Raw genomic sequence first — 144,179 nt, forward strand, 5'->3', positions numbered from 1 at the left:
GCGGGGGGGCTAGGAGGAGTTGGCCGTCCGACTGCGGTCTGGGGTGTGGGGCCTCCCTGCTGCTACGGAGTCGGGGCGGTCTGCCTCTCCCCACCGCAGGGAAAAGGGTAACACCACCTGGGTCTGGGTGCGGTTCCCCCCTCCAGGGGCAAGGGTACCTAGACCCGGTTCGTAGAGTATGCTTGGGGAGTGTGATCGTGTGTACAGCGTCTCTTTATGTCTGTCTCCACGTTGGTTGAGTGTGGAGTAAGTGCATATGAGAGCATGAGGGTGGGAATGGATGTTTGTGTCTGTGTGTGCCTGTATGTCTGTGTCTATATGTCAGGTTGGGTATCAGACGCCACCTCTCTGGGGACATCTCAGGCCCTCCAAGGTTTGGAGGCCTATCTCCACCCACCACCACTTCCCCTGCCAGTGGCGGACTCCCTCAGGTGTCGGTGCGTTGGTGGTTCTTTGTGTCTGGGGGTGGGAGTCCGGGTACACACCGGCTCACTCCTTGGCGGCCGCTTATCGGGGCCTGGAGCCTGGGGCTCGCTCGGGCCACTTCGGAGGTGGGGTGCCCCCGGCCTCTCGGCCTGGGGCTCGGTCACTCAGGCACGGCTGGCTGCCGGCGGAGCTCACGGGCACGTCACTGCAACCCCCCCTGGCTTCTGCTCCGCGGCTGCTGAGTGAGCCCTCATCTGGGACTCTCCTCAGCTCTTACTGGGACAGTGGCGCGGCTGCCCCTTTGTTGGTCTTCCTTGGTCTCTTGTGTTCTGGGGGCCTCTGGATGTCTGGAGTTTTGATCTCCTCCATATCTGCTTCATACCCTGGAGGACGGGGCTGTGGCTCCCCACACTCCCTAGCAGATCGTTACATGGAGAAACCTTTGGAATGCAAGCCTGCTGATCCACACAGGTATGCACACAGGTGTACACACGGGTATTCACAGACGCGGATTGCAGCTTTCTTGGCTGCTGCCTCAAAGCACATTGTGCGCCGTCTATCTTGCGTGCTGCACAATATCGTTTATTATTTAGTATCTACTGATATCTACTGCTAGCTAGTTTATTGTGATGGTGCTGTTTTTTTTTATTATGTTGCTCTTTGTTGTTTGCTTTCTCTTCTGTTTTTTTTTCTCCATACAGGTGACCCAGGTGTTTTGTTTGTTTGTTTGTTTGTTTGTTTGTTTTCTCTCTTCCCCCCCTTCTCACCGTCTCTTCTCCCCTTTGGTTTTCTTTCTCTCCCTCTCTTTCTTTCATTCTTTCTCCCTGTCCTATCCCCCAGTCATGTCTGTCCCATTTGTAGCAACTGAAAATAAAATAAATTCATAATTATAATAAAGGTCAATCAAATGGACCAATATGGCAAGGCCATGATGATCCACTTGGTAAAATAAATCCGCTTGGCATCTATCTTGGCCTTAAGACAACAATTCTGATGGCTAAAGATCCAAACCGGACCAAAAAAAAAAAAAAATTTGAATTCACCATCACTAGCTGCTGGAGCTTGTGTTTTGCTCAGAGTGACTGACCTCGAAGGATACACCCGACCCATCTCTCAAATCCAGGGAAAAGAAGGACACATTTGAGCATTCGAATTCGGACATCCATGGGTGCCTCGCTGTGACGTAATCGGCCTTCAAATGCAGCCTGCGGAAGATGTGGCGTCAGCTGTTGACTGTTTACACTCAGGCAGAGGAGTCATCGTGAGCGCGCTTAAGTTCAAAAGGTTTCTCCATGTAACGATCTGCTCGAGGGTGTGGAGGGTGCTAGGGGGAGGTGGATGGCCAGGTAAGTTCTTAGAGTGGAGACTGAGAGGAACGATTTTAACCTTGTTTCCCAGTGATAAACAAGATACTGTGGCAGGAGGAAGAACAAGTGGAAATGAGGACTGACGCAAACCTGAGCAGTGAAGTGTGCAGCAATAAAACGAAACCTTGTCATGGAGATCAGCATCCAGAAGATCCTGAACTATGGGCAGTAGAATGATGGAGAAATGTGGCAACTAGAAGCACAGAAGAATGCACAGAATAAAATACAATAAATGTATTTAATAAAATTTATTTTAAATAAAGTATGATTATAATTTATTATAATTATAATGATTATATTTATTATAATAATAAAGTATGATTAAAGTAGCAGTTATCTCATAAAATAGTTTTTAAATGGCTAAAGCCACAGGTATTGAGGTTCTTTGTTTAGTCTGGCCAACAGTCCAAAATCTAAAGAGTTTCATTTAATTATATGTGTGACGAAAAGAAAAACATTAAATCTGTTGTTGTGGTTTCATGGCTCCATCTAGCGGACTGATAGTAGAAGTAGAGCCGCTGATGGCAGCTTCCTCTGCCTCACACTGCTGTCTGACTGCATTCAGCTGAAACTGAGATGAAGCAGAAAAGAAGCAGCTGATATTTGGACAGCACACATGATGGAAAGGAGGATTTCAGTCAGAAACGGCCCTAACCAATCTGGCGCCCTAGGCAAGATTTTAGGTGGCGCCCCCTACATCAGCAGTGTAGTGTAATGTTGTAACAAATAATATTTCTATTAAATAAGCTTTACTTTGCATTTTAATTAACGTGGGATTATTTTTTGTATTTAGAAATAATAGTACCAACTTTTTTTTTTCAACATTTGTGGCACTGGCGTGGCGCCCCCTGATGGACGGCGCCCTTAGCATTTGCCTATACGGCCTATGCCACGGGCCGGCCCTGATTTCAGTTGATGTGCACATGAATAATTTGTGTTTCCTCTGCAGGTGAAGATAGAAAGTGTGTGTGAGCTGATGTGGATGTGAATTCAGCAGCATGGACCAGTGTGAGGACAGGGTCCCTCCCTCTAAAAGAGCCAGAGAGAGCCAGACCAAAGCTCAGAGGTGAGATGACCATCTGTAACTCTCCATGACTCTTCTCCATGTCACAGCTCAGCACTAACATCACTGCACTGTCATTATTCACTGAAACAACCCTTGTGTCACAACCTCATAGGCTGGCTCATAGGCTGGCTCATAGGCTGCAACATAGAGGGTGATCAGGTGAAATACTTAACTGATTTAGGAAGCTGGTGTCAGAATCAGGGCGGTGAGAAAATGGGGCCGCTGTGGAAAGAAGGGATCTTTTATAACTAAGCTCATGGGAGCAGGTGTCGCTCATGCAGCCAATTTCTTTTCCACTAAAAGTGTAATTAAATAATTAAAGAGGATCAGATATCTTATTTGAATGATTACTGGCGTGTAGATGAGGGGAAAGTGAGAAAAACAGACTGAGCTCCCTACACTATCAGCAGACCGAGAGCAGACTGCATACAGTGCTGTAAACTCATTAAAATATTTCAGTAAAAGCCGCCTCTGCTTTCAGGGAGTTTTCAGCTCTGACTTCATCTGTTGTCTAGTGTTTTTTTTCTACTTTCAACAGAAAATATTGTTTGCTGCATCAACTGACGCCATCCCTACTTTAACCAGTTACTCACATACTGTGAAACCATACAGAAAATATTTATGCTGTTAAAACAAATGCTAGAAAAACAGATCTATTACATACAGGTGATCCATTTCCAACTTTCATGATAAATTAGGGTTTTTTTTCAATTTTTGTATTTTATTCTCACTGATGTGTTCTTTTTGTAAGAGAAGATAAATATGCTCATATTAAAAGTTTTCATAATTTATTATCAAACAGTTTCAAAATTAAAAAATAGTTTTACATGGCACTATGGCCACCGCCTCTCCAGACAGTTCTAAGAGACAAAGGCTGCCACAACCAAGCAGTAAACACATTTTATTGTGTGTGGTAAAAACAGAATGTTAATGTGATTATTGAAAAAGCGAAGTAATTTAGACCCGATGTCTGGCTCATGTTTTTATCTCAAGGGCCCTCCTGGCGGGGTTAATGCTGCTACTGCAGCTTGACAACAGACCCTAACATCTGATTGGTTAATGTACACAGAAAGTCAAGACAGGTAGACCCTAGACAATCAATTGTTATGAACAGATGATATTGTGGGAACCAGAAAGAGAGTAGTTCCACCAGGAGCAGAAATGTCTCAAACCAGTATGTTGATGCTGTTTGTGGTTACTGAAGACTCAGCCTACTCCAGAAACGATTACATCATCTGTTTTTTTAATTGTTTATTCTTTTTTTTTCTTAATAATTATTATGCAAATTATCATGACCATCGAGCAAACACTGATGATTGACCCTTGATCATTGATCAATAGCCTTGAGTACCATTCACAGAGCCCCCCCCCCCCCCTTGATTCAGAGATGGTCTTTCCCTTTTCACGTAAATGGCCTCCTTGACTCCGTGCTCAAGCCAGCGTTCCTCCCTGTCCTGGATGAGAACATCCTCATCCTTGAAAGAGTGTCCACTGGCCTGTAGGTGTGAATAGGCTGCAGAGTGAGCTTAGTGAGTTGATAACCTGCTTCGTGTGCACGTTTATCCTGGTCCCAGTGTTAGGGTCAGTGATTCCAGATATCCTGGAAATCCTGACCTTGCCTCATGGCACAGGGCTGTGAAACAGAGGCTGGACTGCTTTTTTACCTTATGAATAATATTCACAGTGAAAATAGTCTGCCATCCAGAAATCTGTATGTGTTTCATAGTGTCTAACAAGCCTTACACAGTTAAAGTTAACAGTTACTATACATGACTTATTATCTCTTTTAAAAAAGATTATTTGTATTATTTGTATACGTCCAGCTGTTTATTGAACAAAAAAACACAAAGACGAGGTGTTAATTGGATTTTATTTTTGTTCTACTAATAATCACCTGTCACATAAAGACTCCTAAAACTTCTAACAGACAGCTTGTGTTTAGTTTGCAGTCAAATAAATATAGAAAAAACAGATTTAACAATTTAATCATTTCTTGTGCAGGCTGAAGACACCAGTCTTCAGTATCTTTATCCCTTTCCTCCTTAAAGATGTGTATAAAGATACACAAGTAACAAGTATAACATATGTTAACATCAGAAAATAAAAAGTAAGTAAGTGGTGTGCCGGGAGCATGCTGTCATCGGTATAGAAACTCTGACCAATCTGTCACAATTTGGGAGGTGAGGTGGCAGCAGGAACGGACATCTCTGTAAATGTCGGAGCACTTTTGATAATAGGCTCTATCTTCACAAAATGACCAGATACTTGAATATTACTCCACTAAATTCTCAGGTAAAAACATATTAAAAAAACATGCAGATGGTGACACACAAACATTAAGTATAGTTTGGGTATACACATGTTCAAACACCTACTTGATACTGTGAAACGCCCACTAAAAGAATGGCCAGCAGCCAAAAGCAATGGTTTTCACTTGATCAGCATTAACCCCGTCCCATGACTTTGATAGGTTGACAGATAAAATAAATTCATGAACACAGCTGCAGGGTCAAGAGTGCCAATATGAATTAATTACATATGTCATTAAACGATTAATTTAAATGTATCATTAATTTAAATTAGAAATAAATATAGATCAGGTTTGTCAAACATAAGGCACAAAATTTCATTAAATTTACAGTTTTAGAAAAGAGAATGAGCAGCATCTGACTGCTCTGCATTTCAATGATATCGGAGACTGCAAAATTTTTCGGAGCTGGCCAAAGTGATAGCAGTTTTTATTTTCAGACATTTTCCTACCAATAAAAAACCTCCTTATAGAAATTTATACTAGATAAAGTAATTATGCAATAAACAATTAAATGACAAAGTTTCTATTTTTTTACATTTTACTATAGAAATTTCAGTGTTTTACAACTACAGTTACAACAAAATTGGAAACACACATTTCTTACAATTTAAAAATGAGTGGTGCCGAGAGATTTCTTTCTTTGTCACAGCAGCTTTTTTCTTCATCATGTAGAAAAACAGATAAGTATGTGACTTCTTTACACTGATAGAAGGAAGAGTTTCACTGGTCTGGCCTGTTTGGTTGTTTGTTGGGGTGGCCTTAGCTCAGAAGGTAGAGCAGGTCATCTGCTGATTGGAAGGTTGGTGGTTCAATTCCTGGATTCCCCCAGTCTGCATGCCAAATATCCTTGGGCAAGATACTAACCCTCACTTGCTCTCCAATGCATCCGTCGGCGTATGAATGTGTATAAGTTAGGTAAAGCGCTGATAAAGCATAGAGTGCTGGTGTGTATGGGTTAACGTGGTGTGTTGTATAGAGTACTCCAGGAGAGTAGAAAAGCACTATATAAGAATCAGTCCATTTAAGATCAAAGTGGGCTGTATGTGGCCCGCCATGTAAAATAATTTTTGACGCACCTGTACTAGACTGTAACTCCTGCTGAACCCCTCCCACCTGCTTCAGGTGAAGTCCAACCTTCTTTCAGGAAGCAGCTCACCTGTGTATTAGTGTTTAGTGTCAGGTGCCGAGTGGAAATTCTTCGTGCTGAAGAAACTGTAAGTTTCCTTTGTTTCCTGCTTTAATTGTCAGTCTTTGGAAACGTTACTGTTTGTTTCGGCTCTATAATATCTGTACACCATGTTCAGCTCTTGTTTCAGGATAAAGTGATTTCCAGTATTTCTCTATTTTTTATGTGTAATGTCTTTACTTATAAAGGTAAATAGGCTTCAGTAAAGAGGCTGTACAATTGGTCACAAAAAATCCTGATAGAACTGTTGTTATATTTTTTGCAATTTCTGCTGCCCTCCTGGTCAGGTCACTCTTTAAAAAAAAAAAAGAAGACAATTTTAATGTCACTGAGACTTTTTACCTGGATAAATGAAGGTTATATAAAAGTCACTTTTCCAGAAAACTGATACTGAAACTTTTACCTTGTGACAGGAATGTTGTTTGTTTGTTTCACATTTTATAGTCGACAAGTTATTTATAGTTGTTAAAATAATTACTTCTTGCCGCAAGACCTGGAAAAGTTGATGGTAACAGCCAGGGCTGGACTGGGACAAAAAATCGGCCCGGGCATTTTGACTAGAGACCGGCCCACCAGGTATTATAGGAAAAATCATAAAGCCTTTGAATGAAAACAAACGCTGTTGTCACAGTGATGTACACTGTCTTGTTGGTATATATGTATCAATCTAATAAACTTAAACCTACACCATCCTCCCTATTCTGATATTCTAAACTGTACCCAAAAGTAGACTGCTTGGTCGAGTTAACCTCCTAAACTATCTAGAACACATGGTGAAAACCTGAAATTAAGACAGAGGAGACTAGAGGTGAGACATGATCATTACTGATTACTGATGACAGATTTAGATATATTTTCATAAACCATTCATTTACCACATCAATAAACAGCATGGCAGGGCAGAATATTTTTTCTAATATGGCAACCTTTAAAAAGTGAAAGGAGACAGAAAGACAGGTGAGAAAGAATAAAACTTAATTGACTTTTTGATGGCATTTTACACACAGTACTGGTACAGTATCTAGAAAATGTGGGAAAATACTGGCATCATATACAGTACTTACTTCTGAAGAAATTATGTTGGGACCCTCAAAAAAATTACTATGTACAATAATGGATTTCTATACATTTTACATCAGATGAAAACGTTTGTTGTAAGATTCAGATTATTAAGATTATTTATTCAAAGTTTTTAAATGACATAACAAAGAAAAGTATTTCTTTGTGCCCCCCTTTCCCTGTTAATGCCCTACATGGCCCCCCTGGCAAAACTTTGCTAGACCCGCCCCTGCACAGTTACCAGCTGTCAGCTACTTAGAAAAGGATGCTGGTGTTATTTGTCTCTCAGAAACAGTTCATAACTTCCCTTCAACTCATTCGTGTGACCTAAAAGGTAAACCTGTTTCTCCATCAGCTCTGATGATTCAGTAAGAACATCTCCTGGTTTCATCTTCATGTTTCCCTCTCACCAGATAACCAAACCGATATCATGACCAGCAGCTTTTATAGTTGTGGCTCCAGCAAACATCTGCTGATACTGGAAATTAATATTAAATAAATTCTAACAACAGCTGATCAAGCTTAAATGTGCTGCTGTTGTTTAGTGCGACATCTGCTGGTTTCCTCTTTCTGGCGCAAAGTGGGAGATAAACAAACAAGAGAGAAAAGCCGATCAGCTGATCATTGATCAGTTTCATGATTGAAGTAGAAGCAGGAGAGGGAGGGGGAGAGGATGAGAGAAGAAGAGGCAGCTGTGCAGCAAAGACACAGAATAACTCCAGCTTTGTGTCTTTTTCATTGTAGCTGAAGTACGGGACAAACTGCGCTCCTTTTCACCTCAATACGAAACGCGCAATATTTTCTCTGAATACCAGACGATTCCGTTTTTTACCAGACGGTTGGAAACTCTAATAACTAACCTTATAAATTAAATAAGATAAAACAAGTTCAACATCAATAATATCATAGCACCCACCCAGCTGTATATAAACTTCGTCATGCTAGCTAGTACGCAGTACTAGTGATTGTACTGACTGTAAAAAGTTAGCGTAACGAAAATAAACTCCACCTAAACTTGGTTTATATCTGACCCAGATAGACTGCAGGTCATAACTTCTTACCTGAAGTTCAGTTCACCGCCTCGGGTCTCTGCTCCTCCTGCCTTTCTGTCATCCACCTGCCAGCGTGTTGCATCTGCTGGCCTCCACCACTTGCTAATGTTACTGAATCTGTGGAAGCTCCGCAATAGCCACCACCAAACAACTGAGTTATTTTTACACATCTCCCAGCATCTGGCCAATCCACCACCTTTCAGTGTTTATACCGTTACGGAAAAAAACCGGAAAAAAACCCCCATAGGCCCATAAAAACGAAAAATCACCATCGGCCCACCGGGCAAATGCCCGGTATGCCCGATGGTCAGTCCAGCTATGGTTTACGCCCTTTTTGCGCTGATTCTAAAGCTGTTAGTTTTATCTCTCTCCAAACAATATTGACCGAACCAGCAGCAAAAGAAGATCCAAACTACGCTTCACAAAAACATCGTCATGAATTCACTCTTACTTCTGCCGTTTTGCTTCCACCACAATAAAATCACACTTCATGCACAGCTCTCTCTCTCTGTATACTTCAAGAACAGTTTCCCGTCTAAAAATCTGTTTTCTGCATTATTCGCTTGTTACGCACAAGTCTACCGTTGTTTACAGCGCTGTCGGCCGCTGTTTTTTTTTTTCCTTTTATTTACTTCCGGAAAGAAAGCCTCATTTCTGCTGTTCAATAGGCTTCTGACCAAATGTAAACTTTTTAAAATTATGCAAAATGCAAAACGCTTAGCCGTGGCTCTAATAAAACCTCTGTAACTTTAGAGGTAATGTTCATATGCTGATTAATGGTTTTCTTTCGTTTTTGATGTACTGCAGAATATTTTTATAAAATCCCAGGCCAGGAAAATCACCTTCATGTTTTTCTGTGTTTTATCTTCAGCTACTTTGACACAAAGGCATCTGCTGTGATGCTTACACCTTTGATAAAGTCTTGCGAGTGTCAGCTTCCTTTTTATAGATTCAAAAATATGTAAATGTACTGATCTGAATTATAATATTTCTGACTGTCTGAGGCAAAATTTCCCAGATTCAAATCTAATTGAATCTAATCGAATCGTGGATCGAATCAATTCGGGACCTTGTGAATCTGAGTCGATTCTAGAAATCAGTGACGATACCCAGCCCTAGCTTTCAGGCCCCTCTGTGAAATCCAGCTCCTTTTTGCTAAAGCATATAGTTAGGGCTGGCTCAGCTAGCACTGAATCCTCCCTTAGTTATGCTGCTATAGGTGTAGGCTGCTATGTGTTTATACACCTCACTGCGTTTAATCATTAATTATTATTGGGGCAGCAGTTATAATATAAAAAATTCTCCACACAAATTCTTGGCTTCAGTGCTTTGTTTTACACACAGCTATGTAGCTGTGATAAATGACATTAAGCCCACACAGCATTCAGTTTTAAGCAAAAACACTGATAACACAGTAGCAGCAGTGATGATGATGCAGGCACAGTTAGAGGAGGAGTCAGTTCACACACAGAGAAGAGCAAAAAGGCGAAGCCATTAAAGAGATGAAAAGCTAAGGCTGAGTGAAAGAAAACTTGTTTCCAACATCCAAAATAGCAGTGTTGTTCCTGTAATCAAAATTAAAACCTTTATTGAGAAACAGCGAGCGGGAGTGCTTCATCAAAGTACCTGATCAACAAAATCAGATGTGAAGAAAGTGTAATTTTGCAGCTGCTCCATCCTCTGCTGTTTTGTTTTACACAGAGAAAAATCATAGTGAGCCTCTGGCAGTTGTACTAAAAGAGGCAGATGAACAGTTAACTTTGTCTGTTAGCAGGTTTAAATTATACAGCTTGGTGTATAAGTTTATGACAGTTGTCCTATTTTGAATGGAGGTGATACCTGTAGCAAACAGGGGTGAGTCTAAAGGGGGGCGTGGGGTGTACTAGACCATATTTATTTCAAGGCTTTTGCAACGTTTTTTTTTTCAGAAAATAATATAAAATATTGTATTATTTAAATTGCTTTAATATTACACGAACTAAACAATAAAAGCTTTTTTGCACAATCCAATAAAAATTTACATGGGTCATTAAACTGTGAGCTACTGACCTGAGGATGTGAGGTTGGACACTGTATTACTATTCAGGTCTACCCCATCATTACATCCATAAAATTAAAGGATTTGCTCAGATTTTGTATTTATTTTTTACTGTTTTGTTTGTTATGACATAAAATAATTCCACAGAGGAACAGCACAGTTAGTTGATGGTCAGCAGCTGAACTCAGAGTTGTTACTGTGGATCACAGCCGCTGGAAGAAGAGGTGCTGGGGTTGCTGCAGAGCTCCCAGTCACAAAAGGCAGACATCACAACACCACCTGCTAAAGGCTAAAAATCAAAAATGAAAAAAAAAAAAAAAAACCCAAACAAAAATGGATCGTGCTGTTAAAGCACTCTGTGCACTATTCCTGTTGTCATTTCCCTAAGAAATTTGTGACAGAAAACGAATAAATAAGTGAAAATACAGAGTATGACTTTTTCTTTAAATGACCCCATGATGTTATATAGTAGTTCTAAGTATTAAAAATGGTGTGATTGTTAGTTAATACCTGCCACGAGGTGTAACAGTAATACAAAAACATTTTGTTTATTTATTTCATATATTTATTTATATATTTCAAATAAAGCAAGCAGGCCTGGTGTGGCTGTGTCAGAGACGGGTTTGTTTGTGATCAGGTTTGTTTTATAGCATCAGAGTCACAGCAGGAAGTTGTTGCTGTTGTGGTAATCATTGATAAGTTTAAAGACGTATTAAGGTGCAGCAGCTGATCTTTGAACTCTGAGCTGCATCTTAAGACTCTCTTATGGTTTAAAGTGTTCAATGTGGCGGCAGCCAGATCACAGAGAAGAAGCAAAGGATTTTCTGTTTTTCTAAACAGACGTGGTCCACACAGTGGAGAGCCAAAGAGTGAAGAAGTTCTTTGGAAGGAGCTGAGTAAGTGAAACTTTGATTCATTAGAGTCTCTCAGGTTTTGGCTTCATCACAAAGCAGCTGCTCTATGTTAGTGTGTTTATTGCAGAGAACAGATGAAGACTGTGATACATTGGATAAAGACTCCAAAACATAATGTGACTTGAATAATAAACTTGACAACATCCACAAGTAGATATTTGCTTTACTTTCTTCTCTTCAGACGAACAGTCTGTGTCAGTATCTTCAGACGGCTGCAGGTTGTTACCAGCTTCATTAAATGTTTTTCATTCTGCATTTTATGTCACATCTGCCACTGTTTGGTCCCCCTTAGCAGAGGAGATCAGACTGTAATGTGACATTTCGTAAAACTCAGTTTTCTTGTGAACTTTGAACAGGCTCATAATCAAACTATAAAACGAGCTCTGATTTGAGAACCTGGTTTAGATGCTGGACTCCAGTCTGACTGATACTCAAGTTGTTTTATGGAGCATCAAGGTTCATGTTAATTTGTTAAATATTCTCCATAATTCATGAATAATATTTAACATCGATCGGTGAGCTCCATCTGCTGGTTCCCTCAAGTGCTGCTCTCAGTCTCCAGTTATGCTGCAGGATGGATTTATGGAGGCTTTGAGGGATTCACTGCAGTTCTGCTGTAGTTAGTCCCTCACAGCTACATAATCAGTTGCAGTTCCACTGATACGAGCTACACCAGTTCTATAGTGCCTACAAACAAGACATAAAATACCAACAGACTGTAAGGGAGACCAGGTAGTGTGAATGATCACATATGTGACATGTGATGTGTGGAGAAGCATAGAGAGAAAATCAGTAATAAATACAAGGTAAAATTAAGTAGCCTGTCTCACTCACTGCTGATAATTTGTGGTAATAGGGGTAATGATAAAACTTGGGACAACCTTTGGGATCAATAAAGTTTAATGAATGATTTTTCTGTTCTGTTAGTGAAAACTTATTTATTATTCTCATCCAAATAAACTTCTGTTTCAATAACCACAAAATCTGCATGTATAGAATCATGAGCAAATTGCATTAAATAAATAAATAATAATAAGTTATAAGTAAATAATAATATATATACATTTTTCAAAAACGATTTAAAAACTCAGCTCACTGCCACAGTGTGAAGTTTTATTCTCCCCTGGAGGCTCCATTCATACCACCATTATTTTCATAGAAATCTGCCATAGATGTTAATTCAGGATTATTGATTGATGTGTCTCTCTGATAAAACCACAGTATCATCTGCAGCCCCCATTTTTGTTGTGAAAGTGGAGTTTTAGAACAGAAGTTTGATTAATTGATTATCTGAGGTTTTGTTAACGTGTTTATGTAGAGATTTATTTAATCTTTGATGTCTTGGAAATCAAACCACAAAGTTCCTCCAACAATAAACTTTACAAATAGCAGCTCACAGACTTTCTACAGAGAGTCTACAAGGGATAGCTCAGTAGGTAAAGTGGTCACCCCATGATCGGAAGGTCGGCGGTTCGAATCCACTTAACGGCTACCCTGAGGTACCCCTGAGCAAGGTACCGTCCCTACACACTGCTCCCCGGGCGCCTGCTTAGTGGGCTGCCCACTGCTTCACTGAGTGAATGGGTCAAATGCAGAGAAAAAACAAGTAATTTCCCCATGGGGATCAATAAAGTATCCATTATTATTAAGTAGAGATCTGTTCTCCTCACAACAAAATAACTGTCTGAGTGTTTTAATCAGAAGATTGCAGGTTGGTACTAACATCATGAAATGTTTCTGACCATCCACTTTACATCACATCTAGCACTAGGGATGGGTATCGTTTAGGTTTTATCCGATACCAGTACCAAACTGGTACTTTTGAAACGGTGCCGGTGCTTAAACGGTGCTCGAACCGGTGCTTAAAGAATGGAGAACACAAAATTGGTCCAAAAACCTCTCATGTTCAGCTGTTTCTTTGTAAAAAAATAACAATGTTAGCCTTTTCTGCAGCTATAGGGGATTTATGGTATCACTCTTGGCTGGAAGCAGTGCTTAATCAATGGAAAAAACACAAACTTTGTCCAAAAACCTCTCATGTTTAGCTGTTTTCTACTTTTTCTTTGGTCATTTTAGCCTTTTTGGCCAGGGTGAAGGGAGTATCTGCCATCAAACAAGAAGACAGCCGCATGTAACTACGACGGTGTTTGCTAGTTCACCTTACATGCATTAATTTAATAACGTGGTTAGCCTACTCAACGTAAATTACACACGAACAACATTAAGCTACTCACGCAGAGAAGAACGGCTGCTGCTGCCATCATCGGCCATCATCGGCTGTCATCATTTCTGCTACACTGGCAGGGCTAGGGGCCAGGACTCTAATCTTCGGGTTTTTGGGGGATGTTGCTGACTCCTGGTCCGATAACAGGCAACCCACCCGCAGTAGATGTGCTTGATGTGAGGTCTCGCAGCAAGCTATCAAATACGGCGCATTTCTCGGCTTTTAACAAAATGCTATACGTCGCCAGGTGTTTCATCAGATTATCAGTTACCTCCTTTGCACAGTATCAGCTTAAAGCACTTGTTGCAGGCTGCTGAGTTTGCATCTTTTGCTGTGAAGTACAGCCAGAATTTGACCGCTTCGCCTTGGGCATTTTTAATCTGCTCTAAAAGAACGTACGTACCTGGACCCGCCTACTATCCTCGGAAAGGTAAAATGATTGGCTAGAATCCAAAGTGTGTGACATCTCAGGAAAGAAAAGCACCGAAATAAAGCACCGAAATGTGCGCTGCTTTTCGGTCTGGTTACTACCGTTTATGTCAGAACCGGTGCCATAATGGCACCGGATACCGGTACCCATCCCTATCTAGCACTAGTTGATCCTCTTTTTTTTTTTGTTTTTTGTGTCCCGTTTGGATCTTTAGCCATCAGAATTGTTGTCTTAAGGCCAAGAAAGATGCCAAGCGGATTTATTTTACCAAGTGGATCATCATGGCCTTGCCATATTGGTCCATTTGATTGACCTTTATTATAATTATGAATTTATTTTATTTTCGGTTGCTACAAACGGGACAGACATGACTGAGGGATAGGACAGGGAGAAAGAATGAAAGAAAGAGAGGGAGAGAAGGAAAACCAAAGGGGAGAAGAGACGGTGAGAAGGGGGAGAAGAAAGAAAGAAAAAACAAACAAACAAACAAAACACCTGGATCACATGTATGGAGAAAAAAAAACAGAAGAGAAAACAAACAACAAAGAGCAACATAATAAAAAAAAAACAGCACCATCACAATAAACTAGCTAGCAGTAGATAACAGTAGATACTAAATAATAAACGATATTGTGCAGCACGCAAGATAGACAGCGCACAATTTGCTTTGAGGCAGCAGCCAAGAAAGGTGTAGTCCGCGTCTGTGAACACCCGTGTACACCTGTGTGCACCTGTGTGGATCAGCATGCTTGTATTCCAAAGGTTTCTCCATGTAACGATCTGCTAGGGAGTGTGGGGAGCCATAGCCCCGTCCACCAGGGTATGAAGCAGGTATGGAGGAGATCCAGGCCCCAGACATCCAGAGGCCCCAGAGTACAAGGACCCGAGGAGGACCACCAAAGGGGGGGGAACTGTGCCACCCTCCTGGGAAGAGCTGAGTAGAGCCCCAAACGAGAGGTCACCCCGCAGCTACGGAGCAGAGACCAGAGGGGGTTGCAGTGGCGTGCCCACGGGCTCTGCCGGCAGCCAGCTGTGCCAGAGAGGACCGAGCTTCAGGCCCAGAGGCCAGAGGCCTGAGGGCATCCCACCCCCCGGAAGGAGCCCAGCCGCCAATTGGCCACCAGGAGTGAGCCGGTACATACATGAGCGCCCAGCCCCAGACGAGAAGGACCACCAACACACCAACGTCTGAGGGCATCAGCCACCGGCAGGGAGTGTGGTGAGGGGAGATAGGCCTCCGTACTTTAGAGGGCCTGAGATGTACCCAGAGAGGTTGAGTTTAAGACCCAACCTGACATATAGACACAGACAAACAGGCACACGCGGACACAAACGTGCATTCCCACCCCATATGCACGACCAAATACTCGGCACTCACCCAACGTGTAGACAGACATAAATAGACACTGCACAGACAGTCACACTCCCCGAACATACTCTATATCCCAGGTCCAGGTACCCCCGCCCTCAGAGGGGCAAGCCGCACCTAGACCCAGGAGATGTAACCCTTCTCTCTGGGGTGGAGGCAAGCGGACCACCTCCTTATCTGCAGTAGCAGGGAGGCCCCGCATCCCAGACCCCAGTCTGACGGCCAGCACCTCCTCCCAGCCCCCCAGCCCTGACGGCTAACAGAACCGGGGTGAGTGAAGACCTCAAACCTCCCTACGCCCGCTCATATGTAGTGTTGCTGTGTGCTGTTCTAAAGTGCATTTAAAACTCAGGAGAGCATGGTGCTAGCTTCCTCTCAGAGAGCTCCTCCCGAAAACCCTTAGTGTCTAAATGCATTTAAAATTGAGGGTAGGGCACCAGCGCCAGAGGTGGGTTGGAGTACACCGACCATCCTCTGGATGCTGTAAAACGTGCCCACCCCCAAGGCCCTATATGTATGTGTTATGTGAGAGTGTGAGTAATGTGGATGTCTAGGTTGCAGAATAAAATTGAGGCACAGGCGGCCAGAAGGGGACAGAGGGGGAGTGCCTCCCCTGCACCCTGGTGACATACCTGCACCCCAAGCCCTGTGTGTGTGGGTGGGTGTGGTAGAGCGGGAATAGGGAGGCAGCTGAGGATGGGGAGGGAAGAAATGGGGCCAGCTCCCCCGCTGACCCCAGTAGGCACCCCCACACTCTGGAACCCAACAGGGCAAGGGGGCCCAGGCCCATCCGGACCGGGGCCCGCAGCAGCAGCAGCACCACCCAGCCCCACAGAGTCCGGGGCAGCCCACCTGACTCCACCCCGGGGAAAACTGCACCCACCCCATCATCCAATCATCTCCCAAACTACACAAGACAATAGACACCCAGGTTGAGTTCATTCTCCACCTCTCCTATATCTCTCCCCCCACCTGCAGAGTGAGCTCCTGTAGAGAGGAGACCACCTGCAAAGATATAACAACCTCCCCACCAGTTAGAGAGCCCCCTAGTTGGGCCGATGCACCAGAGATCCCCTGCACTGGGGCTGAGCCCCCCTGCACCCACCCGCCCACTGCTCCGGCGACACAACAGCCAGGACCCAAGCACCCAAGGCCCGGCCAGCACCCCAGACCGGGGGGCGGAGCACCCCCAGACCCCCAAGCCTCCACGCCCGTCCCGGACCCTCCCAGGGGCAGCCAGGCTACCAGGCCAGTAACCAACGTCCGCCAGCACAGACCTTCCCCCATCTCCGCTGTATGCAGCCACAAGGAAAACACCATCTAAGAGCCCCCAGAGCCCCTAACCAGGTCATGGCCACATCCCCCAGGTTAGACCCTCTAGGGAAACGTCCCTAGGGACTCCCCGGACGCCCTAAGGTCGTCCCTACCCCCATATCAACCACAATAGCGAAGGCAGGACCAAACCATGGCCCCCCACCCCCACGAGGTGATGAAGCCGATCAAAGGAGCCCAAAGGGATTGATCAAATGTGATGGCAGAGGTTGTATCAAGACTAATGTGATCTATTAGATGGTTTTTATATTGGTTAGAATTAAGATAATTTTTATTTTTCCAGTTAATGAGGACCATTTTCTTGGCAATGCATAGGGCCGTAAAAACAACGTGGGCTGTTTTTATTTCTGCAGTGACCTCATCCAAGTTGCCCAGCAAGCATACTAAAGGGGAGGCTGGAATGTTACATTTCAGACACTTTGATAAGTCTTCACATATCTCACGCCAAAATTTCTGAACTGGTGGACAGAACCAAAGAGCGTGGATGTAATTGTCCGGTGTATTTGCTATGCAGTGTGAGCAGTTGTCGGAAGGCGTATAGCCCATCTTGAACATCCTATGACCAGTATAGTGCACTCTGTGTAATATTTTGTATTGTATTAATTGCAAACTGGGATTTCTGATCCATTGAAAGGTTTTTAAGCATATCTGAGACCAAAGGTTTGGGTCTAAGTTGACTGATAAATCTGCTTCCCATTTTGCAATAGGAAGGGATATTGATTCATCTATTTTAGAAAGTGTTCTGTATATTTTAGACAATAATTTGGGGGGTTTTAGACTAAAAAATTGTACCACACTTGGTGGTGTTTGTAATTCAGCTTCACTGGGATTAAATTTCTTTTTTACTATGGATTTAATTTGTTGATATTCCAAAAATCATTTCTTGTTGATCCCATATTGTGTAACTAGTCTATCAAACGAAATAAAGTCTGTTCCTTCCAACATAAGTTCCAAGTATTTAATTCCTTTGCAACTCCAATCTGGAAAGTTTATCATATTATTGTTTTGTAATATGTCCGGATTGTTCCAGATAGGTGTACGTTTGCATGGGATTAATGAAGACTCTGTCATTTTTAGAAACTCCCACCATGCTGTCAGAGAAGAGCTAATATTGATGCTTTTAAAGCATTCATGTCGTTTGATGTTTGAACTGATAAATGGTAGGTCTGAAATTTCTAGGTTATTACATAGTGCCTGTTCTACATCTATCCAAGGTTCATCTAAGAGGGTATGTTTAAACCATCTAGAGATGAACTGAAGCCTGTTGGCTAAAAAATAGTGATTAAAGTTAGGCAGATCTAATCCTCCTTTATCCTTGGTCCTTTGTAGTGTTTTTAAGCTGATACGTGAGGGTTTATCTTTCCAAAGGAATTTAGAAATACACGAGTCTAGAGATCTGAACCAATCTTGTGATGGCTTATTTGGGATCATTGAAAATAAATAGTTTATTTTGGCAAGACCATCATTTTTATTCCCATGACTGAAATGGGTAAAGATTTCCATCTAGCCAGGTCGCCTTCTACTGTCTTTAAAAGTGGGATGTGGTTTAATTTAGTTAATTCTGAAAGTTTAGGAGAGACATTAATACCTAAATAATACCTGTTGATTTTGACCAGTTAATTGAATAATCTGAGACACTTGAGAAAGAATTTATCAATGCAATTACCCCAGAGATATTGGTTTGTGAGTTTTGGAGAAAAAGTAACACATCATCTGCATAAAGGCTGATTTTATGTTCTATATTCTTACATTTTATGCCCTTAATTGTTGTAGCCTGTCTAATTGCTGCTGCTAGTGGCTCGATAAAAATTGCAAACAGTGAAGGGGAGAGTGGGCATCCCTGTCTGGTGCCCCTCAGAAGAGTGAAGCTGGAGGATGTTTGGTCATTTGTTCTGACACAAGCTGTTGGGGAGTTATATAATATTTTTAACCAGTTTATGAAAGAGGGTCCAAAACCAAATTTATGTAAAGTTGCAAATAGAAATTTCCAGTTAACTCTGTCAAATGCTTTTTCTGCATCTAAAGAAGATATTATGGTTTCAGTGTTTTTAATGCATGAGAGGTCTATTAAATTAAGTAATCTACGTGTGTTTGTTGATGAGTGCCTACCTTTTATAAAACCAGTTTGGTCAGGATGAATTAAAAGGGAGGTTATTTTCTCTAATCTTTTTGAGAGAGCTTTGCAGATTATTTTAAGGTCTACATTAATAAGGGATATTGGACGATAGCTTGAAGGAAATACAGGGTCTTTGCCTGGTTTTTGTAAGAGACTGATATTTGCAGAGTTCATATTTGGTGGTAGTCTACCATTTTCTTTGATTTCCTGCAACATCCTGTGAAAAACTGGTGCCAGAATTGTCCAGAATTCTTTGTAAAAATCTGTTGGAAAACCGTCTGGACCTGGAGCCGTATTATTGAGCATACTTATCAGAGCTTCCTGGAGTTCATTAGTTGATCCTCTTTAAAAGAGCAGTTTGACTGTGATGAGATGTTTACTTGGACTCTGAACAGGCTCATAGGCAAACTATAAAACTGGAGATGTGATATGAGACACTGGTTCAGGTGGTGGATTGCAGTTTGATTTTGATGTGCATGTTGTTTTATGGAGGCTCATAGTCCATTATTATTTCCAGTTTGTGAAACATTTATCATCATCTTTCCTTCATGAAATATGTTTCAGCATTTTTCAAATTTTTTAAATGTCCAAACTCTTTGAAATAAATAGTGTCAGTCAATTAATTTGATCCACCAGAACACCCATTCCATGTTCTGTTGTCACGTTCTGTGTTACAGTCTATTATAGACTGTAAATCACTACAGACTATATAGAATTCATATAGACTGTATACTATAAACACAAATATCCTATATTACAAACCAAATGGTGAAACAGTAAACTTTACTGTTTTGAAGCCACCAAGATATTTGAAATGAACAGAGGCAGAGGAAACTGGATAATTTATTAATTTATTTTATATTATTAAGTCTAAGAAACACTCAATGCTACATAAAACTAATTAGATCTGCTCTTTCTATTCTACTTGGATCTTGATGGTGATCAGTGATTGGATTGAATCTTTGAGCTGTGATCCCACGGCAGAAAATAACAGCTGTTGCTAAGGTAACATGATTTTTTAGGGGGTTGTTGGTCTAGCTGCTCTGACTGGACATAGTAGACTGTTATCATGTTTTGTTCAGGATGTTAGAGTCAGAGCATGAGGTTATTACAGATTAATCATTTATGAGATGAAAGCATCATATTAAGGTGGAACAGCTGACTTTTGACCTGTGAGCTCGAGCTTAAGACTCTTTCATGGTTTCAAATGTTTAATATGACGACAGCCCTCACACAGAGGACTGATGACAGAGATGATTCAGAGGAATTTCTTTTTTTCTGCACAGTCCCGGTCCAGAGAGCTGCAGAGTGAAGTTCACGGGAAATAGCTGAGTGAGTAGAAATCTGACTCATTAGAGTTTTTAAGAGTTCCTTTTCATCACAAAGCAAAGTTTCATTTATGTGGAGAACAGATGAAGACTCATTTGGATAAAGACTCAAAACCAAAAAGCTGATCCAGTATAACTCTATATTACATCTCAGTAATAATACTATATTAAAAAAAAATAGTGGGGTAATAAGGTGAACACAAAAATGTAATCAAATGTACACATCAACACACACTGACCATTCGGCAGTCCAGCTTATTTGCTTTTTATTAATAATATAATTTCTCTGAAAACAAATTAGTTTACCATCGCTTTAACATATGGGGCTGGTCTTGTACAGTTACATGAACTTTGGTGTCATTTAAAAAGTGCCTGTTCCCTATTATCACTTTATCTTTTCCATTTTATTACCCCACTGTAGTTACTCCTTCACAACCACAGTTACATTGTTCATTCCCAGTTTAGTGTCGTCTGGGCAGCAACATTAATTCCTGGAGCAGTTTTTTCCCCTCGTGAAATATTGTGGAGGTCAGCTGTGTGGCGGGCAGGAGTTGGACCCAAAAATAAGAAATATATTTAAAAGCAGCTTTATTGCTTCACTTTTACCAAAGCACAACAAAATATCAGATCAGAAACCAAAACTAACTGGGAGACACAGCTATGAGGTAGAACATGGAAAGGACGAGGGAACAAACTGAAGAGAGAGCAGCTGAAACTAACTACAGGTGGTGAGAGAGGGGAAGTAGAGCTAAATACAAAGCACAAAAACTGTAGACCACCAAAATAAAACACGACAAAACAAAATAAAAACGCAGAGTTGATACAACAGGAAGGTAAACAAACACAGAACTGACTTGACAAGAGGGTACAGGGAACAAAGGGGAGGTATGATATCAGGAACAAGAGACATAAAAAGCAAACTAAACCAACTTTGGGGAAAAAACTAAGAAGACTTGAGAATAGAAATACTAAACAAAGTTGAAATTAAACAGGATATTTGGAGTAGAAGACTAGACACAAAAGAATTGAAAGTATAATTCAAATCAAATCCTGGAACACCTCACGTCTCAAACTCAGAATATTAAATAAGAATTAAAAAGTCCAAACATAGAAAACACATTTGTCAAAAACCCAGAATAATGACAAATATGTTTTATCTTCTATTTTAAAATGGAAGCCATCAGCAGCAAATATTGAAATAAAAGCATTAAAACTATTTAAAACCCAGTGTTGGAGTTCTGATACTGACACCATTAAGCTGTCAGTATTAAGTACAGTGGAACCCCGACTTAAGAAATTAATTCGTTCCCGAGGGTCTTTCGTAAGTCGAAAATTTTTGTAAGTCGAAGCACCCATCGCGCCTTTTGAGTGAACGATAGTCTATAGGCTATTTGCTAACTGCAACAACAATACGTAGTTCAAGTGGAACAGCGAAGCTGGCTCAAGAGTCGTGGCTCAAGAGTTGGGAGGTCGCCTTGTAATTGGAAGGTTGCCGGTTCGAGCCCCGGCTTGGACAGTCTCAGTCGTTGTGTCCTTGGGCAAGACACTTCACCCGTTGCCTACTGGTGGTGGTCAGAGGGCCCGGTGGCGCCAGTGTCCGGCAGCCTCGCCTCTGTCAGTGCGCCCCAGGGTGGCTGTGGCTACAATGTAGCTTGCCATCACCAGTGTATGAATGTGTGCGTGAATGGGTGGATGACTGGATATGTAAAGCGCTTTGGGGTCCTTAGGGACTAGTAAGGCGCTATATAAATACAGGCCATTTACCAAGTACAAAAGCCAAGGGGGTTGTCGCATGATTCGGAAGGCATTGTGGGCTCAGCCAATCAGAGCCAGCAGATTTCGTTACGCGGGCATTTTGCCGTAACATGGACAGAAATATTGCCGTAACTTGAATTTTTCGTTAAATGGGGTATTCGTAAGTCGGGGTTCCACTGTATAAAGTCAAAGTTCCATACTTTTTCATCTACTGTTAACTTAAATATTTCAGTCTGACACTGACTGACAGTCAGACACGAGTGTTAGGATATATGTTGTCAAATTGGGGTGGCTGTGGCTCAGGAGGTACAGCAGCTCATCGAAAAATTGGAAGGGTGGTGGTTTGATTCTTGGCTGCTCCAGTCTGCATGCCAAGGTGTCCTTGGGGAAGATACATATGTGTTTTCATGGAAAGTTGTCATTGATGTGTTCTGTTCATTAAAAAAGCCAAGAACAGTTCAAAGCTTATTAACCAAATCCAAAGAATGTCTACATCATTCCTGCAGCTTGTCATCCATCTTAAATTGCCTTGGGTGTTTATTGTTGATTAATTTTATTAAAAAATGATTTAAATAAACTTTAATTTAAATGCATAAGACCCAGTTTCATGGTCTGACTGCATTCAGCTGACACTGAGCTGAAGCAGAAAAGAAGCAGCTGATGGAAATGAGGATTTCAGTTGATGTGCACATGAATGATTTGTGTTTCCTCTGCAGGTGAAGGTAGAAAGTGTGTGTGAGCTGATGTGGATGTGAATTCAGCAACATGGATCAGTGTGAGGACAGAGAGGAGGGAGTCCCTCCCTCTAAAACCACTCTGTGTGGGGAACATGAGAGCCAGACCAAAGCTCAGAGGTGAGATGACCATCTCTAACTGTCCAGGACTCTAATCCATGTCACAGCTCAGCACTCACATCACTGCTTCATCATTATTCACAGGAAAAGACGTAAACGTAAACGTGGGAAAAAACATAAAAATGGACAAGGACCTGAACCCAGCTGTGTTTCCTTACAAAGTGATGTGTCAAAGCAATTTAATCCTGATTTTAAAGAAAATCCTTCTTCTACAGAAAGGTAATCTGTCTCGAAATGTTGCAACTCAGTTATTCTAAACAAATTTTCCAACATATTTGATGTCAGCTCATGGATGTTGCTGTAGTGAAGATGCTAAGTGTCCTTTCGACAAACAGTATTAACACATCTGACCTAAAATCCCACAAAAAAAAATGCACAAACGTGCAGCAGATGCCTCAGGTGCTTTTTGTACAACTATTTAAAATTACAAAAAAATCTGATGTCATGTTTTTTGTTTGTTTTTGTTTGTTGTTGTTTTTTTTTGGGGGGGGGGGGTTGCTGGCAAGCACTTTCAACTTGTGAGCAGTTTTCTTCAAAAAACATGTTTTTACTGTTTCTTCCTGCACTAGCAAACACTGCAGTATTCAGGAAAATTTAGTATAACTCTGGTTTTACTTGGCCTATTAACACAGGTTTAAAATTGTAGTAGACTCCTGAAGGTTGAACTGAAGCTCAGCACTCCCATCACTGCTCCATGATTATTCACAGAAAGAAATCTAGAAGAAGACAAAAACGTAAACAGAAAATTAAACCTGAACTCAGCAGTGTATCAATAAAGCAGCAGGTTTGTGAAATGTAATGGATAATGTGTCTCTAAACAAGACTATGTTCATCTCAGTTAAAATGATTTTGTGTTTGATATATAGAAAATGTACTTATAATGTAATCATGTTTTTGTTTCGCTTTTTCCATCAGGAGCTTTGAAAGATTAGACTGTCCTGTACCTAGCTGTGTATCCTTGAGCAGTGAAAAGTCAAAGGAGTTATATGGTGTTAATTTCAACACAGAGCAACAGTCTGCCTCAGAGAGGTAATGTGTACCTAAAATTTGGAACTGAGTTGGAACAGTTTTTTTCTGTTATGTAAACTAATTTTTCCATGATTCCTCCACAGAGTGGACCAGGAGAGTTTAGAGGTTCTCAGTGATCAGTCTTCCCAGCAGCAAGAAAGGAATCTGGACTCAATATTTATGGTTTGTACATGTACAAGAAGTACTTTTATATCTGTTCTGTTCACAGACATTGCCATTCTGCAGTTGGAAGAGCAGTATATCATGCTGGTTAACATTTTTTCAAAGGATAAAATAGAGTAATTTTCATATTTTGTATTCAGCACATTTCATTTAATTAAAAAAATATTAAAAAGTAGTATGTTTGCCACAATTCTTTGATTGATTGTTTTATTTTACTTTGTGCCATTTACTGGCTGATGGAAAGTTTGCACTGTCCACTTTTTTTTTTTTTTTTTTTGTTATTTTGACGATTCCCAACTGAATGCACTATGCAGAAGTAATGACTGCTATTATAATCTGGAGGCTCCTAGTTTTCTTGTTAATTGGAAGGTCAGGTCCAGGGTCAAAGTACAGGCTTTTAATTTGATCGCATTTCATGCTTGTTACAACTCCATATGACACAAACACAAATTAATCAAAATTAGAACTGATTACGATGAGCAAACATCCTAAAATTAGCACGTACATCCATTGGCACAATTTTTGACAAAGTAAAATGTAGGGAAAAAAGTTAGTTGGGTAAAAATAAAAGTGCTTTTTTTTTTTTTTTTTTTAGTTATTTCTGGTTTTTGTTTTCAACATGACCGAGTAGCAAATCAGCAACTCTACAGCAAGGCAAAAAAAAAAAAACATGGACAAAGCACTTTTTTAAAATTCTCTTCCAGCTCCTAGAGGACAACATTTTCAGCTTTGTGAAGAATGAGATCAAGAAAACCAAGAAGATTCTCAGCCCAGATTACTCAGATGGCTTAGAGAGTCAGGGGGAGGATGAGGTGGTTTTGGAAAGTGAGGATGAAGAAGAGCACAAGAGGAGCATGAGAGATGCAGTTGTGAAGATCATTCTGCACTTCCTGAGGAAAATGAAGCAGGGAGAACTGGCAGACCGTCTGCAGAACAGTAAGAGGATTTCTCTAAAGATTTAAAACAGTGGTTAAATGATGTGAAATTTATAGATTTACATTTCCTTAATTCTCAGCCTGAAAGGTTTTGTGAAGTTCATGATCCTGAAGAATATATTTTTTGTGTGTTCTTTGAGAATTTCCCACCCTGTGCCCACATAAACTTAAATCTACACTGAAGAAGAAGCTCTGCACTGTTTTTGAGGGAATTCCTAAAGCAGGAAACCCAACCCCTCTGAATCAGATCTACACAGAGCTCCATATCACAGAGGGAGGGACAGCAGATGTCAATAATGAACATGAGGTCAGACAAATAGCAACCAGGAAACCAGACAGACCAGAAAAAATAATAAGACAAGAAGACCTCTTTAAAATCTCACCTGGAAGAAATAAACCAATCAGAACAGTGCTGACAGAGGGAGTGGCTGGCATTGGGAAAACACTGTTGACACAGAAGTTCACTCTAGACTGGGCTGAAGACAAAGCCAACCAAGACATCCAGTTTATATTTCCATTCAGTTTCAGAGAGCTGAATGTGCTGAAAGAGAAAAGGTTCAGCTTGGTTGAACTCGTTCATCACTTCTTTACTGAAACCAAAGAAGCAGGAATCTGCAGCTTTGAAGATGTCCGGATTGTTTTCATCTTTGATGGTCTGGATGAGTGTCGACTTCCTCTGGACTTCCACAACACTGAGATCATAACTGACCCTACACTATCCACCTCAGTGGATATGATACTGACAAACCTCATCAAGGGCAACCTGCTCCGATCTGCTCACCTCTGGATAACCACACGACCTGCAGCAGCAAATCAGATCCCTCCTAGCTGTGTTGACATGGTGACAGAGGTGATAGGGTTCACTGATCAACAGAAGGAGGAGTATTTCATGAACAGATTTAGAGATATGAAGTTGGCTAGCAAAATAATCTCCCATATCAAGTCATCACGAAGCCTCCACATCATGTGTCACATCCCAGTCTTCTGCTGGATCACTGCTACAGTTCTGGAGGATGTGCTGAAAATCAGAGAGAGAGGACAGCTGCCCAAGACCCTGACTGAGATGTACATCCACTTTCTGGTGGTTCAGGTCAAAGTGAAAAAGGTCAAGTATGATGGAGGATCTGAGACAGATCCACACTGGAGTCCAGAGAGCAGGAAGATGATTGAGTCTCTGGGCAAACTGGCTTTTGACCAACTGCAGAAAGGAAACCTGATTTTCTATGAATCAGACCTGACAGAGAGCAACATTGATATAAAAGCTGCCTCAGTGTACTCAGGAGTGTTCACAGAGATCTTTAAAGAGGAGAGAGGACTGTACCAGGACAAAGTGTACTGCTTTGTTCATCTAAGTGTTCAGGAGTTTCTGGCTGCTCTTCATGTCCATCTGACCTTCGTCAACTCCGGAGTCAATCTGCTCAAAGAACAAGAAACAGCTTATCAGAACTCTGAAACAAGAAAATCTGCAGAGACTCATTTGTACAAGAGTGCTGTGGATAAGGCGTTGCAGACTTTAAATGGACACCTAGACCTCTTTCTTCGTTTCCTCTTGGGTTTTTCACTACAGACAAATCAGAATCTCCTACGAGGCCTACTTACACAGACAGGGAGTTGCTCACAGACCAATCAGGAAACAGTCCAGCATATCAAGAAGAAGCTCAGTAAGAATTTGTCTGCAGAGAAAAGCATCAATCTGTTCCACTGTTTAAATGAACTGAATGATCATTCTCTAGTTGAGGAGATCCAACAGTCCCTGAGATCAGGAAGTCTCTCCACTGATAAACTGTCTCCTGCTCAGTGGTCAGCTCTGGTCTTCATCTTACTGTCATCAGAAAAAGATCTGGATGTGTTTGACCTGAAGAAATACTCTGCTTCAGAGGAAGCTCTTTTGAAGCTGCTGCCAGTAGTTAAAGCTTCCAGTAAAGCTCTGTAAGTTATAATAAGTTTTATTCTTGAAAAATTCTGCTATCGCTTTAACAGAGAATAAAAATATCATACTTTGCTATTGTCCCATCAGATTGAGCAGCTGTAACCTCTCAGAGAGAAGCTGTGAAGCTCTCTCCTCGGTTTGCAGTTTCCAGTCTTCTAATCTGAGAGAGCTGGACCTGAGTAACAATGATTTGAAAGACTTGGGAGTGAAAATATTGTCTTCCGGACTGGGAAGTCTACATTTGACACTGAAAACGCTCAGGTCAGATTTCTACAAATAATTTAAAATCTGGTTTGTATTTGTAACCATGTTACACTGTAAACTGTAATTAGTTGACCTTACCAAATATATATATTCAAACCTTAAAAAAGGAAAGCAAAGCAAAACCCCAAACCCTGCAAACAAACAAGTGGAAATTTAGTAGGTTTTAGTAACATTGGATTTTATTGTGTAGTTCACTCACACCTAAGTTTAAATTGTATATATTTATGTCATATGCACACTTAAATTAGTAAAGACTACTCAGAAGTATTATTATTATTAATAATAATAATAAAAATAATTATTAATAATACAACTAATGTTAAAGTTCTTGCAACATATGATTTTTTAGTTGCTTTCATTTGAACAAGAGTCTCATTTATGCATTCAAATCATACAAACTGATTACCTCATTAAAGCAAGTGTTACTCATGTTATTCAAATGCTTCTGGACTCCACAGATAAATGAAAAACAGATTCCATTCTCCTACAATAGTTACATATATAGTTACATTAAAAAAACAGAGGACAAAATACAGTTCAAAGTACAGTTGTATTCACATTTTCCATTCCTCATTTCTAAAAAAGTCACACTATTCATCTGAAAATAAAATTAGCATCAGTGGAGGTTTTAGTAGAAAAATATTCAGGAGGCCCAAATTTCAGAAAACAGGTTTATTCTGCACAAGTTGCCATTGCTTACATATTAGAAGTGACAAAGCATTTTTTATGTGTGATGATTTAGAACCATATCTGCAGATATATATTTAGTTACATTCAGACTCTAAAAACTTTGAGTTCTCAAACTTTGCAGATTTAGTAGAAGTCTCTTAGTTTCTGTTCCAAGCCATGCATCAGCCTTTGAATGAATTTAAATGCATTTCATTGCTTTAGGCTACACCATGTGTAAATCATTAACAGTTGAAATAAGAGGTAAAGTAATTGATGAAGTTTCTGAAGGCAGTCCATTAAAATACCTCTTTCAGAAATGACATTAGTAGACTCTGAATCAAGACGGAGGGGATTTGGAAGGAGAGCAATAGTTTCCTCATTGACAGCGCCCCCAACAAACCCCATTAGTGCCAGAAGCCTGTTTGGAAGTAAGCAAAAGCAACAGATGATCAGTTATTAGCAACTTCACAGAAACCATATTAATACTATCCATCCTCTTCCATTAATTTGAGAGGTGGGGTACACCCTGTACAGGTAATCAGTCTGACAGACAACCATTCACAGTCACACCTATGGGCGTTTTAGAATCACAAGTTATCCTAATCTCACTGCGGGAATACCTGAAGAGAAAATGCAAACTCCCAGGCCAGATGGTGGAGTGAAACTCAGGATACTCTTACTGTGAGGCAAAAGTGCTAACCACCACACCACTGTGCTTCCCTGTTTATACATTTTTTTAAAATCACCTTGAAATTCTTCTTTTTTTTAAAAGGGGGTGTTTAAAAATAATTAAAGACTAAGGTAAATGTTATGATTTCATACTGTTGACCTTTTCCCTTTTTATCCAGTAACTGAGATAGACTAAAACATCCATTGCTCAAGATGAATGGAGTCAGCTGTGATATGGTGCTTGCTCATTGGGAAAGATCCTCCCCAGCATTTCTCTCTGATTAGAAGTTAGTCTGCAGCCACTGTGCACCTTGTCCTAAACTCGCATATATACAATTAGCATTAATCTCTATTAAACTCTAAATAAGCCACATGCAAATCCAAAACAAATTCGCCAGAACTCCATGTGATCAATAAGATCTCACTTTAATTAAAACATGTTCTAGTTGTCCAAGGAAAACTGGTGACAATTCTGGTCTGTCCCCTACTTTATACTTTATTAATCAGCCTCAGCTCTTTTTTTTTAAATTTATTTATTTATTTATTTATTTATTTTGGAGACAACTTACTCTTTGCATTAATTGTACCATTTTTCTCTAAGAGCATGCATCTGTTATGTATGATCTCTACAGGCTGTCTGGCTGTCTGATTACACAAGTAGGTTGTACTTCTCTGGCCTCAAGTCTGAGCTCTAGCTGCTCCTATCTGAAAGAGCTGGACCTGAGCTACAATCATCCAGGAAGGGCAGTCAAACTGCTGCAGAATCTGGAACTGAAAACTCTCAGGTATGGAGAGACTTGTGCAGCCATGGAGTATGAAGGGGTATTAGGGCTAGATCAAAACTCCTTGTGCTAGTGGAAAAAGTAAGTTAATTAAATAAATAAATGTATCAGCCTGATCTTCTGATACAACATGCACCCTCTTTATTGCACGAGGGTGTAACTATTGGTATCCTTGCATGTCTCTATTGCCAACCATTTCATTTTGTTCAAATCTGACCAACTCTTCCAAGTTTTAGTGGGGTTTTTTTCTTCTGAGACTCAGCTTTCTGCACCATCTTGTTAGTGTACTTGTACTTATTACCACACTGTGTTTATGTGCTAAAATAGAAATAATTTCCTTATAACTACAACCGATTCTGAAGTACAATGTCACTTGCTGGTTGAGAAACTGGTTGTAAAATCTAACCTGGTTGTGAGTGTAGGGGAAATGTGGGGAAGGGTGTCAGGACTTTCACTGGAGGCTAAGGTACAAAGTGGAAACAAGTTGCGTAGGGGGCGTGAGCGTTAACTGCAGTGTCTAATCCGTTGAAGAACAAATTAGACTCAATGACTTTGTCCTCCAACGCTGTTGGATGGCCTCAATCTAGTGATTCATGCCACACCATACCTCTCTCATGCTGTTCTGCTCGGCCTGACTCCAGGCCTGATGGTGGAATTGAACTCGGGAACTTCTCGCTGTGAGGCAACAATGCTAACCACTGGGACAATGGAGTCAATGCAGAAGGTTATGTAGTCAGTGATACACTCAGTAAGCCCATTGGTGTCCTCACCATGAGGTTCACAGAGTGTCTCCCACTCTGTCACCTCAAAACAGCCACTAAGGCCTCCTTTGACCACCTCCTAATACTCCTAATGGTCACAGGCTTCCTCTTCACAATAGGCACATAGCAGAGGCTGAGCTAACTCAGGTTCACGACCCAGTGGGGGGAACAGAGGAAGATAGTTGAAGTCACCGAAAGATATAAAGGCACTTGGGTGCTGAGTCTGTAACCGGACTATGGCAGAGTGAATAATGTCACATGCAGCTGTGGGGTTAGCAGTGGGAGGAACATAGACAGCCACCAAGACAACAAGAGTAAATTCACTGGGCAAAGAACAATGTGTGTCAATCCCAAAAGGTTAATTCTGTTGGAGCTGAGACAGAAGAAGTCACTTGGATGGGTGTCAAAACGTTTCTCCCACTGAAAACGTTACGTCCAAATGAACAGAATCAACCCTTTGGGAGATGCTTTCCTGGATGATTGAGCATTCACCAAGACAATGAGTGTGAATGTTAGAAACATTAAATAGAAAGAGTGTCATGGGAGGGAGGCAGGAATGGTGGACCCAAAGTGCAGACTCCAGGATGTGAAAAAGTGCACTCAAACAGTTTTATTGCTGGACATCAAAATAACTAAACTGAACTTAAAAATAAACTATGCAGGCTGGCTGACAGACAAAACACACAGTGCAGAATGAGGAACAACACAATGATCAGCAGGTTAAGACGTAGACACTAAATACAAGAGGTGAATAGGACCAAGAGGAAACAGCTGGGAGACACGGCTGACACCGATTACATAGATGAGCTGGAGGAGCACGTAAACACTGACATAAGACACAGACCTTCAAAGTAAAACAGGAAACTCAACACACATGCAGAGACACAGACTCAGAACTGACCGAACAGGAACAGAGGGAGTACAGAACCAAAACCTATCTAGAAAATTTTTAACAGAAGACTTAAACAGAATAAACAAGAACATAAGATAATATTAACAAAAACACTGAGTCATCAGACTCAGGACCATGACAAAGAGCATGTTCACAAGTGTAAGGACAGGGGTGCAGAAGAATAACAAAAGGATTGCTGCTGCGGCTGCAGTGATCTGGACTCTGTACCGGTCCATCATGGTGAAGAGAGGGCTGAGCATTAAAGCAAAGCTCTGGATTTACCGGTCAGTCTATGTCCCTACCCTCAAATACCATCACGAGCTGTGGGTAGTGACCCAAAGAATGAGATCACAGATACGGGCAGTGGAAATTAGCTTTCTTTGAAGGGTGGCTTGCCTCTCCCTTAGAGATAGAGTGAGGACTTTTGCTATTCGGGAGGGACTCAGAGTAGAGCCATTAAGCCTCCTCATTGAAAGGAGCTCGTTGAGGTGGTTAGGGCATCTGACAAGGATTCCTCCTGGGTGAGGTGTTCTGGCCATGTCACACCAGTAGGAGAAAAATGTGGACTGTTGCTGTAGGAGTTTCCTCTGTAGAGTGAAACATTTTGGTAGGAGACCTTTTGAATTAATTAGTGAATATGTTTTACAATGGAAGATGATAGGACAGGATTTTAGGGACATTTTCTTCAAGTGTATGTATTAAATGTATGTGTATGAGAGCGATGTAATGTCCATGTGTGCATGCTGAAAGAGACTGTGCTGGTCTGACCCCCCTCCTCCTTTCAGGGTGGAGCCTGCTGGAGTACGATGGTTGAGACCAGGTCTGAGGAAGTGTAAGTGTGTTTTTAATGTGATTCATGAAAACAAAGCAGCACACATTCAACCATCTTCAAACTGTCACATCACTCATTCACATCTCTGATGTCAGGAGTCATCATCAAAGTGTCAATCAATGAACAGATGATGGATCAATAACTGCAGCTGGATTGTGTTTGTTTCTCCATCAGATTCCTGTCAACTCACAATCGACACAAACACAGTGAACACAAAACTCAAACTGTCTGACAACAACAGGAAGGTGACACGTGTGGAGGAGGATCAGTCATTTCCTGATCATCCAGACAGATTTGATTACCAGTATCCTCAGCTATTATGTAAAGATGAGCTGACTGGTCGCTGTTACTGGGAGGTCGAATGGAGAGAACTGGTTAATATATCAGTGAGTTACAGAGGAATCGTAAGGAAAGGAGACAGTAATGACTGTTTGTTTGGAAGGAATAATCAATCCTGGAGTCTGAGCTGCTCTCATGATTATGGATACAGTGTTTATCAGAATAAGGAAAACACATCCATCTCCTCCTCTTCCTCTTCGTCCTTCATCTCTAAGAGAGTAGCAGTGTATGTGGACTGTCCTGCTGGCACTCTGTCCTTCTACAGAGTCTCCTCTGACACTCTGATCCACCTCCACACCTTCAACACCACATTCACTGAACCTCTTTATGCTGGATTTGGGTTATGGTTTGGTCAGTCTGGTGCTTCAGTGACTCTGTGCTGAGTTGAGTGTAAAGAGTTTCCTCCTGTTAGAGAAACACTCTGACTGTTGAAGAGATAGTTCAGTCTGTACATGTCTGTCTCTTTCACTCAGAAACACATTTTCAGATTTGTGCATTCAATCAGTTATTGTTTAAACTGTACTAAATGATTCCTTTTAAAGTTCCTCTTCAGTCCTTCAAAGATGGAAGCTTCCAGGATCCACGTGTTGTTTTTCTTTTTCCACTCAAAGCTGCACAGTGAATATCAGTATGCTGTTTTTCTTTTAAGCTCAGGTGAGATGATTCAGTTCGTTTTAGTTGCAGTTAGTTTGTTGCAAATGAGACAAACTGTGATATCAGAGAGGAGTCACTGAGCTTACCCCAAAGATCAATTTACTGTTCAGATATTCACACATTAGTCTCCAATGGATACAAATTTTATGAGCAGCCAGGGTTCATTGTGATATGTGTTTTGTTTTTAGAATAATGAAATATAGCTGGACTTTAACTTTCTTGTGGTGGCATTAAGTGATCCCCTAAATGTATTAGTTCCCAACATTATTCATTGTTGAATCACTATTTTGTGTTGGTGGATGCCAGTATTGTAGTTTTATTGTGAACCTGCTCAGTTTCCACAAAAAAAAGTCTAATCGGCATATTACAGTGAGACTCAAGTTTGATCAGCAAATAAAATCTTTCTCCAATGTACATTCAAAGAACGATGAATTTTTAGTAAATGTTTAGTCCTTTTATTGGATGAGCATGACACTGCCTCTGAGAACCTAAAATTATGTTGGTGTGTCTAGACTTTTACATCGCTTTTTTGGTTGTGACCTTATTTAATTCCTTAACGCCTAGTGTATCATATTTGACACATACGGAGGGGGGGTTGCCAGTTTTGGGGATTTCAACATCATTGTGAATTTTTCAACAGTGTGAATTTTTCCCCCTGTAAAACCTAAAAAAATTGCAAAATGTATTTTTAAGCAATTAAAAAAACATAAGAAAATATGATGTCATATATGGAAATGTGATTTTTTTTTAATTTAAAAAATTAAACAAAAGAAGGTTAAATAAACACTATTTTTTAAAAAGTAAAATTTTCTGACAATTATTTCATGATTCAGGCTTTAAAGGGTTAATGTAAGTTATCTAAGATAACATAATTTCTTTCCTTTGTTGTAATGAAAACACGTGTTGTGCTTGTAACTCAAATAAAGCCATTCTTCATGTCATTATGTGTGGTAGCACTGATTCAATGTGGTTTATACCTTTGCTAAGACACTCAAGTTCAGATTTCATAGAGCTTTTGAAATTACCAGTCTGACGCCTGATCAGCCTTGATTTATTTTAATCCCAACTAAATTTATTAGTTGGGATTAGGTGGGACTTTACTGATCCCACGACGGGGAAATTTTTGTGTTACCTCATCTCAGGTATCAGAGGAAAATACAAAAAATACAAATAAAAAACAAAAAAATACAAAACAAGTAAGATAATGCATAATATACAACAGTAGCATACTCAGTATGTGATTATGGATATGGTTGTGGAGAAATGCAAGACATAAACTATATAGATTAACTTAACTATTCTACCACTACTATTCCTATGTAAGTAATAGATATCTATAAGTACAGACATGCACATGCACACACATGTACACACTAAATATACATATGTATACATATACATACATATATACCTGCACACGTCCTTACACATAGAAGGTGCATTATGCATAAAGTGGTGACCGTGGATGTCCACAATTACAAGTGACTTATGACATTGTGATTGAGGAGTTATAGAGTCTAACTGCTGTTGGGATGAATGATCTGTGAAAGCACTCCTTCCTGCAGCAAGGGTGTTTCAGTCTCTGACTAAAGGAGCTGCTCAGCACATTCACAGACTCATGCAGAGGGTGATGTGGTTCTTTATGATGGATATCAGCTTTACTAGCATCCTCCTCTCACCCAAGTCCAAGTAGGCCTGCAGTGTGAGAGCAGAGTGCTCTAATAGGGTGATATGGTACTACAAGGTCATTAAGATAAGATGGGACCTGATTATTTAAGACCTTGTATGTGAGGAGCAGGATTTTGAATTCAATTCTGGATTTAGCAGGAAGCCAATGAAGGGAAGCCAAAACAGGAGAAATATGCTCTCTCTTTCTAGTCCCTGTCAGTACACTTGATGCAGCATTTTGGATTAACTGGAGGGAGTTTTTAGGACATCCTGATAATAATGAATTGCAGTAGTCCAGCCTGGAAGTAATAAATGCATGAACTAGTTTTTCAGCGTCACTCTGAGATAGGATATTTCTAATTTTAGAGATGTTGCGCAAATGGAAGAAAACAGTCTTACATATTTGTTTAATATGTGCGTTGAAGGACATGTCCTGGTCAAAAATGACTCCAAGGTTCCTCACAGCATTACTGGAGGCCAAGGTAATGCCATCCAGAGTAAGAATCTGGTTAGATACCATATTTCTAAGATTTTCAGGGTCGAGTACAATAACCTCAGTTTTATCTGAATTAAGAAGCAGAAAGTTAGCGGCCATCCAGGTCTTTATGTCTTTAAGACATTCCTGCAGTTTAACTAATTGGTGTGTGTTATCTGGCTTCATGGACAGATAGAGCTGGGTGTCATCTGCATAGCAGTGAAAATGTATACTATGTCTTCCAATGATACTGCCTAAGGGAAGCATGTATAATGTAAACAGAATTGGTCCTTGTCACGGTCCGCTGTGACGGACCGAGTGGAGAATGCGTGTAATGGACCCAGGTGCGTACACAAGTGAGGATACGGGGAGTGAACTTAAACAAAAACGAGCCTTTTATTGTGGCTGATGATCATGACAGAAACAAACAAGAATGAGGGCAGCACAAGAGCAGTAACTTAAACAAACCTGAACTGGGAACAAACTATGCAATGGCTGAGGATACAAAAGACTGGACATGGAAATACGGAGGGTGGGAACACAGACGACGCGACACAGACTGTAAGAAACACAGAGACTAAATACACACGAGGGATGATCAGGGGAAGTGGCCACACATGGGAACGCAGCTGACACACATGAACTTAACGACAGGACAGGAGGAGTGAGCTGAATACACAGACAGTGAATGCAGGCCTTCAAAGTAAAACAGGAAACATGAGACATGAACCGGGGAGACGTAGTACAGGGGGAGGTGACATAACTGACAGCATGAACTTGACAGTACAAGACACACAGACATAAACACACGAAGGGCAAGGGAGACGTAATGCAAGGGTAACATAATTACAAAAAGGGCTGGACTACCTTAAAGAACCTAAGCAAACAATAAACATCAAAATAGGTTAAGCATAACACACTGGGTCACACGACCCAGGACCATGACAGTCCTAGCACCGAACCCTGTGGAACACCATAATTGACCTTAGTGTGAAGAGGACTCTCCAATTACATTAACAAATTGGAGTCTATTACATAGATTTGATACAAACCACTGCAGTACAGTACCTGTAATACCTACAGCATGTTCTAATCGCTCTAATAGAATATTATGGTCAACAGTATCGAACGCTGCACTAAGGTCTAGCAGGACAAGCACAGAGATGGAGATGAGTCCACTGTCAGAGGCCATAAGAAGATCATTTGTAACCTTCACTAAAGCTGTTTCTGTGCTGAGCTCTGAAAACTGACTGAAACTCTTCAAATAAGCCATTCCTCTGCAGATGATCTGTTAGCTGTTTGACAACTACTCTTTCAAGGATTTTTGATAGGAAAGGAAGGTTGGAGATTGGCCTATAATTAGCTAAGACTGCTGGGTCTAGAGATGGCTTTTTAAGTAAAAGTTTAACTACAGCCAGCTTGAAGGCCTGTGGTACATAGCCGATTATTAGAGATAGGTTGATCATATTTAAGATTGAAGCATTAATTAATGGCAGGACTTCTTTGAGCAGTTTTGTAGGAATGGGGTCTAAAAGACACGTTGAAGGTTTGGAGGAAGTAATTATTGAAGTTAACTCAGAAAGATCAATTGGAGAAAAAGAGTCAAACTTAACATAAATAGTACTAAAAGTAGCTGTAGATAATATTACATCTGTGGGATGATTATTGGTAATTTTTTCTCTAATGATTAAAATTTTACTTGTAAAGCAGTTCATGAAGTCATTACTAGTTAACATTAAAGGGATAGTTGGCTCAATAGAGCTCTGACTTTTTGTCAGCCTGGCTACAGTGCTGAAGAGAAACCTATGGTTGTTCTTATTTTCTTCAATCAGTGACGAATAGTAAGACCTTCTAGCTTTGCGGAGGGCTTTCTTATAAAGCAGCAAACTATTTCTCCAGGCTAAATGATGATCCTCTAAATTTGTGACACGCCATTTCCTCTCCAGCTTACGAGTCATCTGCTTTAGGCTACGTGTTTGAGAATTATACCACGGAGTCAGGTACTTCTGATTTGAGGCCTTAGTTTTCACCAGAAATACAGTATCCAGAGTCGTACGTAGTGAGGAGGTAAAATTATTAACAAGATAATCGACCTCTGTTGGAGTAGCGTTCAGGTAGCTGCTCTGCTCTATGTTGGTACAGGGCATTGAAGATGATAACAGTGGGTGGATTATATTCTTAAACTTAGTTACAGCGCTTTCAGAAAGACATCTACTTTGATAAAGTCTACTCTCCACCGCTGTGTAATCAATTATTGTAAATTTAAATGTTATCATGAAATGATCAGACAGGAGAGGGTTTTCAGGAAACACTGTTAAATGTTCAGTTTCTATGCCATATGTTAAAACAAGATCTAGAGTGTGATTAAAGTAGTGGGTGGGTTCTTGACGCATATGACAGTGTTAGACCAATGAGAATAAGCTACATACATTTATTTATAGGTTTTACAATTATTTATGGGACATTGCACTAATTTAGGATTTGTGAATATGAGAGATCACTACTGAATGAAAGCACCTTGCGTAATGAAGTGTAGCATTAATAAATTGTTAATTTACAGTTGCATTAGAAGAGTGAAGCTCACTCAGTTCTTGCATACAGATCTATATGTTTGTCTTCTCCCCCAGATTCTTTATTGGAAACACTTTTAAGTTTGGATAGACACTGACACCCCCCCCCCCCCCCCCCCCCAAACAAACAAACAAACACATACACACACACATTTGTTACCAACTGTAATCATTACAAATACACCAAAATAGGACGCAGTGTGTTCCCACACTAACTTCCTATTCATATCAAATCAAATCAAATCACTTTTATTGTCACATCACATGTGCAGGTACATTGGTACAGCACATGTGAGTGAAATTCTTGTGTGCGAGCTTCACAAGCAACAGAGTTGTGCAAAATACAACAATGTAAACAAGCAAAATACAAGAATGGCTACATCTGAAACTAATAAATATATGTACAATATATAATAGTATATGCATTTCTGGATGTGTATACTAAATATTTTTCTACGTGTGTGTGTGTGTGTGTGTGTGTGTGTGTGTGTGTGTGTGTGTGTGTACACATATTTTACAAATTAAATAGAGTAAACAATAAATAAAATATATAAAATAAAATATACAGAGTGAGACATGTGCAAAACAGTGGCGTTACTGTACAGTATGGAGTGCATAATGTTAAAGTTCCAGTAGTGAAGCTGAGGTGTCTATGACGTGTTCAGCAGTCTGATGGCCTGATGGAAAAAGCTGTCTCTCAGTCTGCTGGTACGGGACCGGATGCTGCAGAACCTCCTTCCTGATGGAAGCAGTCTGAACAGTTTATGGCTGGGGTGACTGGAGTCCTTGATGATCCTCCCCGCTTTCCTCAGGCACCGCTTCCTGTAGATGTCTTGGAGGGAGGGAAGCTCACCTCCAATTATCCGTTCAGAGCACCGCACTACTCGCTGGAGAGCTTTGCAGTTGTAGGCGGTGCTGTTGCCATACCAGGTGGTGATGCATCCAGTGAGGATGCTCTCAATGGCACAGTGATAGAAGGTCCTGAGGATGCGGGGGCTCATGCCGAATCTTTTCAGTCTCCTGAGAAAGAAGAGGCGCTGCTGCGCCGTCTTCACTGTTTTGTTTGTGTGTACTGACCACGTAAGATCCTCAGCCAGATGTACACCAAGGAACCGGAAGCTGCTCACTCTCTCCACAGCAGCGCCGTTGATGGTGATGGGGGTGTGTACTTCTCTGCACCTCCAGAAGTCCACTATCAACTCCTTTGTCTTTGCGACGTTGAGGGTGAGATGGTTGTCTTGACACCAGTGGGTCAGGGCGCTGACCTCCTCCCTGTAAGCCGTCTCATCACCGTTGGTGATAAGACCCACCACTGTAGTGTCGTCCGCAAACTTCACAATGATGTTGGAGTTGTTAGTGGCCGTGCAGTCGTAGGTGTAGAGTGAGTACAGGAGAGGGCTCAGTACACACCCCTGTGGAGCACCAGTGTTCAGTGTGACGGGGGATGAGGTGATGCTGCCCAGTCTGACCACTTGGCGTCTGTCAGACAGGAAGCTAAGGATCCAGCTGCAGAGGGAGCTGCTCAGTCCTAGATCCTGCAGTTTCCTGTCCAGCTTCGAGGGAACGATGGTATTGAATGCTGAGCTGTAATCTACAAACAGCATTCTCACATACGTGTCTCTCTTCTCCAGGTGTGACAGGGCAGTATGTAGTGTCAGGGCTATGGCATCATCAGTGGACCTGTTGTGGCGGTATGCGAACTGTAGAGGGTCCAGTGAGTCGGGTAGTGCAGAGCAGATGAAATCCCTGACCAGCTTCTCGAAGCATTTGCTCACGATGGGGGTCAGGGCTACAGGTCACCAGTCGTTCAATGAGGAGATGGTGGAGGATTTGGGTACAGGGACGATGGTGGCCATTTTGAAGCAGGCTGGGACTACAGACAGAGAGAGGGAAAGGTTGAAGATGTGCGTGAACACTCCAGCCAGCTGAGCCGCGCATGACTTGAGGACGCGGCCGGGAATCCCGTCCGGACCAGTAGCTTTGCGTGCGTTCACCTTCCTGAAGCACTTCCGCACATCCTCCTCAGACACAGTGTGCGCACTGACGTCATCCGCGGTGCGCACACTGTCCGGTCTCATGGTGTTCGCTGTGTCGAATCTAGCGTAGAATACGTTTAGATCCTCACACAGAGAGGCCGTGGTCTGCGGTGTGCAGGTTTTCCCTCTAAAGTTTGTGATTGTGTTTAGTCCCTGCCACATACTCCGTTGTCAAACTGTTGCTCCACCCTGTCCCTGTACTCACGTTTGGCTGCTTTGATCGTCTTCTGGAGTTGGTAATGTGCGTGTTTGTAGTCCGATGTGTTCGCGGAGGCAAAGGCGGTGCTCTGTGCCGCCAGTGCCGCGCGAACATCTCCGTTAATCCAGGGTTTTTGATTTGGGAAGGATTTAACTGTTCTGGATGGGACGACATCTTCCACGCATTTCCTGATAAATCCGCAGACTGAGTCTGTGTATTCATCAATGTCCCTAGCAGCCACGTGAAACATTTCCCAGTCCGCGTGATCAAAACAGTCCCGCAGCGCAGACTCCGATTGGTCAGTCCAACATTGACCCTAATGCTCTCACTAACTACAGGTCGATCTCTAAACTCCCTTTTATTTCCAAAATATTGGAAAAGGTAGTTCTAAAACAACTTCAGGCCTTTTTAGATGCAAATGGTATTAATGAAAAGTTTCAGTCTGGTTTTAAACCTCGCCACAGCACAGAGACAGCCTTACTTAGAGTTTTTAATGATCTTCTTTTAACTGTTGATTCTGGATATTCTGTGGTCTTAGTTTTACTTGACTTGTCTGCTGCTTTTGACACGGTTAATCACAACATTCTTCTATCAAGATTGGAACATGTTGTTGGTCTCAAAGGTACGGTTTTATCTTGGTTTAAATCCTATCTCTCAGAGAGGTCGTTCTCTGTTGCTATGGGGCAACACTCCTCGGCTTCTGCCCCTAGTTATTGTGGTGTGCCTCAAGGGTCCGTGCTCGGTCCTGCTCTTTTCTCTTTGTACATGTTGCCATTGGGATTAATTTTTAGAAAACACAACATCTCCTTTCACTGTTATGCCGATGATATCCAGATTTATTTACCTTTGAAATCCGATGTGACTGCTTCTTTGCAACCTCTGTTCAACTGTTTGCATGAAGTTAAAATTTGGTTATCACATAATTTTCTTACATTGAACGAGAATAAGACCGAAATCATAGTCTTTGGTAGTCACACTCCGCTAGACCAGTTAGCTGATGCCCTAGGCCCTCTCGTTAGCCATCTTTCGTCCACTGTAAGAAACCTCGGAGTGTTCCTGGATGGCTCTTTTAAACTCGAGAAACAGGTGTCCACTGTGGTAAAAAACAGCTTTTACCAGTTGCGTCAGATTTCCAAAAGCAAAGCCGTTCCTTCCTTTAAAAGATCTTGAAAAGCTTATCCACGCATTTATTACATCCAGATTGGACTACTGTAACTCCCTCTACTCGGGCCTCCAACACTCCTCTCTTTGCCGGCTCCAGTTAATTCAAAATCCAGCGGCGCATCTTTTAACAGGTACGAGAATTCATGAACACATAACTCCAATTTTAGCCAAATTACATTGGCTCCCTGTTAAATATCGTATAGATTTTAAAATTCTTTTGTTCACTTTTAATATTTTGAATAATTTAGCGCCCAGTTATCTTTCTGATTTACTCCATTCATACAATCCCAACAGGGCACTTAGATCATCCAACCATAGGCTCCTAGCACAACCTAGGACTCGAATGAAGTCGAGAGGCGACCGGGTGTTAGGTGACGGCTGTGTGCGGACAGGGATAGGACCCAAGATGCAGACTCCGGAGACAGAACTTAAACCAAAACAGCTTTAATGCTGAACGCAAACATCACATAACTAGAAAAAACTCAAAATAAACTAACACCGGTGGATGGGCAAAACACACAGCAAAATAAACGGTAGATCGCGACACGGACACAGAGAAACACAGGGCTTAAATACACAGAAGGAGCAATCAGGGAATGAAAAACAGGAGGGAAACACAGCTGGGGCAAATCAGAACTGACGAGACAAAAGGAAGCGTAAATTGAACACACTGAGATAAGACAGAAACCTTCAAAGTAAAACAGGAAACACATAACACAGACTCACATGCAGGCACTACAGAGGGAACAGAGACGTGGGACCAGGGCAGACACAAACACTGACTGAACACGGGGATATAGGAACTAAGGATACACGGAGACGTGAACTAGACAAGGGGATACAGGTGATAGGGGAGACAGAGCAACTAAAGAAGACAGAGACATAAACCATAAGACAGAACTCAAAGAAACCAAAGACTAAAAAGTATAAATAATATAATAAACTCAAATACCCTGGGTCGTTGACCCAGGCATCCTAACAGTACCCCCCCCCCCCTTAAGGGCTGGCTTCCAGACAGCCCAAACCAAAACACCAAAACAAAAAAACAAAAAACAACCCAACCAGGGCGGGCGGCGGGGGAAACAGGATGGAGGGCTCGAAACAAAACCAAACAAGGAGCCAGAAACAAAAAAAAAGAACAAACAATGGAGCCCGGAACGCAACAGAACAAAAAACAGGCTCACGACAGGCGCAGGCGGCCAGGAAAAACAGTTCACAAAAAGTTCAGGGGGCCGACAGCACAACAGTCCAAACCCGGGCAGTTCAGGGGGGCGGCCCGGAGGCTGACGGCCCAAGAGCCCAGAAAACAGTTCAGGGGGCCGGGCAGGCAGGAGACACCGGCGGCGACGGAGTAGGTCAGGAGGCCGACCGGGCGGGAGGCACCGGTGGCGACGGAGCAGATCAGGAGGCCGACCGGGCGGGAGGCACCGACGGCGACGTAGTTCAGGGGGCCGTCCATGATGGCGGCGTAGGTCAAGGAGCCGGCCATGACGGCAACGACGTCCAGTCATCGGCCGGGCAGGACGTGCAGGACGAGCAGGCGGGACGGGACGTGCAGGAACAGACAGATTGGAGACCTCAGGAGCAGACAAAGCTGAACACTCGGAGACTGGATCAGGCGGAGCTGCAGAGGCCGAAGCCGGACCAGGCGAAGCACAGGCTGAGGCCGAAGCTGGACCAGGCGGAGGCGAAGCAGGAACAGAGGCTGAGGCTGAAGCCGGACCAGGCGAAGCAGAAGGCGAAGCTGGACCAGGCGAAGCAGAGGCAGAGGCTGATGGTGGCTGGACGGGCACCTCGGGCCCTCCAGCTGACGTGGCAGAAGGCTGGACGGGCTTCTCGGACCCCCCAGAGGACGAGGTGTGAGGCTGAACGGGCTCCTCGGACCCCCCAGCGGAGACAGGTGGCTGAACGGGCCCCTCGGACCCCCCAGCGGAGACAGGTGGCTGAACGGGCCCCTCGGACCCTCCAGCGGAGACAGGTGGCTGAACTGGCCCCTCGGATCCTCCAGCAGGAAGAGACGGCTGAAGCGGTTCCTCGGAGCCTCCAGCGGAAACAGGTGGCTAAACAGGCCCCTCGGAGCCTCCAGCGGAAACAGGTGGCTGAACTGGCCCCTCGGAGCCTCCAGCGGAAACAGGTGGCTGAACTGGCCCCTCGGATCCTCCAGCAGGAAGAGACAGCTGAAGCGGTTCCTCGGACCCTCCAGCGGAAACAGGTGGCTGAACGGGCCCCTCGGACCCTCCAGCGGAGACAGGTGGCTGAACGGGCCCCTCGGACCCCCCAGCGGAGACAGGTGGCTGAACGGGCCCCTCGGAGCCTCCAGCGGAAAGAGGTGGCTGAACGGGCCCCTCGGAGCCTCCAGCAGAGACAGGAGGCTGAACGGGCCCCTCGGACCCTCCAGCGGAGACAGGAGGCTGAACGGGCCCCTCGGACCCTCCAGCAGAAACAGACGGTGGAGTGAATGACTGAGGTGAGAACTGAGCAGGTAACTGAGCTGACAGGTGAGCTAAAGTTTGAGCTATGGAGAGAAGCTTAACATGTATCGACTGTTGTAACGAAGGAAGTAATGGTGGGTTAGGTGGTGGAAGAGCAGACGGCTGAGCTAGGTTGTCTGAGCTTACGGATCCTAAAGAAAACTGCTGGACGGGCTCACCTGAGCCTCCAGCGAGGTCAGAAACAGGTGCAGGTACCTGCCGGACACCAGCCACTCCCACCCGAGGAGAAGGTACAGGTGCAGGAGCTAACTGGTTCCCGGTCATCCTCACCCTGGGAGCCGGGACAGGCACCGTCAACGGCTGGGCAGCTGCAGTCCCCACCCGAGGAGCTGGTACGGTTGCAGCGACAGGCAGAGGCTCAGCCAGCCTAGACACCAGAGCAGGGACCAGCTGGACCTCAGCCTCCCTCACCTGAAGCACTGAAACAGGTGCAGGGGAATGCTGGGCCCAAGCTGCCCTGGGAGCAGGAACACAATGGTGCGAAGGAGCAGGCTCAGCAGACACAGACTCCTCTAAAATGTTTTTTAGCTTCCTACCACCACCACCACGTCTAACAGTCTTAATAGTCTCAGTCTTAGTAGTGTTCATATGATTGTTTTTTTCCAGCTCCGAGGAACGAAAGCAATCATCAATCACCACCGGGAGTTGCTCTGCAGAAAAAGAGTGGTGACGGTGTGAGCGTCGCCTCCTCCGGGAAGTGGAGGGTGGCAAACTGGGCTGTAAATCCTCCAACGGACCGGGCTGCGATGAGGAATCAGAGAGTTTGTGAAGCTCAGAACGTGGCAGACCCAAAAATAGAGCGAAGGACTGCAGCGGAGTGAGTCTAACGTCCGGCATCACATAATCTTTCTTCCTTTGCCGCTTAACCCTCTTGTCGGACTGGTAATCCAGGGATGAAGGCGGAGGTGTAGCGACTGGAGAGAATGAGCACGTGCTCAACCTGATCGCCCGAGGCATAGGCGCTGGCTCGGCCGTAGCCATGGCAGTTTGGAGGCTGCGGGTCCCTCCCAAAGCCAAACGTGACCCATAGAAGGGTGACTGGAGCTCCTGGGCATGCTCAGCTTCCTCCCTCACGATCTCCTTGAGGAAGGCAGAAACTGCGGGTCGCTGATACCACATGGAGTCTGCTGGTCCATGTTCTGGTCGCGATCTTCTGTTAGGTGACGGCTGTGTGCGGACAGGGATAGGACCCAAGATGCAGACTCCGGAGACAGAACTTAAACCAAAACAGCTTTAATGCTGAACGCAAACATCACATAACTAGAAAAAACTCAAAATAAACTAACACCGGTGGATGGGCAAAACACACAGCAAAATAAACGGTAGATCGCGACACGGACACAGAGAAACACAGGGCTTAAATACACAGAAGGAGCAATCAGGGAATGAATAACAGGAGGGAAACACAGCTGGGGCAAATCAGAACTGACGAGACAAAAGGAAGCGTAAATTGAACACACTGAGATAAGACAGAAACCTTCAAAGTAAAACAGGAAACACATAACACAGACTCACATGCAGGCACTACAGAGGGAACAGAGACGTGGGACCAGGGCAGACACAAACACTGACTGAACACGGGGATATAGGAACTAAGGATACACAGAGACGCGAACTAGACAAGGGGATACAGGTGATAGGGGAGACAGAGCAACTAAAGAAGACAGAGACATAAACCATAAGACAGAACTCAAAGAAACCAAAGACTAAAAAGTATAAATAATATAATAAACTCAAATACCCTGGGTCAACGACCCAGGCATCCTAACACCGGGCCTTTGCATCCGTGGCACCCAGACTCTGGAATAACCTCCCCGTTCATATTCGCACTGCCGAGTCTATCCAGTCTTTTAAATTACGTCTTAAAACTTATTTTTTTACTTTGGCTTTTGATTCTGTCTAGTTGGCTGTTTTAGCTTGTTGCGTTGTTACCTATTGTTTGTTGTCCTCTTCTATTGTTTGTTTTAACTGTCTCATGTTTTTATTGACTGTGAAGCACTATGGTCAACACTGTTGTTTTTAATATGTGCTATATAAATAAATTTTGATTTGATTTGATTTGAGTGCACCGCCCTCCGGGTTGGAGCTTATACGTATATATATACGTACCCAGGTGTCGTCTACATATCTGTACCAGAGAGAGTACGTAGCCACTGGTACAGATATGTGGACGACACCTGGGTCAAAATCAAAACACAAGAAGTGGAATCCTTCACTGCTCACATTAAAGCTGTGGATAAAAACATCAAGTTCACCAGGGAAGACACAAAGGACAACTGTTTGCCTTTCCTGGACTGCGCTGTGCACATTGAAGAGAATGGAAACCTCAGCGTTTAAGTTTACCGGAAGCCCACACGCATGGACCAGTACCTCCTCTTTGACTTCCACCACCATCTGGAACACAAACTTTGAGTAATCAGCGGTTACTGATTAAAACATGTGGTTATCATAATTGGGCTTTCATCAAGTCAGCAAAGATGCACAGAAAAGAACATCAGACACCAGCTAGGGAGGATAAGAAAGACAACAACATTGTCATTCCCGGTGTATCAGAAAAAACTCAGGAGAGTCTTCTCCAAGCACGACAGTTTACTCCAGACCTCTACATTGGAGAGACCAAAAAGCCACTTCATAAACGCATGGCACAACATAGAAGACTCAGCTGTCCATCTGCATCTAAAGGACAAAGGTCACTCTTTCGAGGAAGCCAATGTTCACATTTTGGACAGAGAAGACAGATGGTTTGAAAGAGGAGTGAAAGAAGCCATTTATGTGCACTGTGAGAGACCATCTTTGAATACAGGCGGTGGTTTATGACACCAACTGTCTGCCATCTATAATCCAGTTTTGAGATCGCTTCCCAGACGCCTTAACACCCACTCAACTCCTGGGCCATCTGACCTCAGGAAATCACATGATAGGGTGGGACTAGGTTTTACAATGAGCTCACCCGAAACCTTGGCTGATGGTGACGTACACCCGTTTTCACACCTTGGCTCACGTGATTAGGTAGAGGATCATTGGGGGGGATACCCCCACAGGGTTTAAACCTGGGACATTTGACCCTAGAACTGAAGAAGCTTCTCTGATGTGGGGTGAAACGTCTTTAGGCAACTTAAAAAAGTCCAGACGCTTTTCTTTCCAAGCTCCTTAGACTATATATTTCTTGCTTGCTTGAAAAGGATTTAGGAAAGTACATTTGTGAACCATGATGTCACAGTGTTCATTCCTACCATTACAGCTGCAGCCTCCTCTTCATGTAGAGCTGCATTTCTCTATTGTCTTCTCTCTAAAGCTCTCCTCTTCCTGGATCTGAAGCCTCCTGCTTTGGGCTCTCTGGAGCTGCTGTTCATATTATATATCATATCATATATATCATATTGATATGAATATAAAAGAGAACATGAATGAGAGTTCATGTTCTGCTTCTTGCATGTGTGTTTTTTCTCATTCACTCATTCACTTGAGATTCCTATCAACTCACAACTGACACAATTGACACACAGTAAACAGAAAACTCAAACTGTCTGACAACAACAGGAAGTTGACACATGTGGAGTGATCCTGTGCATCAAGAGAGATTTCACTGGCATCAGCTGCTGTATAGAGATGGTCTGGCCATTGTTACTGGAAGGTCGCTTGGGAAGGAGATGTTAATATCTCAGTGAGTTACAGGGGAATCAAAAGGAAAGGACACAGCAATGTCTGTCTGTTTGGTCCTGGAGTCTCAGCTGCTTTGCTGGTAGTCCTCGTTCTGTCTGGCACAATAACAGACAAATGTGCATCTCGTCGCCCTCCTCCTCTGTCTCTAAGAGAGTAGAAAGCTCAAATTCAGATTCAAGGTCAGCTTCTGGGAATAGTCATGACATGGTAGATTTGTCAAGCGTGGCAGAAGGTGGGACAAAATTCAGGGCAGTAGACTCGGTGCTATCCTGGGCCCTGTCAAAGAAATAAATGTTGTTAATGCATTCCTGATCCTTAAGTAAAAGACAGTCACACTCATACTCTATACGTATTGAGTCAACAAACTTTAGAAATCCACCTCATCCAGCATTTCAGTAAACATTTGTTTGTCTTTTTGTTTTTTCAAAAAAAGTATTCATGTTATAATTCAAACAATTACAAAGGTATCAGATTAAACCCCTGCGAGGTAACAAACACATTTATCATTATTGTATTTTTAAAATGTTGTGATAATGGGGGTAAAATAAAACCGAGTAGCACAACATAACTGAATGGACATGTTACTTTTACTTGTAGATTATGACATATATGTAACTAACGAAGTCTCAGGACCACCTACAAGGTTGTTTAATAATATTCTTTTGTTGTTTTGCACCTTACAGCATGTTTGTAATCCTGGTTTTATATGTATGATAACATGGTTGCAGATCAGTGCTAGTATTACTGTTTTCTCAGAAGCAGACACCAGCTGTGGAGTATCATTTACTGTGAAAGTCAAGGATAAGTGTAGTTGTCTGAATAAAGGAAGGAAACGCTGAAAATAATTTGTCCTCTTCTGTTAATCTGAACTAATTTAGATGTCTGCTTGAACTGTGGAGTGGCAGATAAGGATGTGGTACACAGGCTTTTTGTAACATTTTATTGGACTTTGTATTAAAGGAAAATGAACAAATGTACAATGTTGGTGAATAAATAAAATTCCATATAGTTCTTCAAACGTCACCACAGACAAGTTAAAATCGAGTTCTCATTACATCATTCAAGTAAAAATAAATATCAGGATGAACCCTGGCGCTTTACACAACCAGTCATCCACCCATTCACACACATTGGTGATGGCAAGCTACAGCCACCCCAGGGCGCACTGACAGAGGCGAGGCTGCCGGACACTGGCACCACCAGTAGGCAACAGGTGAAGTGTCTTGCCCAAGGACATAACGGCCGAGACTGTCCAAGCCGGGACTCGAACCGGCAACCTTCCAATTACAAGGCGAACTTCCAACTCTCAGAAAATACTCCAAAACTAAAAGCATTTGTCAAAGAGGACTGACCTTTTGTATATTCATGAAGTTAGCAATAACAGTCACAGTTTTCTTTCTTTGTTTTGACAAAGTATTTTTCAGAAGCAGGGTAACACATAGGCTGTGGGAACAATAATTATGAACTTGCAGTGCATAATTACTATTTTGCATTTAAAATAATATTTTGTAATCACTTTTTTAACAACCAGGTTTGTATTTTGTCTCATGATAGGTGTCATTTACATGATAAACATATATTTAAATAATCTGTGCATGGATTTATTTCAAGTTCCTGGGTGGGTCAGAAACTGTCCTTAATTGTAATCCACATGTTTTTTCTGTCTTTTTCCACTCAAAGCTTCACAGTGAGCATCAGTATGTTGTGTTTCTCTGATTCTGAGCTCAGCTGAGATGATTGAGTTCATGTCAGCTGCAGATGAGACAAACTGTGATATCAGAGAGGAATCACTGCGTGACTCAAAAGATGAATTTACAAACTGCTCAGCTCTTGGTGAGCAGCCAGGGTTCATCCTGATATTTATTTTTACTTGAATGATATAAGGAGAACTCGATTTTAACTTGTCTGTGGTGACGTTTGAAGAATTAAATGATCCTTTAAAAACTATATGGAATTTTATGTATTCACCAACATTGTACATTTGTTCATTTTCCTTTAATACAAAGTCCAATAAAATGTTACAAAAAGCCTGTGTACCACATCCTTATCTGCCGCTCCACAGTTCAAGCAGACATCTAAATTAGTTCAGATAAAAGTGAAATTCATTTGACTTATGACAGGCAGTGATGAACAGCCTTCAAACAGACTGATCAGTTTTATAATCTTTATTTTATCAGGTATGTCAAGCAGATTAAGATCAAACATAAAAACATATACGTTATGCATCACAAGCTGAATGCAGGTAAATTCATGTGACTTTTGTTTAGCTGTAACTTTATTGCACTGCTTCCTTCTGTGTTAGATAAGGCTCAACAGGTTGCATTTATAAAATGTATTCCTTCAGCAGAGTATTAAAAGAAAAGTGTATCTCTGCTGTAAGGCACATTCACACTGCATTCATATGACTAAATGTGAATGTGACAAGTTTCAGTGAGTAATGTAGAGACAGAGTCTGACTAAAGGGACATTACAGTGAGACTCTCCCGTTTGATCAGCGGAGACAGTCTCTCTCTGCTGCGAGTATATTTCACTTTAACTGTCACACAAAATGATTCAGCGTCTGTAAACCCTCCAACAAACATTTATATGCTTAAAAATATTAATACTCCTAAACACAGAAATTGATCATAAACTAATCCGTTACTTATGTTCCCGAGCCCCAGCGTTCCCACAAACCCCTCCTGCCCTTGCTGTTTCCCTTTTTTTTTTCTTTTTTTTTCTTTTTTTTTTACTTTCTTTTCCTTGAACTTGGCGTCGCAGCTGATCGTCTCGGTATGAATGGAAGGTAAGTGAAACTGCATACTTCACGGTAACGGACTCACAGCTGGACCAACGAGGTGTGTCACACACTATTTTCTGCTAGTGTGTGAGATCAGAGTCCGGGAATGAGAGCAGCAGCAAAGTTAAGGCCCTTTCACACTGGACGCGGCATGCGCGTCAAACTTCGCTGGCCGCCGCGCTCTGCTTGTACGTATTTTTTTTTTCTTTGCGGCCGCTCTGCGTGTACCAGATGGGCCTGCTCCTTGTCATTTCGAGACTTTCACCTCACTGACTTTGTATCCTCTACGAGAATTTGTGCTTTATGTATTATGTTCAAGTGTTTAATAAGAAAAATGTATCGCTCATTCATGAAGAAGAAAGCTTTGTAACTATCCCGACCAGTGAAGAGTGTGTCGTTTCCACAACACGGGTTTCCCCGCCGAGGTCCGCAGAGCCATTGAAAAGGCTCTGGAGGTCCGTTGAATCTGTGACAAAAAGTTCACCGGACTCGGACAGAATGTTTTCCTTCATCGTGAGGTTCAACTTAGCGCAGCAGTTTTTACTGGTCGCGCGAAGGTACGTCCGCGCAGCGGGAAACCGTTATTGCGTGGCGCAAAGAATAGACACGAATGAGTGCCGCGTCCTATGTGAAAGGTCTTTTAGTTGATGGTCAGCAACTGGACTCAGAATCATTGTTACTGTGGATCCACTTACTGATGACTGAAGGCAACTTCTTCTGCCTCCACTAGTCTATGGAGGAAGCGGAGAGGAGCCGCTGCCCTCCCGTTCACTGACACGCTAAATCTGGCCTGAGCTGCACCGGAAAGCCGCTGGAGAAACTCAGAGCTCCGGGTCTTTATAATCACTCTGTGGGATTTTCACGCATACGGTAGGGAGGAAAACGTAAAGCGACGATAGAGGGTGAGAGTGGACGGTGTGATTTTTATTATTAAATATAGATAAGGCATAAATTCAAAACAGAATAAAAAATGAATAAAAATACTGCGTCACAAACTTTTGGCTCTCTTCCAACAGAAAGCGGACTATTTTTCATTGTTTACACCCACAGGAGTGGTGTTACTCAGAGACTAACTGGATTAAACACATCACGCTTTAAAACTTTATTATTAAACTTTATTAAATTTAAACATAATCATTTAAAGGTGATTACATATCAGTCACATTTGTTACTGACTGTCCCCGCTGAGCCTGAAACAGCTGTCTGTGACTCATGTCCTTAATCTGCAAGATTGTGCTTAAAGACATTGAAGCTCCAGTTAGACACAGTTTATACCACACAGACTGTCTTCAACATGAGTGCTGATATCATCAGTCTGTCATCAATCCAGATAGCGAACATTCATTGAAATAATGTTAAATCAATATCAGGCAATTCCCTTGAATCGACACTGAAATCTGACATTGATTTTACATCATTTTTCAGCCTTGGTTAATACTGAAACAACAATAAAATCATGATTGAAAATCGACAGGACTTCAACCAACTAAACCACTGCAAATTATCATCAATACTTAAACATGTGAAAAAGACAACTGTGTATTATCTAAAAAAAGATAACCATCATCTGTTAAGTTACAATTTAAGATGTCCAAAATCAACATCAATTCAATATCTTCTTGCTATCTAGGGAGTCTGTGGACATCAGGGCAGCTTTTTCCCAATATGACTGATTCTAAACATCACTGAAAATATTTTTGAGGAGTTGTTGAGCCTCTACAGAGAGTTTAGATGTGCTCTGACAGCATTTTACACTAAAGTATTCAAAACTCTTAAATACAGATAAAATGTTGCTGAACCATTAAATTAAAATAAGATCTCTCAATGTAAACACAAACTACATCTATAGGCAAACAGAACAAAAGATCACATGAAGAATGTTTATTAATCAGTGAATAATTATTGGCTAGAAATGAAAATGATAAACAGAGTCCATTTCATGGATCTTTCTCAGAAATTTACTAAAACAAAGTGTGTTTATAAAAATGATGTTAGACTTCTCTGTGGTAACAACGGTTGAATGCTCTAATTCTGAAGCTGTGAGCTGAAATATTGTGTGTTAAATAATCAGCTGTAATTTGTTCGTTCCATTGGTTGATTTTCTGCAGGCACACTGCAGACTGGGAAGCACCAGTCCTTCTTAGTCCTTCTCCTAACAACATATAAGAGTCCAACTGGACCACATCCACGTACTGAAGCTTGTTCTATGACACAGGATTTGATCTTATCCATATAATGTCAGGGTTAGGGTTAACCCTGGGGTTTCACTTCTTACAGGGGTATATTCCCAATTGTAACTCATCAACTAATTAATCCTGAAACTTATGGAGACAAAACATTACTGGATGGAAGATGCTTCTTATTAACTGTAAATCAATATGTGTGTGTACACTTCTCTGCGTAAGAATAATTATTGTGAACCTTTCATGGATGCGCTGAAATATTTGAAAATGTTGTTCAGACGTGTTGAACTGACTGAATATTAATGGGCTTAAGCAGGGCTGGCTATACGCTGGGGTAAGAGGGGTCAATGCCCCCTTATACAAACGTCCTGCCCCCTTAAATCAAAATGTAGAAGTTGAGAAAGAAAATAATAGATTGCCCACAAACTGAATATGGGCAAGATTTACTCCAGTAGCTTAATAATCCACTGGAAAAGGCACAAATGAGATGATAGGTAACCCTAACCCTGTTTGGCCTGTTTGGTCTCTTCATTGTAGAGGTCTGGGCATTCCTCGCTACACTGTACAGCATACACTACACATTGTTAAGTTTGTGTTTAGGAGTTTTGTCTTTTGGATGAACCAGTTTTTGTGTGAGTGTGTTGCTGGGTCTTATTTAATTTTGCACATTTATTTGAATTAGGCCATCCAATTAAGTTCGATCTTATGTTGTTGATTGTAAAGATCTGGATGGATATTTTAGTTTATTCTCTATTTGTATTTTTCAGTGTTATTTTCCAAGACTTTGCAAATTCTCCTTTTCTTTTTATAACTGGGCCTACCATTTTTAGTTTTGTTCATATTGGCAATAGTGAGAAGTTTTATTGTTGGTATGAATATATTTGATATAGGCTATCCAATTAAGGTAAATGCCGTGTTTTTAGTTGTTAGAATCTGATGAAGAATATTTTATTTTATTTTTTGGCGTTTTCGCTTTTCTGTTTTCCCCCTGAGGGATTCCCACCTTAACGTGGTCAGGGGGTTTGCGTGCCTTAGTGACCATAAAAGCTAGACCTGCAGAAGCTTAGCCTTCAGGTGGGACACCCAAGTTGGTCTGGTCTTAGGGTAGAGGCCTGACAAATTGCAATCCAATTACATGACAGAAACAGTTATCCTGAGTAGGGCTGCCACGATTAGTCTACTAGTCACGATTACGTCGACGACTAATTTGAGTTTGGTGCGTCGTTTGAAGCTAAGATCCTGAAAGACACAGGAATAGGTAGTAGGATTTAAGAGTGTGAAACAGAAGATGTCAGCAATGCATGTACAAGGATGCCAGCTGCTGTTAAACGCCAAAGAAGAAGAAGCAGCCTCCAGTATCGTGGCTGTGTCCAAATGTAGCCACATCCTTCGGAGGCCGCATTTGAAGGTCAATTACATTACAGCGACGTGACAAAGGCTGGCCAAATTCAAAGACTCCGACAAATGCGGCCGACAAATGCATCCTCCTTTTCCTCAGATTTGAAGGATGGGTCTGGTGTATCCTTCGTGGCCCAACCTATCCCAGAATTCACAGTGCGGCTCAGCCAATTCCAGTTTCCTGCAATGGCGGCAGCTACTTAGTTTTAATATTACTCTTATTACTCTTTCTGGGTCACAAAATAGTTTTCAGATATTTTAGGAGAGAATGTAGCAGCAGATCACTTCAAATATCTGCTCGGTTTATCAAGACATCACATATTTGCAAAAGTGCTCCGATGTTTTCGGAGACGCCTGTTTCCCACCAGCTTGATAGCTGACCAGGGGTTCGAAGCTCTCTAGAGCCAGCTTGAACAGCAAACTCCAGGCACATTGTTTTCAAACCCCCCGTGGTCTTTCGCTCCTCGGGTTAAACATGATATATAAGTCAATTAGATAACTTAAAAATTTTATTGTTTGGCTTTTTTCAGTGTTTTATTTGTTCCTGAGTAAATCGGTTTGCCTGAGATTAAAGTTATAGTTTTCACACAGCTGAATAAACGTCAAACAGAAAACTGATTAAACAGAAGGGAGAGATGGTTGAGGATTTACTCCAATGTCCTGTATATTTTAGATAGCAAGGAGCAGACGGCTGAGTCTGCAAATTTCATTAAAAGTTTAATAAACTATCATCTTAATTTTAGTTAGCACATACCTTAAACACTAAGCTAATGATAGTTATATAAGAGCTTATTCCACCAGCATGTTGGTGGAATAAGCTGTACGTTTTATGTCCAATGGATGTATAATCTTATTAGTCGACTAATCGCAAAAATAACCGGTGACCATTCGACTATCAAAATAATTGTTTGTGGTAGCCCTAATCCAGACCAGACCAGCCCACCCAACCCCCACACCTTTCTCGCCTCCATTGCCACTAGGTGCCCCCTTTATTTCTGTCTGCCCCCTCATATATGCCTGTCTAGAACCGGCCCAGGGCTGAAGCTTCCAGTCACAGTGTGTGTCAGTGAATGCATTATTTAGGGAGTAACGGAATACATGTTACGTATTTAAAATACAAAATATGAGTAACTGTATTCTGTTACAGTTAAAAGGGGGATATTCAGAATATTTGTTGAGATAAATGGATTACATGGCAGTCTTTTCCTGTTTTATATGTTAGGCTATGCCCTCTCAATTTTTGTTAATTTCACACCTGTGGAAAACCCTAAGAAAACACGCAATAAGAGGCTCTAATGCCTGTGTCTCAGTCTTGCGGCCCATGTCACCTCTACTTGCGGCTCGTATAAATGACGTGAAGAAAATTCTTTTCAAAATTATTATTCAAAAAATTATTTAATATAAAGGCAATAGGCAGAGTGTTACAGGCATAGCCATAAAGAATGTAGACTCATGAGCAGTGTAGTCCGTGCTGCAGGGAGAATGGACTGCCATACCATGTCTGTGAGCGCGAGGAGGGAGAAAAAGGAGAGTCAAAAGTATGAGTTGTCACAGACCAGAAACGGGAGATGGAAGCATGTAATATAAGAAATATATATAATAATATATATAGTAAATATAATAATAACCACTGCAGCCAAAAAGAGTGCCCGACGAGCCCAGTTGTAAATAGGTTATTAAGACTCGACTGTACACCGTGTTCGTGTTTTCCTCTGAAACAATAAGTTCCGTTGGAGCAGCCTTTCAACGCCTCTCTCTGTCTCTCGCTAGCAAAGTTGACCCAGACAACAAAGTAAAGCTAGTTTTCGGCTACGAGCCCGACACAGAACCCGACGTATTAGCCAGAGGTCCCTTTACTACGGTTCGGAGCCGCGGATCTGTTTGATATATGAGCAGAATAGTTTTCTATATGAGATCGCTGCAAAAAGTGCAGCCTTAGCTAATGTCCACCCTACTGTTACTCATTTTATATTAAGATTTAAAAATCTAGTTGCTATTGGTATCTCGAGTAACGTTCAGTAATAGTAATAGATCACACAGCAGTAGTACATTCATGCAGTTGTAAAAAGCATGACAATATATTAAGTAATCCAAAGTATTCAGAATACGTTACTCTCATTGAGTAACGTAACGGAATACGTTACAAAATACAGGTTGGGTTATGTATTCTGTAATCTGTAGTGGAATACATTTTAAAAGTTACCTTCCCAACCGTGATCATGTGTGCTTCATGGCTCCATCTATTGAACTGATGGTAGAAGTAGAGCAGCTGATGGCAGCTTCCTCTGCCTCACACTGCTGTCTGACTGCATTCTGCTGACACTGAGATGAAGCAGAAAAGAAGCAGCTGGTATTTGGACAGTACACATGATGGAAAGGAGGATTTCAGTTGATGTGCACATGAATGATTTGTGTTTCCTCTGTAGGTGAAGGTAGAAACTGTGTGTGAGCTGATGTGGATGTGAATTCAGCAGCATGGATCAGTGTGAGGACAGAGAGGAGGGAGTCCCTCCCTCTAAAACCACTCTGTGTGGGGAACATGAGAGCCAGACCACAGCTCAGAGGTGAGATGACCATCTCTAACTGTCCATGACTCTTCTCCATGTCACAGCTCAGCACTCACATCACTGCTCCATCATTATTCATTATTCACACTCATACTTCTGTGTATGTTGTTTTAAAGCCCAGAGGTGCACGGTGTACCAGGGTCTGCTGGACCTAAGCCTAAAACTAATCCAGAACCTGGAGCTGAACCCAGCTGTGTTTCCTTAAAGAGTGACCTGTCGAAGGATATTGGTGCTGACTTTAAAAAAGAACTTTTATGTGACAAAGAGTAAGTAGTTTACTTTTTTCTGGTTGTTTATGTTTTGGGGGATTAAGTATTCTCATTTTAATTTTTTTTGTTTTACATCATTTTTTTCTGATTTGAGTAATTTTGTTCATCATGTAAGTAATTTAATATTTCCAGTTTTTCCATCTGTCTCATGAAACTTTTACATTTATTGTTTTACTTCTAGGATCAGTAAGAAGCCAGAATCTCCTGGACCTGAACCCAGCTGTGCGTCTTTAAAGAGCCATCAGTCAAAGGATATTGGTGAAAAATTTAAAGGATGTCCTTCTCCTGCCAAGAGGTAATGTGTATCTAAATGTCATTGTGAATAAATGTGAATAAATCCTCCATCATGTTTAATATCAGCTCACCTCTTTTTCACACACATTTCTATGTTCATGTGTGAAGTGGTGTGTGTTGGAATGTTTCCACAAACACAGCAGTCAGAGTGTAAAGAATGGATGTTGTAGAAGGGGTTTCTGTAGTGAAGAGGCTGATTGTCTGTAGGACTCCAGATGCTCCAGCACGTGTCTCCTTTGTGCTTTGCATCAAACACAGTGTAGGTGGGAACTTCCACTCAGGTGTTTCAGGTGTTGCCGGATGGACAAATATTTTTTTCTCCTCTTCAATGACACTTCAGCAGTGCTCAATCTTCTGGGGAGATGTTTGTCTTTATGAAGGTTTATGGATTATAATTCTTTCTTACTTTGGTGAAACTAAGCAATAAACTTTCCACCTAACTTTTCAAATAAATTTCCAGCTGGCAGAGAAAAAAAGATATGAAGCTACAGTGATGCTTAACAGCCTGAGCGATAGTAAAAATTCAAACAGAATTCAAACATAGGCTTAATCTCCATACGTATTTGATATAGTGCCAACGAATACAAATAGGTGTTCTTACATGTCTTAATCATAGAGCTCTGATAGTGATAAGCTATCACAGCATCATCACAGCCACTTTGCACCAGGAAGTAACTACATAGGGAAACTGTACTACAAAGAAGACAGCAAGGGAAAACTCAGGGCAGCCTCGTGCTATTGCAATGTAACTAAGGGAAGATTCAGGGTCACCGGATCCAGCCCTAACTATATGCTTTATCAAAAAGGAAAGTTTTGAGCCTAATCTTAAAAGGAAGAGAGAATGTCTGTCTCCCGAATCCAAACTGGAAGCTGGTTCCACAGAAGAGGGGCCTGAAAGCTGAAGGCTCTCCCTCCCATTCTACTTTTAAATACTCTAGGAACAACAAGTAAGCCAACAGTCTGAGAGTGAAATGCTCTAATGGGGTCATATGGTACTGCAAGGTCATTAAGATAAGATGGGGCCTGATTATTTAAGACGTTGTATGTGAGGAGCAGGATTTTAAATTTGATTCTTTCTTTAACAGGGAGCCAATGAAGGGAAGGCAATAGAGAAGAAATATGCTGTCTTTCTAATCAATACTCTTGCTGCAGCATTTTGGATCAACCGTAGGCTTTTCAGGGAGTTTTTAGGATATCCTGATGATAATTACAGAAGTCCAGCCCAGAAGCAATAAATGTATGAACTAGTTTTTCAGGACAAGACACTGGACCATGTGTATAGTAACATCAAGCAGGCCTACAAAGCGACACCCCTCCCCCACCTAGGACCATCTGATCACCTCTATCTGCTCCTCGTCCCTGCTTACACCTGCCTAAAGAAACGGACTCCTTCAAGCATCTGGGTCATTAAAACATGGCCAGATGATGCTCTCCACCATCTACAGGACTGTTTTAATCTCACAGACTGGTCCATCTTCAAATAGCAGGTGTTGTGTAATTGTTAAGTGCTGTGTAATGAATGTGACAGTGACCAAAACCATCTGGGTTCTTCCTAACTGGAAACCTTGGATGAAGAGTAAAGTACAGGCTCTGATCAGACCAATTCTCTGTACAGCACTACCACAGCCAACCTGAGGAGAAGCATCAAACAAGCCAAGAAGACCTACAGGAGAAGGACAGAGGGCTTCTATGGACAGCCCTCAGAAACTATGAAGACCAGACGAGAAGTCGATTTTAATTTTGCTACAATAAAACTGTCATGGTCCGAGTGAGTGCTGGGTTTTCCAGCGTGCCAGTGAATCCACCATTGGGGAGAGTCGCCACACCTCCTCTCGCTTTGTGCACCTGTGAGTAATCAGCCGACAGGCTTTTAAGACCAGCACTCACAAACACTAGTGGAGTGTGATACTGCATATTTTGGATCCGATACCAAGTGAATATGGGCCAGTATTGCCGATACGGATACGGATACTTTTCAGTAAATAAGGTGGATGCGTCATTGAATTGCTAAATCTCAATTAATTTTCATGACCTTAAGTGTTTTTTTTGTAATGTTTACTTTTTTTATTATTAAATAGTTAAAACACAGGACATAATTAGGACAAAGTTCATAATTAAATAGAAAATGCTTTATTATAATTTTTTTTTTTTAGAAAAATCTTAATTAAAAAGTGCATGCAAACCAGTAAACAAAGCAAAACAAGCAAGTACTGTTGAGAAACTATAATACAAAAATTGCAATTAAAATTCTCAGCAACAACAACAACTGGTGAAAATATAAATAATATGTAAACAACTTAACAACCCCCAAAGCCTTTAGTTAGTCTGTGCAGAACAAAGGTTTTGGCTACAGGTTTTTGTTCAAGAACAGTATCATATTAACATTTTTTGCTTGTAATGCACTTCGTCTGTTACTCGCTAACTGCCCTGCTTTTGAAAAAATCCTCTCAGCTGGCACTGATGTTGCAACCATTGCCAGGTATTTTTTGGCAAGTTTGCTCAAAGATGGGAATGTTTGTTCATTGTTTTTCCACCAAAGTAGTGGATCCTATACCCAAGGAACTGGCCTTTCCTCAGAGTACCTGCACATCTCAATTAGGGCATCAGTACCAGTTGTCCGATGCTGCTGAGATGCTAGGACTTTAGGGTGAAATTATTCCCATATCCCACCTTTTGCTGCAGGTGGGGATGAAGCAGCCCCTCCAGACGAGCTTGAGGTTGTTTCAGGAGTTGGGGCAGAGCAGATGGGACAGATTTTTTTTATATATGTTTATATAAAATGGTAGTGTTTCCACTATACCTGGCAAGCTTTTTATAAATCCCACATTTTGCAGTTGTCTCATTTTCGACTTGAAAATGCAGCCACATTGCGCTCCTCTTCCTCTCTGCCGTTCTTCTGTTGTATTTTCTCTGTGCGTGACGTGTGCTGATGAACCTGAGCTGGCAAGTTGCTTGTTTGTTTGCTTTGTGCATCTAAGTCACGTAATGGCGCAAAATCTAAACACAAGAGGGGGGAGGGGGAGCAAAGTGTGCCTGCTCTGCGCTGACACAGGAGCGGCTAATCCGGTGACCTGGCTGTTTCGTCTTTGCTGAAACCACAGCACTGCAAACAAGAGCGGAACTTAAAGTAAATAATCGATCTCACCAGGCTAGTATCGATCCAATACCAATTTAGTATCGATACAACTGATATTTCAATCAATCCGCCCACCACTAACAAACACTTCTCGCCAGAACGTTAGCTAGCCCTTGTTAGTGAAAGCCACAGGTAGTTCTCCTCATAGCAGTTTTTGGAACTAATCTTGTCTTTCTACTCGCTGCAGTCTCACGGATGTCTGGATCACGCCATCATTTTTCCTTCCCTTCACACAGCCACTGGCCTAAAGCACTCGTTTCATCCTTTCATGTTTTATGACAGTTGCTCTAGTATAGTTTAGTGCTTCGTAGTTCTGCTTTTGTTCATAGTCTCCCATAGTAATATTCTGATTTTGTATTTATTCAATTCAATTCAATTTTATTTATATAGCGCCAAATCACAACAAAAGTCGCCTCAAGGCGCTTTATATTGTACAGTATACCCTATAATGATAGATACAGAGAAAAACCCAACAATCATATGACCCCATATGAGCAAGCAATTTGGGGACAGTGGGAAGAAAAAACTCCCCTTTACCCAGGAAGAAACCTCCAGCAGAACCAGGCTCAGGGAGGGGCGGCCATCTGCTGTGACCGGTTGGGGTGAGAGAAGGAAAACAGGATAAAGACATGCTGTGGAAGCGAGACAGAGATTAATAACAGATATGATTCAATGCAGAGGGGTCTGTTAACACATACTGAGTGAGAAAGGTGACTGGAAAGGAAAAACTCAATGCATCATGGGAATCCCCGGCAGCCTACGTCTATTGCAGCATAACTAAGGGAGGATTCAGGGTCACCTGGTCCAGCCCTAACTATATGTTTTAGCAAAAGGGAAAGTTTTAAGCCTAATCTTAAAAGGAAGAGATAGTGTCTGTCTCCCAAATCCAAACTGGAAGCTGGTTCCACAGAAGAGGGGCCTGAAAACTGAAGGCTCTCCCTCCCATTCTACTTTTAAATACTCTAGGAACAACAAGTAGGCCTACAGTGCGAGAGCGAAGTGCTCTAATAGAGATCATTAGAGATAGGTTGATCATATTTAAGATTGAAGCATTAATTAATGGCGGGACTTCTTTGAGCAGTTTTGTAGGAATGGGGTCTAAAAGACACGTTGATGGTTTAGAGGAAGTAATTATTGAAGTTAACTCAGAAAGATCGATTGGAGAAAAAGAGTCTAACTTAACATCAATGGTACTAAAAGTAGCTGTAGATAATATTACATCTGTGGGATGATTATTGGTAATTTATTCTCTAATAATAATTTTATTTGTGAAGATGTTCATGAAGTCATTACTAGTTAACGTTAAAGGGATTGTTGGCTCAACAGTGCTCTGACTTTTTGTCAGCCTGGCTACAGTGCTGAAGAGAAACCTATGGTTGTTCTTATTTTCTTCAATCAGTGATGAATAATAAGACGTTCTGGCTTTGCAGAGGGCTTTCTTATAAAGCAACAAACTATTTCTCCAGGCTAAATGATGATCCTCTAAATTTGTGACACGCCATTTCCTCTCCAGCATACGAGTTATCTGCTTTAGGCTACGTGTTTGAGAATTATACCACGGAGTCAGGTACTTCTGATTTGAGGCCTTAGTTTTCACAGGAGCTACAGTATCCAGAGTCGTACGTAGTGAAGAGGTAAAATTATTAACAAGATAATCGACCTCTGTTGGAGTAGCGTTCAGATAGCTGCTCTGCTCTGTGTTGGTACAGGGCATTGAAGATGATAACAGTGGGTGGATTATATTCTTAAACTTACTTACAGCGCTTTCAGGAAGACATCTACTGTGATAGAGTCTACTCTTAACTGCTGTGTAATCAATTATTGTAAATGTAAATGTTATCAGAAAATGATCAGACAGGAGAGGGTTTTCAGGAAACACTGTTAAATGTTCAGTTTCTATTCCATATGTTAAAACAAGATCTAGAGTGTGATTAAAGTGGTGGGTGGGTTCTTTTACAGTTTGAGAGAAGCCAGTTGAGTCTAATAACAGATTAAATGCTGTGTTGAGGCTGTCATTTTTAGCATCTACATGGATGTTAAAATCACCCACAATAATTATTTTTATCTGAGCTGAGCATTAAATCAGATAAAAAGTCTGAGAAATCAGAGAGAAACTCTGTGTAAGGCCCAGGTGGATGATAGATGATAACAAGTAAGACTGGTTTCTGAGTTTTACAGCTGGGGTGGACAAGGCTAAGCATCAGGCTTTCAAATGAATTAAAAGTCTGTCTTGGTTTTTCGTTGATTAATAGGCTGGTGTGAAAAATTGCTGCCACACCGCCCCCTCGGCCTGTGCTTCGAGATTTCTGGTAGTTAGAATGACTCGGGGGTGTTGATTCATTTGAACTAACATAATCATCCTGCTGCAACCAGGTTTCTGTAAGGCAGAGTAAGTCGATTTGTTGATCAATTATTAAGTCATGTACTAACAGAGACTTGGAGTTGAGAGACCTAATATTTAATAATCCACATTTCACTGTTTTACTCTTTGGTTCAGATGTGGATACTGTATAGATCTTTCTTTGTGATTTTTTATGTTTAAGTTGTTTATTGCTGGTTTTTAGTTTATCTTTTGTCTGTTTGGGAGCTGACATAATGGAGATGGGGTTTTTTTTTTGTTTGTTTGGGGTTTTTGAATTATGATTTCACTGAATTTACGTTTACCCTTAGCCAGCAGTTTTAAATTCCCCTCAGTGTCACCTGCTATGGCCCCAGGAAGACAACTGAATATGGTTCCCGGTGTCTCTAGCTTCACATGTCTGAGAACAGAATCACCAATTACCAGAGTTTGACCCCCGGCAGGTGTGTCGCCGAGTGGGGAAAAACGGTTAGACACATGAACAGGTTGGTGGTGTACCTGGGGCTTCTGTTTAGGACTATGCTTCCTCCTCACCGTCACCCAGCCGCCCTCTTTCCCCAGCTGTTTAGGGTCTGCCGGGGAACAGCTAGCGGGGCCTACGCTATCTTCGGCTGCACCAGCTACAGGGGCCTGGGTAGCTACAGGTGAATGAAAGGTGCGAAGCCGAGTCTCCAATTCAGTAATCCTGGCCTCCAGAGCTGCAAATATGCTACATTTGTTACAAGTATCATTACTGCTAAAGGAGGCCGAGGAGTAACTAAACATCTGACACAATAAGCAGGAAAGTGCAGAAGGGACAGGTGAAGTAGCCATGGTGGTAGCGAGTCGGCTACGAGCTAAGCTAGCAAAACAGTACAGACACAGTGAGTGAAAACTTTGGCTATAAATTAGGTAGTGAGTACACAGAAAGTGTGCTTCGGATGAAACACATGAAGATTATACTATGGAAAAGAATGTATTTAAAGTTTTTAATTAAATTGCTAAGCAGATAAGCTACTCAAAAACATCACTGTGTTTGAGCAGGAACTGGAAGTGATACTCTACCGCAGAGAGAGCGAACACCAAGTGACAGCGCCACCAAGAGTGACTGAGTTTCTTACCTGTCATAGAGTGTGTTTAATCTCACTTTCTTAGTCCCCTGAGTTTGTAGCATCACGTTAGTTTTTAGTTTGAGTAACTCCTGAGGTTAGATTTATTCCTCTCGCCTTTTGTTCTTGTTTAGTGTTTTTGCCTTTAACTATTTTCCCCTGTGTCACCTTCGCTTGCTGAAATAAAATCTTGCTTTTCGCTCATCCTCCGAGCTTCAGAGTGGTGTCTGCACCTGAGTCCTTTAACCTGTATTGGCCGTCGTGACATAAAACCACATACATACATAGTGTCATGGTCCTGAGCCTGCCGACTCAGGGTTTTGTGTTTCTTTATGCGTTTGTTTATTCTGAGTATGTATTCTGTTATGATTTGCCATTTGTTAGGTTTCTGTTCTGTGCCTGCCCTGATCCCACTTCTGTGTTCTGCCTGTCTATGGTGTCACACTGTCTGTTTGTGAACCTGTCTTTTTAGTTCAGTGCCTTGTCTGGTTCTCTGTGTCTGAGTTTCCTGTTTTATTCTGAAGGTCCCCGTCTCATGTGAGTGTGTTCAGTTTACGTTTCCCCTGTCCCGTCGGTAGGGATGGGTACCGGTGTCCGGTGCCATGATGGCACCGGTTCTGACATAAACGGTAGTAACCAGACCGAAAAGCAGCGCACATTTCGGTGCTTTATTTCAGTGCTTTTTTTTCCTGAGCTGTGATACACTTCTAGCCAATCATTTTACGTTTCCGAGGATAGTAGGCGGGGCCAGGTACGTACGTTCTGTTAGAGCAGAGCTACAGATTAAAAATGTCCAAGGCGAAGTGGTCAAAAGTCTGGCTGTACTTCACAGCAAAATATGCAAACTCAGCAGCCTGCAACAAGTGCTTTAAGCTGATACTGTGATACTGTCAAAGGAGGTAACACCAAGAATCCGATTAAACAGCTGGCGACGCATAGCGTTTTTTTAAAAGCCAAGAAATGCGCCGTATTTGATAGCTTGCTGCGAGACCTCACACCGTGCACGTCGGGTGGGTTGCCAGTTATCGGACCCGGAGCAACATCCCCCAAAAACCCGAAGAATAGAGTCCTGGCCCCTAGCCCTGCCAGTGTAGCAGAAATGATGAGGATGATGATGCAGCAGCAGCCGTTCTTCTCTGCGTGAGTAGCTTAATGTTCGTGTGTAATTTACGTTGAGTAGGCTAAACACGTTATTACATTAATGGAGGTAAGGTGAACTAGCAAACATCATCATAGCTACATGCGGCTGTCTTCTTGTTTGATGGCAGATACTCCCTTCACCCTGGCCAAAAAGGCTAAAATGACCAAAGAAAAAGTGGGAAACAGTTAAACATGAGAGGTTTTTGGACAAAGTTTGTGTTTTTTCCATTGTTTAAGCACTGCTTCCAGCCAAGAGTGATACCATATATGCCCCATAGCTGCAGAAAAGGCTAACATTGTTATCTTTTTACAAAAACCAGCTGAACATGAGAGGTTTATGGACCAATTTTGTGTTCTCCATTCTTTAAGCACCGGTTCGAGCACCGTTTAAGCACCGGCACCGTTTCAAAAGTACCAATTTGGCACCGGTATCGGATAAAACCTAAACGATACCCATCCCTATACGTCGGCTCTGATTTCTCCCAGGTGTGTTGCCCTCCTGTCTCTCATCCCCTGATTACTGCTGTGTGTATTTTAGCCCTGTGTGTTCTCCTGCTTGTTGCCGGTTTGTCTGTGTTCCACGGTGCCCTGTTCCTCGTCTCTCTGCCTCTCATCCCGTTTGGTATCATTTAAGGTTTGTTGTTTAGTTTTCCCAGTTTAGGTTTCTTTAGTTTTGTCATCCCTCGTTGCCTGTTTTGCCACTACGCCACTTTGTAAATAAACATCACTAGCATTATCATCTACTGCCTGCATTTTGGGTCCTTTCTCCCTCCAACATCACACGGCTCACCTCGGCAGCCGTGACAGTACGAACCGGCCACAATGGACCCAGCAGCATTCAACCCGACCGAGGCGCTTCGGGGGGGATATTATTAACTCTGTGGATAAATTAATCAACTTATGGCTGGAGCACGAGGGGAGAGAATTCCGTCAGGCCATAGCTAATCGGCTGCAGCGCTTAGTTTCTGGTCTCCCCTGGTTGCTCAGCTCACTTCATCCGCTCGCACAGAATTTTGTTCTGAACGAACTTTGTCTTCACCCCCCGGTTGCTACCACCCACCCTGCAACTCATGCTTCGCTGCCTGTCCTGATGGAGGATGCTCTGCCCGGCCTGTCAACACAGCTTTCACAAGGGAAACAGCGCTCACGCCGTCAACGCTCCTCACCACAGTCGGACCTAGGGATTTCAGAGCGGCCGGCTGTGGTGAGTGGACAGGACAATAGTATTGGTTTGAACTGTGGGACTGTTTACTCAGGGGTTATGTTCTGTACGGCAAAGGACAATGACTGCTTATCGCCTGTTCAGTCTACTGCTCAGCTACCTTCAACCCAGTTTCCAGTGTCACCTACACAGCAGCCTGTAGCTCAGTTAGCCGCCCGGCCTCAAGCTCAGTTAGCCGCCCGGCCTCAAGCTCAGTTAGCCGCCCGGCCTCGAGCTCAGTCTCCAACTCCACCACAGTTGTCATTTCAACCTTTACTTCAGTTGCCCTTAGTTCAGCCTCTATTTCAGCAGCCACTAGCCCGGTGACCTGTGTCACCTGCTCCTCCAGTACGACAAGCTAAATCAATTCTATCCGAAGGGAATTGTTTTTCATTCGTCCATTGTAAGTAGAGAGACAAACCCATAAATAATGTAATCGTTCCTCAAAAGCTGGCCCGTTTAGAGACAGTAACTCTCTCCAGGGCCTCCCCAGAGTCTGAGTTTCAATCCGCAGTCGACTCTGGACCCCTGGAGGCTAAAAAGTCAGAAAGTTGTCACTTCAAACCAGTCACTGGTGCAAAGAGAGTACCTTGCTCCAGGGCATCTCAGCATGGAGGGAAAGCTTAATGCACGAGATGGTAAGAGCTGTTGGGACTAAAAAAAACTGAGCGGAAAGCTACAGACATCTGAAAACTGAGTTTTTAATTTTCAGTGAGATCACCAGGACTAGCAAAGCTTCACCATTGCAGGGAGTCATCGTATTCACTGAACCCATCAAAACATCACTTCATGGACCTTGCGTCTGTGTGTGGACAGACATAACATGACCTAATTATACACTACTCCTCCACAGAGTGGACAAGGAGAGAGCAGAGGTCTCCACTGGTCAGTCTGCACAGCAGCGTCAAACACACCTGGACTCTGTGTTTATGGTCTGTACTACTACTTTTACATGTGTTTTTTTTTCGGTCACCTCTATGCTGCACTTTGTAGACCAGTGGATTGTCATTGTGTTCAATATGAATCAGATTTTTGGTTCCATGATTTCAGTCCATTTGGGGGTGCCTGTAGCTCAGGAGGGGAGCAGGTCAGTTACTAATCAGAGGGTTGGTGGATCAAACCTTGGCTGGTAAATGTACTGGACAAGATACTAAACCCAAAGTTCTCTCTGATGCAACCATCAGAGTGTTAAAGTTGTGGCATGTTGTATAAAGTGCTCTGAATGCACAGAGTGTAGAAGAGCTGTATGAGAACCAGTGCATTTCAAGATTGTTTATTTGTCACCTGCATAGTTATAGAAGTACAACACGCAGTGAAATGTAACATGATACGCTCGACTGTGCAAAAAAACAAGAGAGAGAGAGAACATTATATACTGGGAGTGAATATATACAAAGATGACATTATATGCAATAAGTGAGTGAGTTATATATATATTATATAAATAAAATAAAACAATCTGGAAATTTACATTCAAATCTGAGAATGTACATTTTCTAAATGGTGTGTTAAAGTGTCTTGTGCCGTTGTGAATGGGGGGGATGGCCTGAGACTCAGGGCTCAGATGATTGCAGAAGTTGGAACAGTGCATTGCTGGGATGGGACAGGTCCTTCAGTATCTGAGCTGCTCTAGTCCAGCATCTCCTATTGTAAATGTTCTGTAGGGAGGGGAGGCCAGCCCTGCAGCAGCGTTCTGCTGTACGGATCACTTTCTGAATAGCTTTTTGGTCCTTAATATAGCTGTTCCCATACCAGGATGCAATGTTCTGTGTGAGGATGTTCTCCATAGCGCCTGTATAGAAAGACCGCTCGGTAACTCATATGGTCTTCTTTTCCAGCGGCTGGAGGACAACATTATGATGTTTGTGAAGAATGAGCTGAAGAAAACCAAAAAGGTTCTGAGTCCAGATGACCCAGAAACCATAAAAAGCCAGAGGGAGGATAAGGAGATGTTTGAAGGTGAGGATGAAGATCAAAGAAAGAGCTGCAGAGAAGCATTTCTGAAGATCACATTACACTTCTTGAGGAGACTTAAGCAGCATGAGATGGCTGACCATCTGCAGAGCAGTAAGAGAATTTCTCTAAAGATTGCATATTGATCTTTCTTAATATCTCAAGAAATGGACCAATATCTATTCACTCATTTATCCTTTCGGGTTACTGAAAGGCAATGATATTTATTATATAATTAATTTATCTGAATTACTTATTTTCAGAAATATTTGCTCCACTCTATAAACGTGAACTTAAAGCCCAACTGAAGAAGAAGTTCCAGTGTGTGTTTGAGGGAATCGCTAAAGCAGGAAACCCAACTCTTCTGAATCAGATCTACACAGAACTCTACATCACAGAGGGAGGGACTGCAGAGGTCAATGATGAACATGAGATCAGACAGATTGAAACAGTATCCAGGAAATCAAAGGGACCAGAAACAACAATCAGACAAGAAGATATCTTTAAATCTTCACCTGGAAGAGATGAACCAATCAGAACGGTGCTGACAAAGGGAGTGGCTGGCATTGGGAAAACAGTCTTAACACAGAAGTTCACTCTGGACTGGGCTGAAGAAAAATCCAACCAGGACATCCAGTTCATATTTCCATTCACTTTCAGAGAGCTGAATGTGCTGAAAGAGAAAAAGTTCAGCTTGGTGGAACTTGTTCATCACTTCTTTACTAAAACTAAAGAATCAGGAATCTGCAGGCTGGAAGACTTCCAGGTTGTGTTCATTCTTGATGGTCTGGATGAGTGCCGACTTAGTTTGGACTTCAACAAAACTAAAATCCTGACTGAAACAAGAAAGTCCACCTCATTGGATGTACTGTTGACAAACCTCATCAAGGGGAACCTGCTCCCATCTGCTCACCTCTGGATAACCACACGTCCTGCATCAGCCAGTCAGATCCCTCCTGAGTGTGTGGACCTGGTGACAGAGGTCAGGGGCTTTACTGACCCACAGAAGGAGGAGTACTTCAGGAAGAGATTCAGAGATGAGGAGCAGACCAGCAGGATCATCTCCCACATCAAGACATCACGAAGCCTCCACATCATGTGTCACATCCCAGTCTTCTGCTGGATCACTGCTACAGTTCTGGAGGATGTGCTGAAAACCACAGAGGGAGGACAACTGCCCAAGAACCTGACTGAGATGTACATTCACTTCCTGGTGGTTCAGGCCAAAGTCAAGAGGATCAAATATGATGGAGGATCGGAGACAGATCCACCCTGGAGTCCAGACAGCAGGAAGATGGTTGAGACTCTGGGAAAACTGGCTTTTGATCAGCTGCAGAAAGGAAACCTGATCTTCTATGAATCAGACCTGACAGAGTGTGGCATCGATATCAGAACGGCCTCAGTGTACTCAGGAGTGTTCACACAGATCTTTAAAGAGGAGAGAGGACTGTACCAGGACAATGTGTTCTGCTTTGTCCATCTGAGTGTTCAGGAGTTTCTGGCTGCTCTTCATGTCCATCTGACCTTCATCAACTCTGGAGTCAATCAGCTGGAAGAACAACAAACAAGCTCTCAGACAGAGAACGACTTCTATCAGAGTTCTGTGGACAAGGCCTTACAGAGCCCAAATGGACACCTGGACTTGTTCCTTCGTTTTCTCTTGGGTCTGAAAACTAATAAAATTTGTTTGCAAGGCCTGGTGACACAGACAGGAAGTAGCTTACAGACCAATCGGGAAACAGTTCAGTACATCAAGAACAAGCTCAGTGAGAATCTGTCTGTAGAGAAAAACATCAACCTGTTCCAGTGTCTAAATGAACTGAATGATCGTTCTCTAGTGGAGGAGATCCAACAGTCCCTGAGTTCAGGAAGTCTCTCCACTGATAAACTGTCTCCTGCTCAGTGGTCAGCTCTAGTCTTCATCTTACTGTCATCAGAAAAAGATCTGGATGTGTTTGACCTGAAGAAATACTCTGCTTCAGAGGAAGCTCTTCTGAGGCTGCTGCCAGTTGTCAAAGCCTCTAAAAAAGCTCTGTAAGTCATGATGTTTTTATAATTTAAATTCAGTTTACAAACAGAAAACTCTTGCTATTCCATTCTTCTTATTATACATATATCTTTTTAGGCTGAATAGCTGTAACCTGTCAGAGAGAGCATGTGGAGCTCTGTCCTCTTCTCTTCAACTAGAAGACTGTGAGCTCAGAGATCTAGACCTGAGTAACAACAACGTGCAAGACTCAGGTTTGACACTACTGTTTTCTCGACTGAAGACTACAAACTGGAAGCTGGAAACGCTCAGGTCAGATTATGTTGTTTATGATTTGACTTGAAATCTGCAACATAAAAGCTACATTTAGTTTTTGTACTGACATATCCTTACTCTTGGTATGGTATTACGGTAAATACCATGATGGTGGTGTGCTAGGTCGCAGCGGCCACACCGTGTCGAAATCATGGTGCAATTTTCGTGTTTTTACTCAAGTTCTATTTGAGTCCTGGTTCATTATATAGCTGTAATGTACGTCGGAACTACAGTCAAACACTTCTATAACCACCAACAACTTTTGGATTTAGGAAAACACTCAACCAGATGGAGACACAGTAGAGAAATTGCGCTGCTGCAGCATTCTGCAAGCTCTGAACAGACGGGCTACGGCACCACCACATCTTAGCGTCCGCCTGGAAGTCCATCGAAAACGGTGTCGGCGAGGAAGTGGAAGTGCAGTAAGCGAGCCGGTATCCATGCCGGTATACCGCGCTTCCATCACTGCTCTCCAACATGCGCTCCATAGAAAACAAACTGGACTGTTTGAGACTACAAATAAACTCCAGGAAAGAAACAAGGCACTGCTTTGTTCTTATTTTTACTGAAACATGGCTACACGGAGGCATCGTAGACCACGCTATCCAGCTAAATGGCTAGATAGCTACCATACCAACAGAGACCCCCTATCATCGGCAAGACACATGGCGGTGGACTGTGTGTTTACATCAATAACAGCTGGAGTAGGAATGCTCCAATTGTGTCTGTGCAATTTTTAGAACTTGTGGAGGCCTTAGCAATCAGATGCAGGCCGTTTTATATCCCAAGAGAGTTTACTGTGGTGATCATTGTTGCTGTTTACATCCCACCTAGTACTAGCACTAATGCTAAAGCTAGTGGAGCACGCAGTGAACTCTACAAGATTATCAGTGATCTGCAAACATCCCACCCTGACAGCTTCCTCATTGTCGCTGGGGATTTTAATAATGCCAAACTTAAATCAGTTCTACCCAAATTTCATCGGAACATTGACTTTGCAACAAGAGGGGACAACATGTTATACCTTGTTTACACAAACATCCAGCATGCATACAAGGCTTCATGCAACAGGCCCAGGTTCTTGGAGACACTGAAGAGCCCAATAAGAGATTAATGTTTCAGTGTGTCACAGATCAAACTCTACATTTCCATCAGCATAAAAGAGATTCAGCAGCAGATCAGAATCAAGTAGAGCAACATTTATACATTTTCTAAATTCCCAAATTCATACATGCGCATTCCTTTGACAATGCGACACACAGATTGCACTTCAGTGGATTTTAGTACAGTGGGCAGTGCATTCCCCTTGCACACACTTATAAGACACAAATTTTCTTTTCTTTTTTTTTTTTTACCTGTTTAGTTATATATATATATATATATATATATATATATATATATATATATATATATATATATATATATATATATATATATATATATATATATATATATATATAACACCCAGCACGCCCCTGCGGGCGGTTTATCCTTCAAGCTCGGGTCCTCTACCAGAGGCCTGGGAGCTTGAGGGTCCTGCGCAGTATCTTAGCTGTTCCCAGGACTGCGCTCTTCTGGACAGAGATCTCCGATGTTATTCCCGGGATCTGCTGGAGCCACTCGCCTAGCTTGTTGTTGGAATATATATATATATATATATATATATATATAATGGAAACATGGACATAATATGTAGACTCTCAGCTTTTATTTGAGGGTACTCATATTCAAATTGGATGAAGGGTTTAGGAGTTTCTGTCATGGTCCTGGGCCATGTTGGCCCAGTATTCTTAGTTTCCATGTATTTTTGTATTTTGTTCCTTATGTGTTTTCCCCTTGTGACTTTTATTCCCTGTGTGCCCCTCTATGTATCTGTGAGCCCTCGTCTCCCCTCCTTGTGTTTCATTCTATGTTTTCCCCAGCCCGTTATGTCTGTGTTCTCCCCGTGCTCTCTCTCCTCCTGTCTGAACCTCTGTACTTCCTGTTTTACTTTGCCCGTCTCCCGTTAGTGTTGTGTTCATTCCTGCCGTGTCTTGTTATGATTATCAGTGTCACCTGTGTTCCCCGCGTGCTCCCACTTCCCTCGTTAACCCTCTGTGTATTTATGTCTGCGTCTCCCTCAGTTCTGTGTCGCGTTCTCCCTCATAGCTGCGTGGATTTCCCTGTGTCTCTCTGCAAGTGTTAGTTATTGTTCCCGGTTTAAGTTTTGTATTTCTTGTGATCTGCCTTCCAGCATTAAAGCTGTGATTTTGAGTTTATCCCCTGAGTCTGTGAGTTTGCATTTTGGGTCCTCATCCTGCCTGCCACACAGCTATCATGACAGTTTCAGCTACTTTAAAGGGACTAAAAGACTCAAAAGCTATTTCATGGGAAGGTGTGAGCAATTCCTTCTTTATGTCATTATCAATTAAGCAGATAAAAGGCCTGGAGTTGATTTGAGGTGTGGTGCTTGCATTTGGAAGATTTTGCTGTGAACAGACAACATATGGTCAAAGGAGCTCTCCATGAAACAAGCCATCCTTAAGCCTATCTGAGAAATTGCTACAATATTAGGACGTCCAGGGAAGACAATAGTGCTGGATGACTGCAGAATGATTTCCATGTTGAAGAGAAACCCCTTTACAACATCCAACAATGTAAACAAACACTCTCCAGGAGGTAAGCGTATTGATATTCAAGGCTACCATAAACAAATGACTGCATTTACTGCAAGGTGCAAGCCACTCATAAGCCTCAAGAATAGAAAGGCTAGATTGGACTCTAAAAAAGCCAGCACAAAAAATGTTTTTTGGACAGATGAAACCAAGAACACCGTCTACCAGAATGATGGCTAGAAAAAAAAGTATGATTATGTGACACAGGACAGAAGCAGCTGAATAAATTCTGATGTGTTCAGAGATGTATTGTTTGCTCACATAAATGCAGTGAAACTGATTGGGTGGTGTTTCATAATACAGTTGGACAATGACCCAAAACAGCCAAAGTAACCCAGGAGTTTATCAAAGCAAAGAAGTGGTAGTATCTTGAAAGGCCAAGTCAGTCACCGGGGCCCTGTTTCAGGAAGCCGGTTTAGTGGAAAAACTGAGTAAGTATACCCTGAGTTAACGAAAACTCTGGGTTTTCGGTTTCACAAAGCGAGTTCAGCTGAAGCCTGAGTGAGTCACTATGACGACACACTCCGTGAAGCTAACCTGCCCCCTAGCAGGTTTACTACAACTAACCCTGACTGTCCCCGCCTCTTTGTCGGAAACCTGACAGTAGGAAGTGTCGGACATGGCGTGCCACTTCCTTGAAGAGCCAGTAGATCGTGAAGCCCAAATTCTCCACAGAGCTCTCCGCCGGGAGAGAGTGATTAGAGCGCGTTTGGACATTTTATCATTTCCTGATGATTTTCTGTGCGAACGTTACCGTTTCTCAGCACAATCTCTAAGTTATTTGGATAACATCCTCAGACCATATATTACGCATGTGACACATCGCGGACATGCTCTCAGTTCATTACGTATTATATGTATTGCACTTCGTTTTTTTGCAAACGGGAGCTTTCTGTATAATATTGGTGACGCTGAGCACGTTTCCAAGGCTACCGTCTGTCGGGCAGTCAGGAATGTTACAGTTGCACTGAAACGTCTCCTGTACTCGTTTGTGGTGTTCCCCGGTCATAGACCCACAAGATTCATCAAAGAGGGATGCCACAAAATTGCAGGTATCAGGATGACCAAAACTTAATTTATGATGTGGTGATACTTGGACTACTACTTAAATTGTACATTTATTTTCACGGTTCCCAGGCGTGATTGGCTGTACAGATGGCACTCACATTCCAATCATTGCTCCTTCAGTAAATGAAGGAGACTATGTGAACAGGAAGTCTTTCCACAGCATTAATGTGCAGGTACATGGTTCCCTGTAGCATTTCAAACTAACAAATCATTTCATTATAGTAATGGATGCTAATTTGTGTTCTCTGCACTGTGAAGATCATATGTGATGCTGCCAACATTATCACAAATGTGGAAGCCAAGTGGCCAGGCTCTGTCCATGACTCACAAATATTCCGTGAATGTACACTGAGCACAAAATTTGGACATGGTGAGTTGAGAATACTTTAAAATATATAAAGACCAATTGCTTCAGGGACATTTGAACTGAAGTGTATCCTTCTGTCTTAGGAGAGTTCACTGGCTACTTGCTTGGTGATAGGGGGTATCCATGTTTACCCTATTTGCTTACCCCTTACCCTGACCCTGAACCGGGCCCACAGCAGCGATATAATTTGGCTACTTACAGGACAAGAGCCAGAATTGAAATGACTATCGGAATGCTTAAGGCCCGGTTCCAGTGCCTGCAAAGACTCAGGGTCACCCCAGAAAGGGCATGTGACATTATTGTGGCATGTGTGATTCTTCACAACATTGCCACAATTAGAGGAGAACACTGTCCTTCTGAACCAAACATCAGCAGTGATCCAAACCATGAACATCCTGACCCTCCCACGGACATACAAGATGGAAGCGCAGTCAGAGACACCATATGTCACAATCATTTCCTTTGACCCATCACCTCAACATGTTGAAAGACGAATAAACAGATTTTCTGTTCAACTGGCTTTATTGGTCGCCTGTATTTCCTGTACACAAAGTATTAAAAGATGTAAACCTCATAAAGTGTCTCTGTTGCTTCCTCCTCCGTAACAGCTGCCAATGTTTCTTCATTATTTTCCTGCAGTAAAGAAGTTAACAACATTGCTGTTCTACTGTAAACTCATCTAATCTGTGGAGTATTACTCACAACTGCATGTTGGTCTGGCTCAACAGGAGGCTGCACCAGATGCAGTACACCATCACCATCAACTGATAGAATATGAGGTTTATACAGGTCACTTATAACTTACAAGGGACCAAATGGCAATTAACAAACATACCAATCACCTTACACTTCATTGTCATTATGCTCTCAAAGACAACCAAGACTGAGGGAAGGCAAAATCAGTCGGAAAATAACTTCACTACAAAATAATCCATTATGGTAAAGAGTTTATCAGATGAATGAGTGGCACTGCAAAGGTGACTGTGAAGAAAGGATGTATGCACATCATGTATTATTTTGAATTTACCCCTTATGTCGGCACTTGTGTCTTGCGGGGTTATTGACTCAGAGGATGTCCCCGCAGAGATGCCTTCAGCCACAGGGCGCCCACTGTTTTGGCTGAGGGCCAACTGCTCAGCCTCTGTGAGTAGTGGTGGTAGAGGACCCCCACCTGTTTTTCGGGCCTCCGCTTTTTTTCTGTTGGCTATAACGGGTCACATTTGAGCATACAGAGTAAGCAAATATGTACTTGTAATGTGCTCAGATACTTTCAATAAGTGCTTACAGAAAGGAAATTAATGTAGCCTCTAACTGCAATTGATTTACATGGGACAAACAGACCAAGCACTGTGGCTCATAATACAATTACACCTTACCTGTTTGGACTATATTTTTATATTTCATTTTTACTTGCTGCCAGGAACGTTTGGGGCCTGTTGGGTTGCACCTGCGCTCACATCACATCACAAAATAAAATGTATAAAATAACAAATAAAATAACATATGATAAAATAACGTGTTAAATGGGTGGAAATCCCTAGATCAGTGTTTAAATTAACACTCACGCATTGACTCTGTCGGCTATGTTTTGCCATGCATGCTCTTTCTTTTGCAGCTGTGGCTGTGTTACTTTTTCCGCGGAATTTGCATGTTATCGGCATATGCTGCCATCAGAATTTCGGCCTCAAGCGCTGTGAAATACATTGACCGCGCCTTCTTTCCCTCCGTCTCCATGGTGACTCGCTTAATCTGTGCTCCACTAATCAGGGCTTTATGTATCCTCGTCCGCGCGCTTCACTTGGGGTTAAAGCAACTCCGCGTTGATTGAACTAATTGTTATCAGCCTTTCTGAAACCGAATATTCCGAGTTGGACAGTTCGGGGTTACTCAACCCTGCGTATCGTTTTTCACTCTGAGTTTTCTAAACCGGCTTCCTGAAATAGGGCCCTGATCTTAACCCAAATGAGCATGGATTTCACTTGTTGAAGACTAAACTACAGACAGAAAGGCCAACAAATGTCTCTTTCTGGACAACTTCTCTTAACTTCAACTTGAGGATGTTCCAGCTGTCTAACGGATTTGCTTCTCCATAGTGGTCAGATGTCTGTCTGTGTTAACGGGAACGTGGAGCTCAGTGATGGTGTAGCTAACTTCTGTGTGGCTCTTATGGGGTTGTTTTTTTTTTGGGGGGGGGGGGATCTCTCTTTTTGTTTTTTTCTGTTTTTGTTCTTTTTCTTTTTTCTCATTGCTTGTTTGGTAAATAATAAGAGAGGAAAACAATGTTCCAACATGAGAAATTCTGTTTTGTATTCATTGTAAACAGTTTGTGTTTTTCGTCTTCTTTTTTTCTTTATAAACTATATCCACAAATACTCAATAAAAATGTTTTGAATTAAAAAAAAGAAAGGCCAACAAACAAACGGCAAATGAAAGTCACTGCAGTAAAGTCACTGGGCATTAAAAAGGAGAAAACCCAGCATCTGGTGATATCTATGAGTTCAAGACTTCAAGACTGTCATTGCCAGCAAAGGGGTTTCAAGCATTAGAAATTAACATTTTGTTTTCAGTTATTTAATTTGTCCAATTATAGGGATTGTTTTACAAAAGATCCTTTCCTCCCATTTTTATGCATTTTTTTTCCGACCTACTGAATTAAAGCTGAAAGTCTGCACTTCAACCACATCTGAGTTGTTCCATTTGAAATTGATTGTGGTAATGTACAAAACCAAAATTAGAAAAAAGTTGTCTCTGTCCAAATATTTATGGACCTAACTAAGTGTAAGTAAATTTTTATTTATATAGCACCTTTCTAGACAGAGAATCACAAAGTGCTGCACATAGAATAACAATTCATAAAACATAAAACAAACAACATAAACAGGGAAGAATTAAGCAAAAGCAATTCTAAAAAGGTGAGTTTTGAGTTGTTTTTTAAAAGCGACTACTGAGTCCGCAGTTCTTAGGCTCAGAGCGAGAGAGTTTTTATTTGATATACCTTTATTAGTCCCACAAGGGGAAATTTCATAAGGCTGCCGACCTATTGAACGCAATGGCGGCACCATCTGACCTTCCGACCATACATACATTACAGAAAACATCACATGGGGAAGACAGGTCAGAGAGGTATAACAATGGAAAAATGCACCACATGAGGAAAGATAAGGAGAAAAAATAACTCCCCCCAGACTGAGCTCCAACAGGGAGCTCAGCTTGAGAACAGAAAAAAACACCTCTGCACATAGCACATGAAAAAACTCTTAATACACCAAAGAAACACATGACAAGCAACAGGGGTGGGTAAAGGGTGTTCCACAGTCTGGGGGCTGTTAGGTCTGCACTCCCAGGCCCTGCTAGTTCAGAGACTTATCCCTGTGAACGAAGCAAGACAATCAGAGCTCGATCGGTTTCAAACTTGCAAGGGAAGCCGGTCGGATCAGGATCTTGGAGCTACAAGATCCTCACCTGATCCCAGCCAACTCCAAAAAAACAGTGTCCCCTTGCAGCCTTTTATTCAGTGAACACACAACCCCATTGTAAAACCCCTATGGTGTGTCATAAAAGTTAAAGGCACTGTGTGCGTGTGCATGCACGTGAGTGAGTGTGTGTGCATGTGTGTGCATGTGTATACACACACATGCAGGAAGTCACGTATACCTCTGTATACGTGACTTCCTGCTGGTCATAAAAGGGTCATCTCTACGGTGGCCCTGACATCTCCCCTATATGGCTCAACTCCTTTAATGGTCCACCATATACAAGCACAGGTGAGCCCATAAATGGAAGGAAGTAAACATGCCTTACTAAATAAGCAAACCAAAACCTTACATAGAATGTGCCTGCAATTAAACACTATAGCTATTGCCTCCCCATCATCCTACATGTAGAGGAGGGACAGAAAAATATCTGAACATGCAGTTCAGGACAAGGTTTACAATTTTAAGTACAACAATGACAACTTTTATCAAAATCACTCCAACAGGGGCCACAGTGGCAAAAGCTCTATCACCTTTAGTTCTCATCTTTTGGTCAGAAGCCAATAAAAAGTGAGTTACAGTAGTCCAAGCATAAAGAAATAAATGTATGTATAGAAATCTCCAGTTCAGAGCGAGATACAATACATCTTAATTTAGCAACATTTCTTAAATGATAAAAACAAGACCGAACCAGAGATTTGACATGACCATCCAATGTGAGAGTCGAGTCAAAAGTTACACCTAAATTCCTGATAGAGGATTTAACATAGACCAAAAGAGGACCAAGGGCTTACACTATCTGGGGTAAAAATCTGTCAGGAGCGCATACAAGGACTTCAGTTTTCCCCTCATTAAGTTTGAGGAAGTTAACAGCCATCCAACGTTTGATCGAATCTAAGAAGTCATTCAGAAACTGGAGCTTAGATAAATCTTGGGGCTTAAAAAATGTATAGCTGCATCTCATCAGCATAACAGTGATAGGAAATGTCCTCGGAGGGGTTCATTATACGTTGGAGGGGAAGAAGCTATATTAAAAACAATAAAGGCCCCAAAACAAAACCTTGAGGGACACCGTAAGTAAGGGAGGTAGAGGATGACCTGAAATAAGAGACCGTCACAGAAAAACATTGGTTATGTAACTATGAGGAGAACCACTCCAAGGCAGTTCCAGATATACCAACCCAATATTTTAGCCTTTCAAGCAAAATGGTGTGGTTAACTGTGTCAAAAGCCGATGTTAGGTCCAGAACAGAGCAGAACAGAACATTTTCCTGCATCATTACTCATAAAAATGTCACTAGAGACTTTAAGAAGGGCTGTTTCCGTAGAGTGAACTCTCTGAAAGCTGGACTGAAACTTGTCAAAAAGGCTGTGTTTGTCTAGAACTGCTATAAGTTGCTTAGCCACAACCTCTTCTAGAAGGTTAGCAATTAATGGTAATTGGTGACTATCTATATCTATACTGCACATTAAACATGATATAATTGCTATAATAAATGCGAATTGAGAGATAAACAGGAGAGACATTTTCATCGATGCAGAAGACAATCAATGAACTCGCTTCACAGCTGACTGTCATGAATGACTGTTTTTTTAGTTTCAAAGAGACATGAGGGGTACTCCCCAAAGTCTGGCCTGGATCAGTGTCTGTGGTTACCATACTTACTGGAAAAGCTACTGTGAATTAAACAGATGGCATAACTTACCGGCAATATGAGTCTTTACATTTTTCATTACAAAAGAAATGTACGAATTAGTTAATTTAAAGTTATCATATTTATAGTTATCAGTGTCATAGAATTCTAGTCTAACACATATGAGCATCAGATCAAATCACAGGGCTGCTGTACATCGAAGGACCAGCAGGTGTCAGTACTTCCAAATTAGCGGTTAAACAAGGCTTCGTGTGATCTGCCTTTTGGTGAAGCAATTGGCCAGAAAGATTCGACACATTCATGGGGCTTCATCACATCATCACTATTTACAGTTTATAGCAGCACCATTACCGCTTGTGATTTGAAATGCATTCTGAGATACCTGGTTGTCCCAAGTCAACACTACCGCCAGTCCATAGCAATTGGTTGTCTAAGATCAAACTGTCTTCATTTACTGTGCGCGGTAAGCAATAAGATGTTACACAAGCTGGAGTGGCAGTGTTAACCCCACCCCTTGACTTTGATGGGTGACAAATGAAATTAATTAATGAACAAAGCAGCAGGGCCAGGAGTGCTAAAATGAATTAAGTAAATACATCATTAAATAATTAATTTAATATTTCAAAAATTTATTAATTAAATATATAATTATTAATTAAATGTCTCATTGATTAATTAATTTGGAAATAAATAATTTAATAACTGTTTTAAATTAAATTAATGACATTTAATAAATTATTTAATAACATGTTTAATTAATTAAGATTATATTTTATCAAGATCATATTTTTTTTCAAAGGTGCAGACCACAAAGTTTAACATGCTGTTATTTTTCTCATTATTGTCTCTACAGATTGAGTGTCTGTAATCTCTCAGAGAGAAGCTGTGAAACTCTGTCTTCACTTCTCAGCTCCCAGCCTTCCAGTTTGAGAGAGCTTGACCTGAGTAACAATGACCTGAAGGACTCTGGAGTGAAAGTTTTGTCTTCTGGACTAGAAAGTCTGTGTTGTAAACTGGAAACACTCAGGTCAGCATTCTTAAAATGGTCAATAGATGACTATTTCAAATCTTTAAGCAATGCAGGGCTTTCTGTTGTGATTTAAATTATCTACAGTATTATATTGTTCATCCTAATCTGTGCGATTTATCTGATCAAAAAATGAAAAACGTATAAATAAAGTGTTGGAAGTTGTCCAACATATTGAACATATTTATTTCAGATGTTTTTGTTGTCCTCACAAGGTAATATAAGATATAAAGACTTTTATAATATAGACTTAATTTGCTGTCATAATCTGGTCAGACGTCTCGCTTGCCCAATATTTTCATTAGAACCAAAAAGCAACAAAGCTGATGACACCCGAAACAGTCTCAGCCCTACTTTATGTATTTTTTGTCTTAATTTTTATTTCATTAATTTTTTATCATTTGCAGATTTTAAGGTTTAGATTGACTAATGGCTATTTTTAACTACTGCTTCAGTCATGTCATTTTTTAATGATTTTTGGCTGCAATTTTTCTGTTTGCATTTAGCTGTGTTGCTATTCTCTAAGAGTATTTGTCATGTCTACAGGCTGTCAGGCTGCCTGATCACAGAAGAAGGTTGCAAGTCTCTGGTCTCAGCTTTTAGCCTCAATTCTTCCCATCTGAAAGAGCTGGACCTGAGCTACAATAATCCAGGAGAGGCAGTAGTGAAGATGCTTGAGCAGCTAAGACTGGACACTCTGAGGTATGTAGATGGCCGTTACAACCACAAACACTGTCTGATAGATGAGGAAACTGACCCTGTCTGATTACTTAATGCTGGAAACTAGTGTAATTTGAATAATCACACATGTAGGAACATTTTTCCCATTCTGGTCTAACATAAACAGTAGATGTCTGTATGGGGTCTCAAAGGGCAAATTTTCTATCAACAACAATGGTGCAACCTGTTCTAACTGATGTGTGGAAAGGAACTTACATCTTTACTCTCTGACCTTTATTTAGATTAAGTTTTATCTGTGTGTAGAGACCACGCCCAGGACATGTTTAGCCCCTAATTCTTCCCCTAATTCTAGCATAAACTAGAATTAGGGGAAGAATTAGGGTTGTTTGCCTAGCTTAGAAAAAAAGAATTGTTAATATAAATGGATTACTAGGTCACTCAACCTAACTGGCCACCTACAAAAATAGGCTTTGCATTGCTAGTTTGCTGCTTCTGAGCGTTTACATCTGAGACTTGTTTGTGCTAAAATATCAAATTGATCTTCTGGACTTTGTGATGACACAGTCACAGTTACATAAAGTCAAAGTTAATTAACTTTGGTTGAAATTCAAATTCAATTATAATAAGAAATAATAATTACAGCAGAAAGCGAATACTAAGGAACAATGGAATGGAGCTGGTGGAGCAAACTGGGTCACCGGTTGGGGTGTTAGGCCCAGACTAGTGGGTGTTTTTGACTCTAAAGCCGGTCTAGCATTAACAACCTGTTACCCTGCAGCCTGCACTGCAGGATATGTACTGTGCCATTGAGAGCTCCAGAAAGAGCCTGCACGGTGGTCCTGCAGCCAACCAGCACTTCAGTCAAATGTTATTGATATTTTTGCATAAATAAATGAAGATGATGAGCCTTTTAACACACATACAAAAGGAACATGTAAACATATGCTATAATTATTTTAGTGTGATGCTGTGATACATCATATTGTGAAATATCACTGACATTACATACTGTGCTCAACTGAACTCTCAAATGTAAAAATATTTGTTAGGATATATACTGTTATATACAGTTAGGAGAATATGAAATAAATCTATACATCATAAAGGTCAGCCAGAGGACAGAAGCAATCCAAAAACGACAAGTATGAGAATGAGAGTGAGTGAAACAGAGCAAGAGAATACAAAAACAGAAACAAATGAAAAGTGAAGTGACAATTGCTTCCTTTTGTCTTAACTGCAACTGCTTCTGTTTGCACATTGATCTGATTATTTATGAATTCTTGCCATTCACATTCAGGTTAAGTAGCAGCACATCACAGATGGGAAAATGAAAAGCAAGCAGGTCCCTCAGTGATCATCCACATGCAGAAAAATACAACATACCTGTTAATTAACAGGTCACAGAGTCACTGATATTGTCAATTTAGAACAAACAGAGAGAAGACAGAGACAGAGTCTGAACAAAAAAATAATAGATGATTTTATAGGGTGATGAAAGAGGAACTCTTCTCAGAATGAGTGGCAGGAAGCAGGAATGTTGACTTAATTTTAGGTAAATTAAGCTCATTGGCTATTCCTGCTGTTTGTGTCATATCACAATGGCATGTTGTATCATGTCTCATTTATTACAGTTATAATTGTTTACAGACTAAAGCATGGAATTGCAGATTTGTGTTCTAATACGTGGAGCTAGTAAATAAAATCTATGAATTATTCCATCCTGACTGAAGCATAACCTTTGTAAAAGCAATAGCAAAGATAGCAAAGGATACACTAATGATCATGAGGATCACATCATATTCTATGACCGCTACAGTAGCTCAAAATATGTGATGCACTGGCTGCTGCACTCTACCTGTACTAAATCATTTTTTGTACCCAGTCCCAGTCTTTATGTTTAATATGTACTCACTCCCTGACAGCATGAATGAATGTCACAGTGTGTTGAAATTGACTGTGACTGTGGCACATGTTGAATGCTCTCTGGACATCATGCTTAATAATAAAGATTATGATGTAATGTGCTAATCATTTTTGCTCTTTTGAAGTTTAGACATTTTCTTCAAGTGTATGTGTCAAAAAGTTGGATTTTTCCTTTATCAGTGTCTATCAGTATTTGTATGAGAGCGATGTAATGTCCACGTGTGCATGCTGAAAGAGACTGTGCTGGTCTGACCCCCCTCCTCCTTTCAGGGTGGAGCCTGCTGGAGTCCGATGGCTGACACCAGGTCTGAGGAAGTGTAAGTGTGTTTTTAATGTGATTCATAAAAAAAAAACGGAAACATTTAACCACCTTCAAACTGTCACATCACTCATTCACATCTCTGATGTCAAAAGTCATCATCAAAGTGTCAATCAATGAACAGATGATGGATCAATAACTGCAGCTGGATTGTGTTTGTTTCTCCATCAGATTCCTGTCAACTCACAATCGACACAAACACAGTGAACAGAAACCTCAAACTGTCTGACAACAACAGGAAGGTGACACGTGTTTTATCGATTCCATTATATCCTGATCATCCAGACAGATTTGACTGGTATCCTCAGCTGCTGTGTAAAGATGAGCTTGAAGGTCGCTGTTACTGGGAGGTTGAGTGGAGAAGAACGGCTTGGTTATCAGTGAGTTACAGAGGAATCAAAAGGAAAGGAAGGAGTGATGAGTGTGTGTTTGGTTTAAATGATCAGTCCTGGAGTCTCAGATGCTCTAATGATGCTCATTCTGTCTGGCACAGAAGCATAAAAACGTCCGCCTCCTCCTCCTCTGTCTCTAACAGAGCAGCAGTGTATGTGGACTGTCCTGCTGGCACTCTGTCCTTCTACAGAGTCTCCTCTGACACTCTGATCCACCTCCACACCTTCAACACCACATTCACTGAACCTCTTTATCCTGGATTTGGGTTCTGGGCTCCATCGGATGGTTTGGCAAAGGGTATTATCGACATTTATGGCCCTCCTTTGAATAAACTATTATTTGACTTTGAGTCAGTGACTCTGTGTAGTTAGCGTTCCCCTGTTAGAGAAACAGCTCAGTCTGTACATATTTGGCTCTTTCAGTCAGAAACACATCATGAGATGTATGAAAGATGCTGATATTTTATTTTCAGTACATTTAGAATGGTGAAATAACTCAACTTTAACATGTCAGTGGTGGCATTTGGAGAATTAAACCATCCTTTAGAAACTAGATATAAATATTATATTTTCCAATATGATTTTTTTCTGTGGTACAGATGACAATGAAAAGATATAAAACAGTCTGCAAATCATAAGTTATCAATTCAAATGATTATTAACGCCATAAGAGAAGGTTTCCTGTTATTTGTACCACTCAGTTGGTCATGTGATCTGGCTGTGCAGTCCACCATAACTGACATCGCTTTCTATTTTGATATTTTCATGGTAAATAAACAGATTCTTGTTTAGCACTTTTCTGCACACATTCATACTCTGATGGATGATAGAGAGGGTTAGTATCTTGCTCAAGTATATTTTGCATGCCAACTGGAGCAGCCAGGGATTGAACCACCAACATTCTGATCATTAGATGCCTTGCTCTATCTCCTGAGCTATAGCCAGCCATCATCAAAGCCCTTTCTTAAATCCTCTCTGAGAGAATCTCAAACATGAGGAAGACAGGGAAGAGAGTGGACTCATTAGTAAAATGAAACACAGCCAATATTGACGTTTAAGACAAGGGAGGTAACAGAAATACTAAATATATATATATGGCAGTGGTCACCATGGCAACATCACTGTCATTTGCTGTGTATTGTATTGATCATAATCCTGTCGTTTGTATTTCTTTTTATTGTTACCATTTTTGTCTTTTTTTAACAAACTATTTTTATCTCTTGCCATTGTTTGCCAGTGAGTGAAACAAAATTTTGTTCCATCTTTCTGCAATAAAAAATATCTTTAATTCTTGCAAGTGTAGAGTTGTAGTTACTTACAGTGACCACTAGAGGCAAGTGATCCTAATAGTTTCCCTGGAACCGTCCAGTTCATCCACATAAATAAGATGGCTGGTTCCATCTTATTTATGTGTTTATATGTGTAAAAACCACAACCAATACAGCCTTCGTTCGAACAAAATCATACAATTGATTGTCCCAAAAATCAGAACAGAATTGGGGAAAAAGGCTTTTAAATATGCTGCCCCTGCTTCCTGGAATAATCTGCAGAAGGAACTGAAATGATCAGAATTGGTTACCTTGGGAGAGTTTAAGTGAACAGCTCTTTTACTCAGTGTGATTGTTTTTAATGTACTCTTAATTTGATCTGTTATTGTATATTTTACACATGGTGGTATGGGATATTGTATTTGTTTTAAATGTTATATACCTATGTGGTATGTGACTTTTGTTGCCATGATGCCAGGTCTCTCTTGGAAATGAGATTTTTAATCTCAATGAGATTTTTTTTACCTGGATAAATAAAGGACTAATAAAAAAAAAAAAAATTAATGAAGCTGTTGGTGATCAACGCTTATCAGTACAACTATAAAAACAATATTAAACATTTAAGTGCTCTACAAATAGTTTGTCTGATGTATATAACTAAAATGTGTTTTAAAAGGGTAAATATAAATGTCAAATTGACAGCAGATTTCACCGTAATGTACTCTATTTTTAAAATATGCCAAATATAATCTGGCTTGGTAATGTTTTACTCATATTTTGTTTACGCAGACTAAAGCAGTAGGACATGAGATGAAACACTGCTCCCCTCAAGCAGGAGGCTCCAGTCCATTCTAGTGAGCCGGACAACAGGAGCCATGGGTTTTTTTCCCCCTTTGTCTCACCCTCTCTCTCGCACTTTTTTTCCGCTTCACTCCACACACAAGCCTTGTGCTTTGCGCTGAGCAGAGGGGGGAGGGGCGGTAGTTACACTTGCAGTAGCACAGGAACAGAGCGGGAGGGAAAGAGACAGAAAGAGAGCCAGGGACAACAACATCACATTAAAAAGGTATAGTAATCATCCACAACTATTTTCAGTTGCGGATGATAAAGGATTCCGAAAGTTTATTCATGCAGGTCCATATGACAGAGAATGTGCATCTTCTTTTTGTTTTCATATTTTAATTTATATTTAATTGTGTTGTGGTTTGCAGTGTTTTGTGTTGTTTCACTTTAAATTTGTTTAAAAAGGAAAAGCTGAAAATTTAAATAGTTAAAAGATGAAATGTGAATAGTTGGACTGCTGCAAGGGGGGGAGATGAGATGAGACCACAGTGGAAGGAGCAGGGGAGGACATGGAGGAAGGCTGTTTTAGTGTGGGAAATGAAATTTGGGTTTAAGAAACTGGGAAGAAAAAACGACTGCCTTGTGTGGAGAATTGAAGAGTGTCTGGAGCACCGCAAAGAGGAGAGGTACACAAAAATTACACAAACAGAAAAATGCATTAATCCTACTAACACATACACACATGCAATGAAGCTCATGAAGATCAAACAGTATTTTTAACCATGCATTTCTGTTACCATCATCTTGTCCGGTTCACTTAGTAGGTTAAAAGGTGATACATAGACTAGTGAACTATTATTTTTGGGGAAGGATGATTGAATCATTGCAGGGGTGAACAGAATGCTGCAGGAGGGTCAGATGAGTGGAGACTAATAGATTATTGAGTTTCTTGCTTCTGATGTGTGGGGGAGGTCATATCATGACACACATCTGGGTACATGGGGGAAACAAAAACTCAAGGGCATAGATTTGGCATGGACGGAAGGGACATGTCCCCACCAATATCCAGCGATTATTGAATTGTCCCCACCAATAATTTGATCTCTTCGAGTAAAGAAAAACAAACCCAACAACAGGCGGCACTGTTAGTTATCTCAGTCTCCCAGAGTAGCATTTCTAATTTTGATTGAAACTGTCAGAGAAAACTGCAGCTTTGAGCAAGCCAGGATATTAGTTTACAGAGGCTGTTAAAATTATATGTCTAATATTAAAATGTTGGTGACACAATAATTTCATCCTAATGGTACTGACATATTCATTGGGTTAATTTTTGAGACAAAATATCCTGAGGTAGTCATGATTTTGCAAATATCCACCTTGTAGTGCAGTTTGCACAAATTGTTTTAAAAATGCACTCAGCCTACAAACATTACTGATGAGTCAAGATCTGCACAAATTGACAGAAACACTGAAGCAGCTCCACATTTTATTCTTATTGTCATGTATGTCCTGTTTGTCAGGTGACAGAAGAACCAACACAGAGCTTAGAGAGCAAAGGTGATACAAGATCACAGGTGAAATTGGATGATGACCTGGTGGTTCATGACTGTATTTGAAGCACATGTGTGACTGCATGTATGTGGAATGTCTCACTGTTATTTATCAGGTGACAGAGGCAGCTCTGCTATGTTGTAGCTCGGACAGAGGTGAAGAGGCGAGGTCACAGGTGACTGACTGATGATTTGGTGCTGTAGATTAACTAGTATTTATTATCATGACAACTGTTAGGCTGCTGATGTAAATTGATTCATTAGTGTATATTTGACAAAGAATCTGAATTGACATGTCTCACTTTTTATATGGCACGAATCCATGCGTTATTTTATCAGGTGGCAATATGTCCTAGTGTAGTCAGAGGGGAAGAGCCAGGGCCAAAGGTGAGGCACATCAAGCACAGAATAATAATTTTAATCTGAGGATAAAACGCATGTACTGAGGCTGAAAGAAGCTTCAGTGCTCTCAGAAGACTAAAAACATGGCTAAGGTCAACAATGACTCAAATGAGATTAAACAATGCCGCTGTATGCCATGTCCACCAGGAGAGACTGGACAGTATAGATGTAAAACCAATATGCCAGCAGTTCATTTCAGCTAACGAGAGGAGCGGGCATGTGTTTGGCTGCTTCACATAGTGGACATTGAGTTGTTGTGTGGGGCACCAGTAGTCCATGTCTGTTGCTGTAACAGTAGTTCATGTTTAGAATAAAAGATCCCAGCTCACTGATCTGATAGAGGGCAATAGTGCCTAAAATATTGCATAATTTTGCTGAGAGATCTTTTACTTTGTGGTAATCTTACATGAGTAGTTTTATGGCCAAAAACCACCAGGTCAGTCAGTGTTCCCTTAGTGCTAATGTGTCAGAGATGTTGGTGTACTATAACTGAAGTAATGTTGTTAAGTCCTTAACACTTACACCCCCGGAGAGCAGTCATTTCGGGGTAGTACCTTAGACCCCCGCGGAGTCATCATTTTGCGTTTCTACCTTTAAAAGCCGGAGAGCAGTCAAATGCTGGAAGTGGAAGCTAAATTGGCTAGTCATTCATATGTATATTGGGTCGTTACCTAGGAATTCTGGAGGGAGGGGATTGGGGGAGAAATCAACACACATGAGTCTAGGTCCTTTGTTGCTGACATTTATTGATAAATGTGTGTTGAGTTCTCCCTAAGATGGCATACTGAAACACTCCAAGTGTTTGCAAGTAAACCTGACAAGTTTGGGATCAAGTTTTGGGTGGCTTGCAACCTAAAATCCAAGTACATTTGCAATGTCTTCCCATATCTTGCTGGTACTATTGTACCAGTGCTCTGAATGGTGCCACAATGGACCACTGATCAACGACCACTGAACGACGGGGTGATGGGTTGCAGTGTTGCACTCACTTTTTATTATTATTAGTACATATGTGTACAAATGGTTGGTTTTTTGTACTGTAAGCAATGGGAAGGTCAAACAAAATCACAAATGCATGCATAGATACTAATTATAATTCCAGTATCTCCTCCTCTGTGTCAGAATAATGTCTGAAATATCTTACTTACTAACTACATCCACTTCCTTGCTTGAAATGAAAAAGGAAATAACATGAAATGAAACTACTGTTTTTATCAATAAATGTCAGCAACAAAGGACCTAGACTCATGTGTGTTGATTTCTCCACACTCACTGCGGATGAGGAGACTGCTTCTCCACCGAAAAAGAGAGCTTGTTTGGGGACTGAGACACTCATCTGCAGTGTGAACAAATTCAAATTGTGAGCAATGGGAAGGTCAAACAAAATCACAAATGCATGCATAGATACTAATTATAATTCCAGTATCTCCTCCTCTGTGTCAGAATAATGTCTGAAATATCTTACTTACTAACTACATCCACTTCCTTGCTTGAAATGAAAAAGGAAATAACATGAAATGAAACTACTGTTTTTATCAATAAATGTCAGCAACAAAGGACCTAGACTCATGTGTGTTGATTTCTCCCCCAATCCCCTCCCTCCAGAATTCCTAGGTAACGACCCAATATACATATGAATGACTAGCCAATTTAGCTTCCACTTCCAGCATTTGACTGCTCTCCGGCTTTTAAAGGTAGAAACGCAAAATGATGACTCCGCGGGGGTCTCAGGTAGAAGCCTTCTTGACTTGACTGCTCTCCGGCTTTTAAAGGTAGAACGGTAGAAGCTGGGAATTCCAGTGTTAAAGTCATATTCTTTTATTGTCATGAGTGTATTTGAAGCTATTTTTATTTTTGTATGTCACCTGATTTATATGGAATATGGCTAAAGTAAACTAAAGCCTAAAATACTTAGTCAGTCATTTGTTTAATAGTAATTTAACATTATATAATTCACATATTGTCATGATCCTGGGTCCTTTTGACCCAGCGTTTTGTGTTTTCTCTTCGTGATTGTGGTTCTGTTCTTTCTCTGGTTAGTGTTTACTCTGTTCTGCCCGTGTGTTCCTGTATCTAGTCCGCGTTTCTTAGTTTGTGTCTTTTCTTGTGTAAGTTCCTGTTTTATTGTGAAGGTCTGTGTCTTATGTGAGTGTTTTCAGTTTGCCTCCCTAGTCTCGTCATGTTAATCACTCCCAGCTGTGTTCCCACCTGTATGTAATCTCCCTGTGTTCTCTGAGTGTATTTAAGTTGTGTCTTCTGTCATAGTAATTGCTGGTTCGTCTGTGTTGTTTCCCCTCGGTCTCCCTGCGTCTCTTCATGTGTATTTCCCCGGATCTCCCTGCACCGTCATTCCTGGTTTGTGTTGTTAGTTTACCCAGTTTAGGTTTTCGGTTTCATGTTCACACCCCGTTGCTGTTTGTACCCACTGCTGTAAATAAACACTCACCTGCACCAGAGCTGCCGCCTTTTGGGTCCTTTCTCCACCTCCACACGGCTTGCCCCGGCAAACCGTGACAGTACGAACCAGCCACCATGGACCCAGCGGCAGTAAATCCGTCCGAGGAACTCCAGGACGACATCGCGTATAATGTGGAGATTCTCCTCGGGCTATGGCTAGAGAACCCTCCAGAGGAGCTTCGTCGTGCCGTGGAAAGTCGGCTACAACGGCTCTTTTCTGGCCTGCCATGGCTTCTGCAGTCGCTTCCTCTGACCATGCAGGCTTTTCTCCGGCTCACACCGCACCTTCTCTCAGCCGCTCCTGCCTCGCTGCCCGACTCGCTGGATGTGATCTTGCCCGGCCCGTCGGAGCCGTCTGCGAGGAGGAGACGCAGATCGCGCCGCCGGCGCGCCACCCCACAGCCGGACGTTCGGACTTCTAATTCACCGGCTGTGGTGAGTGAGGACTCTGTGTCTTTTCCAGACTTTTTGACTGTTCATTCAGGGGCTGTGTTTTGTGTAGCGGATGTCAACGCGAGCTGCTTATCGCCTGTGCAGCTACCGGCAGCTCAGTTAGCTACCCCGCAGCCACTCTCAGCTCGGTTGGCTACCCCGCAGCCACTCTCAGCTCGGTTGGCTACCCCGCAGCCACTCTCAGCTCGGTTAGCTACCCCGCAGCCACTCTCAGCTCGGTTAGCTACCCCGCAGCCACTCTCAGCTCGGTTAGCTACCCCGCAGCCACTCTCAGCTCGGTTAGCTACCGCAGTGCCACTCTCAGCTCAGCCTCCAGAGTCACCCTCAGTTCGGTCTCCAGAGTCACCCTCAGTTCGGTCTCCAGAGTCACCCTCAGTTCGGTCTCCAGTGCCACCCTCAGTTCGGTCTCCAGTGCCACCCTCAGTTCGGTCTCCAGTGCCACCCTCAGTTCGGTCTCCAGTGCCACCCTCAGTTCGGTCTCCAGTGCCACCCTCTGTTCGGTCTCCAGTGCCACCCTCTGTTCGGTCTCCAGTGCCCCTTTCAGTTCAGCCTGCAGAGCCTCCAGTGCCCCTTTCAGTTCAGCCTGCAGAGCCTCCAGTGCCCCTTTCAGTTCAGCCTGCAGAGCCTCCAGTGCCCCTTTCAGTTCAGCCTGCAGAGCCTCCAGTGCCCCTTTCAGTTCAGCCTCCAGAGCCTCCAGTGCCCCTTTCAGTTCAGCCTCCAGAGCCTCCAGTGCCCCTTTCAGTTCAGTTTCCAGAGCCTCCAGTGTCCCTTTCAGTTCAGTTTCCAGAGCCTCCAGTGTCCCTTTCAGTTCAGTTTCCAGAGCCTCCAGTGTCCCTTTCAGTTCAGTTTCCAGAGCCTCCAGTGTCCCTTTCAGTTCAGTTTCCAGAGCCTCCAGTGCCACCCGTAGCGCAGGCCCCAGTAGCTCCCGTGCCGCCTGTAGCGCAGGCCCCAGTAGCTCCAGTGCCCCCGCTACCTGTAGCTCTGGCTCCAGCATTACCGGTTTCACTCATTCACTCCATGCAGGGAGAAAGTCTAAGTCCAACTCAAGGTGCTTTTCATGGTTCAGCCGCCATTGGCACAGTTTGCCGCTCCAGGGCTTCCCCAGAGGCTAGGTCCCAGTCCTCAGCTGATTCTGGACCCCTGGAGTTTAAGCAGCCACCTGGGAAGTGCACCGTGTCAGTGCTGTCTGAGCAGGGCCAGTGCTCAGCACAGCACCCATTTCCTTCATGTCTGCCAGTGGACTCCATGCCTGCTGGCTTTGTGATGGCTTCTGCTGGAGGGTCCGAGGGACCGCTCCGGCCTTTGTTTCCTGTCTCCGCTGGAGGGTCCGACGGACCGCTCCGGCCTTTGTTTCCTGTTTCCGCTGGGGGGCCCGAGGAGCCCGTCCAGCCTCCTGCTTCGTCAGCTGGAGGGCCCGAGGAGCCCGTCCAGCCTCCTGCTTCGTCAGCTGGACGGGCCCGAGGAGCCCGTCCAGCCTCCTGCCTCGTCAGCTGGAGGGCCCGAGGAGCCCGTCCAGCCAGCAGCCTCATCGCCTGCTGCGGCCACCTGGGAAGTGCACCGTGTCAGTGCTGTCTGAGCAGGGCCAGTGCTCAGCACAGCACCCATTTCCTTCATGTCTGCCAGTGGACTCCATGCCTGCTGGCTTTGTGATGGCTTCTGCTGGAGGGTCCGAGGGACCGCTCCGGCCTTTGTTTCCTGTCTCCGCTGGAGGGTCCGACGGACCGCTCCGGCCTTTGTTTCCTGTTTCCGCTGGGGGGCCCGAGGAGCCCGTCCAGCCTCCTGCTTCGTCAGCTGGAGGGCCCGAGGAGCCCGTCCAGCCTCCTGCTTCGTCAGCTGGACGGGCCCGAGGAGCCCGTCCAGCCTCCTGCCTCGTCAGCTGGAGGGCCCGAGGAGCCCGTCCAGCCAGCAGCCTCATCGCCTGCTGCGGCCTCATCGCCTGCTGCGGCCTCATCGCCTGCTGCGGCCTCATCGCCTGCTGCGGCCTCATCGCCTTCAGCCTCGCCTGGCCCAGCCTCCGTGCCTTCAGCCCCGCCTGGCCCAGCCTCGTTTGGGTCTGGAGCTAAACGGCCGTTTTCTAGACCGCTGGCTAGGCCTCTGGCCGGGCACCATTGCCGTCGTGGGCGGCCCCGGACCGCCTTCGCCTGAGCGGCCGCCGTTGCCGTCCGCACGGCCGGCCCCCGGACCGCCATCGCCAGAGCGGCCGCCGTTGCCTTCCGCACGGCCGGCCCCCTGGACCTTTCTGTTTTGGACTCCTGTGCTGTCGGCCCCCTGGCCGGCCCCCTGGACCTTTCTGTTTTAGACTCCATTTTCCTTGGGCTATGGTGTGTTTTGTTTTTGTTTTTTTTTGTTTTTTTTGGTTTTGGTCTCTGTTTTCCTGTGCTTTGGTGTGCTTTTCTTTTGGTCTTTGGCCTCGTGTTTTGTTTTTCTTTTTGTCTTTTGGCCTTCTGATGCTCCTGTTTTGTTTTGCCTCGAGCCCTCCTTCCTGGGTCCCCCGCCGCCCGCCCTGGTCGGGTTGTTTTCTGCTTTGGGCGGTTTTCGTTTTTTTTTTTGGTTTTTTTTTTGGTGTTCTTGTGTTGGGCTGTCTGGGGCCAGCCCTTGACGGGGGGGTACTGTCATGATCCTGGGTCCTTTTGACCCAGCGTTTTGTGTTTTCTCTTCGTGATTGTGGTTCTGTTCTTTCTCTGGTTAGTGTTTACTCTGTTCTGCCCGTGTGTTCCTGTATCTAGTCCGCGTTTCTTAGTTTGTGTCTTTTCTTGTGTAAGTTCCTGTTTTATTGTGAAGGTCTGTGTCTTATGTGAGTGTTTTCAGTTTGCCTCCCTAGTCTCGTCATGTTAATCACTCCCAGCTGTGTTCCCACCTGTATGTAATCTCCCTGTGTTCTCTGAGTGTATTTAAGTTGTGTCTTCTGTCATAGTAATTGCTGGTTCGTCTGTGTTGTTTCCCCTCGGTCTCCCTGCGTCTCTTCATGTGTATTTCCCCAGATCTCCCTGCACCGTCATTCCTGGTTTGTGTTGTTAGTTTACCCAGTTTAGGTTTTCGGTTTCATGTTCACACCCCGTTGCTGTTTGTACCCACTGCTGTAAATAAACACTCACCTGCACCAGAGCTGCCGCCTTTTGGGTCCTTTCTCCACCTCCACACGGCTTGCCCCGGCAAACCGTGACACATATAAAACTATGAATTGTGATTTTAAATGGTTTAAAAGCATGTAGAATAGCATAAGTAGGCAAGTATATTTCTCCTCTTTTTATTAAGAAGCAAAAACAAAAAGGAAAAGAAACAGGGCAGAGTTCAGTGGTTGAATCATCCGTCCCCACCAATGCCAAAACCAAATCTACGCCCTTGCAAAAACTCATCATTTAATAGAATATTGCTGTTGTGTGAGGTGTGTGACTGGTGGATGAATGTTTTGGGGATTTACGTGGCTGATGCATTTTCTTTTGGTACCACTTTTAACCTACCAGTTGTATTTTGATCTATCATTCTAAGAGAGTACGCTTAGACAACTTCTAAAAAGAGGCCTTCATATTTTTTGATTTTTAACAGTGCACTGAGATTTTTTGTTTGGCAATTTTCTCTTTTTCAAGCAGGCCTGCAAGATCGGAATCGAAAGCGCTACACAACATGTTGAACAATCGCAAGTGAGCTTCTCCAAAATTAAAATGGGCTCGGGAGAAAGCCACTTATTTGGGACAATCAGAAAACAAGTCCCTGCCAAAAAGGATTCAGCGAGGTAATCCAGTCTAAATTCTTTTTCTTTTTTGAAATGACGTCATTGCTGGCAGTAGAAACTCATTGCGTCACGAGAGGTTCTACTGTCAGCAAATAAAAAATGGGGACTGACTGGACTGACAAAAGCTTTGGCTGACTTGACACCAGTATGCAAGATTGCACCTCCACCCAGAGTGACAAAAGGGTGGATGTATGTATGTTTCTTTTTACAGGAGCAGAAAGGTGACAGCAACAGGTTGCATGGGCTTTTGGGCCGTGCTGACTTAACCTTTTAAATGCCACTTTCTGTGTCTTTGTGAATTTACCAGCAGTGTGTTATTAATGACCTTGTATTGTTTACAGTGCAGAGGTCACTGTGAGAAAGTGTTCATACAGATGCGCTGCGCTAACATCTACATCACTTTTTCCACAGCAGAGGGTTAATCGGGGTTGATCTAATCACATGATTTACAGCAGGACACACCGCTGGCTAATGTTTTTTTTGTCCACAGGAAGGACCACAGGAAGGACTACAGGAAGAGTCTTGTCTCTTCAAGGACTCTTCAAGGAAGAGTCCTTGAAGAGACTCTTCAAGGATTCACGCAAAGGAGTGTGAATCTTAAGGTGTGAAACAGCTGTGTACTGCCTTTTGTTCCTGGAGAAGGTATTTAACTGAGAGCCATGCTAGGCTCAGTGAGACTCTGCTGACCGTCTGCCCCGCGGTCATGTAGGCTCTCCACAAGCTTGGTTTTCTGTTCTTTGTGTGTTTGGATTAAAGAATGTTAGCTACCGCTCATCTGCAGGCTTTATTTAAATGGAAAACTTCCACAACACTATGATTCAGATGTTGTTTGTCTGTCTTTGTAAAACTTTCACAGTGAATATCAGTATGTTGTGTTTCTCTGAAGCTCAGTTCAGCTGAGAATATTCAGTTCATGTCGCCTGCAGTCAGTAGTGGCCCTAGCCTGTTTCCTACATAATTTCCTTAGGGATTAATAAAGTATTCTGATTCTGATTGCTTCAGGATACATGACCTGCCATTATCCAATGGCACATCTGCTTACCTGTATCTTTTGCTCGTTTCTCCTCTTCTTTTCTATTTTTTCTAAACTGAGCACCTGATGGCTTTGAACTTTTCTTGTCCATCTTCCATTGGTTTTAATTTTGCACTCCAGTATGAACACAAATCCCCCATATCGAGGATCACCACAACATAACCTAATAGACCTACACCTTAGTTCACAGATTCACTTTGTCTAGGGTGTATTTCTGGGATTTCACACAACCCAGGATTCAAATCATGAATACAAATGGGCTTGGATTTACAACATTATGAATGAAATGTGCTCTATTTGGAAGCACCCCCTCCCCTTTCGACAGGTTGTGTGTGAGAAATCATCAAACTGTAAATTATAAATTTTAATTGTTATTGATCCCTTTACCCCGAGTCCTAAAGTGCATATTTATTTTCTTACTCTTCTTATATATATTGTTTGTTTACTTGCACTGCTGTAACTGGAGCTTCGTCGTCTCGTGTCTGTATATACTGGACTGTATGTAGCGGAGATGACAATAAAGTTTTACTTTGACTTCAGCAGCGAGCAGGCGCACCGAGGGCTCTCGCGCTCACTTTTCGCGTACAGAATTTCGAAAAAACATCGGTGCAAATTATAAGTCTATATTATAATATCTGGTGTTTTCATGTTTGTTGGTTTGTTTTTATTTTGCGAGTTGGTTATTAGATGCTGTGCCAGCCAGCCAGAGAATCCCCCGCCCCGCCCTCTCCTCCCTGTGCCGCAAGCAGCAGGCGCACCTCGCAAACGAGGGCGCCCTTACTCCCAGCAAATGGCCGATAGAAAACCGATCGGTGCCTGTGACATTCCCAATATGCGCTGGCATGACGTCGTGGCAGCATGAGTACGAGCAATTTTTATTATTTTTTTTTTCTTTTTGCTGATGCCCGTGATGCCGTCCCCCACCACGATGCCACCCCGGGCAACCGCCCGTGCCGCCCGTATCAAAAGCCGCCACTGCCTGCAGTTATTTTGCTGCAGATTAGAAAAACTGTGATGTCAGCTTTATTGCACTGCTTCCTTCTCTGTCAGATAAGACTCAACAGGTTGCAGATAGAAAATGTATTCCTTCAGCAGAGTATTAAAACAGGAGTATATGTAGTGTAAGATATATCTGCATTCACATTACAGAATGTGACAGCTTTCAGTCAGTGATGTGGAGACAGAGTCTGACTAAAGAGACATTACAGTGAGACCTGTTTGATCAGCGGAGACAGTCTCTCTCTGCAACAAGTGTTTGACTTTAACTGTCACACAAAATGATTCAGCTTCTTTAAACCCTCCAACAAACCTTTAAATTTTTATTCCTAAACAAAGGAAGTGATTCTAAACTTATGTTTCCGAGCACCAGCTTTCTCACAAACCCGTCCTGTCCCAGTTTTTTTTTTTTTTTCTTCTTCTTTTTATTAAAGTTTCACTTTCGTTTTCCTGAACTTGGTGTCGCAGATGATCTTGTCGGTGTGAGTATCCATGTGAAGGTAATGAAAGCAGTCTGTGATGGGTTTTTTTTGTTTTGTTTTTGTTTTTTTAAGTTAACATCAGCTGTGTGCAGCTTAGTTCCAGCACAAACAGCACAAATCTGCTGCTGCATAGTTCACAGTAACGGACTCACGAACAAAGCGACTGGTAACCTGTTCGCCATTTTCTGTGTGTGTGATCAGAGTCCGGGAATGAGAGCAGAAACAGTTAGTTGATGGTCAGCAGCTTAACTCAGATGATAGAGGGACAGGTCTGTGTAAATTATTGTTTAATATAGATGTAACAAAAATTCGACATAAACCTCGAAATACAAATACTGCGTCACAAACCTCTGACTCTCTTCTAACAGGAAGTAGGCTTTTGTTCACTGTTTACACCCACAGAAGAGTGGTCTTACTCAGAGACTGACTGGACCAAACGTTTTTATGAACTTTTATTGTTCATTAAACTTTATTAAATTTAAACATAATCATTTAAAGCTGATTACATATCAATCACAATTGTTACTGACTTTCTCACTGACACGCCCAGGGGAGCCTGAAGCAGCTGTCTGTAAATCATTACCTTATTCCTAAAGCTGATATCAGAGTACAATTAATCTGCACAAGTTTGTGTTTAAAGACCTTAAATTCCAGTTAGACATCAGTTCATCAGTTCCCCACATTCTGTGTTCAGCATGAGTGCTGATGTCATCAGTCTGTCATCAAAGTAGAGACAGAGCCGGTGATCTCGGTAAGATCTATACATATCTAGAAATACTGAGTTTGTGGACATCAGGGCAGCTTTTTCCCTACATGACTGCTTCCAAACATCACTGAATATATTTTTGGGGAGTTGTTGAACATCTACAGAGAGTCTGGATGTGCTCTGACAGCATTTTACACTGAAATATTCAAAACTCTTAAGTACAGATAAAATGTTGCTAAAACATTAAATTTAAAAAAAGATCGATGTTAACGTGAACTACGTCTACAGGCAAACAGAATCATGATCACATGAAGAATGTTTCCAGTGATAAATAATTAATCTGTGAATAAATCGGAGTCCTTTTCATGGATCTTTGTTGATCTTTCTCAGAAATGTATTAAATCAAAGTGTTTTTAAAAATTACGATAGATTTCTCTGTAGTAACAACGGTTTAATGTTGTAATTTTAAAGCTGTGAGCTGAAATATGTGTGTGAAATAATCAGTTTCAATTTGTTCCATTGGTTCGTTTTCTGCAGGCAGACTGCAGACTGGGAAACACCAGTCCTTCTTAGTCCTTCTACTCACAACATATAAGAATCCAACTGGAACACGTCCTGTTACTGAGGTCTGTACTACGAAGCAGGATTTGATCTTATCAAGGTAATGTCAGGGTTCTTACAGGGGTATGTTCCCAATGGTAACTTATGCAGCTATTTTTCAGTGTCACGGACCAAACTTTTTCAAACATGCCGCACTTTTAATTGTAAACTTCTGTTCACTACTTTTCCTGTCACACACAGTCATACGTGTGTTTTATTTTTAGCTTGCATTATCAGTTTAATCTCTTCATATACTTCCTATAATATAGGTTTACCTTACTTTGTAAAGTCAGCAGCTCTGTCACGACTACACTCTTCTCTGACTCCTCATGTCTACACCATCATAATGCCCATTAATATATATATATATATATATATATATATATATATATATATATATATATATATATGTTTTGTTTTTTTGCTCAGATTATGGTTTTTGTTCTGAGCAACTTATAACAGGTTGCCAGTCTGTCATATGACTAACACAAACAGACAGACAGTCATTCACACTCACATCTATGGGCGTTTAGAATCATCAGTTAACCTAACCCCACTAGCTGCATGTCTTTGGACTGTGGGAGGAAAAAAAATGCAAACTCCACACAGAAAGGCCCTGAACTGGTGGTGGAGTCAAACTCAGGATGTTCACACTGTGAGGCAACAGTGAGCCACTATGCTGCCTTAAAACTGACAAATCTCGAAATAGTTAAAAATTTACTGAAAATGTACTAATTGTGGTTCAGCACAATCATGTTTCAGTTTTTAGCCCTGTTTTGGTTCATCATCCTTTTGGAGGATCTGTGACCTGTGACTGAGACAAAGCTTTCTGATACTGGGCAGCACATTTCACTGCCCAGTATCTAGGGTTTTGTTGTTGTTGTTGTTTTTTGTTGTTGTTGTTTGCAGGAATACTTTTCTTTCACAAATAATCAGATTCATCCATTATTTATTACTTATATTTATCCAACATGATTCCTTCCAGATGTCTGAAGTAATGCTGGTATCTGTACTAACTGGAAGAAGTAGTCTGTAAACAGATTTGTTAATATTTCAACCTTTGCAGTACAAATGTTCATATTTCAAATAAAGCAAGCAGGCTGGGTGTGGCTGTGTCTGTTTGTTTTACAGCATCAGAGTCACAGCAGGAAGTTGTTGCTGTTGTTGTAATCATTGATAAGTTCAAAGACATTAGGTAAAGGTAGAGCAGCTGATCTTTGAGCTCTGAGATGCATCTTAAAACTCTTTTATGATTTAAAGTGTTCAATGTGGCGGCAGCCAGATCACAGAGAAGAAGCAGAGGATTTTCTGTTTTTCTGAACAGACGTGGTCCACACAGTGGAGAGCCAAAGAGTGAAGAAGTTCATTGGAAGAAGCTGAGTAAGTGAAACTTGGATTCATTAGAGTCTCTGAGGTTTTGTCTTCATCACAAATCAGCTGCTGCTCTTTGTTAGTGTGTTTATGCAGAAAACTGATGAGGACTGTGATACATTGGATAAAGACTCAAAACCATAATGTGCCTTGAATATAAACTTGACAAAATCTACAAGTAGATATTTGGTTTACTCTCTTCTCTTCAGGCAAACAGTCTGTGTCAGTGTCTTCAGGTGGCTGCAGGTTTTTACCAGCTTCATTAAATGTTTCTCATTCTGCATTTCATATCACATCTGCCACTGTTTGAGCCTCTTTAACAGAGGAGATCAGACTGTAATGTGATATTTAGTAAGATTCAGTTTTCTTGTGAACTCTGAACAGATTAGATTAGATAGAGGCTCACAAATCAAACTATAAACTATAAAACGAGCTCTGATTTGAGTTCAGATGGTTCAAATGCTGGACTCCAGTCTGACTGATACTCAAGTTGTTTTATGGGCATCAAGGTTCATGTTCATTTGTTAAATATTCTCCATAATTCGTGGATAATATTTAACAGGAATCAGTGAGCGCCCCCTGCTGGTTCCCCCTGAGTGCTGCTTGTCAGTCTACAGTGATACTGCAGGATGGATTTATGGAGGCTTTGAGGGATTCACTGCAGTTCTGCTGTAGTTGGTCCCTCACAGCTACATAATCAGTTGCAGTGCCACTGATACGAGCTACACCAGTTCTATGGTGCCTACAAACAAGACACAAAATACCAACAGATTGTAAGGGAAACCAGGTAGTGTGAACGATCACATATGTGACATGTAAGGTGTGGATAGATAGACAGAAAATCAGTAATAAATAAAAGGTAAAATTAAATAGCCTGTCTCACTCATTGCTGATAATGTGCGGTAATAGGGATAATGATAAAACTAGAAAGATGCCATTGTTATGTTCTGTTAATGAAAACTAATTTATTATCCTCATCTAAATAAACTTCTGTTTCAATAATCACAACATGTGCATGTATAGAATCATGAGCAATTTGCATTAAATAAATAAATAATTGATTTTTTCAAAACCATTTAAAAACTCTGCGTACTGCCACAATGTGATTTTTATTCTTCCCTGGAGGCTATATCTCTACCACCATTATTTATTTATTTTCATAGAAATCTTCCATAGATGTTAATTCAGGATTATTTTTGATCGCTGTGTCTCTGATAAAACCTCAGTAACATCTGCAGCTGCAGCTTTTGTTGTGAAAGTGGAGTTTCAGAACAGAAGTTTGATTAATTGATTCTCTGAGGTTTTGTTAGCGTGTTTATGTAGAGAACAGATTTATTTCATCTTTAATGTCTTGGCAATCAAACCACAAAGTTCCTCCAACAATAAACTGTAAAAGTCTGTGAGCTGATATTTGTAGAGTCTGTAGGTAGAGATGTATTCTCCTCACATCAGAATAACTGTCTGAGTGTCTTAATCAGAAGACTGCAGGTTAGCTTCAACATCATGAAATGTTTCTCACCATCCACTTTACATCACATCTAGAACTGTCTGGTCCTCTTTAACAGTGAAGTTTGAGTATGATGACATGTTTATTAGGACTCAGTTTTCACTTTGACTCTGAAGCTCTGGGCTCATAGTCAAACTATAAAACTGGAGATGTGATATGAGACACTGGTGCACGTGACGGATTCCAGTTTGATTTTGATGGCCAGATTGTTTTATGGAAGAGTTCATTATTGTGCTAATGAAGAGGTTCAAAGGAAGTTTGAGGTTGTTATCACCATCTGGTCAGAATGTGAAAAAAACAGCCATCAATCTGTTGAAGTATATTTCAGTTGATTGAATTGTAATCAGTGGTAACTCAACTTAAAGGAAGACACACATGGACTGGTAAACTCTAAATGAGAAAACAAGGTTGGACTACAAGTCACTAACCTAACTTATGAATAAAGGTTTAAACTCAAGAGACCAAATCAAACTCACCTCAGCTCCCACCCTATGTGAGAGTGAAATGAGTGAGCTGTAAGTGAGTGCAGTCCTTATATAACGTGTGCCAGATGAGTGCAATTAAGGGACAAAGTCCAGAGCCAATCAATGGTGAGAAAAGGAAACAAGGCCAATCTGGTGAGCTGAAGGAGAGTGGGGAAAAAATGGTAAGAAAAACAAGAATCTTTACAACAGCCGCCCCCATATTTCTAGTTGGAAATATGTTTAAATTACCATAGTCAAAAGTCCTTTTCAGGAAGTGAAGGCAGGGGGATGAGACATGCTACAGGTTTTTGTATATGTTTTATCCCGCACTGCGACTTCTACTGTTCTTATGTGGCTATCTGTGCTCTTTAGAAGGCGTGTTACTTTCCCTACAGGCCAAACACTTCAGTGGGTTGACCCAGAGGTAGACGGCATAAAAGTCCACAATTCAAAGTTCAAGGGGCTGGCTGCGTGGAAAGCGGCGGCAGCGCGAATTTAAATTTGATCACGCCTGTATCCAATTCAGTTCCAGTCATTTCCTGGCTCACAGCTACTTATTGTGTCCCAACATGATCTGTATTTAAAAATGGCTCATCCTCAGTAAGAATGGAGCTTTGAACTTTAATGCTTTCTGTTTGTGTAGAGACACAGAAAAACTTTGATTTGATCTTATTCATGAGATCAAATGAGGTTTTGTGAAGTTATGCTGTGCCTGCTTCCTGAACATGTTGATGGGAGGGAAATCAAAGGGCAGATTTAATCTAATGCCAACAGGAAGGAAAGGAGAGAGATGTTCCTGTGTCACCTGGGAGAGTGATATTTACAGGAAAATCAGAGATGTTTAAAGTGAGGAAATGGAAAAAGAAGAAAAGAAGGAACCTTTACTTTTGATGTTAAAGTCTGCTGCTCCTGCTGAGCATCTCCTTCCTGTCCTGCTTCAGGTGGAGTCTTGACTCCTTCCAGGAAGTAGCTCACCTGTGTGTCAGTCCATGTGTGGGGTGGAGATTCTTCTTCAGCACTTTCAAAAATTAAATGCAGTTTGCTCTATGACATCACTTTTTTTCATTTTCTCCAGATGCACAACATTCTAGTGATAAGGAATTTGAAGATCCATCATCTAGTATCTCTTCTGTCCACAGTTGTTCACTAAGCCAGAGTGAAATTGGTTAGTCTGAGATTTAGATCTGCCAAAGGAAGCGACTGAGTTTCCTGCATCTAGCCCTCCTGTCGTGTTCACCTCCCACCCCTTACTTTAGTGTTGACTGGTCTATTTCAACAGCTCTTAAATTAGCATAACAAACATTTTTCACCACCAAATTCAGTTCAGTGGGTCGTTCAGTGGTCATTCAGTGGGTAATCAGATGTAAAACACAATATTTATGAGTGTTTTAAGTTGTAAATTGGTCAAACTTCCAGTCACAGTGAATTAGTGTGTGTCAGTGAATGCATCATGTGTGCTTTATGGCTCCATCTAGTGGACTGATAGTAGAAGTAGAGCAGCTGATGGCAGCTTCCTCTGCCTCACACTGCTGTCTGACTGCATTCAGCTGACACTGAGAGGAAGGACAAAAGAAGCAGCTGACATTTGGACAGCACATGTGATGGAAAAGAAGATTTCAGTTGATGTGCACATGAATGATTTGTGTTTCCTCTGCAGGTGAAGGTAGAAAGTGTGTGTAAGCTGATGTGTATGTGTATTTAGCAGCATGGATCAGTGTGAGGACAGAGAGGAGGGAGTCCCTCCCTCTAAAAGAGCCAGAGAGAGCCAGACCACAGCTCAAAGGTGAGATGACAATCTCTAACGGTCCATGACTCTTCTCCATGTCACAGCTCAGCACTCACATCACTGCTCCATCATTATTCACAGGAAGAAACGAGGAACTAAACGTAAACATCAACCTGAACCCAGCTGTGTGTCCTTAAAAAGTGATGACTCAAAGAACTTTAATATTGATTTCAAAGAAAATTCTTCTGCTGCAGAGAGGTAATGTGTCACTAAATGCTGTTTCTTAAAATGTTTACATTATGTTTAATGCCAGCTCAGCTCTTTTCACACACATTTGTATGTTCGTATGTAAAGCTGTGTGTTTTGGGAGTTTTTCTTTTCATAAATACAGCAGTCAAAGATTGAAGAATGAGTATTTGTAGGATATGTTTCTATAGTGAGTGTACTTTTTACATATTGTATTAACACAATTGACCTAAATACACTGGAAGGCCATGAAGTTGGAGTGGGAATTATTATGCTAGATGTTTGTACCTATGTACTGGATTTGTGCTGACCTATTTACACGTTTTAAGTACATTTATATCATATGTTATACTACTATATGAACACCTGTTAAAGAAGAGTGTTTGTTTTGCAAGCTAATTAGTACTAATGGTTAGTTTAGAAAGTTTTCGTTTTTATAGTTTTTATTTTAAAAGAGGTTCACCTGGTGATTATGATTAGTTATGGCTCTTTTGATAGTGCAAATTGTTTGATACTAAAGAAATTCCTAATTAGTGAGATATATGGTTTATTTTGGGAGGGTAACCCGTTTTTAAGTCATAAAAATGTCAAGTAGATTAATTAATTATTTCTTTCTTTAAGACAAGCATAACAGCCATGATTTCTAACTCTGAGTTAACATCAGCCACAAAAACCTATCAAAAAGGACAATAATGAAGATGGATGACAAGCTCTGTGAAGAATGTTCACAAAGTTCTTGATCTCATGGGATGTACTTCATAGAGGGGTTCAGATAAATTTATTATTTTGGCTTTAAAATTTAAGACCTAACTAGTCCGAAACATAAAAATGAAAATAAACAAAATCCAAAACAAAACTCTTCATACTTGTCACCTGATCTGATCTTCTCAAATGTCAGAGAGAAGATTCTCAATTTGACACCAAGACAAACAGCAAAGCATCTGTTGTGTCCTTTAGCTTGTATTTATCTCTGTGTGGAAAGTGTGAACTAATTCTTTATGACTCTTTATAGAGTGGACCAGAAGAGTTCAAAGGTTCCCATTGATCAACCTGCCAAACACCATCAGACACATTTGGACTCTGTATTTATGGTTTGTACATGCAGAAAAACAGCTCTTACATCTGTTCTGTTTACTCCATTCTGGACTTTATAGACCACTGAATTGTTTTTTTTTTTTTTTTTTTTTTTTAATGACATCAGAAACAGCAGTATGCGACATTACGTGATGGCAGAGCTTCAGTTCATCCTTTGTCATTTTTTTTTTTTTTTTTTTTTTTTTTTAATAAATAGGACAGGGGGAATGAATGAGAGAGAGAGGGGGAGAGAAAGAAAGAAAACCAAAGGGGAGAAGAGACGGTGAGAAGGGGGGGGAAGAGAGACAAAAAAAAAAAAAAAAACTCCTGGGTCACCTGTATGGAGAAAAAAAAAACAAACAAACAAACAAACAAACAGAGGAGACAGCAAACAACAAAGAACAACATAATAATAGAGAAAACATAGCACCATCACAATAAACTAGCTAGTCATAGATATCAGTATTTACTAAGTAATAAACAATATTGTGCAGCACGCAAGATAGACAGCGCACAGTGTGCTTTGAGGCAGCAGCCAAGAAAGCTTTAGTCCGCGTCTGTGAATACCCATGTGTGCATACCTGTGTGGATCAGCATGCTTGCATTCCAAAGGTTTCTCCATGTAATGATCTGCTAGGGAGTGTGGGGGGGCCTCAGCCCCGTCCTCCAGGGTGTGAAGCGGGTATGGAGGAGATCAAAACTCCAGACATCCAGAGGCCCCCAGAACACAAAAGACCATGGAAGACCAACAGAGGGGCAGCCGCGCCACTGTTCCAGTAAGAGCTGAGGAGAGTCCCAGATGAGGGCTCACTCAGCAGCCGCGGAGCAGAAGCCAGGGGGGGTTGCAGTGACGCGCCCGTGAGCTCCGCCGGCCCCCAGCTGCGCCTGAGTGACCGAGCCCTAGGCCGAGAGGCCGGGGGCACCCCACCTCCAAAGGGGGCCCGAGCGAGCCCCAGGCCCCAGGCCCCGACAAGCGGCCGCCAAGGAGTGAGCCGGTGTGTACCCGGACGCCCACCCCCAGACACAAAGAACCACCAACACACCGACACCTGAGGGAGTCCGCCACCGGCAGGGGAAGTGGTGGTGGGTGGAGATAGGCCTCCAAACCTTGGAGGGCCTGAGGTGTCCCCAGAGAGGTGGCGTCTGATACCCAACCTGACATATAGACACAGACATACAGGCACACACAGACACAAACATCCATTCCCACCCTCATGCTCTCATATGCACTCACTCCACACTCAACCAACGTGGAGACAGACATAAAGAGACGCTGTACACACAATCACACTCCCCAAGCGTACTCTACAATCCGGGTCTAGGTACCCTTGCCCCTGGAGGGGGGAATTGCACCCAGACCCAGGTGGTGTTACCCTTTTCCCTGCGGTGGGGAGAGGCAGACCACCCCGACTCCGCAGCAGCAGGGAGGCCCCACACCCCAGACCGCAGTCGGACGGCCAACTCCTCCTACTAGCCCTCCCGCTCCAGCAGGCCGCAGAGAATGGGGGTGGGAGAAGACTCCAAACCTCCCTCCACCCGCTCATTGTAGTGTTGATGCATATGTGTTCTAAGGTGCAATTAAAACCCAGGAGGGCATGGAGCTACCTGCCAAGGAGCAGCAGGTAAGCGCATAGTCCCTCCTGCTAACCCTCAATGACTAAGTGTATTTAAAATTGAGAGGTGGGCAACGACGTCAGGGGTGAGGTATACACCCTGATGGTGATTTGGACTCCGTGATTGTGCCCACCCCCAAGATCCTATATGTATGTGTAATGAGAGTGTGAATAATGTGAATGTCTAAGATGTGGGATAAAATTGAGGCAGAGGCAGCCAGAAGGGGACAGGGGGGGGGGTAGCCTCCTCTGCACCCTGGTGACATACCCCCACTCCAAGGCCCTGCATGTGTGGGTGGTTGTGGAGGAGCGGGAAGAGGGAGGCAGCTGGAGATGGGGAGGGAAGGAAGGGAGGGGCAGGTAACCCCTCCCTGGGGCCAGCTCCCCCGCTGACCCCAGTAGGCACTCCCACCCTCCGCGACCCGCCAGGGAAGGGGGGCCCAGGCCCATCAGACCGGGGCCCAGTGCAGTAGCGCCCCCCGGCTCCACAGAGCCCTGGACAGTCCACCCAACCCCACCACAGAGAAAACTGCACCCACCCCACCAACCACACATCTTCCAGACTACATAAGACGGTAAGACCACTGAATTGTTAATGTTTCCATCGTCTGAGGTTTTGGTCAATTTCAGTCTGGCTGGATTATTCATATCATCTTCTGTTCCAGCTACTGGAGGACAACATCATCACTTTTGTGAAGAATGAGCTGAAGGAGATCCAGAAAATTCTAAGTTCAGATTACCCAGAATCCTTAGGGAGCCAGAAAGAGGATGAGGAGGTCTTGGAGGGTGAAGATAAAGAGGAGAACAGAAACAGCACAGAAGCATTTTTGAAAATCACACTGCACTTCCTAAGGAAACTGAAGCAGGAGGAACTGGCTGACTGTCTGCAGAGCAGTAAGAGGATGTCTTTAAAGATTTAAGCTGCTGCATAAATGGGAAATTTAGGAATGTCTCAAGAAATGGACCAACATAGATTCAAAAACCTATTCTTTAGGCAAGAAAAATGTAAGCGTATTTACTAAATAATAATTCCATAATTAAATGTATTTATTTTGTGTGTTCAGAAATATTTGCTCCAGATTTTCGACATGAACTCAAATCTTCTCTGAAGAATAAGTTCCAGTGTGTGTTTGAGGGGGTTGCTAGAACAGGAAACCCAACCCTTCTGAATCAGATCTACACAGAGCTCTACATCACAGAGGGAGAGACTACAGAGGTCAATGAAGAATATGAGGTCAGACAGATTGAAACAGCATCTAGGAAACCAGACAGACCAGAAACAACAATTAAACAAGAAGACATCTTTAAAGCCTCACTTGGAAGAGAACAACCAGTCAGGACAGTGTTGACAAAGGGAGTGGCTGGCATTGGGAAAACAGTCCTAACACAGAAGTTCAGTCTTGACTGGGCTGAAGGCAAAGCCAACCAGGACATCCAGCTCATATTTCCATTCACTTTCAGAGAGCTGAATGTGCTTAAAGAGGAAAAGTTCAGCTTGGTGGAACTTGTTCATCACTTCTTTACTGAAACCAAACAAGCAGGAATCTGCAGCTTTGAAGACTTCCAGGTTGTTTTTATCTTAGATAGTCTGGATGAGTGTCGACTTCCTCTGGACTTCCACAAAGCTACAATCCTAACTGACCCTAGAAAGTCCACCACGGTGGATGTGCTGTTGATTAACCTCATTAGGGGGAATCTTCTTCCCTCTGCTCGCCTCTGGATAACCACACGACCTGCAGCAGCCAATCAGATCCCTCCTGAATGTGTTGACATTGTAACAGAGATCAGGGGGTTCAATGACTCACAGAAGGAGGAGTACTTCAGGAAAAGATTCAGAGATGAACAGCAAGCCAGCAGGATATTCTCCCACATCAAGACATCAAGAAGTGTCCACATCATGTGTCACATCCCAGTCTTCTGCTGGATCACTGCTACAGTTCTGGAGGATGTGCTGAGAACCAGAGAGGGAGGAGAGCTGCCCAAGACCCTGACTCAGATGTACATCCACTTCCTGGTGGTTCAGGTCAAAGTGAAAAAAGTCAAGTATGATGGAGGATCTGAGACAGATCCACACTGGAGTCAAGAGAGCAGGAAGATGATTGAGTCTCTGGGAAAACTGGCTTTTGAGCAGCTGAAGAAAGGAAACCTGATCTTCTATGAATCAGACCTGACAGAGTGTGGCATCGATATCAGAGCAGCCTCAGTGTACTCAGGAGTGTTCACACAGATCTTTATAGAGGAGAGAGGACTGTACCAGAATAAGGTGTTCTGCTTTGTTCATCTCAGTGTTCAGGAGTTTCTGGCTGCTCTTCATGTCCACCTGACATTTATTAACTCTGGAGTTAATCTGCTGGACGAGCAACAAAAATCATCGCATCAGTGTGAAACAGATGAATACTTCTATGAGACTGCTGTGGACAAGGCCTTACAGAGTCCAAATGGACACTTGGACTTGTTCCTCCGTTTCCTCATGGGTCTTTCAATTCAGACCAATCAGACTCTCCTACAAGGCCTGCTGACACAGACAGAAAGTGGCTCACAGACCAATCAGGGAACAGTTCAGTATATCAAGAAGAAGCTCAGTGAGAATCTGTCTGCAGAGAAAAATATCAATCTGTTCCACTGTTTAAATGAACTGAATGATTGTTCTCTAGTGGAGGAGATCCAACAGTCCCTGAGATCGGGAGATCTCTCTGCAGATAAACTGTCTCCTGCTCAGTGGTCAGCTCTGGTCTTCATCTTATTGTCATCAGAAAAAGATATGAATGTGTTTGACCTGAAGAAATACTCTGCTTCAGAGAAGGCTCTTCTAAGGCTGCTGCCCGTGGTCAAAGCCTCCAGCAAAGCTCTGTAAGTAAAATGGACTCATCTGTGTCTGTTTAAAATGTTTATTCTACTTACCTGAACAAAACAGAACAACAAAAAAAGAAAACAAAACACAGACTGTGCCTAGTGTGCCTGTGTCAGTGGGTACTACACAAGTATGACTAAATCTACCAGCTCCTCACTGGTTTAGATTTAATTATATAGGCATAGTTGTGTTTTTACTGGGCAAATTTAAGGTGTTTTATATTTGACAAATTTGAGACATGTTTTAATTTATTTTAAATAACCAAGAACTGTAGTACACACTCTGTTTTCCTTTAATACGTTCAATATTAAGTGATTTAATTTAACCACTATTATCATTGTTTTTCAGACTTAGTGGCTGTGACCTCTCAGAGAGAAGCTGTGATGCTCTGTCCTCACTTCTCAGTTCCCCGCCCATTAGTCTGAGAGAGCTGGACCTGAGTAACAACAACTTGCGGGATTCAGTAGTGAAGCTTTTGTCTGTTGGCCTCAAGAGTCCATACTGGAAACTGGAAACTCTCAGGTCAGGTTTCAGACTTTTACACTGATTACCACTTAAAATCTGAACCATATTAGTGCATAAGCCACTACCTGTACAGAATTCTTTAGTCACTTTGAATTAAATTTGGTTGGAATATTGTCTGAAAAGGTTTTTCTTCTTCAAATTCTTTTGTTTTTGAACTGGTAACAATTACTGATATGCATGACACTGGTTTGAACATACACCAGTTACCAGGCTAGTTTAAACCCAGAGAATTACATGTCCAGGTGTATTTCTATTTTTTACTCTTTTCACTCTTTGCAACGAAATATTCTGGAATTTTAAAATATATATTTTCAAAGTCTTTCTGTGTGGAGTTTGCATGTTCTCCCTGGGTCCTCCAGCTTCCTCCTATAGTCCATAGACATTCACTTTGTGGGGATAGGTTAATTTGAAAATTGCTCATAGGTGTGAATGTGGGAGTGAATGTGAGTGCAAATGGTTGTCTATGTCTATGGTCAGGTCATAGACTGGTGACCTGTCCAGGGTGTACCCCGCCTCTCGCCCTAAGACAGCTGGGATAGGCTCCATCCACCCCCCACGACCCTGAAAAGAATAAGCAGACGCAAATGCATAGATGGACTTTCAAAGGTTGATTTCTCAAAATGAGAGTATTGGGAATTTAATGTCACAGCAATTAATGTTGACTGTGATATACTTCACACCCTGCAAATCTCAATTGGATGGAAGTGATTTGACTTTGTTTTTCTTCGATGCCATGTGTCACCACAATTTATAGACGCTACCTAAACTTTACTTTCACACAGGTAGATTGTCTTGTTAATAGTATTGAAACTTCATGGATGGATAACACATGAGGATTAGACTGAGTTAAACACTGAGCAGAACCCATATTAATAAACGAAGACTAATTCATTTCAAAGTTTCCTTCTTATTCCTTAGTCCTATAAGTATATTTATTCTTGACTTTCACAATCCATTGCAGCCAACACATCCTACACTAATGCTAACTCCGAGTTGTTCCCTATAATTGCAACCCCTTTACCTTAAATATAAAATGAACATCACAAACACATCAAATATTAACTGTTCTCTGGGCCTATTTATTTTTGTCGCAAGTTTGCCACAGTCTACAAATCAAAGTAATATATCCAGTCAGCCCTTTTATGGTAATGCAAGGCCTGTTCCGATATCATTTTAAATCAAATAATCATCAATTGTTTTCTTAGCTCACAAGGGTTTAACTTATAAGCGCCTTGAGGCGACTTTTGTTGTGATTTGGTGCTATATAAATAAAATTGAATTGAATTGAACTTATTGCCTTTGGAATAGTTTGAAATCGTTACTGAAGTTACAACCAAAAAATAAAAATCTGAAATTGAATGAGTATTTAGTACGAGGGTGACTACCTTTAGCTTGATGTTTAAGAATGTATTAATTTTTGGTTTTTAATTTATACTTATTCTAGATGGCATTACCTCAGCTTCTGGTAACATTGTCATGAAACTTGAATACACTTTTTTAATGATATGTTCTTTGATGTGCACATTTAACAAATAACTGGAATTGCTCTATTTAATGTTTCTATAATTAGAAACAAAGTCTCAGAGTAGTGCTGATGGGTAGCATTTATTGCTTTGAGGTTAAACTGCTTTAAAAGCTCCCTGAAGAGTCTTTAGCTTAAGCAAAACCTTCCAGTGGGAGTACTGAGAGTGACTAGAAAGAGAGAGATCAAATTTTATCCATATTGGCTTTTCATCAGTGGCTTCCTGCTATATCCAGAGCAACAACTTCTTCTCATTTACAACAGCAAAAATAAACATTAACACATCACCAACTTTCTAAGTAAATATATTTCTATTTGGTGCTGTTGACATGAAATTATCACCAGATGTCAGCAACAAACAAAGAAATCAAACCATAGATGGCCATTAATTATGTGTGACAATGAGAAATGATACAGGGAAAAAAGTATTGAATACATGAAGCAAAGGAGGTGTAAAAAGGCATGGAACATCATGGTAATTAGAAAGCAATCTTTCCACTCAATGCAAGTTAATATGATTTGTCAGGGTCACAACTGATGGCCTATGTGTCTCATAACCAAGGTGTCACACAAGAAGAATATCACTATGTGTATAACTGATGAGATCTCTCAAGACCTTCACAATTGCTGCAAAGCATACTGATGGTATAGGCTAAGGAAGAATTTCTGAACTACAGAAGGTTCCAGTGAGCTCTGTTGGCGTCATAATCCAGAAGTAGAAAGAACATAATTTCAAAATAAACTGACAATGACAAGGTGCTCCCCACAAATGCCAGACAGACAAGTGAAAAGAATTATCCAAGATCCAAGAACCACTTGTGAGGAGATACTGAAAGACCTGGAAACAGCAGGTATAATTGTTGCTAAGAAAAGTAATTCACTCAACCACCATGGCCTATTAGCACTCTGATCGTGCAAGAATCCATTACTGAAGAAACACCATGATTTAAAGTTTGCTGAAAAATATTTAGACAAGCCTGTGAAATACTAGGAGAATATAGTCTGTTCAGATTGGACCTAAATTAAAATCTTTGGATGCCATAGTATTTCACTGTATTTCACCCCCAAAACACCAGCAGTGACGTTTGGATGTGGGAACATCATAGTGTATTGGTATTTTTCAGCACAGGGCACTTGCATGCTTCATATACTTGAAGGAAGGATGTTTGGAAAAATGCAACGAGACATTCTTGATAAAAATCTGTTGCCATCTACCAGGATGATGAAAATGAAATGAGTGTGGATGTTTCAGTCAAGGAAACTCTCAATTGTTTTCAGAGAAAGAAAGTAAAGATTGGCCCAGCCAATCACCCAAACTGAATCCAACTGAAAATCTATAGCAAGATCTAAAGGTCAGAGTTCGTAGATTGGAGCCTTCCAGATTTGAAGATTATTTTTGATGAAGAACCACACCTGAACGATGCATGTGACTAATTTCTCCATACAGGAGGCATCTTGAAGTTGTCACCGCCAACAAAAGCTTTTAGACAAAAAAAAAAGAAAAAAAAGAAAAAAAGAAGAAGAACTCTTACTAAAATTTTCAACACTAGAAAACATTTTTCCTGTGTCCTTAAATTAAGTTTATTACACAAAACTTGATTTAAGGACATCTATGGTTTAATTTCTTTGCAAGTGTGGATTGGATGGGTTATTACACATATCTTTTGAGAATTTCATGCCAATAGCACATTTAGAAATAACTTTACTTAGAAAATTGGTGCTGTGTTCGGTACTTACTTTATCCATTCAAATAGAGCACTTGACACTAAGACTGCAGACTTACTTATGGCTGTTAGAATTTGTATAACTAGGATAGAGATCTCTCTTCTATGGAACCAGAAGTTCAGAAAAAAGACGCCCTTCATACTTATAGTTTACAGTTAGGACTGGATCAGGTGACTGAACCACATTTTAGCCATGCTAGAATAAACGCCTTACACCTTACACAATTTAACAACTTGAAACAGCTGTTGTTGTCTGTTGCATGTGGTCACTATAAATAAAGATACATTGATTTAATGGATGAAAATGAATATGGATGTGTTTTTTAGAAAAACTAAAAAACATTTAAAATAAAGTGTTCACAGATGGATTGTTATTTTTGTGTGTCTGCAGTCTTTCAGGCTGTCTGATCACAGAGGAAGGCTGTACTTCTATAGCTTCAGCTCTGAGCTCCAACCCCTCAAATCTGAGAGAGCTGGACCTGAGCTACAATCATCCTGGAGACTCAGGAATGAAGCTGCTAAAGGATCTACACTTGAGCCTGGACACTCTCAGGTATGGAAAGAATATCTGATAGAGGAGAAAGAGCTGGAAACATTTTCTGTGTACTTCACTTAGCTCTTGTTTGTTTCATGTAGATGTGACATGAACAATAACACACTGAGAACAATCTTTCCTTTGCTTACAACAAAAACACCAGTCTAACTGAACAATAACAAGAGGTATTTATGTAGGTGGGCACCATTTATTCATCATTTTGATCTCTGTAGGTTTAACTATTAACTCATTTTCAGTATTTCTGTATTCTTTGTATAGAGACAGGTTTACGGCCTGTTTATCCTAGCAGAAAGACTGTACGCAGGGGAAACCTTCAGCCTGGCTTGATCAAAAATAAATCATTAGAAAAGGTTTATAATTAAAACTGTGGTAGAACCTGACAAGCACCAGGCATTTTTTCTGTACATTTTAGAGCATGCAAGCTTGCAGAATTAAAAAAAAAAAGTTTTTATTCATAGCACTTTTTATGAACAAACGGCAGTGTTTTTCTAAATTAGTGCACAACATAGAATAATGTTATTTAAAGCAACACAAAAATAAAAAGTTAAATTAAATGAAATAAACAGCTGAACTGAACAAAACAGGAATTTAAAATTGGCACAGAAGCCATTTTAAGCTAGATATCGTGATCAACAGCAATCATCAACACTTCAGTTCACTATTTCAATGCAGTGCATCAAAGTAAGTAATTTTATTTTCACTTGATTATTTGAACTACAGTTATAACCAAATTAAAGCAGTAATATAATATATTTTTTAATTTTGCTTAACAGATGCCAAAGAGATCAGTGGTAAACAAAACTGCAGTGTTGGAAGTCCTTGGTGCTTCAAAAGAAGCAGTCAAAAAAAATGAAACATTTCAACTCCAAGTGTTGAAATATGGCAAAATCTGTGCAAAGAACTTGGTGAAAAGATGACGCCAATAGCTCTTTACACTTTTGTTAAATTAAACACAACGTTTGATCAAATCTAAGCAATCATTCAGATGCTGAAGCTTAGATAAATCCTCGGGCATAAAAGAAACGTACAACTGAATATCATCAGCATAACAGTGATAAGAAATGTCCTCAAAAGAGCCCATTATATGCTATATTAAAAACAATAAAGGCCCCAAAACTGACCCTTGAGGGACACCATAAGTAAGGGAGGTAGAGGATGACCTAAAATCGGAGACTGCCACAGAAAAGGATTGGTGATGGAGATAAGAGGAGAACCCCTCTAATGCAGTTCCAGATTCACCAACCCAATTTTTCAGCCTTTCAATGAGGATGTGATGGTCAACTGTGTCGAAAGCTGATGTGAGGTCCAACATGAGTAGAACAGAGCATTTTCCTGCATCATTATTCATCAAGATAAAAGTGGGAGAATAGCAGCGTTTTTAAAATGAACCGGAACTATACCAGATGCCAGTGAAGAGTTGATTAAAGTCAGCACACATGGGCCAATAGACTGGAAGACATTTTTGAATAATGATGCAGGTACAATGTCAAGTGAACAGGAGGATGCTTTCACAGAATTCACTAATTTCACTAGCTCAGGTAGTGAAACAGGAGAGAAAGTATCCAAGATAATGGGCCGAGATGGGGTAGAGATCGAGATAACAGGTGCTGAGTGTGTAAAATTGATTCTCACGTTATGAATTTTTGCAAGCAGAAAAGAGAGAAAATTTTCACAGTCCTCGTTAGAAAAAATAGGGGCTGCAGGCAGAACAGAATGTCACTTATGGTGTTGAATAGCACCTTAAGATTGCCTCTGCTCTTTGTAACCAAGTGTGAGAAATGGGCAGCCCTCGCATCTCCGATCGCATTATTAAAAGAAGCTAAAAGGTCCTTAAGATAGAGGAGGTGAACATTTAGATGAGTTTTCCTCCACCTGCGCTCCGCTTTACGACAATCACATTTTAGACAACGAATACTGTCATTTAGCCAAGGAGGAGATTTGGAGGCAGAAACACTCCTCGTCTTAACCGGACAAATTTCATCTAAAATAGAAAGGCAATAATTATTAAAAAGACTGGTTGAGAAATCAATACCATTTTGAGGAGATAGCTGTAAGTTAAAAGCATCCACAAATTTCTCTGCTGAGGAGGAGTTTAAGATGCGAGAGCTAACCATCCGTATAACGGGGGACAAAGGCTCATTAAAAGAAAAGTTAAAAATAATAACATAGTGATCAGAAATAAAAATGTCCTCAGAGCAAATAAAATCATTATTTAAACCGAAAGTAAAAAAAACAAGGTCCAGTGTGTGACCTTTGCTGTGAAAAGAAGCAGAAGTTGCTGGACAGGATGGTAAAGCTTCAGAATCCACACCAGGCCTCCACAAACTGGAGAGGTCTTGCAGTCCCACCAAAGAAGAGGAAATTGACTTCATACTTCTCCCTTGGTCCTGAATGGCTCCACTCAGATCCAGTAAAAAAAGAAAGAAGTAAAAATGGAAATAATCAACAGCCAGTCAAGCTTGGCAAAGGACAGCACTGTTTCATGAACACCTGTGCCTTTGATGCCTTCTGTAAAAGTCTGTGCTCTGCTTTCTGTGACAGTCTCTCTGCTCAAAACATGTTGAATAGTTCAGAGGAGAATACAGTATTCCAGCTTGTGAAATCCCTTGCTTAAAAGGGTGTCATTCAACATACCTATTCTTTGAGGGCAGAGGTTCTAAGGTCAATATTCTGCCCTGTTCAGTTGAAGACTGGTGTGCATCATGTTGATGCACAGTGCCATGTGTCCACAGTAATTCAGAAAACAATGACAGAAAATCAAAGTGTTAACTTCACTCACATTGAACAGTCTATTTTGCATACTGTGTTTATACACAGATCAGGCACAACATCATAACCACTAACAGCTAAAGTGAATAACACTAACCTGTTAGTTGGTGGGATACATTAGGGAGCAAGTGAATACCTTGTCCTCAACATTGACTTAGAAGCAGGAAAAATGGGCAAATTTAAAGATTTGAGTGAGTTTGACAATGGCCAAATTGTGATGGCTGGATGACTGGATCAGAGCATTTTCAAACCTGCAGCTCTTATTATGAGTTCCCAGTCTGCAGTGGTCAGTATCTATAAAAAGTGGTCCAGGGAACAGTGGTAAATCAGTGACAGGGTTATGAGTGACCAAGGCTCACTGATGCACATGTGGAGCAAAGGCTGGGCCCTGTGGTCCCATGAATTTCAACTTAATATTAATGAATTATGAATTAATTACATCATTACAAAGAAACCTTCCAATTCCACAGACTAATTTCAGTTCAGATGAACATTACACTAACTCACAGAGTTATTTAATCTAGAAATGTCAATCAGACTGACTTGATAATAAGCAACTCCATGCATCGATTCCCATGCCACCCCTCATCCCCACTCAGCTTTTCAGATCACAGCTTCCAACATTTGCTTCAGACTACATCCCCAAGGTGAATAAAACACCATCAGCAGTGAGCTCTGTAGATCGGGTCGGAGGGGATGTGGTGGATTTCTAAAAGCCTGAATCCACATCATTTCACCCTGAAGAAATTCAGCAAAATTGTTAAAATGTGTGACCTGACAGAACCCAATGAGATGCTGAGGGACTGTTTCGAAACCACAAACTGGTAGACTGGTAAAGAGGGCCAGCTTTGTCCTGCCCAGTCACCTACACCCATAGAGCCCCATTATTTACCTTTTTCTGATTTTACTTTTCTAATATATCTCTAATTGCTGCTGTAACTAGTAGTCTTTCTTCAGCGTGGCATTAAATCATTTCTGTATCGATGTGTATTTCTATCCAGGAACAGTTGAAATCAACAGTAATTTAATCCACTTGATTCATTTAATCAGTAATAAAATATACCAAAATGTCAGATTGAAAATCTGATTACTTATGTAATATCTAAACTTATTTGACCAGGTTATATTTAAGAGAAGTAATAAAAGCAAAAAAACATAACGGTCTGATTGAAGATACTTACATGACAACCACAGGAAGGGACTTTAGAGACATTTTCTTTAAATGTGTCAAAATGTTTGACTGTTCCAACGTAGAAAATGAACCTCAGTTTGATTTAAATGAACTAAATAATGCAATTTAAAAATGAAAAAATAAAAACTTAATGTGTATGAGAGCAATGTAATGTCCATGTGTGCATGCTGAAAGAGACTCTGCTGGTCTGATCCCCCTCCTCCTTTCAGGGTGGAGCCTGCTGGAGTCCGATGGTTGACACCAGGTCTGAGGAAGTGTAAGTGTGTTTTTAATGTGATTCATTAAAAACATTCAACCATCTTCAAACTGTCACATCACTCATTCACATCTCTGATGTCAGGAGTCATCATCAAAGTGTCAATCAATGAACAGATGATGGATCAATAACTGCAGCTGGATTGTGTTTGTTCTCTCCATCAGATTCCTGTCAACTCACAATCGACAAAAACACAGTACACAGAAATCTCAAATTGTCTGACAACAACAGGAAGGTGACACATGTTGAGGAGGTTCATTCATATCCTGATCATCCAGACAGATTTGATTACCAGTATCCTCAACTGCTGTGTAGAGATGGTCTGACTGGTCGCTGTTACTGGGAGGTTGAGTGGAAAGTAGAGGTTCAAATATCGGTGAGCTATGGAACAATCCGAAGAAAAGGAGACAGTAAAGACTGTGTGTTTGGAAGGAATGATCAGTCCTGGAGTCTGTTCTCCTCTAATGTTAAGGGTTACTCTGTCGTTCACGGTAACAGAGAAACATATCTGTACCCCCCATCCTCCTCCTCCTCTGTCTCTAACAGAGTAGCAGTGTATGTGGATTATCCTGCTGGCACTCTGTCCTTCTACAGAGTCTCCTCTGACACTCTGATCCACCTCCACACCTTCAACACCACATTCACTGAACCTCTTTATCCTGGATTTACAGTCTGGTTTCCTGGTTCCTCAGTTACTCTGTGCTGAGTTGAGTGTAAAGAGGTTCCTCCTGTTAGAGAAACGCTCTGACTGTTGAACAGATAGTCTGTACATGTCTGTCTCTTTCACTCAGAAACACGTTTTCAGATTCATGGATTCAGTCAGTTAATGTTTTAAACTGTTTTAAATTATGGAATCACTGAACAGCAGTTACCCAAAAGATGAATTTACAAACTGCTCAGAGACATTCACACATCATTGTCTATGGTTACAAGTTTAATGAGCATCCAGGGCTCATTGTGATTTTTACTTTTGCTGTTAGAATGATGAAGCGATAGCTAGACTTTAGCTAGCCTGTAATGGCATTAAATGATCCTTTAGAAAACAGTTATAAATGTATTAGTTCTCAGCTTTGTACATTGCTGAATCATTATTTTGTCTTCCTGGTTTCCAGTTTTCTACTTTCATTGTAAGCCTGTTCAGTTTCCAATCTAAAAATAAAACTGTCTGACTAGCCTGCACGTTACAGTTTGACTTTCCTGTTTTATCAGCAGAAAAAATAGATAGATCGAATACTGGAGAGAAATAAAAAATGTAATCCGATCCATTAACTATCAGAAAAGCAAATCACAAAACTTGCAACATAGTGTAACCCAGCTTATGACCTTAGCACGTTGGAGGAGTATGCGTCATGTGATAGAGCGGCTGTGGCGTGCGAGACCTGTCGGCGGTCTGGTTGAGCATTTGGAGCCTTGCTACCAAACCGCCATTTCATCTCAGAGAAAGGTATCCCAGAGAAGTAAAGCAAGTGTGTAAGTTTATCTCTGAATGTTTGTAAAGCCTTCCCACGTTAAGCTTACCAACCAATATATGGACCGACTGTCTCTTCTTCTCTCCCCCTCCCTCACCTGTTACTATTTCAATCATGAAACTGATCAATGATCAGCTGATCGGCTTTTCTGTCGTGAGTCCCATCTCTTTTTTGTTTATTGCCCACTTTGCACCAGAAAACCAGCAGATAAACAATAATGGCACGTTTAATCTTGATAAGCTGTTGTTATAATTTATTTATTATTACTTTCTACATCTACACCTTTTCTACGTAGCTGACAGCTGGTAACTGTGCAGGGGCGGGTCTAGCAAAGTTTAGCCAGGGGGGCCGATAGGGCATTAACAGGGAAAGGTGGGCATAAAGAAATAATTTTCTTTCTTATTATCATTTAAAATGTCTAGCTTTTAATAAATGATTATCTGAATCTTACAACCAAAGTTTTCATCTGATGTAAAATGTATAGAAGTACATAGGGCTGGGCGATATGGCCTAAAATCCATATCGCGGTATAATTTGAAGCACGTGCGGTAACGATATATATCACGATATATTATTTTCTTCTGTATAATGTATTTTCCACACTATAAGGCACACTTAAAATCCTTTAATTTTCTCAAAAAACGAGAGTGTGCCTTATGTATGAATTCTGGTTGTGCTTAAGGACCTCGAACCGATTTGGGCGTGCAGAAATCTGTTAAAAAATGTTTTAGTACAACTTTGGTAAGCCGCACTGCTTGATGGATTGCCAGAGCATTACAGCTGCCGTAGTGAGGAGCTTCGCAGAGTAATCTGGGTCCAAAACTCCGTCCGTTTCAGGTCCCAAAGTCAAACGAACACAGAGAGTTAAAAACGGTCTAAATTCTTTCATCTTTAACAAAATCATCAGCGTTGCTGCTTTATCGGGTGTAACAATTAAGTTTAACATCCATGCATCCATGAAAACAGAATTTATTAAATTTAACGGAGTTAGAAGTTAACAGGAAGTTAGCTCGCTAGTTTCCACCTAAACATGACATACCATGTTCTGACTGAGATTTTTGAAACTAATTCAAATGTACAGCTCTGCTACAATGAAATGAAGACAGAAAACTAAACAGCAGTGCCGTTTGCAGGGTTATTGAAGTTGGACTACCTGGTATATAATGTTGTGCTACGTGATTGCTACACAGCTATGTTAGCATAACATTAGCACAGTGAAGCTGGAGGATGAACGCCAACTTTTTTTCCACTCAAAAGTTAACGTGAGGGATTCTGGTGGTCAGGGACAAATGCAATCGCATAGCAGGATGCTATACACGGGCCAAACTTCAGTCAGGAGAACAACTGAGATTATTCATCCACAATACGAGGTTAGTTATTAATATACTGCAACAACATGGGAACAGAGCAGCTGCAAGAGAATTCAACATTAATGAATCAACGTTACGGAAGTGGAGGAAGTGCAGTTTTTCGCTTTCCCCATATTTCAAAAGTGCTTCATCTCTTTGCTATGACTGTCACCCGACATAATTTGCAGATGATAATGGTTGTAGCCGCAGCTATGCTTTCGACCAAAACAGGCGCAGCTTGATGACATCATCAACATGTGCTATCTATCGTTTGCCAAATTTATATCGTTTCTATCATATATCGTTTATATCGCCCAGCCCTAGAAGTACATTATCGTATATAGTAACTATTAAGTCTAATATATACCCTAGTAAGCTACAGTACTTTTTCCTTTGGGAAGCTACCATCTGTGCAGTCTGCAATTCTGTTGAAGAAAGATGTTGAATCTATTTAATTATTGTAGAAAAATAATTGATTTCTGTGAATTTGTTTTACACATGCATGAAATTAAAGTCAGTTACATTGATTAAGCATCATGAGGCGGAGGGTGGGGGGTGGTTCCCTGTTTTGTTGTTGTTGTTGTTGTTTTTGCTGGGAGTTTGCAACCCTGTTAGTAAGGCTGTTTAATGTTTCTGTTAAGTACTCTTGAAAATACCAAAATAGGGAGGATGGTGTAGTTTTAAGTTTATTAGATTGATCAGTATTGATGAACTATGGAATATTTTGGGTGCAGTGTATTTTTTGGATAAAGGTTTAACAGAATAGCTTTAGTGTTTTGTTTTTTAAAACCTGAGTATGAACTTCTACAAAATGCAGCAAGATATTTAAAAAAAACAGTTTTATTCATTATAAAATACACTATCGGATTCATATCGGTATCGGCAGATATCCAAATTTGTGATATCAGTATCGGACATAAAACAGTGGTATCGTGCCATCTCTGTCTTATACATGTTCAAAATATGATGAATTTTCAGGGAATGCCTAAATGTAAAAGAGTTTGACTCCAAGTTGATAATTTGTCCCTTTCCCTTTGCATGTCAAATGTATAACTAAAGACAGTATTTTGGTTGGTGTAGCCTCACAACTGTAATGTACGGAGCCCCGCAAGGGACACTGGAGAAAAAAAATGAAGATGAACTTTTGCGAGATCCCGAGTTACTTTTGCGAGATCCTTTCCTTTGGAGGCTGCCAGGTCGAAGCTGACCGGGAGGTCAAGGCACGATGTTCTGGGAGTGCAGTGTTCTCGCCGGCTCTAGTGGGCCTCGACCTCCTGATCAGCTTCGACCTGGCAGCCTCCAAAGGATGGTGGCCATAGCTGGACTGGCCATCGGGCATACCGGGCCTTTGCCCGGTGGGCCGCTGGCGATTTTTTTTTTTATGGGCCGATGGATTGGAAGGGTATATATAATGAAAGGTGTTGGATTGGCCAATTGGTCATGATCGACTCTGGGCTGGACCAATTACAGCCGAGGAGGCCGGATGCACCCTCCCCCTTTTTTTAGCAATCACGTGATTTTCGCGCGTTGCATGCCGGGAACTAGTGGCAAAACAATCCAAGTACCGCATCAAATGCAAGCATTTGCAGCACCGCAAAACGTTCATTCTCCGGTTCCAATACCTTCTTGTTTTTTCTTTGCCGCACAAAAAAGGAATGTACAAAACAAAAGGAGAACAATGCCGGTCCGTACAAAGACAGACGCGACGAAAAGACAAAGAAAAGATACGAGGAAAAAATCAAAGGTGTGAAAGGGTCAGACCCTTACGAGCACACAGAGGGACAAAAGACGTTAGCGTGCTGCCCAACTTTCACCACGCTCAGATTTATAATTATACGGTTCTTGGAGTGAGTGCATACACTCATGAAGTTTAGTAACTTCAGGTCACTGCAACAAGCCCAGGTACAGTTTACCGACGGATGGGTACAGGACCTTGAAATGCACCGTGTAGAACGAAAGACCATCGTACGAACAAAGGTAAGTTTACCAGTCTCACAAATCGTCGTCATAAATACACATTCGTTAACCGTTTATTAATAGGACCTTTGAGCTCAATGGTAATTAATTAGTAGTGGAAATAATTTCTGGTAGCATTACAGAAATGTAGCAGTGACAATAATATTGTATGTTGTAATCGCACTGGACAATTAGTGATACAAAACAACTGTTTTATCCTGTGAATAAAAGTATATGTTTTTGTCAATGTACCATGGCAATAACAGAAGCGAAACGCAATATTGTGTCAGGACAATTCACTATTTATGCACAATAAACAAAGGAGCATAGCGCAACAATTTCTGTTCAGTGCCAGACTTGCTTGTAACCTATTTCACCAATTATGTTAAGAAAAATGACGTATTAACTACTACAAAACTCTGACCTTTGTGGGAATGCTTGGAGCAGACTAACATGTGAGCTGGAGTGTTCTGAGACGTTATATTTGGTATATTCAGACCATCCGTCGGCTCTTACTTCGGAAACATGGCTTAAAAAATTTCTCTTTAACGACGTAATCCGATAAAAAAAGAAAACGATCTCTTTACCCGTGGCTGCCATGTGACCGGCTATTGAAGTTAATAATACAACAGCTTCTTGCCATTTTTTGGGTTTCTTTTTATCGCTGTGTAACTGAGTTCAATTGAAAGCCTGCGTGCGCTAGTACCTCTTGCCACAAGTTCCCAGAACCCTTTGCGGTTTTACCCCTGAATGACGTCACATTTTCAATCTTTATCCTGGTGGGCCGGTCTCTAGTAGTGATGGGTCGTTCGCGAACGAAATGGCTCTTGGAGCCGGTTCTTTGACGTGAACGACGCGAGCCGGCTCCTTATCGCGAGCCGTCACGTGTTTTTTTTTTTTTTTTTTCCTTTCTCTCAGCCTCTCTCTCGCACTTTTTTTCCGCTTCACTCTGCACGCGAGCCTTGTGCTTTACGCTGGGCAGAGGGGGGAGGGGCGGTAGTTACACTCAGTAGCACAGGAACAGAGCCAGAGAGAGAGAAAGAGAGGCAGGGACAACAACATTAGAAAGGTATAGTAATCATCCACAACTATTTTCGGTTGCAGATGATAAAGGATTGAGAAAGTTTATTCATGCAGGTCCATATGACAGAGAATATGCATGTTCTTTTAGTTTTCATATTATAATTTATATTTAATTGTGTTGTGGTTTGCAGGTGTTCTTTTCACTTTAAATTTGTGAAAGGAAAAAGCTGAAAATTTAAATAGTTAAAACTTGAAATGTGAATAGTTGATTTTTGTATTATATGATTTATTTATTACATTTTATGTGGAGTTAATAAATAAAAGTATATTTACGGTGGCCCCTAGAGACAAAGCACATACAAACTTCAAATCACGTACGAACTCTGAAGCATGTACAAACTCCAAAACACGTAAAAACTCCAAAACACGTAAAAACACGTAAAAACTCAGAAGCACATAAAAACTCAAAACACGTACAAAAGACAACAGAAGTGCTCCAGGATGCTGGGCGCAGTGTTGAGCCTTTGTTATCTTGTGGCTACACAAGCCAGCAAGTACCAACGACCGGATTTGGTGTGTGGTAATAACAGGTAAATGAACTTTTTTTTTAAATTATTTGAATATATATATGAGTGCCTGTGTATAAATACACAAACAATACACACATGCTTTCAATTGTGTAATTTAAGTGATCTAGTAGCTCTGCTTTGGAAGTTCAGTTCATGCTAGAAATGTGTTTTGGAGTTTGTACGTGTTTTGTCTCTAGGGGCCACCGCATATATTTATATATAAACATATATAAATAAAACCACTTGTTTTTACGTTAGTAATTCCTTTTGTGCATAATTTTATATTATTGTTAATAATAAATAAATTAAAGCAACAAAACAACCTGAAGAGCCGGTTCGGAGCCAAAAGAGCCGGCTCTTTTTAGTGAGCCGAACCGAAAGAGCCGGATCTCTAAAAAGAGCCGGAAATCCCATCACTAGTCTCTAGTCAAAATGCCCGGGCCGATTTTTTGTCCCAGTCCAGCCTTGATGGTGGCTAACAGATGTCTCCAAAAATGTCTGAGGACTTTTGCAAATATGTGATGTCTTGATAAACCAAGCAGATATTTGAAGTTTTCACAGCTACATTCTCGCCTGAAAATATTTTAAACATTTATTTTGTGACCCAGAAAGAGTAATATTAAAACTAAGTAGCTGCCGACATTGTTGGAAACTGGAATTGGCTTGACCGTGCTATGAATTCTAGGATAGCTTGGGCCACGAAGGATATACCCGACGCATCAGTCAAATTTGGGAAAATGAAAGATGCATTTGGAGCAGCCTTCGAATTGGGACAGCCTTCGTTGCCTGGCTGTGACATAATTGGCCTTCAAATGCGGCCTCCGAAGGATGATACGGCCTAAGTCGCAAAAGTTCATCTTCATGTTTTTTTTCTCCAATGTCCCTAAAACTAAATGGAGGGATAGTAACTGCATGTGTATATGTAAGTGTGTAAAAACTGCAGATAGTAAGATTAACAGAAACAGTATTTTGTCTGTATCTGCCAATTGTAGAAATTCATCTCATGTAAACAATAACATGGCACAAAGCGCAACGTCAAAAACAGCGCACACCTTTGACGTTGCGTGAGTAAATCTGTTTTACTCGTCCACACCTAAATGCAATAGCATTTAGGTGTCTGCATTTATGGTGATTTCCATCTGTCTGCGCTATGGCTGAGTAGACCTGCACTCACCATCATCCCAGAACTTTTCATCTGTACATAAATGAACATGAATGAAACAGCGATCTCTGTATGGAGACCAGTTCCAGGGGCAAACCTCTTTGCTGTCTCCTGCAGACATAATATATATTTATGAGTGATTCACTTTACACAGTTCAAATTTGGACAGGTTTTCTGCTTTTAGTATATGCAAGGCAATACATTCAACCAGTTGAAAAATTTCCACTTTCCTTGGTTTTGTCATGATTCGCTGTGTGGCAGGAAGGATTGGACCCAAATGCAGGACTCGTAGACGGGAGGTTAAACTTAAAGCGCAGCTGTATTGCTGAGAAAATAGACTTTACAAAAACAAACCAAAACCTCAAAGCAAAACTAGAAATTAAACTGGTAACAGGAACTAAGAAACCTACACTACAAACCTAACAGGAGTACAAGGGAAAAAAAACACAGCATGAAGAGGGTACAACACAATACAAGGTAAGGAAAACAGGGCTTAAATACACACTGGAGTAATCAGGGAATATAAGACAGGAGGGAAACACAGCTGAGAGAAATCAGACTTAACAAGACAAGGGAATCAAAACTAGACACATCGACACAGACTTTCAAAGTAAAACAAGAAACATGACAGGCAAAACTTAAAGCAAACACTATGACATCACAGACATGGGACCAGGGCAGGCACAGAGACATAGACTACACACAGAATAGAAGGGCTCAAAATACAAAAACAGAAACCAGAACACAGGATAATAATAATAATAACCAACAAAGTACAACAATAGAATCAGAATATAACCCATAATGCAAAATAAAACCAAAACATAAGAAACTCAAAATGCTGAGTCAAAATGACCCAGAACCATGACAGGTTTATTTTTATCATCTGGAAGAGCTTAAAGCATACAATTCAATTATTAATTAATACAGTTGTTATTATTTATAAATAGATAGATGACAAACACACCAAAAAATACCAGTGGAAACACACACTCTTCTCTCACAGTAGTTTTCTGTATTCCACTTTCAGTTTTGGTGCCTGAAATTGGACAATTCCATTAGTCAGAATTTATGTTAAAATAACTATACTCTACCTCTACTTAATACTGGTCTAATGTCTTACTACATTAAACTGTGATTTAGAATCCAAAGAAACAATTATAGGAAAACAGTCACTCACCTCCAGGAGATTTCGCAATTTGAATTTCATTCTTGGAAACATTCAAACTGTCAGAAAAGATGAGAAGGAAAAATATCAGCATCCTCCACCTGTAAGACCATCCCATGATAACCATAAAGAGTCCGTAGGATTTGGTCACAAAAAAGATCAGAAATCAGATATTAATATTTTTTACCACAATTTCCAGGGTCGTAATGTTTTATCAGCTGCAACTCCAGCAGTATGAAACAGACTTTATATTTCAAACATAAAACATTTTCTGCATCACCAGTTGAATGCAGGTAAACTCAGCTGTAACTTCACTGCAGTGCTTCCTTCTTAGTTTTTTGAAGTGAAATACTGCTTCATCAGGTTGCCTATATATATACCGTATTTCTTCATCAGAAAATCTGTAGTGTAATAAAATAAAAGTGTATAAGTGGTATAAGGAGTATTTACTAAATGTAAATGTGACAGCTTGCAGTCAGTAATGTAGCAGAGACAGAGTCAAAGTCAAAGTCAACTTTATTTGTCAATTCTGCCACATGTACAGGACATACAGAGAATAGAAATTTCGTTACTCTCAAACCCTAGATGAAATAGCAAATGAACATTTAAATATAAGAGAGTGATTAAAAAATGCAAATAAAATAATTAAAAAGTAAAAATTTAAATAAATACAATACAAATTAACAAGAAAGCTATGCAATATACAATATACAATATTCAGGTAAGGGTAAATGACATTGAGTGTAAACCAGGCAGAGTAGTGCAAATAGGCAAATAGTGCAAATGGAGATTTAGTAATGTACGGTAAGAGATAGTATAACAACAAAGTCTTATGAGGTAGTGGCAGTCCAATGCTCCACAAAGTGACTGGTAACTGGTGCAGGCCAGTGAGTGAGTCAGAGTGTGTGTGTGTGTGTGTGTGTGTGTGTGTGTGTGTGTGTGTGTGTGACAGAGTTCAGTGAGACCATAGAGGAGAAGAGGGGAGAGGGGGCAGAATCGGGAGGGAGTTAAGCTTCCTGACAGCCTGATGGATGAAGCTGTCCTTCAGTCTGCTGGTCCTGGCCTGGAGACTCCGCAGTCTCCTCCCTGACGGCAGCAGCTTGAAGAAGCTTTGCATTGGGTGCGTGGGATCAGCCGCTATGCAAAGGGCTTTTTTAGTGAGACGGGTGCTGTAAATGTCCTGGAGGGAGGGGAGAGAGACACCAATGATCCTCTCTGCAGCTCTCACTATGCGTTGGAGGGTTCTATGACAGGACGCATTGCAGGCTCCAAACCACACAGTGATGCAGCTCGACAGGATGCTCTCGATGGTGCCTCTGTAGAAAGTGTACATGATGGGGGCTGGTGCTCCTGCTCTTCTTAGTTTGTGGAGAAAGAAGAGACGCTGCTGTGAGTCTGACTAAAGAGACATTACAGTGAGACCTGTTTGATCAGCAGAGACAGTCTCTCTCTACTACGAGTATGTTTGACTTTAACTGTCACACAAAATGATTCGGCTTCTATAAACCCCCCAACAAACATTTACAGATGCTTAGAAACATTTCCACTCCCAAACACAGAACTTGATTATAAACTAATCAGTTACTAATGTTCCCCAGCCCCCGCTTTCCCACAAACTCCTCCTACTCTCACTGTTTCCTTTTTTAAAGTTTTACTGTCTGTCTCCTAAACTTGGTGGTGCAGCTGGTTGTCTTCGTGTGAATCTCCATGTGAAGGTAATGGAAGCAGTGTGTTATTTTTTTCGGATTAATATCACCTGTGTGCAGCTTAGTTCCAGCACAAACAGCACAAATCATAGCATTGTTCATGATGACGGACTCATATGAACAACGTCGACTTGTAACACAACGTTTATGTAAGCAATCATTTGTAAGCCTCTTAAACTTTCTTGCGCTTTTACACTAAGTTTTATGGTAGTGCTTCTCCTTCTTTGGTGATTATTGTTCAACAGACTGAAAAAAGCTGTAATATGTTTTTGAAGCATAGTTAAATTGTTATTTAATAGACTATCACATATCATAATTAGATTTATGATACTGTGTTAAGGCACAGTAAAATTGTGTTTTTGTGTGTCTGTGTGTGTTTTGCTGTAGTGCACTTCTTAATTGATGATCCGCCTGATTGGACTGGAAAATTATTTCTAGCATAAATTACAGTTTTATATTACAGAAAAAATTTGATATCTGGAAAAATAATTTTAAAAATTCATGCTTACTAGTTGACACTAAATTTTTAACTGATTTCTCTTTTCATCTCAGCCCACTGTGTGATTCCACAGACATTTCTCCACAAATTCAACAAGCTCATTGGAATATTATTACTACATATAAAAAATTCATTTAAAAAAATGTTTCTTAATTGTCTAAATGAAAATCTCAGTAGATTCTTGATTCTCGCCTACTCTACAGCCGGCATAGTTTCATTTCAAACTGCGGCCATATTTCTGCCAAATTAAAAAATTAGTTCTACATGAGATGATTAAAAAAGAGGAACTAACACACACATATGTACATGTACGTAATACACATACAGAGAAAACAAAGGGAAATATAACTGAATGTGAAGACATGCCAAATGGGGAAATCTGACAATGACAGACACATAAGACAGAGAGACAAGACAGACACAGGGACTTGACTGAAGAACAGGAAGGGATCACTAAAGCAGATAGCTAGTATTAAGGAAGCCGAAACACGAGTGGCGGGGCTCGAAAACTGGTCAGCGGTGGCCTACGACGCGCTGAGACAATTGCTAACGGAGCAGAGGAAACTGACCGAAAAGCTAGAAGACCTTCAGTGTAGATCGAGAATAAATACAAGCTTTGTTGATCCGAAGAGAGAGGCTAATACCTGATGGCACTGACCCACAAATATAACGGGCTCACCGGTCTCTCGGTCCTAGGCCAGGTGCTGATGCCACTCCCCGTTCCATTGTCGTCTGTTTTCTTCAGTTCAAAACAAAGGAAACAGTCCTCAGAAATGCATAGCAGAAGAAGATCCTTGTGAAAGACAAGCCCATTGGTTTTGACTATGGCTATACTGCTACGGTAGTACAACAGTCCCGTGCATATAGAGAAGTGAAAAGCACACTTAAACAAAAGGGCATACGATCTCCATTAACAAAACTCTAGATTCACAGGGACACGGGCCCTCAGGTGTACCAAAGTCCGGCCGAAGCGGTATGAGAAATGCAGCGGAGAGGATTTAGGGTGGAGGAGCCATGTGAAAGAGGAGGATTTGACCCTACGTCTCTGATAGAGCCACTGGAGCAAATGTCACCATGGCAACCCGTGACCCGGAGAAGCAACGACGGAGCCATTCAGTGCGCGACAAACTACAAGTGTTCCAGCGCAGAACAACTTAACTTCAGAGGAGGGTTTTGTCACGGTCCTGGGTCATTTTGACCCAGCATTTTCAGTTCTTATATTCCTTTGTATTATGGTTTGTATTCTGATCCTTTTGTCATGCTTTGTTTATTAGTATTATTCTATGTTTCAGTTATTCTTTGTGAGGGATTAGTTCTTAAGTTGTGTCTCTCATTTAGTGTAAGTTCAGTTCAGTGTCAAGTCTGTGTCTGTTTCTTGTTTCCCGTTTTATTGCGAAAGGTTGTGCCTCATCTCAGTGTGTCTAGCTTTGCTCCCCATGTCTCGTTAGCCCAAACCCTCCCAGCTGTGTCTCCCTCCTGTTTTCCATTCCCTGATTACTCCCTGTGTATATAAGCCCTGTGTTTTCCTGTGTTCCCTGTCGTGTTGTACCCTCAACTAGCTGTGTGGTCTGCTTTGGTGTTTCTGGTGTTTAGTCACCTGCTCCAGTTTAGTATTTCTTTTCCAGTGTTTCAGTACTCAGTTCCTCTGTTCAGACTTTTATTTGTCTTTTGGTGAGTTTAGTTAGTACGAGGTTTTTCCCAGCAATAAAGCTCCGCTTTAAGTTTCACTTCCGTGTCTGAGTTCTCCATTTTGGGTCCACCACTCCTGCTTGCCTGCCTGCCACACAGCCAACCATGACAGGTTTGACTTTATAGATACTCTATAAGTGTGGGGACAGAAAACTACAAATAGGTAGTGATGGGCAGGTGAAGCTTCATGAAGCACTGAAGCTTTTCATCCAATTGGTTCACCCCAGCGCAAAGCTTCTTGAAGCTTCATTTGCTCTAGTAGGACACCTACTGGACGTAAAAATATTAGTTAGGCATGAATTTGAAGAGTGTGGCCTTTTGCACACAGCCTGTAAATGTCAACAACAAAAGGAGTGTGTAAAACATGTATATTGTAGTGATGGCAGTACACTGTATATTTATACTGGCAGTATGGAAAATGATCATTTGGAAATGCTTAAAATGGAAATGATCATTTACTGTGAGGTGAGGTGTGGTTGGGGTGTGGACAGTGGTTGTGCTTTTGTAACGTTGAGGTATGGACAGCTACACACTGAGGCTTTGAGCCTCAGTCCTGCCTGTTCACATTTTATTCAGTAAAAGCTAAATTTTCACTGCTTTTATAACCTTTAGTGGGGAGAACATAGCTAGGATTTAATGATTTAACAAATCTTTTAAATCCTTTGTCCTCCACAATGCTAAATGGCTGGGAGTCCTCAATCACCATGCTGACCAGGTCTTCATCTATTTGAGATTGTTCTCCTGAGGAAAGACAATAAAGATAAAGCACAAATATAAATATCACACACGTAACTTATAACAGCTGTATAATATTGTTATATCATTTAGTAACATTACTGCATGCTGTATTATCATTGCATTTGATGGCTCACCTGGTCTTGCTCCACAATCGGTGTCCCCCTTATTCTCATGCAAAGCTCTGTAGTGCCTAAGCATGGATGAGGTGTTGTTGTTATATCCCAGCTCCCTGGCACATAGCAAACACTTCACCTTGTACAAAAGTAAAGACAGCTTAACATAAATTGTATTGCACCATCAGTATTATGAAAATACATCTTCTGTAGAAATTTACATACCTTGTTGGGAGGAATAAGATCAAAATGTTCCCACACAGGGGAGGACATCCTCCTCTTCTTACCTGGCTCCATTCTCTCCTGACTTTCTCTCCTCACTCTCCTAAACCTCCAAACTGTCTCCAAACTCTCACTAACCGCAACTCTCCATCAAACACCCACATTCTGAATGAAGTCTGAGGGGTTTGTATCTCTGTCATATCTCGCGGCAAAGTTCGAACCACTTCATGAACCAGTCACGTGGTACAGCCAGGCAGCGAGGCTTCGGACGTCATCATTTTCAGCTCCTCCCATAAATGATGCAAGCCTCGATACGTGCATCGCGGAAACGCCCCCTCCATTACTCGACACAAGCTTCGAAGCCTCGATACAGAACGTCACATCACTACAAATAGGTATCTGGCTCTCCCGAATAATTAATATGTTCTTTACGGTTCAAGTTGTATATAATCGCTCTACTTTGAGGTAGCCAACAACTTAAGATAGGATGAGTGTGACTCAGATCGTGGTTCTCACTGATTCTAAGAGAGGGCCCTCACTTTTTGTGAGGCTTTCTCTCTCATAATTGTATGGGGGTGTCTCATTTACTTCATATTGGGAGTCATACTGCAGTGTTGTTCAAGTTTTGGATTCTGCAGCTTTCTTTAATTGTTCATCTATTAGTTCAACCGCGTTTTGGTTTAGGTTTCGTTTGTTTTAAAGGTCAGTGGTGGAGGATTATTTCATTTTCACAACAGTATACTATGTCATAGTGTCTGGAAATAATGTTGCTTAATGTTAATGGACTGGGAAATCAAATCAAAAGTTTTAAAAAATTGAAAAATAAAATAAGAATATAATCTTTCTGCAGGAAACTCATTTGTCACCACAATGGAAATTATAGAAATTTGGATATAGTAAAACATATTATAGCTCCCATATCAACAGCCATAAAAGAGGGGTGGCCATTCTTATGGCGAACAATTTGTTGTTTGACCTCTTTAAAGAAATAAAAGATAAAGAAGGACGGTACATCATTGTGAAGGGCAAAACTAAAAATAGTATTTTGACTCTTGTCTTTATATACCGTATTTCCCGGACTACAAAGCGCACCTGAATATTAGCCGCACAAGCTAAAATCAGGGGAAAATCCTGTTTTGTACATACATTAGCCGCACCTGACTAAAAGCCGCAGGTGTTTCAATGTTGACTTATCATATGTAAGAGAATATGCACAAAGGGAATTGTCAGGAAAGAGATGGCTGTTTGGAGACACATCCCTTTTATTAATATTTTGAAAAACAAGTTATAGGTACATATTTGCACATGTAGTACATAACAGTAACCTATAGCACACCAGAAAAATAGATTCGGACTACCTTTTAGGCTCAGGTGCAGTGACACAGCTTTAACAAGAAGAAAAGTCAGTCATTCACCACCATCTTCCTGCGCACTAAAACCACCAAAGTCCTCTCCTCCAGTGTCGGATACAAACAGGCTCAGGATGGCTTCGTCATCCACTCTCCGCTTCTCTCCTTCGTTGTCACTTTCAAAACCAAAGAAATCCTCGTTGTCAGTGTCAGAGTCGAACACCCTCAGAAGGGCCGTGGCGGTGTCCTCCTCTCCATCATGCAGCAGTCCAGCCCTTCAAAATCCGTTGGTGATCGTGGATGTTTTCACACTTTTCCACGCTGTCAGAATCCACCGGTGGAGTTGGGCATAACTTGCTTTTCGCAAGTTTATCGCCGCTCATCATCCACGCCTCCCGCTGAACGCGTAGCGCTACTTTGAAGTTTGTTTTTCGAGCTACTTCGTACGGCACTACGTTGCCTGGCGGACGGACATGTGACTAACATACCACTCTTGAACCCCGATCCTTCCGCCAGGCAACGTAGTGCCGTACAACAGCGGAACAAACAAAACAAATCGTCTTACGATATGACAAAAATCACGGACAATCCATAGAAAAGCCGCACCTGACTAAAAGCCGCAGGGTTCAAAGCTTGTGCAAAAAGTAGCGGCTTATAGCCCGACAATTACGGTAATCACCACCCAATAGCCCCAAAACTTTCTTTAAAGATCTCTTTGACTTTGTATTTATGCAGGACACTTCAGTGTAATACTGAATTATAATTTGGACACAACTAGTCAAACTAGATACAAAACACATATAAACAGACACTTAAACTTGACACTTGAGGAAATGGGACTAGTGGATGTCTGGAGATTACTGCACCATTCACAAAGGGATTACATACATTACTCAATTCCGCACTCAGTGCGCACCTGGATTTATTTTTTTTTTTATTATTCAAAAGGAAGAATGTCACAGAGTGTTAGACTGTAAAATTGGGGTAGCAGATGTCTCGGATCATAAAGCAATTTTTCTGACAATTCAGTTGGACTCACTTCCAAGGAACACAGCTTGGCACCTTCATGTAGGGCTTCTCCATAACGAAACCATTACAAATTATGTTAAATGAGAAATAGATACATTCATTAAAGAGAATAACAACGGAGAAGTGAATCCTCTAATTCTTTGGATTCAATGAAAGCCGTTCTGCAGGGAAGCTTGATAGCAAAAGCCTCTTTTGTTTATATATATAAAAAAAAAAAAACAATATGACAAAAAACTGAAAAGAGTTGGAACAAATTTTCAGGACTAAAAAGGACCTCATAATACAGAAACAATTTTTAGAGGTTAAAATACAAATAGAAAATGTATTGAATCAGAAAGTGGAAAGAAAGGCAAGATATTTGAAACAAAATTACTACGAACTGGGCCCTAAATCCACCAAATTATTAGTTGCGAAAACGGCAGATAGATACAGCAATACACAAAATTAGAAACTCCTTAACTCAAGAGTTGGAAACTGAACCAGAAGAAATAGATAACAATTACTACCAGAAACTCTATCTGCAAGAAGGAACTGTAGATGTACAATCAATAAGAAATTTTTTTGTACTCCCAGCATCGGGAAAAACCGAAACGAAGTACTTACTAAGGAAATCACAATAGAAGAACTGAACAAGGCAATCAGGAGAGAGAAATCCAACAAAACCCCAGGCAGTGACGAGTTCCCTGTGTAATGGTATCAGGTATTTTGGGAGAAACTAAACCTCATCTTGCTAAGAACCACTGTTGGGAAAGTTACTTTGAAAAATTAATTAATTATAGTTACTATTTACTTCTTCAAAAAAGTAACTGAGTTAGTAACTGAGTTACAGGATTCTAAAAGTAATTAATTACTTGAAAAGTAACTATTGCATTATGTCTAACCCCCTGGGGTCCAGGGTATAATTGGCCATTTTTAAGTACTTTTGATTTTCCCTCTACATTTCACCTTTAAAAAATATTTACTTTGCCTTGTTTGGTATCATCCTTTTCAGCACAACCTCATGTGTCTGAATTTACTGTTATGTTTTCATTTTGACATACTGTATTAACACAATTGATCTAAAATCACACAAAAAACATAAAATCAGAGTAGAAAAAGTTATATTTATTACTGTAACAACCACAAACATGTTTAATGAATCATATTTCATAACTTTAAATGCAAATATAAATGGTCAATTTTTAAATCCTATGCACACATTTTGCAAACAACAAAGTTATTTGCAGCCATTTACCTTTTACCCTTTTTATTTATAACCATTTCAAACTATTTGCATAACAATCAGGTGTTCTGCATTCAATAAGATGCCACACAAATTATTTGTGCCACTCCAAAAATTTCTGTCCACTATAAAGGAGAACACCACAGCCTGATACCTGCAGGTCTGACAGCAGGTGCATCACTCCTGTTTTTTACCTGGAGACAGCAGTCACCTCATTGTTCTGACACACAACACAAAACTATCCACAACACTACACACTAACTACACGTCTCTCTCTCTCTCTCTCTCGCCTTCACTTCTAAAATTTCCCCCTCTTTCTAAACAACCAAATGTCATGTTGCCATATCATTTTTTAATTGGTGCATTTTTCCACCAACACGAAAGGGCAGTTTTTTTGTTTTGTTTTGTTTTTTTTAATAAAAAATTAATATAATGCCAAGGCTGCTGTACATTTTTCAGGCACTGCCAGCTGAAATTCCATCTCAATAATTTGAGGCCTGGGATAAAATGTTGTTGAGATTCATATGGGGAGGCAAAAAGGCAAGAATACGCTTCTCCACTCTGCAGTTGCCAAAGGACAAAGGGGGTATGGCTTTGCCTAATTTTTAATTATATTTTCAGGCAGCACAATTACATTCTCTATGCCTATGGTGTGATAATTAATACACTGCAAAGTGGAAACAGATTGAGACACAAGATAGCACGGATTATAATGTCCAAACACTGTTAGGAGAAGATACCTTACCTGACATTGTTAAATCAAAACTCAACCCCATAACCCAGTTTTCACTTCAAACGTGGTACTCTAACATTTAAAACTGAAGGGTGGCCACAAAAAGTTGAGATGGATAGCCTTGTGCAATAGTGTTAAACCAGGACAATATGACAAGGCTTTCAAAGAGTGGACCAACGAGGGCCTAACTGCTTTCTGTTTAATTACCAGAAAGGACAAAGTTAGGAGCTTTCAAGAGCTTAAAGACATGTTTGAATTGAAAAAACAGAATTTGTTTCGATATCTACAACTTTGAGATTATTACAATAAAGAGATAGCTGAGGCTGAGATGATTAACCCTTTAATTGAAATGATGTGTGATGCCTGCCAACAAAAAACTACCAAACTAGTATCTAAATTATACCTCAATTTGATGAAGAACCAAAAATTTACCTCATTATATGTAAAGACAAAATGGGAAGAGGAACTAAAACTATCAATTACAGATGAAATATGGTACCAGATATGTGGCTCACTTCAAACATCTACAAATTCCCTACAGTGGCGGGAATTTAATTGGAAATGCTTTATTAGGTTTTTTTTATCACTCCTCACATTAAGAGTAGGCAGTTGGGCACACAGCAGCCTTGTTGGAGAAACTGTGGTGAAGTGGCAGCTAACCACTCTCACATCTTCTGGTCTTGCTCTAAAATTCACTCATTCTGGAAAACAGTGGGTGATACTCTACAAAAAGTATTAGGTTACAAGGTTCCTGAGGACTGTACTGCACTATTATTACTGTCCTTTATTTGGACAAACGTCCTAGTTTCAACAAATTTTTAACATGAAGGTTTTGGTATCACATAGGAATCTTAAACTACAGTATTTTATTTTATAATTAAATTCTAACTTGGAATAAGGTTTCTGCAACTGAACTAATCTCCTACTCAATGTAACTCCTCCACTGCCTCCTATTACTTTCTATGATTACTATACAATGTCCTTTAAGTATGTTCTGTTTGTTAAAAAGGAAAAAAATGCTAATAAAAACAGATTTGCAAAAAAAAAAACACTTTACCTTTTCCTCAGTAACCAAATACTACATGTTCCCTTATAATTTTGTTATTGGCTCATGTGGTTCATTTTTCCAGCAATAAGAAAGGGGGAATTCACTCAAAACAAAAGAAAAAAGTATGTGGTTTTTCTTTTTGTTTTTTTTTCTTTTGGTTTCTTTTGGTTACTGAGATTTGAACTCGTACAATATTTTTGGTCCTTGATTCACCCTCGTCTGAACCCTCGGAGAGCCTGCTGGGGAGCCATCCCAGCAGGAAACAGAGGCTACCCTTGTAAGGCACACTTTATGATTAAAAAAAAAACCCTAATTGAAACCTAAAGGCCTCTTTCACGCAGAAAGCAGTGATGACTGCTGCATTAGCCCAAAATGTGTCTTACACTGACGGCTGGTCTGTACCTATGCTTCATCATTGTTTGCATTTAGTACAGCCTTTACATGTACTATATGCAACCACTCCCTGACACCCTGATTGTATGTCAGTGTGTTGAATTTTGACTGTGGCATGTGTCAACTGCTCCCTGAACATATGCTTAATAATGGAGGTTATGATGTCATGTGATTATGATTTTTGCTCTTTTGAACGTTAGACATTTTCTTCAAGTGTATGTGTCAAAATGTTGGACTTTTCCTTTATCATTGTCTAACAGTATGTGTATGAGAGCGATGTAATGTCCATGTGTACATGCTGAAAGAGACTGTGCTGGTCTGACCCCCTCCTCCTTTCAGGGTGGAGCCTGCTGGAGTCCGATGGTTGAGACCAGGTCTGAGGAAGTGTAAGTGTGTGTTTTAATGTGATATGTGATCATGAAAACAAAGCAGCACACATTCAACCATCTTCAAACTGTCACATCACTCATTCACATCTCTGATGTCAGAAGTCATCATCAAAAAGTCAATCAATGAACAGATGATGGATCAATGGGCGATCGTGGCTCAAGAGCTGGGAGTTCGCCTTGTAATCGAGCCCCGGCTCGGACAGTCTCGGTCGTTGTGTCCTTGGGCAAGATACTTCACCTACCGCGTACTGGTGTTGGCCAGAAGGGCCGATGGCGCGATATGGCAGCCTTGCTTCTGTCAGTGCTCCCCAGGGCAGCTGTGGCTACAACTGTAGCTTGCCTCCACCAGTGTGTGAATGTGTGTGTGAATGGGTGGATGACCGGGTGTGTAAAGCACTTTGGGGTCCCTGGGGAGGACTAGTAAAAGTGCTATACAAATACAGGCCATTTACCATCAATAACTGCAGCTGGATTGTGTTTGTTCTCTCCATCAGATTCCTGTCAACTCACAATCGACACAAACGCACTACACAGAAATCTCAAACTGTCTGACAACAACGGGAAGGTGACATGTGTGGAGGAGGATCAGTCATATCCTGATCATCCAGACAGATTTGATTATCCTCAGCTGCTGTGTAGAGATGGTCTGACTGGTCGCTGTTACTGGGAGGTCGAGTGGAGAGGAAGAGTTTATATATCAGTGAGTTACAGAACAATCAGAAAGAAGGGGAAACATACAGACTGTGTGTTTGGAAAGAATAATAAGTCCTGGAGTCTGTTCTGCTCTGGAGATGATGGTTACTGTGTTTGGCACAATAACCAGAAGACATCCATTTCCTCCTCCTCCTCTGTCTCTAACAGAGTAGCAGTGTATGTGGACTGTCCTGCTGGCACTCTGTCCTTCTACAGAGTCTCCCCTGACACTCTGCTTCACCTCCGCACCTTCAACGCCACATTCACTGAAGCTGCGTATCCTGGATTTACAGTCTCATGTGGTTCCTCAGTGCGTCTGTGTGTAGTTTAGTTTAAAGAGTGTCTTGTTAGTGTCCTGTAAAACTCTGATTGTTGAACAGATAGTTCAGTCTATACATGTCTGTTTTTTCACTCAGAAACACAGTTTTAGATTCATGGATTCAATCAGTTGATGTTTTAAACTGTTTTTCTGTCAAAGCTTCACGTTGAATATCAGCCTAGGTCCACACGTACCCGTGTATTTTTGAAAACGCAGATTTTTCTATGCGTTTGCACCTTTCGTCCACACGTAAACGGCACTGAAAACTGAGATTTTTAAAAGCTCCTGCCAGGGTGGAGATTTTCGAAAACTCAGTTTTTGTGTTTGCGTGTGGACGCGGAAAACAGAGAAAACGCAGCGTCAAAGGATTGCGCCTTTTTTGACGTCACACTGTGCGCCACATTATTGTTTCGGTGAAATGGATTTCTACGATGGCAGACTTAGACAAAATACTGTTACTGTTAATTTTACTCTCTGCAGTGTTTAAATGCTTACATATACACACACAGTTACTGTGCCTCCACACATAGGACTCAGTTCTGCTTCTATGCGCCATCTTTTTTTACTCTTTCCCACCCAGGCTTCTAGACTTTTGATTGGCCAACATTTCTACACGGTTAGCAATATATCTCCTGTTGCTTTGGCATGTTCCTAGCAGCATTTTCCTTCATTTTTGCGTTTACATGTGGACAGGATTTTTTTTTAAAAACAAAAGCTGAAAATCTCAGTTTTCAAAAATACCCATGTACGTGTGGATGTAGCCTCAGTATGCTGTGTTACTCTGAAGTTCAGTTCAGCTGAGATGATGAAGTTCATTTCAGTGTTGGAATAATGAACTTAATCAGTGTGATAACACTGCATATTTGAAAACGGATATTATTAAACTGAGAGAAACACTGATGTCAGTAAAGAGGAACTGATTAATGAGTGCTTACTGCCCTCAGATGGTCACAGATGTAAATACAAGCATGTAGCTATATTTTAAAAAAGCAGATCTCTTCACATATAATTTTCATCTTGTAGCTCTCTAACATGTTAGCTAGGTAATTTCACATTTGTGTCTTTTTGTGGAATCAGTATGAATCCTGCCTTTTCTTGTTTTGAAAGACTGAGCATGATATAAACAAAATTAAATCTGATCTGTCCCTCTACAAATATGGACAAACCTCAGATTCTGAAGTTCTCAACTTTTACATTTTGTCCTCTCTTCACTTCTGCTGACAACTGACGTGTCATCTGTTTGTTAAAAACTAACAGAGGAGGCTATGCACACTAATAAATTATCCAACAGAAGATTTTACCTTTGAGACAATTGTGTAGGTCTACTTTCCAAACTGAGAGCTGCAAAGATGAGATGATGGTGCAGGTTTCTAGTCTTAATTCAGTCTTGTTGCCGCATTGTGGTCACCTGCAGGAAAACAGTATAAAATAAAACTGAAACCTGAAATAACACTAACTAAAACAGAAATGACACACCCAGTGATGATTACACAGTCCCATGTATTTCATAATGAATAATGTAATTCATGAATTAATGCTTTATAGCAAGATCTTTTATGACGAAAGGCAACGTCAATGTAAGACATTCTTTCAAAAACACCTCTTAAGATCCAAATGCACTGCACATTACCTATCTGCTATTGCAATTATACCAGAATGCATGTGCAACGTTTTGTAAGTACAGTGAAGTATAGCTAAACTTTAGACAAATACAAAAAGCAAAAGATTATTTTATATTTACAAAACTAAAAATGTATTGCAAAGTTTACCTCCGCACTGAGGGGCAATAGATAGTTGGTGGATCTGAACCCCAGGACGTTCTTGGTTTTCGGTGGCAGTGCTAAAAACTGAACCACCAATAAACAAAATGTAAAACTAAATAAAAATGGAAATTGCAAATAAAATAAAAAAACTCAAATGTGATGCTTTGTGTGTAATCTTGTATGCATGCACACATACAATAGTCTTCACTGTATTTGATAATATGATTCACCTTCTGGTAATCATAGAATGACAATTTAAATGTCCTAAAGAACTGCTCTTGCTTATTTGAAAGTTGTGCACATTATCTGTATTTTGCCCGTGATTTTACCAGCATCACTTCACATTTTCATCTGATTTGAAATGTGTGAGTTCACTGGGTGAGAGGCACATGTGCACTCTATGAGAAGGTATTCCATCACAGACAATATACAGGTAATCTTTCATGGTCACTTTACAGAGCTCCCAGTTTGCCTACTACATCTCTGCACTGACTGACCTGAAGAACACCAATGCAGACACAGGAAATTTTCCAAAACCTACACTAAAACTCTGGATGTTGGTGTAGTGGTTCGAAATGATCTCTGAAGGTGTTCTTAATCTCTCTCAACAACTGCAATGACACAATATCTAATGTGAGTAAACTGAGTTGTCCTAAATCATAAGTTACCTTATTGTCAAATTTTAGCTGTTGCAAAATCTTCACCATTTAAACTGTGAAATAAATAAATCAGATCAACAATGATTTGGATCATCCAAGCTAATATAATCAACATTCAAAATCATATTAGTCACAAATAAATCTTGATTATTTATTATAGCCTTACTCAGGGCAGATACACATGGAGACACAACCAGGTTCTCAGGTGTCTAGCTGAGAAATTTGAGTGCAAAAGAAAATCCATTAACGCTCACCTTTCATGAATCAAGAGGAGCGTCAGTTTTCATCAACATTTGCCCGGGAAGGAGCCAAGCCGAGGACAAGCCCCTCAACCCCAGACCTGGGCCCGCTGAAGGTTGCCAGGGATTGGCAGATGCAAGTGGACTTGGATCAGAGGCTAATTTTTCCCACAGAGATCGAAACAACAACTCTGCGACCAGACCTCGTCCTCTGGTCTAACTCCTGAAATCTTGCGTACGTCATTGAGCTGACGGTACCATGTGAGGAAGCAATTAAGGAAGCATTTGAGTGTAAGAAGCTGCGGTATGCCAACTTGGCAGCTGAGGTAGAGGATAGAGGCTGGAACATCAAGGTGCACCCGGTGGAAGTGGGGTGCAGGGGCTTTGTTGCCAGTACAACACCAAAAATGCTTATGCTGGGCTTACACTGTGCGATTTTTGGCCCATTTCGAGCCGATTTTTGAGTCGTGCGACCGTTTTGGTGATCGGCCCAAGTTTGGTCTTCGTCGTGCATCGTGTAGTATATATGGGGTAACGAGAAGCAATTAACACCTTACGACCAGCTCCCGATCATTAATCGCTTGGTCTCTGTTTGAAATCCTCCCGACCGTCGTAAGGGTGTCACTGCAGCCGCTCACACTGCGCACGCACAAACACATAAATGTCGGCGAAAAAGACGGAGTAGCACAGCAGTGCAGCATGTGATCTGGGCACAAGCGATGGAAGCACAACTTGTAGAACTTTGGAAAGCTCATCTGAGCCTTTTCGATGTGGCCTCACAAAATTATCACAACAACTGTGAAAATAGTTGTTGCTGCTCAATCACAACTGCATGATCAATGTTTTTCATTAGCAATTTAGCAAAGTTGATGGTGGTGGTGTCTCTGTGTGAGTGAAAGACAGCGAGGGAGAGAAAGGGAGAGTGAGCGACAGATTTTCTGTTATAACCTTCATTTTAAGGACGCACAGTGTGAGCACTCAGGTCGCATCAGAGCATCGGGCCGTATAGTGTGAGACCCTGCATCGTGACCTGCGAACTTCTAACCCCTGCGAGTCAATCGTGCAGTTTGAGCAGAATAGCTGAATAACGCGACTGAAAAAATCGAACAGTGTATGTCCAGCTTTAGAGAGATTGGGATCAGAGGACAGGCGCAATGGCAGGCCATAAGAGAACTAGCTAACACTGCTGAGAGGACCAGTTACTGGCTATGGTTAAAAAGGGCTGACATCACTCGGGCAGCTAAGGCAGTCAGCTAACCGCGAGACAAAAGAAATATTCTGCTCTTCTCCCCTCTGCTCTTCTTCCCTTTTCTGGGAGGCAGTGGGGAGGTAGAGTGTACAGCCCGATCCGGCGGGGAGGTGTGGGAAGCCATATCGGGCGCCCCCCTTCTGGCTCTCCTCTCTGCTCTCTCCTATCTTGTCCCTTTTGTCTTACTTTTCTCTATCACCTTTTCTATCCCTTTAAAGAAGCTAGGCTCCATAAATGCTAACGTGGTAAGTATTATTTCTCAGTTGCAGTGAATAGATAGAAAATAAACTGTAGGAAACTAAACAGAAAAAAGAAGAAGAGAAATAACAATTTAACATAAACCAGTGACACACTCCAGGGCCTGATCAGCCCTGGCAGGGCCTCCTTGATGAGGGTGTCTAGTGATAATGGCCGAAACACCCGATGAATCCAAGGTCCACTACTGACGATGTGTCCCAAATTTTACAATTATAATCTAGATCAGATCTCTAATCCCTAAACCTGACCAAGGAAGGAAAATGGCAGATTAGCCTGGGTAAAAGACCAAAAGTTGAGGCACACAACAATGTGTGCTGCTGCCAAACAGTCATCCCTCAAAAGGCTCTCCATCTAAAGCAATGCATTATCAGGGACTGTAACATCTAGTCCTTTGTACTGAATTAAGTTAACAAGGATCTTGCTGTGGTTGAAGTGTACCTTTTTACAGGGGAATTCCTCGAAATTTAAGTATAATTAAAATAATCAGCAAAGCAGGGAGCAGGGATAGCTCAGTAGGTGGAGTGGTTCCCCCATAATCAGAAGGTCGGGGTTTCAAATCCACCGTACAAGGTACACACTGTTCCCCGGGTGCTGGATTGGTAGCTGCCCACTGATTCACCGAGTGAATGGGTTAAATGCAGAAGACAAAATATCCCAAGTGTGGGACTACAAGGGGTTTGAAATTACTTAAAGTTTATAATAATAAAATTCTAATTCTACATTGCCCATAGGTGTCAATGGTTGTCTGTTTCTGTGTGTTAGCCCTGTGACAGACTGATGACCTGTCCAGGGTGTACCCCACCTATCACCCTATGATAGCTGGGATTGGCTCCAGTAAACTGATTAGGGGTGTGGCTGATTTATAATATCAAGATGACAAGAAATGAGAGCTTTGTAGCAAAAAGGAATGCAAAGAAAAAGTTTTATGTGAGTTATCTAGTTTATATAGCACTATACACTATTACACCTGTAAGCACCATAATAGCTATAGCATAATAATAGTAATTACTTCTAATATAAACAATGGGGGAAAAATCTGTATTCTGAGTGATTCACTGTTAGAACTTGTAAACATTTTTAAGCTCCTAAACAGCATTGTTTCTGAGGGGGAAAGATGGAGAAACATAGGGGGTGAAGGACAGACTTGCCTATACCATTTATGTTACTGCAGCCTTGATTTTCAATTTGCTCCTAGAAAGCCTCACATGTGGATGGTTGACTGTGAGAAGAAAGTGAAAACAACAATTAACTATGCAATGAAACAATAAGACAGAGTCAGACGTTTAGATGATGACATGGAATATTTTACCATAAACTTTCACATAACAGCTTACTTTATCTTACAAAGGGCCATCAGCAACAGAACACCGTGGTCTAAACATTTTAGTCTTAGCTAACTTGGCTAGCATTAGCTAAATGGTTGCATGAAGCCAGCAGAGACCTTGAGTACATTTTTACACAAAATTCACTGTACTGCATGTGGTTGACTCTCCAACTCTGAATGTCCTGCTTTTGAAGTGTTTGCTTGGCTGTCAGCAGACATGAAAACAACCACCTGAAAATGCACATGCTCCATGACTGCCTCTCGGCCATCTGTAACCTCCCTCTTCCCATCACTGATGCTACAGTCCTTTGGAGGGTGCTGTCTGAGATGAATTCTTTACTAAAGTTATGCCCATGTTAGCTTATTGTTTTGCTCTATAGTTCAGATAGTTCAGCTAGTTCAGTCTGTACATGTCTGTCTCTTTTATTGAGAAACATGTTTCATATTCATGGATTCCATCAGTTCATGTTCACTTAAGCCCCACGGCCCCGGTACCGGGGGGAAAAAGGAGGAGATCACGTTTAATCGATTATAACACGGGATCAGAAATATAAGTCCCGACATGTGTGGTATCCACAGAAACCTCTGACTCTTTGCTAAAATCTCATATAAACCCTTTCTACAACCACCAAACACAACGAAAACAAGCTAGATTAAACGAGCAGTTACGTAAATGCGCACAGGTCCGCTTAACAACAAAACCGTACCAGAAATTCTTTAGACTTCATCTAACCGGCTAAAGAAAGGCTG

General features: G+C 41.5%; 5 protein-coding genes and 1 pseudogene across 16 annotated transcripts; 4 read left to right on the forward strand and 2 right to left on the reverse strand.

Annotated features, from left to right (window-relative positions):
- The first annotated feature begins 22,738 nt into the window (after positions 1-22,738).
- Positions 22,739-32,474, forward strand: LOC146607982 (protein NLRC3-like). The gene is made up of 10 exons (XM_085348486.1): positions 22,739-22,827; positions 22,912-23,046; positions 23,743-23,856; positions 23,940-24,018; positions 24,723-24,954; positions 25,094-26,882; positions 26,971-27,144; positions 29,118-29,270; positions 31,706-31,752; positions 31,927-32,474. Exons 1-10 carry the CDS (start codon positions 22,739-22,741, stop codon positions 32,472-32,474), a joined length of 3,360 nt encoding a protein of 1,119 aa, XP_085204612.1.
- Positions 32,475-34,353: 1,879 nt separating this feature from the next.
- On the reverse strand, positions 34,354-44,474 carry LOC146607983 (uncharacterized). The gene is made up of 5 exons (XM_085348636.1): positions 43,698-44,474; positions 43,002-43,598; positions 42,340-42,800; positions 42,075-42,234; positions 34,354-34,440 (listed from the first exon to the last, which is right to left on the reverse strand). Exons 1-5 carry the CDS (start codon positions 44,466-44,468, stop codon positions 34,354-34,356), a joined length of 2,076 nt encoding a protein of 691 aa, XP_085204762.1. The 5' UTR covers positions 44,469-44,474.
- A 5,269-nt stretch (positions 44,475-49,743) lies between these two features.
- LOC146607984 (protein NLRC3-like) lies at positions 49,744-85,042 on the forward strand. 12 transcript variants are annotated; one of them, XM_085348453.1, is made up of 12 exons: positions 49,744-49,797; positions 55,799-55,936; positions 56,056-56,205; positions 56,390-56,503; positions 66,280-66,358; positions 67,265-67,493; positions 67,643-69,413; positions 69,505-69,678; positions 79,752-79,925; positions 80,472-80,627; positions 82,800-82,846; positions 83,020-85,042. In XM_085348453.1, exons 2-12 carry the CDS (start codon positions 55,848-55,850, stop codon positions 83,610-83,612), a joined length of 3,576 nt encoding a protein of 1,191 aa, XP_085204579.1. In that variant the 5' UTR covers positions 49,744-49,797; positions 55,799-55,847; the 3' UTR covers positions 83,613-85,042. The 12 variants fall into 12 exon arrangements, with proteins under 12 accessions (XP_085204579.1, XP_085204582.1, XP_085204578.1 ...); XM_085348456.1 differs by lacking the exon at positions 49,744-49,797 and adding an exon at positions 49,804-49,979; XM_085348452.1 differs by lacking the exon at positions 49,744-49,797 and adding an exon at positions 49,988-50,661.
- Positions 59,342-62,851, reverse strand: LOC146607985 (uncharacterized). Its single transcript, XM_085347735.1, has 2 exons — positions 62,231-62,851; positions 59,342-59,499 (listed from the first exon to the last, which is right to left on the reverse strand). The coding sequence occupies exons 1-2, from the start codon at positions 62,808-62,810 to the stop codon at positions 59,342-59,344; spliced, it is 738 nt and encodes a 245-aa protein (XP_085203861.1). The 5' UTR covers positions 62,811-62,851.
- Positions 85,043-96,364: 11,322 nt separating the features above from the next.
- Positions 96,365-118,019, forward strand: LOC146607986 (protein NLRC3-like). Its single transcript, XM_085348479.1, has 12 exons — positions 96,365-96,397; positions 97,641-97,764; positions 98,964-99,083; positions 102,703-102,828; positions 102,913-103,029; positions 104,030-104,108; positions 106,370-106,598; positions 106,769-108,554; positions 108,904-109,077; positions 112,718-112,879; positions 117,053-117,099; positions 117,264-118,019. The coding sequence occupies exons 4-12, from the start codon at positions 102,752-102,754 to the stop codon at positions 117,803-117,805; spliced, it is 3,213 nt and encodes a 1,070-aa protein (XP_085204605.1). The 5' UTR covers positions 96,365-96,397; positions 97,641-97,764; positions 98,964-99,083; positions 102,703-102,751; the 3' UTR covers positions 117,806-118,019.
- An 18,666-nt stretch (positions 118,020-136,685) lies between these two features.
- LOC146607987 (stonustoxin subunit beta-like) lies at positions 136,686-137,949 on the forward strand (annotated as a pseudogene).
- The last annotated feature ends 6,230 nt before the right edge of the window (positions 137,950-144,179 follow it).

The sequence above is a fragment of the Diplotaxodon limnothrissa genome, linkage group LG23 (genome assembly GCF_057381915.1).
Source record: "Diplotaxodon limnothrissa isolate DT_005_m linkage group LG23, D_limnothrissa_male_GT1.1, whole genome shotgun sequence".
Classification (NCBI taxonomy): domain Eukaryota; kingdom Metazoa; phylum Chordata; class Actinopteri; order Cichliformes; family Cichlidae; genus Diplotaxodon; species Diplotaxodon limnothrissa.

Bases quoted from the DNA above. Each gene is read 5' to 3' on its own strand.
- LOC146607982 (XM_085348486.1), top strand. From the start codon at position 22,739: ATGGATCAGTGTGAGGACAGAGAGGAGGGAGTCCCTCCCTCTAAAACC. The intron at 23,047-23,742 runs GTAATCTGTCTC...TTTTTCCATCAG, and splicing joins AATCCTTCTTCTACAGAAAG to GAGCTTTGAAAGATTAGACT. The intron at 24,019-24,722 runs GTTTGTACATGT...ATTCTCTTCCAG, and splicing joins ATCTGGACTCAATATTTATG to CTCCTAGAGGACAACATTTT.
- LOC146607983 (XM_085348636.1), bottom strand. From the start codon at position 44,468: ATGTGGTATCAGCGACCCGCAGTTTCTGCCTTCCTCAAGGAGATCGTG. The intron at 42,801-43,001 runs GTTCAGCCACCT...GGGCCCGTTCAG, and splicing joins CTGGAGGATCCGAGGGGCCA to CCACCTGTCTCCGCTGGGGG. The intron at 34,441-42,074 runs GTGAACTGTTTT...CTCACACTGCAG, and splicing joins GTCGGCCCCCTGAACTTTTT to GCCTACTTGGACTTGGGTGA.
- LOC146607984 (XM_085348453.1), top strand. From the start codon at position 55,848: ATGGATCAGTGTGAGGACAGAGAGGAGGGAGTCCCTCCCTCTAAAACC. The intron at 55,937-56,055 runs GTGAGATGACCA...GTTGTTTTAAAG, and splicing joins AGCCAGACCACAGCTCAGAG to CCCAGAGGTGCACGGTGTAC. The intron at 82,847-83,019 runs GTAAGTGTGTTT...TTTCTCCATCAG, and splicing joins GACACCAGGTCTGAGGAAGT to ATTCCTGTCAACTCACAATC.
- LOC146607985 (XM_085347735.1), bottom strand. From the start codon at position 62,810: ATGGCTACTTCACCTGTCCCTTCTGCACTTTCCTGCTTATTGTGTCAG. The intron at 59,500-62,230 runs GTCAGCTCCCAA...TCTTGTGTTTAG, and splicing joins AAAAACCCCATCTCCATTAT to ATTTTGCGCCATTACGTGAC.
- LOC146607986 (XM_085348479.1), top strand. From the start codon at position 102,752: ATGGATCAGTGTGAGGACAGAGAGGAGGGAGTCCCTCCCTCTAAAAGA. The intron at 102,829-102,912 runs GTGAGATGACAA...CATTATTCACAG, and splicing joins AGCCAGACCACAGCTCAAAG to GAAGAAACGAGGAACTAAAC. The intron at 106,599-106,768 runs GTAAGAGGATGT...TTGTGTGTTCAG, and splicing joins GGCTGACTGTCTGCAGAGCA to AAATATTTGCTCCAGATTTT.